The sequence below is a fragment of the Oncorhynchus mykiss genome, chromosome 12 (genome assembly GCF_013265735.2).
Source record: "Oncorhynchus mykiss isolate Arlee chromosome 12, USDA_OmykA_1.1, whole genome shotgun sequence".
Classification (NCBI taxonomy): domain Eukaryota; kingdom Metazoa; phylum Chordata; class Actinopteri; order Salmoniformes; family Salmonidae; genus Oncorhynchus; species Oncorhynchus mykiss.
Genome location: NC_048576.1, coordinates 16604783 through 16747633, shown reverse-complemented (window position 1 = coordinate 16747633; position 142851 = coordinate 16604783). Strand labels below are relative to the sequence as shown.

General features: G+C 42.2%; 7 protein-coding genes and 1 long non-coding RNA gene across 29 annotated transcripts; 2 read left to right on the top strand and 6 right to left on the bottom strand.

Moving 5' to 3' along the window:
* Positions 1–26185: 26185 nt before the first annotated feature.
* Positions 26186–61258, bottom strand: LOC110537064 (aryl hydrocarbon receptor). 2 transcript variants are annotated; one of them, XM_021622788.2, is made up of 11 exons: positions 60605–61258; positions 54554–54744; positions 42577–42695; positions 41783–41872; positions 39285–39405; positions 30043–30182; positions 29663–29865; positions 29367–29476; positions 29072–29213; positions 26921–28945; positions 26186–26775 (listed from the first exon to the last, which is right to left on the bottom strand). In XM_021622788.2, exons 1-10 carry the CDS (start codon positions 60661–60663, stop codon positions 26956–26958), a joined length of 3165 nt encoding a protein of 1054 aa, XP_021478463.1. In that variant the 5' UTR covers positions 60664–61258; the 3' UTR covers positions 26186–26775; positions 26921–26955. The 2 variants fall into 2 exon arrangements, with proteins under 2 accessions (XP_021478463.1, XP_021478464.1); XM_021622789.2 differs by lacking the exons at positions 39285–39405; positions 41783–41872; positions 42577–42695; positions 54554–54744; positions 60605–61258 and adding an exon at positions 33823–33935 and having other exon boundaries at positions 26187–26775.
* A 1203-nt stretch (positions 61259–62461) lies between these two features.
* Positions 62462–104341, bottom strand: mat2al (methionine adenosyltransferase II, alpha-like). The gene is made up of 9 exons (XM_021622795.2): positions 104050–104341; positions 101123–101200; positions 100865–100987; positions 68244–68356; positions 65018–65161; positions 63764–63982; positions 63251–63433; positions 62966–63099; positions 62462–62747 (listed from the first exon to the last, which is right to left on the bottom strand). Exons 1-9 carry the CDS (start codon positions 104123–104125, stop codon positions 62645–62647), a joined length of 1173 nt encoding a protein of 390 aa, XP_021478470.1. The 5' UTR covers positions 104126–104341; the 3' UTR covers positions 62462–62644.
* On the bottom strand, positions 78023–99144 carry LOC110537071. Of its 2 annotated transcripts, none has more exons than XR_002475565.2 (6): positions 96882–99144; positions 96571–96768; positions 83934–84061; positions 83700–83808; positions 83265–83352; positions 78023–78333 (listed from the first exon to the last, which is right to left on the bottom strand). It is a non-coding gene; the product is annotated as an uncharacterized LOC110537071 (long non-coding RNA). The 2 variants fall into 2 exon arrangements; XR_005034888.1 differs by lacking the exon at positions 78023–78333 and adding an exon at positions 81315–81720.
* Positions 104342–108682: 4341 nt separating the features above from the next.
* Positions 108683–110144, top strand: LOC100305243 (vesicle-associated membrane protein 8 (endobrevin)). Its single transcript, NM_001165148.2, is given in 3 exon segments — positions 108683–108912; positions 109476–109637; positions 109817–110144. Coding segments are annotated over 3 exon segments (309 nt in total). The 5' UTR covers positions 108683–108909; the 3' UTR covers positions 109961–110144.
* A 679-nt stretch (positions 110145–110823) lies between these two features.
* hnrnpd (heterogeneous nuclear ribonucleoprotein D) lies at positions 110824–116044 on the bottom strand. 13 transcript variants are annotated; one of them, XR_005034887.1, is made up of 9 exons: positions 115571–116044; positions 114664–114832; positions 114140–114301; positions 113812–113943; positions 113499–113595; positions 113184–113336; positions 112709–112808; positions 112255–112356; positions 110824–111438 (listed from the first exon to the last, which is right to left on the bottom strand). XR_005034887.1 is itself a non-coding variant. In XM_021622798.2 (8 exons), the coding sequence occupies exons 1-7, from the start codon at positions 115729–115731 to the stop codon at positions 112738–112740; spliced, it is 945 nt and encodes a 314-aa protein (XP_021478473.1). In that variant the 5' UTR covers positions 115732–116044; the 3' UTR covers positions 110824–112356; positions 112709–112737. The 13 variants fall into 13 exon arrangements, 10 of the variants coding, with proteins under 10 accessions (XP_021478473.1, XP_021478474.1, XP_021478476.1 ...); XR_002475562.2 differs by having other exon boundaries at positions 111866–112808; XR_002475563.2 differs by having other exon boundaries at positions 112255–112808.
* Positions 116045–116443: 399 nt separating this feature from the next.
* On the bottom strand, positions 116444–121389 carry LOC110537068 (heterogeneous nuclear ribonucleoprotein D-like). Of its 2 annotated transcripts, XR_002475564.2 has the most exons (9): positions 121162–121389; positions 120242–120410; positions 119915–120076; positions 119575–119706; positions 119235–119355; positions 118834–118995; positions 118043–118149; positions 117529–117632; positions 116444–116769 (listed from the first exon to the last, which is right to left on the bottom strand). XR_002475564.2 is itself a non-coding variant. In XM_021622811.2 (8 exons), the coding sequence occupies exons 1-7, from the start codon at positions 121248–121250 to the stop codon at positions 118079–118081; spliced, it is 906 nt and encodes a 301-aa protein (XP_021478486.1). In that variant the 5' UTR covers positions 121251–121389; the 3' UTR covers positions 116444–116769; positions 118043–118078. The 2 variants fall into 2 exon arrangements, 1 of the variants encoding a protein (XP_021478486.1); XM_021622811.2 differs by lacking the exon at positions 117529–117632.
* Positions 117514–131267, top strand: LOC110537069 (enolase-phosphatase E1). 3 transcript variants are annotated; one of them, XM_036937051.1, is made up of 8 exons: positions 117514–117650; positions 121803–121898; positions 122791–122892; positions 128769–128971; positions 129489–129621; positions 129720–129843; positions 130605–130969; positions 131002–131267. In XM_036937051.1, exons 1-7 carry the CDS (start codon positions 117621–117623, stop codon positions 130742–130744), a joined length of 828 nt encoding a protein of 275 aa, XP_036792946.1. In that variant the 5' UTR covers positions 117514–117620; the 3' UTR covers positions 130745–130969; positions 131002–131267. The 3 variants fall into 3 exon arrangements, with proteins under 3 accessions (XP_036792946.1, XP_036792949.1, XP_036792947.1); XM_036937054.1 differs by lacking the exon at positions 121803–121898 and having other exon boundaries at positions 117517–117650; XM_036937052.1 differs by lacking the exons at positions 117514–117650; positions 121803–121898 and adding an exon at positions 121937–122676.
* Positions 131268–131407: 140 nt separating this feature from the next.
* Positions 131408–137656, bottom strand: tmem150c (transmembrane protein 150C). Of its 5 annotated transcripts, none has more exons than XM_021622818.2 (10): positions 137338–137655; positions 136712–136848; positions 136493–136538; positions 136221–136302; positions 136071–136124; positions 135944–135976; positions 135788–135855; positions 133675–133802; positions 132825–133002; positions 131408–132570 (listed from the first exon to the last, which is right to left on the bottom strand). In XM_021622818.2, exons 4-10 carry the CDS (start codon positions 136292–136294, stop codon positions 132362–132364), a joined length of 744 nt encoding a protein of 247 aa, XP_021478493.1. In that variant the 5' UTR covers positions 136295–136302; positions 136493–136538; positions 136712–136848; positions 137338–137655; the 3' UTR covers positions 131408–132361. The 5 variants fall into 5 exon arrangements, with proteins under 5 accessions (XP_021478493.1, XP_021478496.1, XP_021478492.1 ...); XM_021622821.2 differs by having other exon boundaries at positions 136760–136848; XM_021622817.2 differs by having other exon boundaries at positions 136493–136848.
* Positions 137657–142851: the final 5195 nt, after the last annotated feature.

Sequence of the window (142851 nt, the reverse complement as noted above, 5' to 3'; positions counted from 1 at the left end):
CTGGGTATCTAGTACCTAGTTGTCTGGGTTTCTAGTACCTAGCTGTCTGGGTTTCTATTTGCTTGTTGTCTGGGTATCTAGTACCTAGCTGTCTGGGTTTCTAGTACCTAGCTGTCTTGGTGTCTTGCACCTAGTTGTCTGGCTTTTTAGTACCTTGCTGTCTGGGTTTCTAGTACCTAGCTGTCTGGGTTTCTATTGCCTAGTTTTCTGTGTTTTTAGTACCTAGCTGTCTGGGTTTCTAGTACCTAGCTGTTTGGATTTCTGTTACCTAGCTGTCTGGGTTTCTAGTACCTAGTTGTCTGGGTTTTTAGTACCTAGCTGTCTGGGTATCTAGTACCTAGCTGTCTGGGTTTGTAGTACCTAGTTGTCTGGGTTCGTAGTATCTAGCTGTCTGGGTTTCTAGTACCTAGTTGTCTGGGTATCTAGTCTCTAGCTGTCTCGATTTCTAGTACCCAGCTTTCTGGGTTTCTAGTACCTAGTTGTCTGTGTTTCTATTGCCCAGTTGTCTGTGTTTCTAGTACCTAGCTGTCTGTGTTTCTAGTACCTAGCTGTCTGGGTTTCTAGTGCCTAGTTGTCTGGGTTTCTAGTACCTAGCTGTCTGGGTTTCTGGTACCTAGCTGTCTGGGTATCTAGTACCTAGTTGTCTGGGTTTCTAGTACCTAGCTGTCTGGGTTTCTATTTGCTTGTTGTCTGGGTATCTAGTACCTAGCTGTCTGGGTTTCTAGTACCTAGCTGTCTTGGTGTCTTGCACCTAGTTGTCTGGCTTTTTAGTACCTAGCTGTCTGGGTTTCTAGTACCTAGCTGTCTGGGTTTCTAGTACCTAGCTTTCTTGGTTTCTATTGCCTAGTTTTCTGTGTTTTTAGTACCTAGCTGTCTGGGTTTCTAGTACCTAGCTGTTTGGAATTCTGTTACCTAGCTGTCTGGGTTTCTAGTACCTAGTTGTCTGGGTTTTTAGTACCTAGCTGTCTGGGTATCTAGTACCTAGCTGTCTGGGTTTGTAGTACCTAGTTGTCTGGGTTCGTAGTATCTAGCTGTCTGGGTTTCTAGTACCTAGCTGTCTTGGTTTCTTATGCCTAGCTGTCTGGGTTTCTAGTGCCTAGTTGTCTGGGTTTCTAGTACCTAGCTGTCTGGGTTTCTAGTACCTAGCTGTCTGGGTATCTAGTACCTAGTTATCTTCGTTTCTGGTACCTAGCTGTCTGTTTTTTTATTGCCTTGTTGTCTGGGTTTCTAGTCCCTAGCTGTCTGTGTATCTAGTACCTAGCTTTCTGGGTTTGTAGTACCTAGCTTTCTGGGTTTGTAGTATCTAGCTGTCCGGGTTTCTACTACCTAGCTGTCTTGGTTTCTATTGCCCAGTTTTCTGTGTTTCTAGTTCCTAGCTGTCTGTGTTTCTAATTCCCTAGTTGTCTGGGTTTCTAGTACCTAGCTGTCTGGGTTTCTTGTACCTAGCTGTCTGGGTATCTAGTACCTAGTTGTCTGGGTTTCTTGTACCTAGCTGTCTGGTTTTTTATTGCCTTGTTGTCTGGGTTTCTAGTCCCTAGCTGTCTGTGTATCTAGTACCTAGCTTTCTGGGTTTGTAGTACCTAGCTTTCTGGGTTTGTACTATCTAGCTGTCCGGGTTTCTACTACCTAGCTGTCTTGGTTTCTTATGCCTAGTTGTTTGGGTTTCTAGTACCTAGCTGTCTGGGATTCTAGTGCCTAGCTCTCTGGGTTTCTAGTACCTAGTTGTCTTGGTTTCTAGTGCCCTATTCTCTGAGTTTCTAGTGCCTAGTTGTCTGGGTTTCTGTTACCTAGCTGTTTGTGTTTCTAGTACCTAGTTTTCTGGGTTTCTAGTACCTAGCTGTCTGTGTTTCTAGTACCTAGTTGTCTGGGTTTCTAGTACCTAGTTGTCTGGGTTTATCGTACCTAGTTGTCTGGGTTTCTAGTACCTAGCTGTCTGGGTTTCTAGTACCTAGTTGTCTGGGTTTCTAGTGCCTAGCTGTCTGGGTTTCTAGTACTTAGATATCTGTGTTTTTATTGCCCAGTTGTCTGTGTTTCTAGTACCTAGCTGTCTAGGTTTCTAGTATCTAGCTGTCTCGGTATCTTGTACCTAGCTGTCTGGGCATCTGGTCCCTAGCTGTCTGGGTATCTAGTACCTAGCTGTCTGGGTTTCTAGTTCCAAGCTGTCTGGGTATCTAGTACCTAGCTGTCTGTGTTTCTAGTACCTAGCTGTCTGGGTATCTAATACCTAGCTGTCTGGGTTTCTAGTACCAAGCTGTCTGGGTTTCTTGTACCTAGCTGTCTGGGTATCTAGTACCTAGTTGTCTGGGTTTCTTGTACCTAGCTGTCTGTTTTTTTATTGCCTTGTTGTCTGGGTTTCTAGTCCCTAGCTGTCTGTGTATCTAGTACCTAGCTTTCTGGGTTTGTAGTACCTAGCTTTCTGGGTTTGTAGTATCTAGCTGTCCGGGTTTCTACTACCTAGCTGTCTTGGTTTCTTATGCCTAGTTGTTTGGGTTTCTAGTACCTAGCTGTCTGGGATTCTAGTGCCTAGCTCTCTGGGTTTCTAGTACCTAGTTGTCTTGGTTTCTAGTGCCCTATTCTCTGAGTTTCTAGTGCCTAGTTGTCTGGGTTTCTGTTACCTAGCTGTTTGTGTTTCTAGTACCTAGTTTTCTGGGTTTCTAGTACCTAGCTGTCTGTGTTTCTAGTACCTAGTTGTCTGGGTTTCTAGTACCTAGTTGTCTGGGTTTATCGTACCTAGTTGTCTGGGTTTCTAGTACCTAGCTGTCTGGGTTTCTAGTACCTAGTTGTCTGGGTTTCTAGTGCCTAGCTGTCTGGGTTTCTAGTACTTAGATATCTGTGTTTTTATTGCCCAGTTGTCTGTGTTTCTAGTACCTAGCTGTCTAGGTTTCTAGTATCTAGCTGTCTCGGTATCTTGTACCTAGCTGTCTGGGCATCTGGTCCCTAGCTGTTTGGGTATCTAGTACCTAGCTGTCTGGGTATCTAATACCTAGCTGTCTGGGTTTCTAGTACCAAGCTGTCTGGGTTTCTAGTACCTAGCTGTCTGAGTTTCTAGTACCTAGCTGTCTGGGTATCTAGCACCTAGCTGTCGGGGTATCTAGTACCAATTTGTCTGGGTATCTAGGACTTAGCTGTCTGGGATTCTGGTACTTGGTTCTCTGTGTTTCTAGTACCTAGCTGTCTGGGTATCCAGTACCTAGTTGTCTGGGTATCTAGGTACTAGAAACCCAGACAACTATGTATTAGAAACCCAGACAGCTCAGTACTAGCTGTCTGGATTTCTAGTACCTAGCAGTCTGAGTTTCTAGTACTTAGATGTCTGTGTTTCTAGTACCTGGCTGTCTGGGTATCTAGTACCTAAATGTCTCGGTATCTAGTACTAAATGTCTGGGTATCTAGTACCTTGCTGTCTGCGTTTCTAAAACCTAGTTTTCAGGGTATCTAGTACCTAGCTGTCTGGGTTTCTAGTACCTAGATATCTGTGTTTCTAGTACCTAGCTATCTGGGTATCTAGTACCCTGCTGTCTTTGTTTCTAGTACTGACTGAGCTGTCATTTTTTCTAAAACCTAGCTGTCTATGTTTCTAGTACATAGCTGTCTGGGTTCCTAGTACCTAGCTGTCTGGGTTTCTAGTATCTAGCTGTATGGGTTTCTAGTAATTTGCTGTCTGGGCATCTAGTACCTTGCTGTCTAGGTTTCTATACCTAGCTGTCTGTGTTTCTAGTACCTAGCTGTCTGGGTTTCTAGTGCCTAGCTTTCTTTGTTTCTAGAACCTAGCTGTCTGGGTTTCTAGTACATAGCTGTTTGGGACACTAGTACCTAGTTGTCTGGTTTTCTAGTATCTAGCTGTCTGGGTTTCTAGTGCCTAGCTGTCTCGGTTTCTAGTGCCTAGCTGTCTGTGTTTCTAGTACCTAGCTGTCTGGGTTTCTATTGCCTTGTTGTCTGGGTTTCTAGTACCTAGCTGTCTGGGTATCTTGCACCTAGTTGTCTGGCTTTTTAGTACCTAGCTGTCTGGGTTTCTAGTACCTAGCTGCCTGGGTTTCTAGTACCTAGCTGTCTTGGTTTCTATTGCCTAGTTTTTTGTGTTTCTAGTTCCTAGCTGTCTGGGTTTCAAGTACCTAGCTGTCTGGGTATCTAGTACCTAGTTGTCTGGGTTTCTAGTACCTAGCTGTCTGGGTTTCTATTGCCTTGTTGTCTAGGTTTCTAGTACCTAGCTGTCTGGGTATCTTGCACCTAGTTGTCTGGCTTTTTAGTACCTAGCTGTCTGGGTTTCTAGTACCTAGCTGCCTGGGTTTCTAGTACCTAGCTGTCTTGGTTTCTATTGCCTAGTTTTTTGTGTTTCTAGTTCCTAGCTGTCTGGGTTTCAAGTACCTAGCTGTCTGGGTATCTAGTACCTAGTTGTCTGGCAGACTATACAAATGTCACTATGTTCAGGTCTGAGCTTGTTCTCTTTACCTTTGGAATCCGTCCGTGTTCTAGTACCTGTGTGTGTGTGTGTGTGTGTGTGTGTGTGTGTGTGTGTGTGTGTGTGTGTGTGTGTGTGTGTGTGTGTGTGTGTGTGTGTGTGTGTGTGTGTGTGCGCACTATGCGTATTCTGTAGCTGTAGGCGTACTACAGGTTTTTCCTATTGGTGTCGTCTTATTGTAGCTTGACCTTAGTGTGATATACCATTTTTATGAGATTTTTATACACAACCATACATCACCGAACTCAAACTTTCCATAAACAAGTTAGAGAATGACTGATGCAGTATATTGCTGAATGGTGGAATTTCCCCCCCTATAATCATACTAGTTTTGGCACCTCGGTGAAAGCTACTTGTCCTTAATTTTACCCAAGGGGCCGAGCTGCAGCTGACAGTCTGTCTCTTTGTATTTGTATATTTCCTTTCTGAGTGTGTGTGTGTGTGTGTGTGTGTGTGTGTGTGTGTGTGTGTGTGTGTGTGTGTGTGTGTGTGTGTGTGTGTGTGTGTGTGTGTGTGTGTGTGTGTGTGTGTGTGCGTGTGTGTGTGTGTGTGTGTGTGTGTGTGGTGACAGTCTGCCATCTGTTGTTGTGTGGAAAACAAACCTTCAGTCCTATTCTCTGGCTGCAGACAGAACTGAGAGGCAACAATATTTTTTTTTTTAAATAATAAGTTATTATATCTCATATCTGTTGTAAAAAAATATATACATATATCTGTGTCTTTAGCTGTTATCTTCTTTTTTAGAATAATAATATATAATGCTTTGATTTTCAGACATTAAAATGACAACACATATACTACAGCAGGGCTCTCCAACCCCTGTATAAGGGCTCAGGGCCAGAACCAGATGCAGACACGGGAGGAAGGTGGTTTGAGTGCTTGATATTTATTAGTACCAAAAAGGGCAGGCAAGAGAATAGTCGTGGACAGGCAAAAGGTCAAAACCAAATCAGAGTCCAGGAGGTACAGAGTGGCAGGCAAGCTCGAGGTCAGGGCAGGCAGACTGGTCAAGCAAGCGGGTACAGAGTACAGAAAACAGGCAAGGGTCAAACCGGGAGGACTAGCAAAAGAGAGAATAGCAAAGCAGGAGCACAGGAAAAACACGCTGGTTGACTTGAAACAGACAAGACAAACTTTTACAGAGCGACAGGAAACACAGGGATAAATACACTGGGGAAAATAAGTGACACTTGGAGGGGGCGTGACACCCTGATCCTGGAAAGATCCCTTCCTGTAGGTTTTTGCTCCATCCCCAGTTGTAATTACCTTGATTCAGCTTATCAACCAACTAATTATTAGAATCAGGTGCGCTAAATTAGAGTTGGAGTGAAAACCTACAGGATGATATCTCGCCAGGAACAGGGTTAGAGAGCCTTGTTCTTCATCACACAGCGTTGCTAGACGCTATAGGACTCACGGTTCACTGGGAGAGAATGGTGAACATCGCCCCTAGTGGCCAAGGTGTCAACTGCAGTAACTCTAGACCAAGCCCAGCCTGGGTACCTGGCTGTCTGTTCCTGTTCAGCTTTGACCCATGTTACACTGTTGCTTTGCCAACAACAAGCTGGCGACAGCACAGAAAGGTGGCAGTCTATACAGACACAAAAGTCTAACAAAAGCTTGTATAAAGTTTACACAAAACTCTGCAACTGGATCGTGGACTTCCTGGCGGCCGGACCCAGGTGGTGATGGTAGGCAACAACACCTCCGCCAAGCTGATCCTCAACAAGGGGGCCCTTCAGATGTCTGTGCTTTGTCCCCTCCTGTACTCCATGTTAACCCATGACTGTGTGGCCACGCATGACTCCAACACCATCATCAAGTTTGCTGACGACATGACGGTGGTAAGCCTGATCACCGATGGCAATGAGACAGCCTACAGGATTGGAGGCCGGAGACTTAGCAGTGTGGTGCCAGGACAACAGCCTCTCCCTCAACATCAGTAAGACCAAGGAGCTGATTGTGGACTATTAGAGAAAGAGGGGAGAGCACGCCCCCATCCACATCGACAAGGCTGTAGTGGAGCGGGTAGAGAGCTTCAAGTTCCTTGGCGTCCACATCACTAAGGACTTAACATGGTCGACACACACCCGCACATTTGTGAAGAGGACACGACAATACCTCCTCTCCCTCGGGAGGATGAAAAGATTTGGCATGGGCCCTCGGATCCTCAAAACGTTCTATAGCTGCAATATTGAGAGCATTTCGACTGCAAAGTTCTATAGAGGGTGGTGCAGACAGCCCAATGCATCACTGGGGCCCTGCCGTCCAGGATCTTTATATCAGGTCGGTGTCAGAGGAAGGACCAAAAAATTGCCAAAGACAAAGTTTACTGCTACAGTCCGGCAAATGGTACCAGAGCATCGGCTCTCGGACCAACAGGTTCTGAGATAGCTTCTACCCTACTCCATAAGACTGCTAAATAGTTAATTAAATGGTTACCTGGACTATGTGCATTAACCACATCTTGCACTGACTTTATGCACACTCACAAGACTGTATATACACACTATACTGTCAGAAAGTATTCACACTCCTTTACCTGTTCCACATGTTGTTGTTACAGATTGAATTTATAATGGATTCAATTGAGATTTTGTGTCACTGATCTACACACAGTACCCCATAATGTCAAAGTGGAATTTTGTTTGTAAATATTTTTTTATTAATAATGTAACACAACAAAATGTGGAATAAGTCAAGGTGCATGAATTATTTCTGAAGGCACTGTACTCACAAACACCACACTGACACAAAAAACCTACACACATTGACATACACTACATACGCACACACACACACACATGCATACGTACACATACATACGTACACACACACACACACACACACACACACACACACACACACACACACACACACACACACACACACACACACACACACACACACACACACACTCAGGCTCATATGCTGCCAGTACTCTGTTCTTTATTTTACTCTTATTACTATCTATCCTGATGCAGAGTCACTTTACCGCGCCTTCATGTGCATATCTACCTCAGATACTGTACCCTGCACCCCTGCACATTGATCTGCTACTGGTACTCTTGTGTATTTTATTCCTCTTATTTTACAATTATTTTACTCTGCATCGTTGGGAAGGGCTCGTAAGCAAGCATTTCATGATAAAGTCTACACCTGTTGTATTCGACACGTGTGACAATACAATTTAATTTGATTTGAAAACAAAATATAAAGAAAATAGAGATATCTCAGGTCAGGGCGTGACACCTCCTCTGGCTACATTGACTTCAATACAAAATCTAGGAGGCTGGTAGGCCACACACAGAGCATTATGGGGGGTTCTTTTAGAAACATTGTGGCATTGTTGGATAGAGATTAAGAGTGAAGAGTGATAGTTGAGCATTTTTGGGACATTATTCAATTTAAAATTGTTTTTTTAAATTACGGGAGATGGAGGAGGTATACTATAAATTGCTTCTTGGGTTTAGAACTTTATTTTTGTGTCCAGTTAGTGCAATTTATTTAAAGTTGCCTTGCTAACATCAGTAGCTAGCTTGCTAGCTACCAGCGGGAGTGTGCAGTTTTCTCTGCCAGAATGGTTGAATGGCCAATGCTGCTGAAAATGTTGTGAACTTTTTGTTGAAGAACCCCTTTCATTATCTGGAGTACACGGAAAAGGTATGAATTAAAAGCGAGGGTCAACCTCTGGCTGAGATCAGTTTCATGAAGAAGGATGGAAAGGTGAGGGTGTTCAATACCAACTGGTATCAAACGTATAGCTGTTTTTTATATATTTTTTAAATTTTATTTCACCTTTATTTAACCAGGTAGGCCAGTTGAGAACAAGTTCTCATTTACAACTGCAACCTGGCCAAGATAAAGCAAAGCAGTGCGACACAAACAACACAGAGTTACACATGGAATAAACAAACGTACAGTCAATAACACAATAGAAAAGAATATATACAGTGTGTGTAAATGAGGTAAGATTAGGGAGGTAAGGCAATAAATAGGCCGTAGTGGCAAAATAATTAGAATTTAGCAATTAAACACTGGAGTGATAGATGTGCAGAAGATCAATGTGCAAGTAGAGATACTGGGGTGCAAAGGAGCAAAAAAAACAATATGGGGATGAGGTAGTTGGGTGGGCTATTTACAGATGGGCTATGTACAGATGCAATGATCTGTAAGCTGCTTTGACAGCTGATGCTTAAAGTTGGTGAGGGAGATATGAGTCTCCAGCTTCAGTGATTTTTGCAATTCGTTCCAGTCATTGGCAGCAGAGAACTGGAAGGAAAGACGGCCAAAGATGGAGTTGGCTTTGGGGGTGACCAGCGAAATATACCTGCTGGAGCGCGTGCTACAGGTGGGTGCTGCTATGGTGACCAGTGAGCTGAGATAAGGCGGGGCTTTACCTAGAAAAGAATGGCTAAATTGTACTGTAAATGTAGTGCTATGTAAGTATATTTATGTACAGTATATGTATTTTATTTGTGTTGTTTCCTTTTCGGACCCCAGGAAGAGTAGCTATATTTTACAAGTGTTAGAAATGTTTTTCTCCACTTTGACATTAGAGATTATTTTGTGAAAATCGTTGTCAAAAAAGGAGAGTAAATCCATTTTAATCCCACTTTGTTACACAACAGATTTTTGGAATATTCAAGGGGTGTGAATACTTTCTGATGGCACTGTATCGCTTGTGTTAAAAAAAAAAAACATTCCCAGTCAGTGCAATGGGATTATACCCCGTGCCCACAAGAGGGCAGCAATGGTGTACAGAAGATGAAGATGACTTCTCACTGAATCACTATAGAGTAGGACTGACTGCTGAGGGGCGGGTGTGTTTATGTGTCATTTCTACATGAGCTTTTACAGTAAGCAAGAGTTAGGCAGATTGAGGATGAAAGGCAGTGTGACTAAGCATAAAACAGCCTGGTCAAAGTTTTGTTGTATCAGGAGTCATGACAAATAGCAAAGTTAACCATTAACAATGCAAGAGCTCGACATGAGTTCACCTTTTAGCTTGACAGTGGAGGAGGGCTAACTAGAAGACAATGGGATCATTGTTCAAAGGAGAGATTAAGGAAATGAAGCTTTGACTACGTACAGAGTCAGTGAACATAGCCTTGCTATTGAGAAAGGCCGCCATAGCCTGTGTTCTCTTGAGAGCAAGGTCTGCCTATGTGCACACTGCCTACAAAATGAGGTGGAATCTGTGCTGCCCTTCCTAACCTCCTGCCCAATGTATGACCATATTAGAGACACATATTACCCTCAGATTACACAGACCCACAAGGAATTAGAAAACAAACCCAATTTTGATAAACTCCCATATCTATTGGGTGAAATACCACAGTGTGCTTCACAGCAGCAAGATTTGTAACCTGTTGCCACCATGTAAATACAATACAATATGTAAATATGGATGTTTATTTATTTTCCCTTTTGTACTTGAACTATTTTCAAATCGTTACAACACTGTGTATAGACATACAGTGCCTTGCGAAAGTATTCGGCCCCCTTGAACTTTGCGACCTTTTGCCACATTTCAGGTTTCAAACATAAAGATATAAAACTGTATTTTTTTGTGAAGAATCAACAACAAGTGGGACACAATCATGAAGTGGAACGACATTTATTGGATATTTCAAACTTTTTTAACAAATCAAAAACTGAAAAATTGGGCGTGCAAAATTATTCAGCCCCCTTAAGTTAATACTTTGTAGCGCCACCTTTTGCTGCGATTACAGCTGTAAGTCGCTTGGGGTATGTCTCTATCAGTTTTGCACATCGAGAGACTGACATTTTTTCCCATTCCTCCTTGCAAAACAGCTCGAGCTCAGTGAGGTTGGATGGAGAGCATTTGTGAACAGCAGTTTTCAGTTCTTTCCACAGATTCTCGATTGGATTCAGATCTGGACTTTGACTTGGCCATTCTAACACCTGGATATGTTTATTTTTGAACCATTCCATTGTAGATTTTGCTTTATGTTTTGGATCATTGTCTTGTTGGAAGACAAATCTCCGTCCCAGTCTCAGGTCTTTTGCAGACTCCAACAGGTTTTCTTCCAGAATGGTCCTGTATTTGGCTCCATCTTCCCATCAATTTTAACCATCTTCCCTGTCCCTGCTGAAGAAAAGCAGGCCCAAACCATAATGCTGCCACCACCATGTTTGACAATGGGGATGGTGTGTTCAGCTGTGTTGCTTTTACGCCAAACATAACGTTTTGCATCGTTGCCAAAAAGTTCAATTTTGGTTTCATCTGACCAGAGCACCTTCTTCCACATGTTTGGTGTGTCTCCCAGGTGGCTTGTGGCAAACTTTAAATTACACTTTTTATGGATATCTTTAAGAAATGGCTTTCTTCTTGCCACTCTTCCATAAAGGCCAGATTTGTGCAATATACGACTGATTGTTGTCCTATGGACAGAGTCTCCCACCTCAGCTGTAGATCTCTGCAGTTCATCCAGAGTGATCATGGGCCTCTTGGCTGCATCTCTGATCAGTCTTCTCCTTGTATGAGCTGAAAGTTTAGAGGGATGGCCAGGTCTTGGTAGATTTGCAGTGGTCTGATACTCCTTTCATTTCAATATTATCGCTTGCACAGTGCTCCTTGGGATGTTTAAAGCTTGGAAAATCTTTTTGTATCCAAATCCGGCTTTAAACTTCTTCACAACAGTATCTTGGACCTGCCTGGTGTGTTCCTTGTTCTTCATGATGCTCTCTGCGCTTTTAAACAGACCTCTGAGACTATCACAGTGCAGATGCATTTATACGGAGACTTGATTACACACAGGTGGATTGTATTTATCATCATTAGTCATTTAGGTCAACATTGGATCATTCAGAGATCCTCACTGAACTTCTGGAGAGAGTTTGCTGCACTGAAAGTAAATGGGCTGAATAATTTTGCACACCCAATTTTTCAGTTTTTGATTTGTTAAAAAAGTTTGAAATATCCAATAAATGTCGTTCCACTTCATGATTGTGTCCCACTTGTTGTTGATTCTTCACAAATAAATACAGTTTTATATCTTTATGTTTGAAGCCTGAAATGTGGCAAAAGGTCGCAAAGTTCAAAGGGGCCGAATACTTTCGCAAGGCACTGTAATATGGCATAATATGACATTTGAAATGCCTTTATTATTTTGGAACTTTTGTGAGTGTAAAGTTAACTAAAGTTCATTTTTATTGTTTTTTTCACTTTTGTTTATTATTTATTTCACTTGCTTTGTCAATGTAAACATTTGTTTCCCATGCCAGTAAAGCCCCTTAAAATGAAATTGAATTGAGAGAGAGAGGACTGAACTCTCCAGAGAGACATTTTATCAGCCAACCAGAGGGCAGCATTAACACAGAACACAGACCTGTTTGAGAAGAAAGTTGAGGAGTTAACAGTTGCTCATCATGAGTGAAACATTGACATGCAGTTAGTTAACATAGTTATAAGAGCTTATACATGGTCATAAGGACTCAAAAGGAGTTAATGCATGTTCGTAAGACATTCATGAATCATATGTTTGTCAAACATTCAAGGTTTACTTCATCGTAAAACAGCATTAGACTTTTCCTTCTTCAAGAGGGTCGAGATAGTATCTCTACCCCTCCTCCTCCTGTCCAAACACTCCTCTTCCCTCTCGCTCTCTCGCTTTGTCTACAAACAGCTAATATCTCCTCAACCTCAGATTTCATAAACCACTTTTCTCCTAGAACTAACAGAACAGAAGTCACTTGTTTTTAAGAGGCCACTTTCACTCTCTCTCTTCCCCTTTCTCTCTCTCTCTCCCACCCTCTCTCTTTCTTCCCCTCCCTCTCTGCTCTCTCTTCCACTCACTCTCTCTTCCCCTCTCTTTCACTCTCTCTTCCCCTCTCTCTCTCTCTTCCCCTCTCTCTCTCTCTTCCACACTCTCTCTCCCACTCTCTCTTTCTTCCACTCTCTCTCTCTCTTCCACTCTCTCTCTTCCCCTTTGTCTCTCTCTTTCCGCTCTCTCTCAGACTGACAGAGAATCAGATTCCTTGCGTGAGACCATGGCATTAGGTCCAGTTGATGTTGATATAACATTTCACGATTTTCCTTTAAACGAATCCCTCATTCAGCCAGACCAATGGAGCTGCTCTATGGGGACAGCTAAGGTTACAGTCCTGGATTTACACTCACGCTTCAAAACATGCAGCTCTTTTGGCATATTTTCTACCACAGAAGATTCCTGGTTTAGTGTTCCATCAGGTGACTGCTCATTTAGTCAGAACTCATTGGTAGTTTTAACCCAGAGGAAACTTCTCAACATAACACACACAACTGTACTGTTTTGCTGTTCTGATAAATGTAAGCTACTAGAAATCATAATGAAAGCTTAATGTAAGAAATGCAGAAAAAAGGAAAGAAATGAAGACAGAAAGAAAACAAACAATCAAGAGAAAGAAAGAAAACAAGGAAAAAATAAAGAACAAACCATTTCACATGGCTCTCTAGACCAAGGGGGTAGACTTGAGGATGAGTTTCTTAAACTGATCTAACTCCATTTGACATCCAGTAACATTAACCAAATGTCTTTGACTTGTTTTACATTCTAGCTATTTTTCCATTTGCTTGTCAAACTTTGGAGAATTTAACCTGATCCTGTATGGAGTTAGGTAGATCCAATTGGATTTCAATACTTAACTTCTAAGGAGGACACCACTGAACCAAAACCTCCTCTTAACTACTAACCAAACTTCTAAACTAAAACATGAAGCTGCAACCTGGACTCAGGGGTAGATGTAACATAGTAAATCCGGGACACTCCAATTAGTATTATATGTTACGTTTCATATGGTAGGTATCAATTTATGGATTTCCATCATCCATTTCGTATGATATGTTAAGAATTGCAATTCGTACAATATGTTAGGAATTTGCAAAACTTGTGATATGTTACTAATTACAATGTGGGTTAAGGTTTGGGTTAGGAGTTAGGTTACAAGGGTTAGGGCAGGGTATTCCCAAACTTTTTTGACCCATGACTCCATTTTGATATCTGAAAATACTCACGACCCCAACCATGTGATATTTTTTTATTTTTAAATTTAGGGCTATGACAGTTAATTCAAAAACCTTCTAACATTATTTCTGATTGTCTTCTCAACTCACCATCACATACTTTTAATGTGGGTCTACGACAGTCAATTTAAAATTAGTCTCTTATCTCAACACCACTAATGAGATTGGTGTGCTTGATGCATGTTGCGTCGGAGCTTCTCAAAATCAGGGGGTGTGGTTGACAGCGTGCACCTCATCTCTGCTGTCACATCCAACCTGGATTGATCTTTGGTTTAATGGACACAAGAGCACTGAATCCAGTTTCACACAGATGTGCTTTCAAGACACCTGGGAACTCCGAAAAATACAAGGTCAAATCATGACACCAGGGATCTTAAGGTCGAAAAGTCTGAGCTATAGAAAGAGCCCTGAGTTCTTAAGTTAGAATTCAGAGTCTGATAACTGATAAAAATGATTTTTTCCATTCGGAGTTTGTTTCTTTCCCGAGTTCCCAGTTCCGAGTTCCACGTTGTTCTGAATGCAACATTAATGCTCAGAGGGAGACGTCAGAAACCAAAACTACTCCGTAGAGACCAGTGAATGCGACATTAATGCTCAGAGGGAGACGTCAGAAACCAAAACTACTCCGTAGAGACCAGTGAATGGGACATTAATGCTCAGAGGGAGACGTCAGAAACCAAAACTACTCCGTAGAGACCAGTGAATGGGACATTAATGCTCAGAGGGAGACGTCAGAAACCAAAACTACTCCGTAGAGACCAGTGAATGCGACATTAATGCTCAAAGGGAGACGTCAGAAACCAAAACTACTCCGTAGAGACCAGTGAATGGGACATTAATGCTCAGAGGGAGACGTCAGAAACCAAAACTACTCCGTAGAGACCAGTGAATGCGCTGTCTGCAGCATTCGGTCACATGACAGCTCAATCAGCTATTCGATTTCACTTACCAGCATATAAACTGAGTCAGGATCACAGTCAAATGGATTAGGAAGTAGGTCCCAAAATTGGAGGTGAGCAGTCATCACTCATGTGGGACACTTACTGATGCTGTTTCCTGTTATTTTCTTTTCATTACACAGAGTCAAGAAAGTCCGTTTTTTTTTTTACATCCATTGAGAATGACAACAGTTCCTCTCTCAATTCGAAAAATCTAGCCACCAAAGCCTCAGTGTAAATCCACAGTTTTGAGAACAGGCATTTCAGAGTGAACTTTTTTGATGTAGTTTACAATCGAAGTTACCTGTTGCAGTGTATCTCAGTTCTGTGCTCATCTCTTTTGCCGCCAGTTGCTCTCAGTGTATGATACAATGGCAGAGGGAGACACATTCAAAACTAGAGTGCAGAGACTGCCCTCCGTCCCGCCATAGATGGAGCCCCATCTGTGCAAAAGCCCACCGTTCGATTCCATGGAATCTGTTTTTCATCAATATAGCCATGCAGCACACTGAACATCCCCTGTGCCTTTTCATGCTCGGGAATGGTGAGACAGATCAATATGTCCTTGTAAATACCATCCCTTGACATGTGTAGTAAACAAAAGTCAATGCATCTCGGCCCTCATAGCTAAAGTCCATTTGGTGAGTATAAGCTGAGGAGTTTTTGAGTCGTTCAATCAAAGCATGAATTCTTTGTTTAACAGTGTTATCTGAAAAAAGCTATTGATGTGAGTTTCTTGTGCCTCTGCTTCCCCACACATTGTCTTCACCATATCAATTGCGGCCAGTAATATCAAAGTCTCTGCAATAGTGTGATGTTTCATAGCGTACTGGGCCTAAACATTCACTGTGGGAATGATTCAAGTGCAACCGCCAAGTGCGGCCAATTTCCATTATCTAAGGGCGCTATCTTGTTGAATTTGATCTTTCAGATTTGAATAATTTAAATGTTTAAGGTTAACCACATTACAATGCTTTTGAGACACAAAGACGGTATTATAATATATATATATATATATATATAACGTTACACTACCGGTCAAACGTTTGGACACACCTACTCATTCAAGGGTTTTTCTTTATTTTTAATATGATCTACATTGTAAAATAATAGTGATGTCATCAAAACTATGAAATAACACATATGGAATCATGTAGTAACCAAAAAAGTGTTAAACAAATCAAAATATGTTTTATATGTGAGATTCTGCAAAGTAGCCACCCTTTCTTTGCCTTGATGATAGCTTTGCACACTCTTGGCATTCTCTCAACCAGCTTCATGAGGTAGTCACCTGGAATGCATTTCAATTAACAGGTGTGCCTTGTTAAAAGTTAATTTGTGGAATTTCTTTCCTTCTTAATGCCTTTCTTAGGGCTATGCCCCTTTTCCCTCCACTTCCTGTCATGCCCAATGTAAACTGCCTGTAGCTCAGGCCCTGAAGCCAGGATATGCATATAATTAGCTGATATCAGCTGATGTACGAAGGGCTATATAAATAAATGTGATTTGATTTGATTAGTACCATTTGAAAGAAAACACTTTGAAGTTTGTAGAAATGTTAAAATATTGTAGGAGAATAGAAATGCAAGAGCAAGTTACGTCCGTCGTCGGTGGAAGAAGGTGAGGACCAAGGTGCAGCGTGGTAAGTGTTCATGATATTTAATATAATCAAAATTGAACACTAAACAAAATAACAACTAGGAAGAATGAACAAACGAAACAGTCCTGTCTAGTGACGACACACAAAACAGAAAATAAACACCCACAAAACACAGGTGGAAAAAGGCTACCTAAGTATGATTCTCAATCAGAGACAACTAACGACACCTGCCTCTGATTGAGAACCATACCAGGCCAAACTCAAAAATCAACCTAGAAAAACAAACATAGACTGCCCACCCCAACTCACGCCCTGACCATACTAAAGCAAAAACAAAACAAAGGAACTAAGGTCAGAACGTGACAGTAAGGTCATATTGAAAATGAGCTCCCTGGATGCAATTCCTATGGCTTCCACAGAGTGTCAGCAGTCTATGTTCAGGGTTTCAGGCTTGTAACTTCAAAAACGAATAAGAAATATCAGTTTTAGCAAAAGGACACAGTCTTGGAAATTCGTGTTTGCGCGCGCCATGAAGACAATACGCACCTGCTAAATCAATTTCCTATTGAACATACTTCTTTCCGTAAGAAAAATTATAGTTTGATTACATTTTAGGTTATCCGAGGTTTAAATAGAAATGTATTTTGACTTGTTGAAACAAAGTTTAGGGGTAGATTTTTGGATTCTTTTTTCTGCACGTTGAACGAGTGGATATCTCAAATTGATGGCGCCAACTAAACAGATTTTTTGGGATATAAAGAAGGATTTTATCTAACAAAACAACACTACATGTTATAGCTGGGACCCTTTGGATGACATATCAGAGGAAGATTTTCAAAAAGTAAGTGAATATTTAACCGTTATTTGTGAATGTATGAAACCTGTGCAGGTGGAGAAATATTTTGATGTGTGGCGCCCTCCTCAAACAATCGCATGGCATGTTTTTGCTGTAATAGCTACTGTAAATCGGACAGTGCAGTTAGATTAACAAGAATTTAAGGTTTCACTGGAAGTTGTCCCGCTAGCGGGACTCCTATCCCTAAGAAGTTTTAATGCCTTTTGCCAATCAGTTGTGTTGTGACAAGGTAGGGGTGGTATACAGAAGATAGCCCTATTTGGTAAAAGACCAAGTCCATATTTTGAAAAGAACAGCTCAAATAAGCAAAGAGAAACGACAGCCCATTATTAATTTAAGACATGAAGGTCAGTCAATCCGGAACATTTCAAGAACTTTGAAAGTTTCTTCAAGTGCAGTTGCAAAAACCATCAAACGCTATGATGAAACTGGCTCTCATGAGGACCGCCACAGGAAAGGAAGACCCAGAGTTACCTTTGCTGCAGAGGATAAGTTCATTAGAGTTAACTGCACCTCAGATTGCAGCCCAAATAAATGCTTCACAGAGTTCAAGTACCTGCCACATCTTAACATCAACTGTTCAGAGGAGACTGTGTGAATCAGGCCTTCGTGGTTTGCTGCAAAGAAACCAGTACTAAAGGACACCAATAATAAGAAGAGACTTGCTTGGGCCAAGAAACACAACCAATGGGCATTAGACTGGTGGAAATCTGTCCTTTGGTCTGATCAGTCCAAAGTTGCTATTTTTGGTTCCAACTGCTGTCTTTGTGAGATGCAGAGTAGGTGAACGGATGATTTCTGCATGTGTGGTTCCCACCGTGAAGCATAGAGGAGGAGATGGTTGAGGATGACTTGGACCGCAGAGTGAAGGAAAAGCCGCCAACATGCTCAGCATATGTGGCAACTCCTTGGACTCCTTGGAGAGTGTTGGAAAAGCATTCCTCATGAAGCAGGTTGAGAGAATGCCAAGCATGTGCAAAGCTGTCATCAAGGCAAATGGTTGCTACTTTGAAGAATCTAAAATCTAATTTTTTTTTAAATTTGCTTAACACTTATTTGGTTACTACATTCCATATGTGTTATTTCATAGTTTTGATGTCTTCACTATTATTCTACAATGTAGAAAATAGTAAAAATAAAGAAAACACTGGAATGAGTACATTTGACTGGTACTGTGTGTATATTTCTTTTCATCCGGATTTTGGAAATTCTCCCAACCCCTAGTTTGGGAAGGGTTAGCTGACATGCTAAGTAATTGTAAAGTTGTTAAAAAGTATTAAGTAGTTGCAAAGTGTCTAATTAGCTAAAATACTAAAGTTGTCTGATGAGATACAAACACGAAACCTTCGGTTGCTAGACTTTCCATCCATCCACCCTACTTTTGTTTTTGCATTAAGTAAACTTCTCTCTTATGTAACCATACCAAACGTAACACATCATACTAAAGAGTGTCGGATTTACATTTACTATGTTTTGTCTAACCTCTTACTTTAACCATGAACCTATATCCTAATCTTAGACATAACCCTAGATGATTCAGAGCAGATAGCTCATGTACTCAGATAGCTCATGTATCTCAACAGGTCTTGTGAAATAGCTGATGTCGTTTCTAGCGTGGCCATCTAGTGATTTCCATATCTCCCCCTCCTCCTTCCTCCACTTACAAGGGCTCTGATGGCAGCCATGTTTACTTTGTCAGAGACAATCAGAGACTAGGCCAGGAGCGCGCTCTGAGGACACAGACACTGATAGTGGATGGGTAAGGGGCGAGAGAGAGAGAGAGAGAGAGAGAGTAATGCAGGCAGTTACATAAGGGTGTTGTGGGAACAGAGTCTCCTGAGAAAGAGTGATGAGGGAGAAGGAAGAGAAAAGAAAACAAACAGTGGAAACATGCTAACTAACCAGTATCAGCAGTCTGGATGCAAGTCAGTTAGTGTTAAAGTGGTCAGTGTTAAAGTCGCTCAAAGTTGGTCAGTGTTGAATCAAATCAAATCACATGTTATTTGTCACATACACCAAATACAACAGGTAACAACCTTACAGTGAAATACTTACTTACAAGCCCTTAACCAACAATGCAATAGCCTGGGTAGCCATTTGATTAGCTGTTCAGGAGTCTTATGGCTTGGGGGTAGAAGCTGTTGAGAAGCCTTCTGGACCTATACATGGCGCTCTGGTACCGCTTGCCGTGCGGTACAGAGAGAACAGTCTATGACTAGGGGGCTGGAGTCTTTGACCATTTTTAGGGCCTTCCTCTGACACTGCCTGGTATAGAGGTCCTGGATGGCAGGAAGCTTGGTCCCAGTGATGCACTGGGCCGTACACACTACCCTCTTGTAGTGCCTTGTGGTCGAAGGCCGAGCAGTTGCCATACCAGGCAGTGATGCAACCATGCTCTCGATGGTGCAGTTGTAGAACTTTTTGAGGATCTGAGGACCCATGCCAAACCTTTTAAGTCTCCTGAGGGGGAATAGGTTGTCTTGCCCTCTTCACGACTGTCTTGGTGTGTTTGGACCATGATAGTTTGTTGGTGATGTGGACACCAAGGAACTACCCCTCCTTTGCTCACCAGGGTTCCAATATAACATGTCGAACTACCCCTCCTCTGCTCACCAGGGTTCCAATATAACATGTCGAACTACCCCTCCTTTGCTCAAAAGGTTCCAATATAACATGTCGAACTACCCCTCCTTTGCTCAAAAGGTTCCAATATAACATGTCGAACTACCCCTCCTCTGCTCACCAGATTCCAATATAGCATGTCGAACTACCCCTCCTCTGCTCACCAGGGTTCCAATATAACATGTCGAACTACCCCTCTGCTCAACAGGGTTCCAATATAACATGTCGAACTACCCCTCCTCTGCTCAAAAGGTTCCAATATAACATGTCGAACTACCCCTCCTCTGCTCAAAAGGTTCCAATATAACATGTCGAACTACCCCTCCTCTGCTCACCAGATTCCAATATAACATGTCAAACTACCCCTCCTCTGCTCACCAGATTCCAATATAACATGTCGAACTACCCCTCCTCTGCTCACCAGGGTTCCAATATAACATATCAAACTACCCCTCCTCTGCTCACCAGATTCCAATATAACATGTCGAACTACCCCTCCTCTGCTCAACAGGGTTCCAATATAACATGTCGAACTACCCCTCCTCTGCTCACCAGGTTCCAATATAACATGTCAAACTACCCCTCCTCTGCTCACCAGATTCCAATATAACATGTCGAACTACCCCTCCTCTGCTCACCAGGGTTCCAATATAACATATCAAACTACCCCTCCTCTGCTCACCAGGTTCCAATATAACATATCGAACTACCCCTCCTCTGCTCACCAGATTCCAATATAACATGTCGAACTACCCCTCCTCTGCTCAAAAGGTTCCAATATAACATGTCGAACTACCTCTCCTCTGCTCACCAGATTCCAATATAACATGTCAAACTACCCCTCCTCTGCTCACCAGATTCCAATATAACATGTCAAACTACCCCTCCTCTGCTCACCAGGGTTCCAATATAACATGTCGAACTACCCCTCCTCTGCTCACCAGGTTCCAATATAACATGTCGAACTACCCCTCCTCTGCTCACCAGGGTTCCAATATAACATGTCAAACTACCCCTCCTCTGCTCACCAGGGTTCCAATATAACATGTCGAACTACCCCTCCTCTGCTCACCAGGGTTCCAATATAACATGTCGAACTACCCCTCCTCTGCTCACCAGGGTTCCAATATAACATATCAAACTACCCCTCCTCTGCTCACCAGGTTCCAATATAACATGTCGAACTACCCCTCCTCTGCTCAAAAGGTTCCAATATAACATGTCGAACTACCCCTCCTCTGCTCGCCAGATTCCAATATAACATGTCAAACTACCCCTCCTCTGCTCACCAGATTCCAATATAACATGTCGAACTACCCCTCCTCTGCTCACCAGGTTCCAATATAACATGTCGAACTACCCCTCCTCTGCTCACCAGATTCCAATATAACATGTCGAACTACCCCTCCTCTGCTCACCAGGTTCCAATATAACATATCAAACTACCCCTCCTCTGCTCACCAGGGTTCCAATATAACATGTCGAACTACCCCTCCTCTGCTCACCAGGGTTCCAATATAACATGTCGAACTACCCCTCCTCTGCTCACCAGGTTCCAATATAACATGTCGAACTACCCCTCCTCTGCTCACCAGATTCCAATATAACATGTCGAACTACCCCTCCTCTGCTCACCAGGTTCCAATATAACATATCAAACTACCCCTCCTCTGCTCACCAGGGTTCCAATATAACATGTCGAACTACCCCTCCTCTGCTCACCAGGGTTCCAATATAACATGTCGAACTACCCCTCCTCTGCTCACCAGGTTCCAATATAACATATCGAACTACCCCTCCTCTGCTCAAAAGGTTCCAATATAACATGTCGAACTACCCCTCCTCTGCTCACCAGGTTCCAATATAACATGTCGAACTACCCCTCCTCTGCTCACCAGGGTTCCAATATAACATGTCGAACTACCCCTCCTCTGCTCACCAGATTCCAATATAACATGTCGAACTACCCCTCCTCTGCTCACTAGGTTCCAATATAACATGTCGAACTACCCCTCTTCTGCTCACCAGGGTTCCAATATAACATGTCGAACTACCCCTCCTCTGCTCACCAGGGTTCCAATATAACATGTCGAACTACCCCTCTTCTGCTCACCAGGGTTCCAATATAACATGTCGAACTACCCCTCCTCTGCTCACCAGGGTTCCAATATAACATGTCGAACTACCCCTCCTCTGCTCACCAGGGTTCCAATATAACATGTCGAACTACCCCTCCTCTGCTCACCAGGGTTCCAATATAACATGTCGAACTACCCCTCCTCTGCTCACCAGGGTTCCAATATAACATATCAAACCACCCCTCCTCTGCTCACCAGGTTCCAATATAACATGTCGAACTACTTTCCTCTGCTCACCAGATTCCAATATAACATATCGAACTACCCCTCCTCTGCTCACCAGATTCCAATATAACATGTCGAACTACCCGTCCTCTGCTCACCAGATTCCAATATAACATATCGAACTACCCCTCCTCTGCTCACCAGGGTTCCAATATAACATGTCGAACTACCCCTCCTCTGCTCACCAGGTTCCAATATAACATATCGAACTATAACATGTCGAACTACCCGTCCTCTGCTCACCAGATTCCAATATAACATATCGAACTACCCCTCCTCTGCTCACCAGGGTTCCAATATAACATGTCGAACTACCCCTCCTCTGCTCACCAGGGTTCCAATATAACATGTCGAACTACCCCTCCTCTGCTCAAAAGGTTCCAATATAACATGTCGAACTACCCCTCCTCTGCTCACCAGGGTTCCAATATAACATGTCGAACTACCCCTCCTCTGCTCACCAGGGTTCCAATATAACATGTCGAACTACCCCTCCTCTGCTCACCAGGTTCCAATATAACATGTCGAACTACCCCTCCTCTGCTCACCAGGGTTCCAATATAACATATCAAACTACCCCTCCTCTGCTCACCAGGGTTCCAATATAACATATCGAAAATATATCAAAAATATATCAATTAGTGCATTTGAGTCATTAAATAGGTTTCTCTTTTTACAATAATGCAGGATACTGTGATCAACCAGTATCCAGGGATGAAGGGGATAGATAGTTTATGTGTCACATACAGTAGAAAGTCCTCTAACTCCTATGACTACTGGACATTAGTACAGTTTATATCAAAATACAGAGTGCAGATCTGGGCTGGTGTCTTCAAAATAGCTTTGTGCAACTTATATAAAAATCTCAAAATGATCACCAAATGTACAAATTGTTTACTTAGTGAATAGCTAGAAACCTGTCCAACCATTCATAACCTCCAATATTAAATTACAATATGTTACACATTTAATGTTATACATACTTATCGTATAAGTCAATGACACGTTAAGCATGATTTGTTGGGTAATTTTAAATAGTTACACATGTAAAGCAATCATAATGTAATAAAGTCAATGGTTGACCAGTTAAGTGCTATATGTGATCTCTAACATATTGGGACAAACAGTCTACGGCCAAGGCACAAGCAGCAGGCAGGCTGTTTCCCTGGTAATAGTGATGTTCCTTAGGGCTACAGGCTCGTCAGCTAAAGCTTGAACAGAAACAATAATATCAACACAATAACATGTCTTTGAAACAGGTTAAAAACAAACCAACATGAAGAAGCATGAACACAATGCACTCCTTTTGATGCTTATCGTATCAACATGGACACTCAATCATACTCAAACTGCTGTATTTGGGTTTGAAACATTTTCAAAAAGCCTTTGCAACTTCCAAAAAACATTAACTCCTGTCTGTCTTTAAAGCTAGAGGTTCAGCCTTCTTGTTTCTTGGAATGGAAACAGACAAAAAAGAAAACGTGATGAGAAGTGCACAAGAAACTCAAGTTGAGCTGACAGAATGGCCAGGCTAGTGTGGGAGAGAAAATGACTGAAAACAAAAACAGATCCTGCTCAAACAGATGTTGTGTTGATAAATTCACATTGTCATGTGGTGGGGAGAGTGAAGTCCTTTTTATCGATGATGAAATTTCATTTACGTAAACACATCTTCTGTCCATCTGAATGGACCCTCAGCTGCAGCCACTATGCCACTAACACACAGTCTGAACTAGGGCTGTGGCGGTCATGACATTTTGTCAGCCGGTGATTGTCAAGCAAATAACTGGCGGTCTCACGGTAATTTACCGTTAATTAACATAAACACACTTAGCATCTCCTGGCTTCCACACATAGTCTACAAGCCAATTATGCAGAATTTTGGAACTACATTTAAAAAAAGTATAATAAATCAATGTAAGATAGCCTACACCTTCACAATACATCCATGATTTATTTTAGACAGGTCTAAAGAAACATGATATGAAGAAAATGTAGTCTATTTCAGAAGAACAGAATAGCATACTCTGAGTTGTCCTTATGTTAGGTCCTGATCTGGCTGTGCCATATGGCTGTGGGCTACACTAGATAATTTAGCAGACAAGATTTACTTAGAATTCCTTGGCATTATTTTATAGTATGAAGAATACAATCGAACATAACTGAATAAAATAGAAAGGATATTTTCACCAAGCAATTTCTGAGGGAGTGCACACGTGGCTATTCTGTGTTGAGGGGTTAACAAAGAAACTGGTCCTCCTATATGCTTCATTTAGAGTTATGTAACTTTAGTTGTGATACAAACGCTGGGCTGTATGTTTAGATTTTTATACATTCTAAGGCTACATGATGTGACTAATGATGATTTGAAAAAAGTTGTGTGAAACATTTTGTTTTTTTTTATTTTTGTAAAAAAATAAAATAAAAAAATTCTTCCCAATTTCGTGGTATCCAATTGGCAGTTACAGTCTTGTCTCATCACTGCAACTCCCGTATGGACTCGGGAGAGGCGAAGGTCGAAGGCCGTGCGTCCTCCGAAACACAACCTAACCAAGCCACACTGCTTCTTGACACAATGCCCACTTAACCCGGAAGCCAGCCGCACCAATGTGTTGGAGGAAACACCGTACACCTGGTGACCGTGTCAGCATGCACTGCACCCAGCCCGCCAGAGGAGTCGCTAGTGCACGATGGGACAAGGACATCCCTGCCGGCCATACCCTCCTCTAACCCGGGCCAATTGTGCGCCTCTCCATGGGTCTCCCGATCGCAGACGGCTGCGACAGAGCCTGGACTCGAACCCGGAATCTCTAGTGGCACAGCTAGCACTGCAATGCAGTGTCTTAGACCACACGGGAGGACCCCTTCATTCACAATTTGACAAGCACTTGATAATATTCTCACCAGGCCTAGATTTCCCGGCGGCACCCTCTTTTGGGTGGCCGTAATGCCCCCTAACAATATTCATGCCTTTTGCCCTTGGGCTGAATAGAATCATTATAATTCCCTTCTCCCGCCTGCCAATCGCCGCTCTCCAAAGCATCTCTCAATCACATGGCTCTCTCAGATATATCAATTCTTATTAGGCAATGCCCGTCACAGTGATTGGGTCCTTCTCACAGGCATCTCAGCTCTGAAGTAGGCTACAAGTGAAGACATATTGAGGACGCAACTGAGTTCTTCCTTCTCATCAAATTCCCAGGCCCATTTTGAAGATGTTAGAAGAACTGTCCACATTGACTTTTCATCAGCAAACAAGAGGAGTCGTCCTAACCAACAGCAAAAGCACTAGCCTATGTCAATCTACTATCCCCCATAGTACAGACGTAGACCTATTCTATTCTGTGTGAGAAAGAAATATTCAAAACATAGTCTGGAACAGTTGTGGGATGCGCTAGATCCCAAATTAATAAAAACATTTTAAAAGCAATGAGGCTGATGCAACAGATCAGAAAGTTTAGCTTAAAATGTTGATAAACTATTAAGCTATTTCTTCACATTATAAGCACAGCAATGCACACACGGCAGTACACTATAAGCATGAATGTTCCAAAATGCAATCAATTGACAGGAAAACACCATTCTAAAAAGTGACTTCAAATGCTTCTCAACAAAGGCTTCTCAAAAAAGGCTTCTCAACAAAGGCTTCTCAACAAAGGCTTCTCAACAAAGGCTTCTCAACAAAGGCTTCTCAACAGCATGTAATGCTTTATTATAAAAGTGCATTTTATGGGGAATTATCTTCCCCAAACTTGAAACTCATGTGCCGCCTATGTATTCTATGTATGCTCTACACCAGTTGTAAAGTGGATTAATGTTCTTCATTTTAAGAAGTTATTTGGCAACTTTAGTTGTGATACAAACCCTTTCAACATATATACACCTATGGGCTAGGCTACATGAGGTGTTTGACTATGATTTGAAAAAGTCAACAACAAAAAAGGAATGCGCTGTTTCTTGCCTTACTTCACAAGTGATAATACATCATTCACAAGTGATAATACATCATTCACAAGTGATAATACATCATTCACAAGTGAAAGGCTAATATTCAGACTATTCTTAATTTGATATTGTCTTTACATATACTAAATAATATATGTGTGAAATTAGTTTGGATTTAGAATGGACCATGATCATGCACCTGTTTCGGAACAGGGGCAGGGGAAACAAATACATGTCATCTACGCACTTAAATAGCGAATGGAAGACGATTTTACGTGGTTCATTTTCATGCCAGCCAGGTAGGCTATACTCCTGTTGTAAAGCGAAGCAATGTGCTTACTATTAGGAAAGTTGAAAAATAGAAAGCTGATGGGATCCTCCTCTTTTTAATAGAGGCCATCACCCTGTTTTCTCATGCAATTCCATAGCTCATGGGCTCTCATGAAGTGTTTGATTTGATTTTCAATTACATTTGCATTGATGCCAGATTGATTAGAGGGACAATAAAGTGCTGAGTGCCAAGCAGTTATGACCATCAGCAGAATCAGAGCTGGGATAAGCCTAGTTAGCGTGACTAAACGGTCACATGGAAATTGACTGCGGTCATGACTAGTGACTGCCGGTGTGGCAGTAATACGGTCACCGTAACAGCCCTAGTCTGAACATTAAACCGGTGGCTGTCCATGGCTGGAAAGCAGCACCCTTCAACCAGACAAGGAAATTAAATATAATATAGAATATTATCCAGCTCCAAGGAACAGTCTTCGATAGAGGTGCTGGTTTTTGTACAGTTGTATTCTTCCAGAAGATGTCGGTGGTTCCAAGGTAGGTCCTAGATTCCAAAAGATGTTGTGGTTCCATTGTGGAGATGGTTACTTGTAGGTTCCTCTTAGTCCTAGAGAATCTAGAAGATGTTGCCAGTGAAGAGAAAAGGATCCGCATCACCATTAGGACCGGTAGGGACCTATGGAAGATGAGACAGATGAGTTAAAGACCGATCACATTGGAGGGTCATTTTAGGTCACATTCCAGTATCTAAACTTGTGAGGATGGGAGGCCCCCAGAATATTGTTAAAACAGTAGTGAGATGAAGTTCGGCACTGTCTCACCTGTGTTTGTCCATTCCAGTAGAATAAAGATGACTCTACAGATCCGTTCTCTCAGGAGGAAATCCTGGCGTTGGACCTCCAGGAAGGAGGCTTTCTTCCAACCCCCTCTGACCCAGCATCAAGCTTCCTTCACTGGGATCACTACAGCTGCCATTTCCCCTGGTGCTCTGGGGAACCTGCTTGGGGCTGGGAAAGGGGCCTGGGAGCTGCTTCATGCCCAGGTATGGAGCCCCAGACCAGGCAGGGATAGCTCCTGTGTAATTATCCATCTGAGCCCCTCTGGATAGGGCGGGGATGGGGGTGGGGATGGAGGCTGGGGGGTAGGTTAGGTTAGGAATGGAGTCTTGCGGATAAGATTTGGTAGATCTTGAGATTATGGATGCTTGAGGGTAAGTCATAAAGACTTTGGGGGCCTGGGTTGAGGAGCTGGTTTTACAGTCATTGGAAAGAGTGGGAGTGGGTCTGGGTTCATTGTAGTAAGTGGGGGCAGGTATGAGACCGTGTGATCTGCTTGGGGCAGTTGTAAGGGGGCTGGAGGGATTGGAGACATTTGGAGTTGTCTTGTCAAACATACAGCTGCCTGAGGGTGTGTGTGTGGTGTGTGTGAGTGTTTGAGTTCTGGGTGCGTTATTGGACGGTATGTGTGTGCTGTGTTTGGGGTGTGTGTGACGATGTCTGTTTACTGGCTTTGCAGGAAAACCCTGTGGTATCCGCCGTGGTTGCCATTGTGTGTGTTGACGTGGCTGTTGCCAAGACTGCCTTGGGTCCTGATATGACAGACCTGGATAGGGCTGCCCTGAGAACTGCCTGTTTGCATCTCCAGTCTCAGAGTGGTATAACTCCCGGCTGGGCTGCATGGTTTGGTCAAAGGCCTCTGGGAGATAGTTGTTAAATTTTGGGAGAGGGACAGAGAGAGAGGTGTGGTTATTATCATTTATATTTTGGATGGAGGGTATCCAGGACTCTGGTTGGTTGATAGTATGAGAAGGTTGTGGGACCATTTGGTTGCCATGGAGATCCGCACAGCTTCCTTGAATCCATTGCCTTGCAACGGTCTGAGCAGCTCTGGGTAGTGTGTTTGTGTTTACAGTCCTCCGTGGCTGTCTCACAGTCCCAGGACTACACCCCAGTCCTTGCTCCACACCACCAACAACTCCATTTCCTAGCAACCTCTGCTCTCCAAAGCTGTTGAGGTTAAAGGTCATGTGTGGACCAGACAACTGCCATTGGTTCTCACTGTGGGAGCCGTTCCCGCCATTGAACCCCTGGTTGCCTGGCAATATGGAACTCTGGGAGTGAGGGAACCCACGTAGTATGTTTTGATTGGCAGTGATGTGAGCAGAAAGTCTGTTGATTGGCTCAGTGCCCTGTCCCAAGCTGCCCATCACACATCCATCATCACACTCTCTCATCAGAGCCTCCTCCACATAGGAGAACACATCATTGGCTAAGATATCATACAGCTCCCCCGTCACATCCTGCTGTTCCATGTTGATCCTGAGGAGAGTGCTCTCCCACTCCCTCAGCTCTGTCTCCTCCACCTCCAGCCCCTCCAAGCCCCCCGCCCCCATCTCCTCCAGGATCTCCCCCAGAGAGTCCATCATGGCCTGCGCTGTGGGGTCTCCCCTGTTGGGCCTCTGGGGCCCCTGGAGCTCCCCAGGGACACTCAGCAGAGCGTGGCTGTCCAGGAAGGCTCTCTCCAGGCCTGGGTCCTGGTCCTGGGGGAAGGCTGTGTCTAGGTTGGGGGAAAAGACCTGGAGGTCCAGGTTAGGGTTAGCGTCCTGGGGCTGAGTATAAACAGAGCGGTCCTGACTAAGCAGGGACCCCAGGAGAGACGCAGGGTCCAGGGGCTTGTCCTCAGGGCAGGAGCCTGGGGGAGTGAGGCCAGGGGGGATGGGTGGTCCTGTAGGCATAATGGCAGTATTCAGAGAGGGACAGGACTCATACAGCAGAGCCTCCCCAGTGGCAAAGTTGAAGGGAAGCTGCATTCTCCGCTGACGCAGGTGCTCCTCACCCTCTTCGTTTCTGTAGAAAGGTGACAAAGGTCAAAGGTCACTAAAACATACCGTATGTAAGCGTATATAAATACCATGGAATGATACAACTATAACTGTTGGGGAGAGTAAATCGTAATATCAACAGTGGACTCACGTTAGGGCTTTCTGTCGAGCGATGATGAAGTCGGGTCTCCCTGCCTTGAAGACGACCCTGGCGTTGGCCTGAACCCACACCCACACACCTGCCTTAGTCAGCAGCCTGAAGATGGTGAAACCAGTCTCTCCTGTCTTTATCACTACAGAGAGATAGAGGAGAGAGAGAGAGCAAGAGAGAGAGAGGGAGTCAGAGTCTACATCATAGTCAATGTTCGCTTGCGAAATACCAGATCGAACCTTTAATAAGATAAGACTCAGATGTGTGTGTAATGAGTAACTATAGTGTAACTCACTTTTGATGTGGTTGTCTGCGCAGTACATCATGTCAGCAGCATGGATGAACTGGTAACCTGAGCCTGGAGTGACCAACTCTGTCTCAGAGTAACCCAGCACCACTCTACCTCTGAAGGGGGGGAACAGACACACACACAGACACACACACACACACACCAAAAATATCTCTCAGGGAACAAACATTTGTCCTCTCAAATTCCCTGTTTATAAAGACCCTGGGAGGGTATTGTGTTCCCAGTGGTGCTATGAGATGTGATGAAGGAGTACATTCAGAGTTTCCCTGTCGTAATGGTACCTAGTATCTATGCCTATGGGGGCGAAGTCGAGTCTGTGTTTGGTCTGGAAAATGAGTGTCTTGGTCCTGATCTCCATGACAGCTGGGGTCTGCATGGGTGTGGCAATGGTAAACAGGGCCAGCTGAGCGGGGACCGAGGCCCCGTCATCCCCCAGCCTTCCCTGGCCTCGAACATACTTCAGACGTCCCTGGAAGTTCAACGCCTAGAGGAGGGAGAGTGTTGTATACAATGAATAATTTGAATAGATTTTGGGAGAGTAGATTATGGATAATGTCCATGTCATTTATGGATTAAATTGATAGTGTATTTATGTAATATATGGATCTATGGATTATATTTCATATATTGGTCATATCTATTTATTTTCATGCTGTCCTACCAGGAAGCCGGAGGAGTTGTCTAGGAGACAGCGGAAGCGACAGCAGAAGCTTCTCTCTAGGAAGGACCTGTTCTCTTCAGGGATGTGATGGGGCGGGTAGCTCATAGACTCACTGTGGGGCCTGCTGCTAGACTCGATGGCTGCATAGGACAGAGGACATTACCATCAGATACATGTTTGAGATCTTTGGACTGTTTAATCAATAAATGACCAATCACTAAAAGAAACAGCATATTAAGCTTGGCATATGCATACTCAGGTTGACTGGCTCTCGTCCAGGCAAATGAGAAATAAGTGTACTCAGGCTAGCAGGAAGGCCAAAGTTAGTTACTTTAAGGAGCAGTTCTCTCTCTGTGGGTCTGACCCCAAGAAGTTCTGGAAAACAGTTAAAGACCTGGGGGATAAACCCCCCTACAGCTGCCCATGTACCGTAATGTTGCTGTGGTTGTTACTGACAAGCAGCACATGGCTGAGCTCTTTAATCACCACTTCATTAAGTCAGGATTCCTATTTGACTCAGCCATGCCTCCTTGCCCGTCCAACATTCCCTCATCTCCCACCCCTTCTAATGTGACTAGCCCTGACGTTTCTCCCTCTTTTTCCTCTGCCTCGCAACAAAGTGTCTCCCTGCAGGCGGTCACTGAGTCCGAGGTGCTAAAGGAGATCCTGAAACTTGACCCCCAAAAAACATCTGGGTCAGATGGTTAGACCCTTTCTTCTTTAAGGTTGCTGCCCCTATCATCGTCAAGCCGATCTCTCCTTTCTGGGGAGGTTCCCATTGCTTGGAAGGCAGCCACGGTTGTCCTTTATTTAAAGGGGGAGATCAAGCTGATCCTAACAGTTATAGGCCTATTTCTATTTTGCCATGTTTATGTTGGAAAAGTGTTGGAAAAACTTGTCAATAATCAACTGACTGGCTTTCTTGAGGTCTATAGTATTCTCTCTGGTATGCAATCTGGTTAACGCTCAGGTTATGGATGTGTTATCCCAGAAACTCTAGACCCACTCCAATTTGCATACCGCACCAACAGATCCACAGATGATGCAATCTCTATTGCACCCCACACTGCCATTTCCCACTTGGAAAAAAAGGTACATCTATGTTAAAATGCTATTCATTAAATACAGCTCAGTGTTCAACCCCATAGTGCCCTCAAAGCTCAGCACTAAGCTAAGGACCCTGGGACTAAACACCTCCTTCTACAGCTGGATCCTGGACTTCCTGACAGGCCGCCCCCAGCTGGTAAGGGTAGGTAACAACACATCAGCCATGCTGATGCTCAACACAGGAGCCCCTCAGGGGTGCGTGCTCAGTCCTCTCCTGTACTCCCTGTTCACTCATGACTGCACGGTCAGGCACAACTCCAACATCATCATTAAGTTTGCTGATGACACAACAGTGGTAGGCCTGATCACCGACAACGATGAGACAGCCTATAGGGAGGTCAAAGACCTGACCGTGTGGTGCCAGGACAAAAACCTCTCCCTCAATGTGATCAAGACAAAGGAGATGATTGTGGACTACAGGAAAAGGAGGACCAAGCACGCCCTCATTCTCATTGACAGGGCTGTAGTGGAGCAGGTTGAGAGCTTCAAGTTCCTTGGCGTCCACATCACCAACAAACTAACACGGTCCAAGCACACCAAGACGATCGTGAAGAGGGCACGACAAAACTTATCCCCCCTCAGGAGACTGAAAAGATTGGCATGGGTCCTCAGATCCTCATAAGGTTTTACAGCTGCACCATCTAGAGCATCCTGATGGGATGCATCACTGCCTGGCATGGCAACTGCTCGGCCTCCGACCGCAAGGCACTACAGAGGGTGGTGCGTACAGCCCAGTACATCACCAGGGCCAAGCTTCCTGCCATCCAGGACCTCTGTACCAAGTGATGTCAGAAGAAGGCCCTAAAAATGGTCAAAGACTCCAGCCACCCTAGTAATTGACTGTTCTCTCTGCTACCGCATGGCAAGCAGTACCAAAGCACCAAGTCTAGGTCCAAGAGACTTCTAAACAGCATCTACCCCCAAGCCATAAGACTCCTGAACAGCGAATCAAATGGCTACACAGAATATTTGCTATTTGCCCGTTGCCCTTGATTCAATGTTGTGCTGCTATTTTTATTGACTTGGCCAAAGCTTTTGATACGGTAGACCATTCCATTCTTATGGGCTGGCTAAGGAGTATTAGTGTCTAAGGGGTCTTTGGCCTGGTTTGCTAACTACCTCTCTCAAAAGAGTGCAGTGTATGAAGTCAGAATATCTGCTGTCTCAGCCACTGCCTGTCACCAAGGGAGTACCCCAAGGCTCGATCCTAGGCCCCACGCTCTTCTCCATTTACATCAACAACATAGCTCAGGTTCAGGAATGGTTAAAAAAAAAATCACAACATACACTTAAAATTAACCTTACAAATAGAAATGTTGAGCGATTTGGAAAGCCATTGTCAGTCAATAAATAATATAATACTTGTAGGAAAGATTTTAATCTTTATCTCACAATCTGTGGATACTATACAATTAGAAAGGTTCAAATGTATGTAAAACATCACAACACAATTGAAAAATACATGGCACATGGAAACCAAACGAAGGTGGTCTGTGGTGATAGATGTGATGGGCTGAGAGTGGCTAACGGGTGGGATTAAATAGCTTATGTTTGGTAATATATTATTGTTATGTGATTGCTTTATATAAAATGTAAACGTAAAATGTATGTATATGTAGCAGAAAAGCTGTTAAAAAACAAAAGATATTTGTCCTCCAAAGGTGGGGGGGGGGGGTGGGGGGGGGTGGGGGGGGGTTAATACCTAAATAAAAAACATAACTCGGGCAGTATGAAGCTCATCCATTTATATGCAGACAATACAGTCCTATACTCAGCTGGCCCCTCCCCGGATTTTGTGTTAAATGCTCTACAACAAAGCTTTCTTAGTGCCCAACAAGCTTTCTCTACCCTTAACCTTGTTCTGAACACCTCCAAAACAAAGGTCATGTGGTTTGGTAAGAAGAATGCACCTCTCCCCACAGGTGTGATTACAACCTCTGATGGTTTAGAGATTGAGGTAGTCACCTCATACAAGTACTTGGGAGTATGGCTAGATGGTACACTGTCTCAGAACATATCAAAGCTGCAGGCTAAAGTTAAATCTAGACTTGGTTTCCTCTATCGTAATCACTCCTCTTTCACCCCAGCTGCCAAACTAACCCTGATTCAGATGACAGATGACCATCCTACCCTTGCTAGATTACGGAGACATAATTATTAGATCGACAGGTAAGGGTGCTCTCGAGCAGCTAGATGTTCTTTACCATTTAGCCATCAGACTTGCCATCAATGCTCCTTATAGGACACATCACTGCACTCTATACTCCTCTGTAAACTGGTCATCTCTGTATACCCATCGCAAGACCCACTGGTTGATGCATATTTATAAAACCCTCTTAGGCCTCCCTCTTCCCTATCTGAGATATCTACTGCAGCCGTCATCCTCCACATACAACACTCGTTCTGCCAGTCACATTCTGTTAAAGGTCCCCAAAGCACACACATCCCTAGGTCGCTCATCTTTTCAGTTAGCTGCAGCGACTGGACAGTTGTGGTTGATTTGCGTGATGTATTGTTGTCTTTACCTTCTTGCCCTTTGTGCTCAATAACGTTTGTACCATGTTTTGTGCTGCTACCATGTTGTGTTGCTACCATGTTGTTGTGACTTTGTGTTGCTACCATGCTGTGTTGTCATGTGTTGCTGCCTTGCTATGTTGTTGTCTTAGGTCTCACCTTATGTAGTGTTGTGCTGTCTCTCTTTCCGTGATGTGTGATTGGTCCTTTATCTATATATAAACTCAGCAAAAAAAGAAAAGTCCCCTTTTCAGAACCCTGTCTTTCAAAGATAATTCATAAAAATCCAAATAACTTTACAGATCTTCATTGTAAAGGGTTTAGACTCTGTTTCCCATGCTTGTTCAATGAACCATAAACAATTAATGAACATGCGACCTGTGGAACGGTCGTTAAGACACTAACAGCGTACAGACGATAGACTATTAAGGTCAAAGTTATGAAAACTTAAGACACTAAAGAGGCCTTTCTACTGACTCTGAAAAACACCAAAAGAAAGATGCCCAGGGTCCCTGCATCTGTGTGAACATGCCTTAGGCATGCTGCAAGGAGGCATGAGGACTGCAGATGTGGCCAGGGCAATAAATTGCAATGTCCATACTGTGAGACGCCTAAGACAGAGCTACAGGGAGACAGGACGGACAGCTGATCATCCTCGCAGTGACAGACCACGTGTAACAACACCTGCACAGGATCGGTACATCCGATCATCACACCTGTGGGATAGGTACAGGATGGCAACAACAACTGCCTGAGTTAAACAAGGAACGCACATTCCCTCCATCAGTGCTCAGACTGTACGCAATAGGCCGAGAGAGGCTGGACTGAGGGCTTGTAGGCCTGTTGTAAGGCAGGTCCTCACCAGACATCACCGGCAACAACGTGGCCTATGGGAACAAACCCACCCTCGCTGGACCAGACGGGACTGGAAAAAAGTGCTCTTCACTGACTGAGTCGCGGTTTTGTCTCACCAGGGGTGATGGTCGGATTTGCGTTTATCGTCAAAGGGGTGAGCGTTACATTGAGGCCTGTACTCTGGTCTGGGGTGGTGTGTCACAGCATCATCAGACTGAGCTTGTTGTCATTGCAGGCTATCTCAACTCTGTGAGTTACAGGGAAGACATCCACCTCCCTCATGTGGTACCCTTCCTGCAGGCTCATCCTGACATTACCTTCCAGCATGAAAATGCCACCAGCCATACTGCACGTTGTGTGCGTGATTTCCTGCAAGACAGGAATGTCAGTGTTCTGCCATGGCCAGCGATGAGCCAGGATCTCAATCCCATTGAGCACGTCTGGGACCTTTTGAATCGGAGGGTGAGGGCTAGGGCCATTCCCCCCAGAAATGTCCGGAAACTTGCAGGTGCCTTGGTGGAAGAGTGGGGTAACATCTCACAGCAAGAACTGGCAAATCTGGTGCAGTCCATGAGGAGGAGATGCATTGCAGTACTTAATGCAGCTGGTGGCCACACCAGATACTGACTGTTACTTTTTATTTTGATCCCTCCTTTGTTCAGGGACACATTATTCAATTTCTGTTAGTCACATGTCTGTGGAACTTGTTCAGTTCATGTCTCAGTTATTGAATCTTGTTATATTCATACACATATTTACACATGTTAAGTTTGCTGGAAAAAAAACAGTTGACAGTATGAGGAAGTTGCTTTTGGTGCTGAGTTTATATATACAGTTGAAGTCAGAAGTTTACATACACTTAGGTTGGAGTCATTAAAACTCATTTTTCAACCACTCCGCAAATTTCTTGTTAACAAACTACAGTTTTGTCAAGTCGATTAGGACATCTACTTTGTGCATGACAAGTAATTTTTCCAACAATTGTTTACAGACAGATTATTTCACTTATAATTCACTATACCATAATTCCAGTGTGTCAGAAGTTTACATACACTAAGTTGACTGTGCCTTTAACCTTTTTGGGATAGGGAGCAGCATTTTCACTCTTGGATGAATAGCGTGCCCAGAGTGAACTGCCTCCTACTCTGTCCCAGATGCTAATATATGCATATTATTATTAGTATTGGATAGAAAACACTCTGAAGTTTCTAAAACTGTTTGAATGATGTCTGTGATTATAACAGAACTCATATGGCAGGATGAAAACCTGAGAAAAATCCAACCAGGAAGGGGACATCTGAGGTTTGTAGTTTTTCAAAGTTTGGCCTACCGAATACACATTGAGATATGGATAAGGTTGCACTTCCTACGGCATCCACTAGATGTTAACCATCTTTAGAAACTGGTTTGAGGATTCTACTATAAAGGAGGGGCTCATGAGACCTATTTGAGTCAGTGGTCTGGCAGAGAGCCTTGGTCTCATGACGCATTACCTCTCGTTCCAGTGCTTTTCTGAAGACAAAGGAATTCTCCGGTTGGAACATTATTGATGTTTTATGTTAAAAACATCCTAAAGAATGATTCCATACATCGTTTGACATGATTCTAAAGGACTGCAACGGAACTTTTCGAGTTTTTGTCTGGATGAAGTGCCTGCGCCTCATGAAGATGGATTTCTGGGCTGAACACGCTAACAACAAGTGGCTATATTTATGGTGTTGTTTCTAACTTTGTTGATTCCAAAATGGCGGATATTCCTCTGGCTGTTTTGGGTTCTGAGCGCCGTTCTCAGATTATGCTTTTTCCGTAAAGGTCTTTTGAAATCTGACACAGCGGTTGCATTAAGGAGAAGTCTATCTTTAATTCTGTGAATAACACTTGCATCTTTTATCAATGTTTATTATGAGTATTTCTGCAAAATCACTGGATGTTTTGGAAACAAAATGTCCTAAAATGTCCTAAAATGTCCTATGAGTGTCATCTGATGAAGATCATCAAAGGTTAGTGATTCATTTGATCTATATTTCTGCTTTTTGTGACTCCAATCTTTGACTGGAAAAATGGCTGTGTGTTTTTTCGACTTGGCTATGACCTAACATAATCATATGTTGTGCTTTAGCTGTAAAGCATTTTTGAAATCGGACATGATGGGTAGATTAACAAGATGTTGATCTTTCATTTGCTGTATTGGACTTGTTAATGTGTGAAAGTTACATACTTCTAAAAAATATTTTTGAATTTTGCGCGCTGCCTTTTCAGCGGAATGTTGTCGAGGGGTTCCGCCTGCGCTAGAAAGGTTAAACAGCTTGGAAAATTCCAGAAAATTATGTAATGGCTTTAGAAGCTTCTCATAGGCTAATTGACATCATTTGAGTCAATTGGAGGTGTAACTGTGGATGTATTTCAAGGCCTACCTTTCAAACTCAGTGCCTCTTTGCTTGACATCATGGGAAAATCAAAAGAAATCAGCCAAGACCTCAGAAAAAAATTTGTAGAACTCCAAGAGTCTGGTTTATCCTTGGGAGCATTTTCCAAACGCCTGAAGGTACCATGTTCATATGTACAAACAATAGTACGCAAGTATAAACACCATGGGACCATGCAGCCGATATACCGCTCAGGAAGGAGACACATTCTGTCTCCTAGAGATGAATGTACTTTTGTGCGAAAAGTGCAAATCAATCCCAGAACAAGAGCAACGGACTTTGTGAAGATCCTGGAGGAAACCGGTACAAAAGTATCTACATCCTCAGTAAAACGAGTCCTATATCGACATAACCTGAAAGGCCGCTCAGCAAGGAAGAATTCACTGCTCCAAAAGCGCCATAAAAAAGCCAGACTACGGTTTGCAACTGCACATGGGGACAAAGATCATACTTTTTGGAGAAATGTCCTCTGGTCTGATGAAACAAAAATAGAACTTTTTGGCCATAATGACAAGCCTAAGAACACCATCCCAACTGTGAAGCACGGGGGTGGCAGCATCATGTTGTGGGGGTGCTTTGCTGCAGGAGGGACTGGTGCACTTCACAAAATAGATGGCATCATGAGGAGGAAAATGTCAGGGATTGTGAAAAACGGAGTTTAAATTAACTTGGCCAAGGTGTATGTAAACTTCCGACTTCAACTGTATGTGTATATACAGTGGGGAGAACAAAAAAATGCAGAAAATCACATTGTATGATTTTTAAGTAATTCATTTGCATTTTATTGCATGACATAAGGATTTGATCACCTACCAACCAGTAAGAATTCCGGCTCTCACAGACCTGTTAGTTTTTCTTTAAGAAGCCCACCTGTTCTCCACTCATTACCTTTATTAACTGCACCTGTTTGAACTCGTTACCTGTATAAAAGACACCTGTCCACACACTCAATCAAACAGACTCCAACCACTCCATATTGGCCAAGACCAGAGAGGGTGTAAGGACATCAGATATACAATTGTAGACCTGCACAAGGCTGGGATGGGCTACAGGACAATAGACAAGCAGCTTGGTGAGAAGGCAACAACTGTTGGCGCAATTATTCGAAAATGGAAGAAGTTCAAGATGACAGTCAATCACCCTCGGTCTGGGGCTCCATGCAAGATCTCACCTCGTGGGGCATCAATGATCATGAGGAAGGTGAGGGATCAGCCCAGAACTACACGGCAGGACCTGGTCAATGACCTAAAGAGAGCTGGGACCACAGCCTCAAAGAAAACCATTAGTAACACACTACGCCGTCATGGATTAAAATTCTGCAGCGCACACAAGGTCGCCCTGCTCAAGCCAGCGCATGTCCAGGCCCGTCTGATGTTTGCAATGACCCTCTGGATGATCCAGAGGAGGAATGGGAGGTCATATGGTCTGATGAGACAAAAATTGAGCTTTTTGGTCTAAACTCCACTCGCCGTGTTTGGAGGAAGAGGAAGGATGAGTACAACCCCAAGAACACCATCCCAACCGTGAAGCATGGAGGTGGAAACATCATTCTTTGGGGAGGCTTTTCTGCAAAGGGGACAGGACGACTGCACCGTATTGAGGGGAGGATGGATGGGGCCATGTATCGCAAGATCTTGGCCAACAACCTCCTTCCCTCAGTAAGAGCATTGAAGATGGGTCATGGCTGGGTCTTCCAGCATGACAACGACCCAAAACACACAGCCAGGGCAACTAAGGAGTGGCTCCGTAAGAAGCATCTCAAGGTCCTGGAGTGGCCTAGCCAGTCTCCAGACCTGAACCCAATAGAAAATCTTTGGAGGGAGCTTAAAGTCCGTATTGCTGAAAGTCCCGAAACCTGAAGGATCTAGATGGAGGATTGGGCCAAAATCCCTGCTGCAGTGTGTGCAAACCTGGTCAAGAACTACAGGAAATGTATGATCTCTGTAATTGCAAACAAAGGTTTCTGTACCAAATATTAAAGTTCTGCTTTTCTGATGTATCAAATACTTATGTCATGCAATAAAATGCAAATTAATTACTTAAGTCATACAATGTGATTTTCTGGATTTTTGTTTTAGATTCCGTCTCTCACAGTTGAAGTGTACCTATGATAAAAATTACAGACCTCTACATGCTTTGTAAGTAGGAAAACCTGCAAAATCGGCAGTGTATCAAATACTTGTTCTCCCCACTGTATATATATATATATATATTTTTTTTTTTAGCCCACGTCCCTGCAGGAGGCATTTTGCTAGGCTGTTATTGTAAATAATAATTTGTTCTTAACTGACTTGAAGTTAAATAAAGGCTCATTAAAATAAATAAATATACTGAACATACCATCTGGTCCGGCCTCAGAATCGGTCTGGTTGGGCTTGAGGGCGAAGTGAAGCTGACACCTGAACATGGCTCTGTCATCCATGTGTATCAGCTCATACACACTCTGGTGCACCACATCAGACTGGACAGAAATACACAGTACCAGTCAAACATATGGACACACCTACTGATTCAAGGGTTTTTCTTTATTTTTACTATTTTCTACATTGTAGAATAATAGTGAAGACATCAACACTATGAAATAACAATTATGAAATCATGTCGTAACCAATTTCTACAATGTAGAAAATAGTAAAAATAAAGAAAAACCCTTGAATGAGTAGGTGTGTCCAAACTTTTGACTGGTACTGTGTACATTACTAAACACATTAATACCCAGAGTGATATTCAGAATCCTCAAAGTACAGTTAGTCCTAAATAATGAGATAGAAAGCAGCCTGAGTTGTCAAAATCCTATAATCAATAATCCTACAGTGCATTCGGAAAGTATTCAGACCCCTTGACTTTAACCATATTTGATACGTTACAAGCTCATTCTAAAATGGATTAAATCTATTTTTCTTCATCAATCTACACACAATACCCATAAGGACAAAGCGAAAACAGGTTTTTATAAAAATAATAAAAAACAGAAATACCTTAGGTACATAAGAATTCAGACCCTTTGCTATGACACTTGAAATTGAGCTCAGGTGCATCCTGTTTCCATTGATCATCCTTGAGATGTTTCGACAACTTGATTGGAGTCCACGTGTAGATCAATTAATTTGATTGGATATGATTTGGAAAGGCACACACCTGTCTATATAAGGTCCCACAGATGTAAAATCCAAGCCATCAGGTCAGAGTTTGTGTCGAGGCACAGATCTATGGAACGGTACCAAAACATTTTTTCAGCATTAAAGGTCCCCAAGATCACAGTGGCCTACATTATTCTTAAATGGAAGAAGTTTGGGACCACCAAGACTCTTCCTAGAGCTGACCGCCGGGCCAAACTGAGCAATCGGGGGAGAAGGGCCTTGGTCAGGGAGGTGACCAAAAACCTGATGGTCACTCTGACAGAGCTCCAGAGTTCCTCTGTGGAGATGCAAGAACCTTCCAGAAGGACAACCATTTCTGCAGCACTCCACCAATCAGGCCTTTATGGTAGAATGGCCAGACAGAAGCCACTCCTCAATAAAAGGCACATGACAGCCCTCTTAGAGTTTGCCAAAAAGCACCTAAAGGACTCTGACTATGAGAAACAATATTCTCTGGTCGGATGAACCTGCGATTGAACTCTTTGGCCTGAATGCCAAGCATCACGTCTGGAGGAAACCTGGCACAATGAACCATGATGGTGGCAGCATCATGCTGAGTGTATGTTTTTCAGAGGCAGGGACTGGGAGACTAGTTAGGGTTGAGGGAGAGATGAACGGAGTAAAGTACAGAGAGATCCTTGATGAAAACCTGCTCCAGTGCCCTCAGGACCTCAGACTGGGGCAAAGGTTCAACTTCCAACAGGACAATGACCCTAAGCACACAGCCAAAACAAGGCAGGATTGGCTTCGGGACAAGTCTATGAATGTCATCGAGTGGCCCAGCCAGAGCCCGGACTTGAACCCGATCAATCATCTCTGAAGAGACCTGAAAATAGCTTTGCAGCGACACTCCCCATCCAACCTGACAGTTTGGGAGAATGATGTACATATATGGAGGAACAATATACTGTAACACAAGAGAGAGATACATTTATAGAGTGCATTTGCCATTCTGGTAAAATGCATTGTCTATTGTATAGGACAGGAAGCCAGAGTAAGGCCATGAGAGAAGGCGACACATAGGCGCCAGGACAGCTGGAAACACTAAAACTAGAGGAGACACATAGTCTGCTGACCCCAGATAACACACATACAAAGGAACGCATTAAGCTGAGTGAAGGGACAAAGCAAGGGTCTTGTCATCATTAGGATCTAATGGAAAGCAGATGTGGGCGTTATTGGGCTGAACAAGCAGGATGCACGGATTGGGATGTAACTTAATTTGCATGTAGGATGGACTGATATGTTGTATGTGTATAAATCAGAGCGAGTGCTCTGAAAAAGTGTGTGTGTTCCGCGGACCACTCCGGCTTGCGATACCTTTTTATTAAAAGCCTATTGATTTCACAAAGTTCTTGAAAGCGTCGTATTTGAACCGATTTGCCACGACAACAGCTTGAGAGGATCTGCAGAAAAGAATGGGAGAAACTCCCCAAAAAGAAGACTCGAAGCTGTAATCGCTAAGGTGCTTCAACAAAGTACTGAGTAAAGGATCTAAATACTTATGTAAATGTGATATTTCAGTTTATTATTTTTTATGTATAAAAATGTGCTTTGTCATTATGGGGTATTGTGTGTAGATTGATATTTAATCCATTTTAGAATAAAGCTGTAATGTAACAACATTTGGAAAAGGTCAAGGGGTCTGAATACTTTCTGAATGCACTGCATAATCAATAAGTAATAATCATGTTGTACCTGGTGGAAGCCCAGGTAGTCCTGGATGGTTGGAGAGGCGTAGAAGATAGAGTCATCAGTGGTGACCACCAGGATAAAACCATTCAGAGCCTACACAGAGAGAGAGCACATGAGAAACCCCTACACACACACACACGCACGCGCACACACACACGCACACACACACCCACACACACGCACGCACACACGCGCGCACACACACACACACACATGCATGGACACACACAACCATTGTAATCCTATGGCGGACTGCCTAAGCATTTTTTGTGGTCGCCAAAGTCCAAACAGTGTAAAACATTTGGTAAAAAGCTTTCAGTGTAAACTTAAATGACTAAAATCAGATATAAAGTATGTGGAACAGATTATGGACCTACGTATATTTTTATAATATAATCTTTGTGAACTAACAATCACCAAAATAAAATAAAAGTACTCAAATTTAAAAGTACTCATTTTGTTATTATGTTTGAGCAGAATAACACATTAATAGCCATGGCAAAATGCATAAAAATGCAGGACATTACCTTTAAAACTGCAAAATCCTCTCTCAGCATCATGGCAAAATCATTCAAATTACAGGAAATTACCTTCTCTCAGCTGCATAGCAAAATGTGTAGAATTGTAGGAAATTGTAGGAAATTTCTCTACACCGCCAAGATGGGCGCCTCTAAAATGCTCCACAATTTAGCCGCACCAACAGCCAACTGCGCTCATTGCCATGCCCCCTGTCACGCACACCACCTAAGCCCCTCTTTGATGCAGATAAACCCTACACACACACACACTCTGTATACCTGCAGCAGTAGGTTTCCCTCGGAGAGGCTGACTCCGTCTATAGAAGTGGCTGTCCGTCCGTTCCTACAGTTCCCACTGAGAGGGGGGGCCGGCCACTCACACTTCTTCTGGAGGGTCGCTGGAACACAGGAGAGGAGAACATGGCTTAGTTCTTAGTCCTTAGATTTACTTCTTAGTCCTTAGATTCACTTCTTAGTCCTTAGATTTACTTATTTGTTCTTCGTCCTTAAACTTAGTTTTTAGATTTAGTTCTTAGTCCTTAGATTTACTTATTTGTTCCTCGTCCTTAAACTTAGTTTTTAGATTTAGTCCTTAGCAGTGTTTTGGCAGCAATCAATGCCGCCACGCACCCAAAATATGGAACATGAAAAAAATAGTACCTCTTATAACAACTAATGGAAAATGCCATGGCGATGGTAACTGGACTAGTCTAATGTCACAGAAAATGTAACTGAAAAAAGGATTGTGTATTATTGAAGATGCTGGAACAGTCCACATTTACTTTTCCTCTGCAAACAAAACAAGTAATGAATATAAAAATCAGACAACCCCATAGTAGAATAGTTTATCTATTTACCTAATCGGCTTGTTGTTGTGTGCTCTAGATAAACATTTCCCTCAATGGCGCATTTAAGTTACAAGTGCCATAGGGAGAGAATTCCCAGAATCAAATTTAGTCTGATCAAGACGAAGGAGATGATTGTGGACTACAGGAAAAAGAGGACCGAGCACGCCTCCATTCTCATCGACAGGGCTGCAGTGGAGCAGGTTGAGAGCTTCAAGTTTCTTGGTGTCCACATCACCAACAAACTATCATGGTCCAAACACACCAAGACAGTTGTGAAGAGGGCACGACAAAACCTATTCCCCTTCAGGAGACTGAAAAGATTTGGCATGGGTCCTCAGATCCTCAAAAGGTTCTACAGCTGCACCATCGACAACATCCTGGTTGCATCACTACCTGGTATGGCAACTGCTTGGCCTCTGTACATCACTGGGGCCAAGCTTCCTGCCAACCAGGAACTCTATACTAGGCGGTGTCAGAGGAAGGCCCTAAAAATGGTCAAAGACTCAAGCCACCCTAGTCATGGAATGTTCTCTCTGTACCGCACGGCAAGCGTTATCGGAGCGCCAAGTCTAGGTCACTGCCTGTAAGAGGAGACCTTGAAAATTTTAGCCCTTCGGCTGCTGCCAAAGAAGTGCCCATCCAAGAAGGCTCAAGGTCATTGGCCACAGATAAAATGACGTCAAATCACACTATATGTACAGTAGCTTTGATTGGACTGATCATGTCAACATATCTCTTGACACAATGATGAAAATAATCATGGCCTCTAAACCTTCAAGCTGCATACTGGACCCTATTCCAACTAAACTACTGAAAGAGCTGCTTCCTGTGCTTGGCCCTCCTATGTTGAACATAATAAACGGCTCTCTATCCACCTGATGTGTACCAAACTCACTAAAAGTGGCAGTAATAAAGCCTCTCTTGAAAAAGCCAAACCTTGACCCAGAAAATATAAAAAAACTATCGGCCTATATCGAATCTTCCATTCCTCTCAAAATTTTTAGAAAAGGCTGTTGCGCAACAACTCACTGCCTTCCTGAAGACAAACAATGTATACGAAATGCTTCAGTCTGGTTTTAGACCCCATCATAGCACTGAGACGGCACTTGTGAAGGTGGTAAATTACATTTTAATGGCATCGGACCGAGGCTCTGCATCTGCCCTCGTGCTCCTAGACCTTAGTGCTGCTTTTGATACCATCGATCACCACATTCTTTTGGAGAGATTGGAAACCCAAATTGTTCTACACGGACAAGTTCTGGCCTGGTTTAGATCTTATCTGTCGGAAAGATATCAGTTTGTCTCTGTGAATGGTTTGTCCTCTGACAAATCAACTGTAAATTTCGGTGTTCCTCAAGGTTCCGTTTTAGGACCACTATTGTTTTCACTATATATTTTACCTCTTGCGGATGTTATTCGAAAACATAATGTTAACTTTCACTGCTATGCGGATGACACACAGCTGTACATTTCAATGAAACATGGTGAAGCCCCAAAATTGCCCTTGCTAGAAGAATGTGTTTCAGACATAAGGAAGTGGATGGCTGCAAACGTTCTACTTTTAAACTCGGACAAAACAGAGATGCTTGTTCTAGGTCCCAAGAAACAAAGAGATCTTCTGTTGAATCTGACAATTAATCTTAATGGTTGTACAGTCGTCTCAAATAAAACTGTGAAGGACCTCGGCGTTACTCTGGACCCTGATCTCTCTTTTGAAGAACATATCAAGACCATTTCAAGGACAGCTTTTTTCCATCTACGTAACATTGCAAAAATCAGAAACTTTCTGTCCAAAAATGATGCAGAGAAATTAATCCATGCTTTTGTCACTTCTAGGTTAGACTACTGCAATGCTCTACTTTCCGGCTACCCAGATAAAGCACTAAATAAACTTCAGTTAGTGCTAAATACGGCTGCTAGAATCCTGACTAGAACCAAAACATTTGATCATATTACTCCAGTGCTCTACACTGGCTTCCTGTCAAAGCAAGGGCTGATTTCAAGGTTTTACTGCTAACCTACAAAGCATTACATGGGCTTGCTCCTACCTATCTCTCTGATTTGGTCCTGCCGTACATACCTACACGTACGCTACGGTCACAAGACGCAGGCCTCCTAATTGTCCCTAGAATTTCTAAGCAAACAGCTGGAGGCAGGGCTTTCTCCTATAGAGCTCCATTTTTATGGAACGGTCTGCCTACCCATGTCAGAGACGCAAACTCGGTCTCAACCTTTAAGTCTTTACTGAAGACTCATCTCTTCAGTGGGTCATATGATTGAGTGTAGTCTGGCCCAGGAGTGGGAAGGTGAACAGAAAGGCTCTGGAGCAACGAACCGCCCTTGCTGTCTCTTCCTGGCCGGTTCCCCTCTTTCCACTGGGATTCTCTGCCTCTAACCCTATTACAGGGGCTGAGTCACTGGCTTACTGGGGCTCTCTCATGCCGTCCCTGGAGGGGGTGCGTCACCAGAGTGGGTTGGCGCCCCCCCCCCCCCCCCCCTCCCCCTCCCTTGGGTTGTGCCGTGGCGGAGGTCTTTGTGGGCTCTACTCAGCCTTGTCTCAAGATGGTAAGTTGGTGGTTGAAGATATCCCTCTAGTGGTGTGGGGGCTGTGCTTTGGCAAAGTGGGTGAGGTTATATCCTTCCTGTTTGGCCCTGTCCGGGGGTGTCCTCAGATGGGGCCACAGTGTCTCCTGACCCCTCCTGTCTCAGCCTCCAGTATTTATGCTGCAGTAGTTTATGTGTCGGGGGGCTAGGGTCAGTTTGTTATATCTGGAGTACTTCTCCTGTCCTATTTGGTGTCCTGTGTGAATCTAAGTGTGCGTTCTCTAATTCTCTCCTTCTCTCTTTCTTTCTCTCTCTCGGAGGACCTGAGCCCTAGGACCATGCCCCAGGACTACCTGACATGATGACTCCTTGCTGTCCCCAGTCCACCTGACCGTGCTGCTGCTCCAGTTTCTGTTGCTGTTCTGCCTTATTATTATTCGACCATGCTGGTCATTTATGAACATTTGAACATCTTGGCCATGTTCTGTTATAATCTCCACCCGGCACATCCAGAAGAGGACTGGCCACCCCACATGGCCTGGTTCCTCTCTAGATTTCTTCCTAGGTTTTGTCCTTTCTAGGGAGTTTTTCCTAGCCACCGTGCTTCTGTTTGCTGTTTGGGGTTTTAGGCTGGGTTTCTGTACAGCACTTTGAGATATCAGCTGATGTACGAAGGGCTATATAAATAAATTTGATTTGATTTTGATTTGATTTACTCCTGTAGTCATTTGAGTGTAAGCCCTCCCTGTCTCCAGACTAACCTAACTACACAATTTGTCCTCCTGCCCTGTCATGTCCTCCCCTGTCCGGCCCGTCCCGTCTTGCCCTGCTCTGTCCTCTCCTCCCTTGTCCTGTCTAGGGTCACAAAGGGAGGGTATATTACTGGAAACGTTATACGTTTACCAGTAAACTACCAGAATTTTGTTATCTTTCAAGCTTTCCATATAATATATCACAAGCCATCTAGTGGCCCTTATGGGTACTTCAGATTATCACAGGTGTCTGTAATTATCTCTGGTTCTCTGTGTGGCCTTATCACAGGTCAATTATATGAAATAATAAAATAAGATGATTTTACAAAAACATTTTAGCTGTAGCCTGTGTGTGTCTCTGAGTGTGGTTTCTGCTTATCACCCAAACAGGCCAGATACACACATCCTGCTTCTCATTCCTGACCACAGTGGCTGCTAGGGACTGATATCAGCCACCACTTTGGTTCTCGGGTCAAGGTTAGGGTCAGAAACATTATCAGAGCTCAGAAAGGGAGGAACTTCGTGGATAGAACAGCATGTCTATTTTTGTGAGAAACAGAATTTGACTTCTGCCTCCCTTAAAGTCACACACACACACACACACACACACACACACACACACACACACACACACACACACACACACACACACACACACACACACACACACACACACACACACACACACACACACACACACACACACACAGAAAGAGAGAGAGTTGGTGATAAACATTGGTAGGCTAATAGATGAGTTCCCTCCATACAATGTACAGGCACTTTGAAGACTTGGTATAACAGTCAAGTCCTGGAAACTGAGGCAGCTGAGGCAGTTGTGACAGTCAGCGTGCACTAGACCAGAGCATGCAGTTATCAGGAGCTATTAAAATACAAGTAGTTGAAATTTGTATTACACTTAACAGAGCTTGCACTTGTCAGTTGACTGTACATCTTAACAATATCCAATCAATTAGAGGAGTGTAACAGTGGACCACTCACTCCAGAGGAAACCAATGGTTAGGTAGGCAAGAGTTAGGTTAATGACTGGACTGACTGGACTGACTGGGATTCAACCCAGCTCAACCCCCCCTCCCTCACCCCCTTCCTCAGCTCTCCCTCCCTCACCCCTCCTTATCAACAAACACAGGAAACAGGCCTGATGATCAGCCATCCAAGCCATTGCACACACAGCAGCACCAAAAGCCTGATAAACATCTGATTGGCCCTGGAGGCTGTAACCCCATAAACAAGCAGGAAGTGACTGTAACCAGTGGGCTTCAACAACAAAAATATTATGAAGATGTTGGGGCAAAAGTGGGGCAAAAAAAGTATTTAGTCAGCCACCAATTGTGCAAGTTCTCCCACTTAAAAAGATGAGAGAGGCCTGTAATTTTCATCATAGGTTCACTTAAACTATGACAGACAAAATGAGAAAAAAATCCAGAAAATCACATTGTAGGATTTTTAATGAATTTATTAGCAAATTATGGTGGGAAATAAGTATTTGGTCAATAACAAAAGTGTATCTCAATACTGTGCTATACACCCTTTGTTGGCAATGACAGAGGTCAAACGTTTTCTGTAAGTCTTCACAAGGTTTTCACATACTGTTGCTGGCTAGGCCACTCTAGGAACTTGAAATGCTTCTTACGAAGCCACTCCTTCGTTGCCCGGGCGGTGTGTTTGGGATCATTGTCATGCTGAAAGACCCAGCCACGTTTCATCTTTAATGCCCTTGCTGATGGAAGGAGGTTTTCACTCAAAATCTCACGATACATGGCCCCATTCATTCTTTCCTTTACACGGATCAGTCGTCCTGGTCCCTTTGCAGAAAAACAGCCACAAAGCATGATGTTTCCACCCCATGCTTCACAGTAGGTATGGTGTTCTTTGGATGCAACTCAGCATTCTTTGTCCTCCAAACACGACGAGTTTAGTTTTTCACCAAAAAGTTATATTTTGGTTTCATCTGACCATATGACATTCTCCCAATCTTCTTCTGGATCATCCAAATCCTCTCTAGCAAACTTCAGACGGGCCTGGACATGTACTGGCTTAAGCAGGGGGACACGTCTGGCACTGCAGGATTTGAGTCCCTAGCGGTGTAGTGTGTTACTGATGGTAGGCTTTGTTACTTTGGTCCCAGCTCTCTGCAGGTCATTCACTAGGTCCCCCCCGTGTGGTTCTGGGATTTTTGCTCACCGTTCTTGATCTTGCGTGGAGCCCCAGATCGAGGGAGATTATCAGTGGTCTTGTATGTCTTCCATTTCCTAATAATTGCTCCCACAGTTGATTTCTTCAAACCAAGCTGCTTACCTATTGCAGATTCAATCAATCAATCAAATTTATTTTATATAGCCCTTCGTACATCAGCTGATATCTCAAAGTGCTGTACAGATTCAGTCTTCCCAGCCTGGTGCAGGTCTACAATTTTGTTTCCAGTGTCCTTTGACAGCTCTTTGGTCTTGGCCATAGTGGAGTTTGGAGTGTGACTGCTTGAGGTTGTGGACAGGTGTCTTTTATACTGATAACAAGTTCAAACAGGTGCCATTAATACAGGTAACGAGTAGAGGACAGAGGAGCCTCTTAAAGAAGAAGTTACAGGTCTGTGAGAGCCAGAAATCTTGCTTGTTTGTAGGTGACCAAATACTTATTTTCCACCATAATTTGCAAATAAATTCATAAAAAATCCTACAATGTGATTTTCTGGAATTTTTTTCTCATTTTGTCTGTCATAGTTGAAGTGTACCTATGATGAAAATTACAGGCCTCTCTCGTCTTTTTAAGTGGGAAAACTTGCACAATTGGTGGCTGACTAAATACTTTGTGGATGTTGGTGTTGTTGCTGTACTCTAATGTACTTGTCCTCTTGCTCAGTATGTTGTCTTGTGTATGCCTGGTAGTGTTAAATAAATATATGTTCGTATTTTTATATTTTATTGTTGTTGCATTGTCGAGAAGGAACCTGCAAGTAAGCATTTATTTGGAGGGTGTATACCATATGTGTATCCTGTAAATATGATTAATAAAACTTGAATCCTCAGTTTGGGATGGCACTGTACCCTGGCAGTGTACCATAGACATGGGATGGCACTGTACCCTGGCAGTGTACCATAGACATGGGATGGCACTGTACCCTGGCAGTGTACCATAGACATGGGATGGCACTGTACCCTGGCAGTGTACCGTAGACATGGGATGGCACTGTACCCTGGCAGTGTACCATAGACATGGGATGGCACTGTACCCTGGCAGTATACCGTAGACATGGAATGGCACTGTACCCTGGCAGTATACCATAGACATGGGATGGCACTGTACCATAGACATGGGATGGCACTGTACCCTGGCAGTGTACCGTTGACATGGGATGGCCCTGTACCCTGGCAGTGTACCGTAGACAATGGATGACACTGTACCCTGGCAGTGTACCGTAGACATGGGATGGCACTGTACCCTGGCAGTGTACCATAGACATGGGATGGCACTGTACCCTGGCAGTGTACCATTGACATGGGATGGCACTGTACCCTGGCAGTGTACCCTGGCAGTATACCATAGACATGGGATGGCACTGTACCCTGGCACTGTACCATAGACATGGGATGGCACTGTACCCTGGCAGTGTACCCTGGCAGTGTACCATAGACATGGGATGGCACTGTACCCTGGCACTGTACCCTGGCAGTATACCATAGACATGGGATGGCACTGTACCCTGGCAGTGTACCATTGACATGGGATGGCACTGTACCCTGGCAGTGTACCATAGACATGGGATGGCACTGTACCCTGGCAGTGTACCATAAACATGGGATGGCACTGTACCCTGGCAGTGTACCATAGACATGGGATGGCACTGTACCCTGGCAGTATACCATAGACATGGGATGGCACTGTACCCTGGCAGTTTACTATTGACATGGGATGGCACTGTACCCTGGCAGTGTACCATAGACATGGGATGGCACTGTACCCTGGCAGTGTACCATAGACATGGGATGGCACTGTACCCTGGCACTGTACCCTGGCAGTATACCATAGACATGGGATGGCACTGTACCCTGGCAGTGTACCATAGACATGGGATGGCACTGTACCCTGGCAGTGTACCATTGACATGGGATGGCACTGTACCCTGGCAGTGTACCATAGACATGGGATGGCACTGTACCCTGGCAGTGTACCATAGACATGGGATGGCACTGTACCCTGGCAGTGTACCATAGACATGGGATGGCACTGTACCCTGGCAGTGTACCATAGACATGGGATGGCACTGTATCCTGACAGTATACCGTAGACATGCTCCTCACGGACAACTACTGCAGAAAAACACACACACACAGGGCCAATAAAAAGGCCCAGACACAAATACACACACATCAACCGACACGCTGGAACAAATCTGGGTCAGAAGGATTCCGTGTCAACTCTTATTTCAATCTCTCTGTTCTCCTTTGAGTCAGACAGACAACAGACAGCTAGGCTTCAGCCACCTCAGACAGACAACAGGACATAGACATGGAAACTACACAACCATTCACCATACAGATCCTTAAGAGCTACACCTAAACTCAGAGGAAAAAACACTCAACTTGAAAGACTGAATCCTAACTTCAGATATAAAAAAATATTACTTGTTAATTAAACAAAATATTTTTCCATGAGCAACTATATTAGTATTAGTGACAGGCAGTTGATAATACCTCAAATCTCCCTGCTGTATCCCCTTCGTGTAGTCGTAATTACTCCCATGCCTCTTGCGGCCAGTGGCTGTTGTGCCCGAGGGCTGAATACTATAATTCCCTTCTCCTGGCTGCGTGCCAAAGCACCTCTCACTCACATGGCTCTCTGTCACGTGATCAGGTCTTTCTCACAGGCTACACGTAAAAACAGACACATCGAGGACGCAACTGTACTCATCCTTATCCAAATCCGAACCACATATTGAAGATATTGGAAGAACTGTCCACATTTACTTTTTGTCAGCCAACAAGATCAGTAGGCATAACGAACAGCAAAAGCAATAGCCTATGTCAATCCACTATCCCCATTGTACAAAAGTTGACCTTTTCTATTCTGTGCTAGAAATAAATATTTCAAACATAGTCTGGGAAACTTGTGGGATGCAATAGATCCCAAATTGATACAAGCACTAGCATAAAATGAGTTTTGTAGTGATTCCTATGTTGTTGATGTAAAGAACATTTGTTGGTCCGTGGTGTGTAATGAGGAGCAAACAGACGCTGCATTACTTATTCCAATTACTAATAAGCATGCACCCATTAAGAAAATGACTGTAAAGACAGTTAAATCATTGTGGATTGAGGAGGAATTGAAAAATTGTCTGGTTGAGAGGGATGAGGCAAAAGGAATGGCAAATAAGTCTGGCTGCACAACCGATTGGCAAACGCATTGCAAATTGAGAAATCATATGACTAAACTGAATTAAAAAGAAGAAACTACACTTTGAAACAAAGATATATTACATAAAGAATGATAATAAAAAACTTTGGAGCATGGGGAAAAAAGGCATGGAATCAGATGGCTCATTCATCACAAAACCAACTGATTTTGCCAACCACTTTAATGATTTTTCAGTGGCAAGATAAGCAAACGTAGGCATGACATGCCAGCAACAAACGCTGACACTAAACATCCAAGTACAGTGCCAGTCAAGAGTTTGGACACTCATTAAAGGGTTTTTCTTTATTTACTACATTATAAAATTATAGTGAAGACATCAAAACAATGAAATAACACATATGGAATTGTGTACTAACCAAATAAGTGTTAAACAAATCAAAATATATTTTAGCTACCCTTTGCCTTGATGACAGCTTTGCAAGCTCTTGACATACTCTCAACCAGCTTCACCTGGAATGCTTTTTCCAACAGTCTTGAAGAAGTTCCCACATATGCTGAGCACTTGTTGGCTGCTTTTCCTTCACTCTGCGGTCCAACTCACCAAACCATCTCAATTGGGTTGAGGTTGGGTGATTGAACAAATGAACTTATTCTCTGCAGCGGAGGTAACTCTGGGTCTTCCTTTCCTGTGGCGGTCCTCATAAGAGCCAATTTCATCATAGCGCATGATGGTTTTTGCAACTGCACTTGAAGAAACTTTCAAAGTTTTTGACATTTTCCGGACTGACTGACCTTCATGTCTTAAATGAATGATGGACTGTCATTTCTCTTTGCTTATTTTAGCTGTTCTTGCCATAATATGGACTTGGTATTTTACCAAATAGGACTATCTTCTGTATACCACCCCTACCTTGTCACAACACAACTGATTGGCTCAAACGCATTAAGAAGGAAAGAAATTCCACAAATGAACTTTTAACAAGGCACACCTGTTAATTGAAATGTGACTACCAGGTGACTACCTCATGAAGCTGGTTGAGAGAATGCCAAGAGTTTGCAAAGCTGTCATCAAGGCAAAGGGTGGCTACTTTGAAGAATCTCAAATATAAAATATATTTTGATTTGTTTAACATTTTTTTGTGTACTACATGATTCCATATGTGTTATTTCATTGTTTTGATGACTTCACCATAATTCTACAATGTAGAAAACTGTAAAAATAAAGAAAACCCCCGGAATGAGTAGGTGTGTACAAACTTTTGACTGGTACTGTATATCTGACCAAATTATGAAAGATAACAAGATTGTGGGGCTGTTTTGTTAGACTTCAGTGCGGCTTTTGACATTATGGATCATAGTCTGCTGCTGGAAAAACGTATGTGTTATGGCTTTACACCCCCTGCTATATTGTGGATAAAGAGTTACCTGTCTAACAGACCACAGAGGGTGTTCTTTAATGGAAGCCTCTCCATACTCCAGGTAGAATCCGGAATTCTCCAGGGCAGCTGTCTAGGCCCCTTACTTTTATCAATCTTTACTAGCGACATGCCACCGCTTTACAACAGCTGTAGAGCCTAACTGGCAAACACACACAGCGTGTGAGTTTCAAGTTGGAGAAAATCATTTTCACCATAAAAATGCACCTTTATATCGCATTTGTGGTCACTTTTGAGAATGGTGTTTTCCTGCTAATTGAACATTTGCGCTTATAGCCTATTGCTGTGAGCGCATTGCTGTGCTTATACTATGAAGAAATAGACCAATAGTTTATCAACATTTTAAGCTAAACGTTCTCATCTGTTGCGTTAGGCTCATTGCTTAAAACAGTATTTGTTTTATTTAGTATTTATCATGGATCCCCATTACTCTTCCTGGGGTCGAGCAACATTAACTTCTTGCGGATCAGTGGGACGCTAGCGTCCCATTTCGACAACTTCCGGTGAAATTGCAGAGCGCCAAATTCAAATTAAGTTACTATAAATATTAAACCTTCATGAAATCACAAGTGCAATACATCAAAATAAAGCTTAACTTGTTGTTAATCCAGCCTCCGTGTCAGATTTCAAAAAGGCTTTACGGCGAAAGCAAACCATGCGATTATCTGAGGACAGCGCCCAGCGCACAAATGCATAACAAATCACTTTCAACCAGGGAGTTGCGACACGAAAGTCAGAAATAGCGATATTATACATGCCTTACCTTTGAAGATCTTCTTCTGTTGGCACTCCAAAAGGTCACAGTTACATTACAAATGGTCCTTTTGTTCGATAATGTCCTTCTTTATATCCATAAAAACTCAGTTTAGCTGGCGCGCTTCAGTCAATAATCCACTCGGTTTCCCTCTTTCAAAATGCATACAAAATGAATCCCAAACGTTACCAATAAACTTATCCAAACAAGTCAATCAACGTTTATAATCAAACCTTAGGTACCCTAATATGCAAATAAATGATACAATTTAAGACGGAGAATCGTTATTGTCTTTACCAGAGAAAAATACCAAAGAACGTGCTCTCATTCACACGCTTGGAAACACTTGCAGTCAATTTGCAGTCTACAAATGATTTGCAGTTATGTTTCCGGCCCCCTGACCATCCACTCGAGTTGAATCTAGTTGATGATCCCTGCTGTAGAGCATGTTAATAGCCTGTGCATTACTTTCCAACAGTGAGTTTAACGATAAACGTAGTGTGTGTGTGTGCGTGCGTCTGTGTGTGTGTGTGCACCTCCAACCCCACTCACCATGAAAGAAGCTCTTGACCTTGACATATCCCACGCTGAGCCGCAGGACAGACAATTTGTCCAACCTACCCCTGACCTCTGGGGAGAAGGGCAGCAGGTTGGTCAGCCGGTCGAGCTCCCCGTTCAGACGATTCCGGTGACGTTTTGAAGGGTTGGTCTTTACCACACCGTCACCTGGAGCATGCTTCAGACTGGGGACAGGAGGGGAGGAGAGGGAGGAATTAGTAATCTACTGAGCAGAGCTGAACTGCAGCTGATTGTCAGAGGCTTTAGCGCAGAGGTTAACAGACCAGAGAGGACAAGGGAAGGTTAGGAATCTACTGAACACAGACTTTGGACTACTAGAGTATATGATTGTCAGTAGCAAGCTAACACAGTCTTGTGGTGAACAGACAACCCAGGTTCAAAACCAGTCAGACACTAGTCAGTCACATTGGTGCCATGACACAAATTCTGTCAGGTGATGCCTATCAGCTGCTGGGGTCATTCCGGAGAGGAGGTGGTCAAAGGAAGTGAAGTGTAATAGATTGGAAACCTGGTCAGTCACACTTACAGTAGCAGTCAAAAGTTTGGGTACACCTACTCATTCAAGGGTTTTTCTTTTTTTTTTTTACTATTTTTTACATTGGAGAATAATAGTGAAGACATCAACACTAGGAAATAGCACATGTAGTAACCCAAAAGGTTTTAAACAAATCAAAATATATTTTATATTTGAGATTCTTCAAAGTAGCCACCATTTGCGTTGATGACAGCTTTGCACACTCTTGGCATTCTCTCAACCAGCTTCACCTGAAATGCCTTTCCAACAGTCTTGAAGGAGTTCCCACAAATGCTAAGCACTTGTTGGCTGCTTTTCCTTCACTCCGCGGTCCAAGTCATACCAAACCATCTCAACGGTTTGAGATCGGGTGATTGTGGAGGCCAGGTCATCTGATGCAGCACTCCATCACTCTCCTTTTTGGTCAAATAGCTCTTACACAGTCTGGAGGTGTGTTGGGTCATTGTCCTGTTGAAAAACAAATTATAGTCCCACTAAGCGCAAACCAGATGGGATGGCGTATTGCTGCAGAATGCTGTCGTACTCATGCTGGTTAAGTGGCCTTGAATAAAAAAAAATCACAGAAAGTATCACCAGCAAAGCACCCCCCCAACATCACACCTCCTGCTTCACAGTGAGAAACACACATGCAGGGATCATCCATTCACCTACTCTGTGACTCAAAAAGACAAGGCGGTTGGAACCAAAAATCTCACATTTGGACTCATCAGACCAAAGGACAGATTTCCACCAGTCTAATGTCCATTGCTCGTGTTTCTTGGCCCAAGCAAGTCTCTTTTTCTTATTGGTGTCCTTCAGTAGTGATTTCTTTGTAGCAATTCGACCATGAAGGCCTGATTCACTCAGTCTCCTCTGAACAGTTGATGTTGAGATGAGTCTGTTACTTGAACTCTGTGAAGCATTTATTTGGGCTGCAATTTCTGAGGCTGGTAACTCTAATGAACTTATCCTCTGCAGCAGAGGTAACGCTGGGTCTTCCTTTCCTGTGGTGGTCCTCATGAGAGCCAGTTTCATCATAGCGCTTGATGGTTTTTGCGACTGCACTTGAAGAAACTTTCAAAGTTCTTGAAATTTCCCGGATTGACTGACCTTCATGTCTTAAATGAATGATGGACTGTCTTTGCTTATTTGAGCTGTTTTTGACATAATATGGATTTGGTCTTTTACCAAATAGGGCCATCTACCTCTTCACAACACAACTGATTGGCTCAAACGCATTAAGAAGGAAAGAAATTCAACAAATGAACTTTTAACAAGGCACACCTGTTAACTGAAATGCATTCCAGGTGACTACCTTATGAAGCTGGTTAAAAGAATGTCAAGAGTGTGCAACGCTGTCATCAAGGCAAAGGGTGGATACTTTGAAGAAAATATATTTTGATTTGTTAAACACTCTTTTGGTTACTACATGATTCCATGTGTTATTTCATAGTTTTGATGTCTTCACTATTATTTTACAATGTAGAAAATAGTAAAAATAAAGAAAAACACTTGAATGAGTAGGTGTGTCCAAACTTTTAAATGGTACTGTATGTAATCTGTCCTGAAATGCCCTGCCCCTGTAGTAAACAGATGGCTGAGAATAAGAAGTTGTTTCAGGTCAATTTCTCAACACCAGTTCCATGAATAGACAACAAAGACTCACTTCTATAAGCATATCAGGACATGTAAAATGAACGCAGTAACAGATTTTGGGAAACAGAGTCCATTCTTCATGACAGGTCTGGGTGTCACACCTGCTCCCACTCCTCTGTTACTATCATTACGCGCATCAGTGCAATATTGGACTCACCTGGACTCCTTCACTTTGTTGATTGCTCCTCTTTATCGGTCTGTTCCTCAGTTTGTTCCCAGTGTCAACATTGATGTTATTTTTTGCATGTCCATGCGCTGTCCGTGTTCTGTTTCATGTCCGTTGCTTAATAAATGTTCACTCCCTGTACTTGCTTCTCGTCTCCCAACGTCTGTCTTTACACTGGTAATCATCTGGCTATTGCTGTCACTTACAATATGTTTTCAGGGGCTTGAAAGAGACAAGCCCTTTCAGACTATAAAATTGAGGGCCAGGAGAGAAAAGGACTTTCCATTATAGAGATGCAGCCTGTGTGATGTCTAATCCAGAGGCCATCCTGCAGCCTGCAGCCCCAGGCAGCATAGCTAAGGACAAACAGGATTTCTGTTCCTCTGCTGCTGCCCCAGAGGACAGAGTGACTGGCTGGCTCCTCTATACCTTGGGGAGGAGGCATGGTTACTGAACCCATGGTATGTCCTTTGGGAAACGCATGGAACTCATACTCAGGTTGGTTCTGAATTACAGGATGATTTATTTCAGCATAGCATTTCACGATCGTTAACCAGTGATGCCTTCTAGATTCCCAATTAAGGTCAATTTCAAAGACATCTGACAGGGCCAATACAAATTTCAAGAGGGGGAAAGTACACAAACATTTTCTTTATTTTATATTTTATTTAACTAGGCCAGTCAGTTAAGAACAAATTATTATTTACAATGACTGTCTACACCGGCCAAACCTGGACGACGCTGGGTAAATTATGTGCCGCCCTATGGGACTGCTAATCACGGCCGGTTGTGATACAGCCTGGAATCGAACCAGGGTGTCTGTAGTGACGCCTCAAGCATTGAGATGCAGTGCCTTAGACAAGGGCTTTTCTTTCGAAGCATTGATTGTGCACTAAAGAAAGCATAAAAACATCCTAAAAAGGAGTGATGTCATCATTGCGAGCCTGCAGCATCATGGGGTCTACCGGGGCTCTGCCAGTGTAACTACAACACATTACAGCAGGATTACTCTGCTAGAACAGGCCTGGACACGACACACCGTCTGCCAACACTCCCTCCCATAACACACACACACATAGAGAGAGAGACACAGAGAGAGACACAGAGAGAGACAGAGACAGAGAGAGAGAGAGAGACTATCGTGGAAAAATGAAAGATTATGTTATAATGCTTGTAAGATTATATTATAATCTTTGTATTGCATTATAATAGTTGTTACATTCGACAGAATAGAGTATTGTGTGTGTGTTCCACTGAGGGTGAGCCTCTATGAGATAGCACTGACAGAGGAGATTTACGATGTCTTTGGGTAATAAAGCCTAAAGAGCATTCCAGATAACATGAGCTAATGGTTCTGTTCTATGCCGTATCAGAGAGAGACGGTTCCCTTTTGGAGTGAGTGGAGTTCACCGGACGTGCTACCTGTCCCAGACCTGCTGTTTTCAACTCTCTCTCGAGAGAGAGTTGGTAGAGATACTCTTAATGATCGGCTATGAAAAGCCAACCGACATTTACTCCTGAGGTGCTGACCTGTTGCACCCTCGACAACTATTGTGATTATTATTATTTGACCCTGCTGGTCATCTATAAACATTTGAACATCTTGGCCATGTTCTGTTATAATCTCCACCCGGCACAGCCAGAAGAGGACTGACCACCCCTCATAGCCTGGTTCCTCTCTAGGTTTCTTCCTAGGTTTTGGCCTTTTTAGGGAGTTTTTCCTAGCCACCTTGCTTCTACACCTGCATTGCTTGCTGTTTGGGGTTTTAGGCTGGATTTCTGTACAGCACTTTGAGATTTCAGCTGATGTACGAAGGGCTATATAAATACATTTGATTTTGATTTGAGTGAGGGGGCCAGACACTGGTCTTTACAATGAGAACTGTTGACACAGCAAATCTTAACCTTTGTGAACTGTTCCTAAGATCTGTGGTTCGTCAGTGTAAGTTGAGAGGGGTGTATCTTGGCTATAAAAGATCTTTGTACTTTTCTGGTGGTACTTTTCAATGGTTCATTAGAGATAGTGCATCATTGAAAGTCAAAAAGGCTATTGCAAAGCTTATTATTAAAACATATGTAGTTTAAGTATAACTCTGACTGGTGTTGGAAGTTTGTAACTCTCATTTGCTAAAGCAGAAAAATGCCACGACAAGATGCAGAGAGAGAGACACACAGAGAGAGAGAGAGAGAGAGAGAGAGAGAGAGAGAGGAAAGAGAAGATAAGGGAATAAAGAAATACAGAGGAGAGAGAAAGCAGGGCCTGGAGAACTTGGAATAAAAGCACGAGGATAGGCTGTGCGTGCATTGTGAATTATACCAGATAGATCAACACTGGTTGGATCATTTTCTGGAGCTTCCATTCGCTCACAGTGGTTAATGTCCTTAGTAAAGCTAGGCAATCGGGCCACATTGCATTCCTTTGGAAGAAAGGGGAAAGAGCAAACTACCCTAGAGAGTAAACTATAGTAGACTCTTGAGTAAACTTCACTGTCCTTCAAACAACCTCACAGTCCACTCTGCCATCACTATACTGCATTAGTGCACAATAACCAAACAAAATTGTTTTGTTTGGTTATTGTGCACTAATGCGGTATAGTGATGGCAGAGTGGACTGTGAGGTTTCCCATAACAGTTGAGTCTTACTGTAAATTGTGGCTTAGTGTAAATTAATCCCAGCCCCCTGAGCTATTCGGTGTGAAGTTTCCGCCTGTCTGTCTGTCATGTCTGTCTGCCCTCTTGCCGGTCTGTCTGTCTTTTTGCCTGAATAGCAGTCATGTCTGTCTGCCTTCTTGCCTGTCTGTCTGTCTGTCTGTCTGCAAGTCAAGTCTGTGTGTGAGGAAGCCAGCCAGGTAAACATCACACTCATACAGATGTTAAAATCCCTCCTTGGAGTCACTTTAAATGTTTGTTTGAGGGGGAACAGCAGAGGCTGTGTCAACGCACACCTCTCATTCTCATCAGAGGAAAGTTATTTGAACACACTACAGTGACTTTATAATAGTCTACTTTACAGTGTTGTTACTGTTAAAAAAAAAAAAGTTGGCCTGAAGATGTTGTTTGTCCGTGGACTCCCAGTCAGCAGCCTGTACTCTGGGAGGAAAACCATGTGCCTCCTCTGCTCTGCTGTAGTAAACTACACTTTGGTCCAGCTTGTTTCTAGCAAATCGAGCGACCAGTTATTCAAAACCAACTCTGCCTCGATATAAGAGGACAGAGTTGAGCTTCCTCAACTAGGTAGACTATTGACTTTGGACCAAATCTTCAAGACGGGAATTGGGATAGTGCTTGTGGTCCCCAATCAAGGAGGGCCTACAGCAGCACCTAGATCTTCTGCACAGATTCTGTCAGACCTGGATCCTGACAGTAAATCTCAGTAAGACAACAATAATGGTGTTCCTGAAAAAGGTCCAGTTCCCAGGACCACGAATACAAATTCCATCTAGACACTTGCCCGAGAGCACACAAAAAACTATACATACCTCGGCCTAAAACATATTTTCTATTTCACTTGTTTTGGCAGTGTAAACATACGTTTCCCATGTCAATAAAGCCCTTAAATTGAAATTATTATGATGCTGTGTTGATGTTGTACACCCTCCTCCCACCATCACGCCCACTAATTATATAAAAGAATAGGCATGCATTCACAGAAAGCAGTGAATACATCTTAGCCTACAAATATTATTACCTTTTCTGGACGGGTTTCTTCCTCTTCTTCGCTGCATATATCCCCTCATTCCCCAACATAGTTATTTTGACTTTTTTTTAAATGTTTTTTTTTTTTAAATAATCTAGTTAAAAATGTCCTCCTCCGATTACTCACGAATTAAAAAAAATTATCATACAAATAACAAGCATGACTAACAGTTCCAAATGCGAACAGAGAAGTTAGCATGCTTGTTGCTGGTCCAAAGAAACCCTTGCTATCTGCTCTGCTATTCTGAGGTCGATAAAAACGTTGGTCAGAGCGTAGGATCCGAGGTCCTACAAAGTCACGAAAACTACACTTGAGTCCAGTACCAAACCACGTTTATCAATACCCTCGTTCATCGAAATGCAATGAGAAAGTTGTCCCTCCGATTCCTTAAAGTAAACTCGACCTGATACGTAAGAAGTCTTCTTTCTCGCAATAGGTTTCAACCAATCGAAATCACTGTAACACCGTAACTCTGTCACACCGAATATTATTGGTGTACATTCACTAATATAGGGGGGGATTCTATTCATGCCCCGGGTGAGCCGGGTGTTGATTGCATACAATGAAAACTAGTTTTAAAATATATGTATTTTTCCTGCATGATGCAGCATGCTGTAATGTTTACAATATGAATGAGTGGCGCAGATTATCGTTCGATTTGATCGATCAGGGCGCGCCTCCCTCACCGGCTTCCTCATGTCAGGTTCATGGCCCCGTTCAGGTTAATAGAACTCTCTCATTACCATCTTTCATAAGCAACAGAAAGAGACAACTTCAAAGAATTCGGATGTTTGACATGTTTCGACAAAGTAACAAACTATGCAATATCTCATCAAACAGGGAACTTTTAACCAACAGTTCTGCGTCCAGTTTTTTATATTTTTTTATTGTTTGTATACTGTTTGACATTTTTACTGCATTGTTATGAGCGAGTAAAAAGCTTTTCGCAATATCTGCTATAAAAATCTGCTAAACCGTAGCGCCCACGTTGGATTTATCGAACAAAAACTGTGTGTAAACAGCTTGACAGAAATGGTAGCAGAAAGTTAATGTTACATTTTTGTTGCACACCATTACGCAAAATGGTACGCAGAATCATCTGGACATTTATCTTCTGCTACCATTTCTGTCAAGATGTCTAGCATACGTTCGATAAATACAACGTATGCACCACATAGAACGCACTGCAACTGCCTCAGCAACGCAATGCTGACGCAACGTTCCACTGGAAATTAATAAACACTATCGGTGTAAGAGGCGAAGCAGAGGGATAACTGTGCCCAAAGCCTGTCTCCTCCAGCACGTGGTGTTTTGTCCGTTTTTTTTTCTCCGCTCAGCAAGCAATAACTTTTTGTATGGAGGTCAATTGAGTGTCGAATTGGGTTAAGAAAAAATGTAAAGGCTTATTTTCTATATTGGGCTAATTTGATAGAATAGAAGTTGCGTAATGCTTAGGTTGTTAGTGTCCTGTTATAAGTAGGACACGTGACATCCCTGAAAAAAACACTATATATCGGAGTTGTACCTGTTCTTTACAAGCATATCTGCCCTCTCATTGGCTAGAATGGTCCCATCTGACCTTGCCTGCTCCCGAGTCGATTGCCTTCCATTTTTTCAGACGTTTTTTTTTTCATTGTTAGAGTGACCACTTGAGCATCTGGTCAATATAATGGATCATCTGTGACGGACCAATACACTTTGATTTGATACTTTTTTCTCTCCCTCCCGGATACCGTTGAGTAATCAACAGATTACTACTTCCCTCTAGCGATAATGGTGAATATTGCGCCTTTCACTTTTCTGGATGCCATTACAAACCTTGCTTAAATTACACAACCAAGTGTCACACAGTGTTGCTGAAATGTCAATTTATATTTTCAGTAGGATAAAAGATAGAATTTGGCCCATGATTCACAGTTGACAATTACATGTTCAATCGTAAAGAGAAAGGATCTACACTTTTTATCTGATAGTGTTATTTGGCAGTCAGATTTACAAGAAACAGCCAGGTGATAAGAGTGGTTGTTTCCATCAGAACTGCAGTGGCTTGGGCTTCTCCCAGGGGAACTCGTCACGGCCGAAGTGTCCATAGCAGGCAGTGGACTGGTAGATAGGCCGCTTCAGACCCAGCTCTCTGGAGAAGAGGGAATATGTTAACACATCAGAATGTGCCATAAATTAGCCTGCTGCATAAGATTCTCCACCTCTCTTTGGCATAATCGTTGTGATTCCCAAATGCCCCAACTTGACCCAAAGCAGAAGCAGCTCATCAGCAAGATCAATTAGACAAATAGCTTAGTATCTCAATTTAATAAAAAGCCACAGATCACAAGACAGTGATATTGTACTTACTTGACAATTACCCCAGGCCTGAGGTCAAAGTTGTTGTTGACGATCTGCAGCAGTTCATCCTCCTGCCTGGTGGACGTTCCATAGTGGAACACAGAGATGGACAGAGGGTGAGCCACACCGATGGCATACGAAACCTGGGACAGCAGAAACAGAAGATTCACACTCCCAAAAAAGATTAACAAGGTTTAAAAAAAAAGTTACACACTATTCTTCTTATTCTTATTACTATACAGCCAGATATTGAATGTATAATTTAAGTACATACTTTTAACGATTTTGACTGACCTGAACCAAGGCTCTCCGGCAGAGCTTGGCTTTCACCAGAGACTTGGCCACCCAGCGGGCTGCATAGGCCCCAGAGCGGTCCACTTTAGAGTAGTCCTTTCCAGAGAAGGCCCCTCCACCATGCCCTCCCCACCCTCCATACGTGTCCACTATGATCTTACGACCTGTCAGTCCTGCATCACTCTGTCCAGAAGAGTACAAATACAAAACATAAAATACACACACCATACATCTAATTCCCTGGGAGATGATTCATACATTGTAAAACCGGCACTCCTGCAAGGAAACACCTTATAACACTATATATGTATCCTTGAATTGATAAGAATCTATAAACAAAAGAAGTTACAGTATGTGTACATATCGACAAATTAGCATCTCCACATGTATAAACATTTACAAGCATTTAAACCATGTATAGGGCATTTTATTTGGTTAGGGAATTTATTTTAATTTTATTTAACTACCTTGGTTAGGGAATAATGGTGTATTATTTGAAAGCCCCATTCTTACCTGAGGTCCGCCCAGAAGGAACTTCCCACTTGGCAGCAGGTGGTAGATGGTCTTGTCGTCTAGGTAACGGGCAGGGATGACCTTCCGGACCACGCTGTCCATCAGGCTACGGCGTATCTCTTCCAGACTGACATCAGGGCTATGCTGCACAGAGATGACCACTGTATGGACACGCACCGGCTCCATGGCCCCACTGTTATCACGGTACTCCACTGTAACCTTGGAGACAGAGAGACAGTTCAAAGGTCAGTGTTTGGTCATAACTGACAAGAGGACAAGACAGAAGTTATCTGAATAAATATTTTTTAAGTTGTATGCAAAAATATTATGCAAAAAATATGAAAAAACATTTAATGATTCATGTTTAGTTGTATTAGTACAGCGGTTCCCAAACTAGGGGTCACAACTGATATGAAATAGCTAGGCCTGCTACGCTATGAACCACACACTATTGCAGAGACTTCGATTTCACCGGCCACAATTGATATGATGAAAACAATGTGTGGGGAGGCAGAGGCACAGAAACTCACATCAATACCTTTGTCAGATAACACTGTGAAACTAAGAATTTATGCTATAGCTGGCAATCAAGAGGAAAATGACTAAACATAGCCTATTTGAGAAACTGAACAAACTGAATACAAGCGAAATACAAAAAAATGTGATAGATGAGTGACTGAATCAGCAAAATCTGTTTGACTGTGATCCTGGCTCAGTTGACATGCTGGTAAGTGAAATCAAACAGCTGATGGAGCTGTCATGTGACCAAATGCTGCAGACAACGCATTCCCCAGTCATTTTGGAGGAGTTTTGGTTCCTGACTCAAAAGGGAATACTGTGCCATCTCCCTTCAAGCATTAAAAAAAAAACTCATGGTACGCTAATTCAGTGCTCTCCTCTGCAATAAAAACAAATATCAATCATAGTTGGATGTGATAGGAGAGAGGAGGTATGCACTGTCGACCACGCCCCCTGACTTTGAGAAGCTCCGACAAAACATGCATCAAGCACACCCATCTCATTAGTGGTCGTGAAATAAAATACATTATGTCAGACCCCTGTATTAGTATTTCATCTGATCTGAAACTCATTTCAAACCAATTTAATCTTGGGGATAAATATGCATCACCTCCATCTGTCTCCAATCCACTTGTATTTCTGTCGTTACATGATTTGTGCAGGATTGGGGACATTCACTAACTAGGTTCTACGTCACTCATTCTGATAGACTGGCCTCATCACTAGAGGGCTCACCTGAGTTTTAGAGTCCGGTCTGATCCAAGGACACTCCCCGTTGGCAGACAGCTCCTTCATCTTGTGGTTGAGTTTGTGGGCCAGTAAGATGGTGAGAGGCATACATTCCTCTGTCTCATCTGTAGCATAGCCAAACATCAGGCCCTGGCAGGACCACAGGCTAGATCATTAGACATTCACTTAAGCCAAGGCAGTGTGTGAATGCACGTGTGTGTAAATGGGTTGTTCGGCGAAATGAGTGCATTTTGTATCCCTTTGACATTTTAAGTAGGATTTGTGTACCAATATAGAATTTTAAGCCGGTTACTTTAAATTAAGTAACCTTTAAATTGTATTTTTCACCTTTATTTAACCAGGTAGGCCAGTTGAGAACAAGTTCTCATTTACAACTGCAACCTGGCCAAAATAAAGCAAATCAGTGCGACAAAAAACAGAGTGTTACACGTGGGATAAACAAAAGTACAGTCAATAACGCAATAGAAAAATCTATATACAGTGTGTGCAAATGGAGTAAGGAGGTCAGGCAATAAATAGGCCATAGTAGCGAAGTAATTACAATTTAGCAGATTAACACTGGAGTGATAGATATGCAGATGATGATGTGCCAGTAGAAATACTGCTGTGCAAAAGAGCAACAAAAAAAAGTAAATAAAAACTATAATATGGGGATGAAGGTAGGTAGTTGGATGGGCTATTACAGATGGACTGTGTACATCTGCAGCAATCGGTGAGCTGCTCTGATAGCTGATGCTTAAAGTTAGTGAGGGAGATATAAGTCTCCAACTTCAATGATTTTTTGCAATTCGTTCCAGTCATTGGCAGCAGAGAACTGGAAGGAAAGGCGGCCAAAGGAGGTGTTGGCTTTTGGGATGACCAGTGAGATATACCAGCTGGAGCGTGTGCTACGGGTGGGTGGTGTTATGGTGACCAGTGAGCCGAGATAAGGAGGAGCTTTACCTAGCAAAGACTTATATATTACCTGGAGCCAGTGGGTCTGGCGACGAATATGTAGCAAGGGCCAGCCGACGAGAGCATACAGGTCGCAGTGGTGGGTAGTATATGGGGCTTTGGTGACAAAATGGATGGCACTGTGATAGACTGTATCCAGTTCGCTGAGTAGTGTTGGAGGCTATTTTGTAAATGACATCGCCAAAGTCGAGGATCGGTAGGATAGTCTGTTTTACGAAGGTATGTTTGACAGCGTGAGTGAAGGATGCTTTGTTCCAAAATAGGAAGCTGATTCTAGATTTTGTTTTGGATTGGCGATGCTTAATATGAGTCTGGAAGAAGAATTTACAGTCTAGCCAGACACCTAGGAATTTGTAGTTGTCCACATATTCTAAGTCAGAACTGTCCAGAGTAGTGATGCTAGTCGGGCGGGCGGGTGCGAGCAGCGATCGGTTGAAGAGCATGCATTCAGTTTTACTAGCGTTTAAGAGCAGTTGGAGGCCACAGAAGGAGTGTTGTATGGCATCAAAGCTCGTTTGGAGTATACAGAAAGGTGTCGTCTGTGTAGAGGTGGATCAGAGAATCACCAGCTACAAGAGCGACATCATTGAAATATACAGAGAAAAGAGTCGGCCCGAGAATTGAACCCTGTGGTACCCCCATAGAGACTGCCAGAGGTCCGGACAACAGGGCCTCCGATTTGACACACTGAACACTATCTGAGAAGTAGTTGGTGAACCAGGCGAAGCAGTCATTTGAGAAACCAAGGCTGTTGAGTCTGCCGATAAGAATGTGGTGATTGACAGAGTCGAAAGCCTTGGCCAGGTCGATGAAGATGACTGCACAGTACTGTATTTTATCGATGGCGGTTATGATATCGTTTAGTACCTTGAGCGTGGCTGAGGTGCACCCATGACCAGCTCGGAAACCGAATTGCACAGCGGAGAAGGTATGGTGGGATTTGAAATGGTCAGTGATCTGGTTGTTAACTTGGCTTTCGAAGACTTTAGAAAGGCAGGGCAGGATGGATATAGGTCTGTAACAGTTTGGGTCTAGAGTGTCACCCCCTTTGAAGAGGGGGATGACCGCGGCAGCTTTCCAATCTTTAGGAATCTCGGACGGTACGAAAGAGGTTGAACAGACTAGTAATAGGGGTTGCAACAATGGCGACGGATAATTTTAGAAAGAGAGGGTCCAGATTGTCTAGCCCAGCTGATTTATACGGGTCCAGGTTTTGCAGCTCTTTCAGAACATCTTCTATTAGTACTATATGGTATGAATAAAGACTTGCTAAATTGCCAAAATTCAGCATTTTGACAAGCCCATTTGTGCACCCTCTGACTTCTAAGATTTTAACCCACATCACCAAGATTTCACTGAGTTTTCACCATCATTGTAAAGCTAGTTATCTTGCTGCTTTGAGAAAGTCCTTTCTGAATATTATTTATTTTATGTGATTAGTAATTCACATACGTTTGTCCCTCATTTTAAGGTCAAACCTGTTACGTGAACTGAACTCTCATTTTAATAAGGTGAAACTATCCCTTTTTTCTAAAGAAACATTGAACATCTAATAGTCAAATCATAGAGTAAAACCAGGTGAGCTGGTTCTACTCTTTTATCTCGTTTTCTGGTGTTTTGTGGTGGAAAACTGAGAGGGTTGGTAGAGAATAACATGTTAACCCTGTTACCCATAGATAGACTAGAATGTTTTTAACAAAAAAAATTTTGGGGTGAAGCTTGGATTTAACTACCACACCGTGTTGCACACATAAAGCTGACAATCGGAGGTTGACGTTTATTGTTACAAGTCTTGTCCTGGAGGCAGAACTGAGCAAATTGGATAGGCCAGCTGCAAAGTCAAAATTGGGTGCATTGTAAAAATATCTGAATATATATATTTTTTTGTAACTTTTTTTAGTCTTATTTTAAGGTTAGGCATTAGGGTGAGCAGTGTGGTTCATGTTGGGTGCCAGCTAGTGACCACTGCAGAGTTGCCAGATTCATAATGAAAAACGCTATCTTCCTTCCATTCCCCGTCACAAGGGGATTTTTGTCCGATTTAAGATAAAATCAACCCTCTTACATTCAACCATGTTACTTTATTTGGCACTTAATATAGTTTTTTAATTTAACCTCTTGAGATGGGAAAAAGTTTTTAGTTTTTTTTATGAAGTTGAAAATGTGTCTCTATGACAATGTTAAAATTTGTTGAAATCAAACATTTTATTTACAAAGTTACATTTCTCAATTGGTGGAACTGTAATTTAAAGTGTACCTGATCTCCGGCTCCGATGTCATCCTGATCCTTGCCTTCAAACACACATACTGATATCTCCTCTGCCTGGGGCTCTAGGGCCACCAGCACGTTACACGTCTTATAGTCAAACCCTGTAGAAAGACAGTTACAGGGCCTTCAGAAAGTATTCAAACCCCTTGACTTATTCCACATTGTTGTTACAGCCTGAAATTGACTAAATAGTTTTTATCCTACCACTCACGCAGCTACACACAATACAAAGTGCTATGTTTTTAGACATTTTTGCAAATGCATTGAAAATTAAAAACAGAAATATCTCTTTTAGTGTCTTCGAAAATGATTCAGACCGCTTGAATTTTTCAAACTTTAAGTTATAGCCTTATTCTAAAATAGATTAAATAAAGTAAAAAAGGAGCACGTGATGACGCAGAGCTGAGCAGACGTTGACAATCCGAGCTCTTCAAAGTTATTCTATTATTACCTAAATAACGTTGAAACAATATTCTAACATCGGCTGATAAATTGTCAAGTACTTACCTTCCCAAAGAGGCATCGATCTCCGACCGAGAGGCAAGAAGGATGACCAAAACGTTGTTGATTCCCAAGATAACGATAACGCTACAGCTAGCCAGATTAGCATTAGCCCTCATAACTCAGACGATAGTTCCAGACTGTTGCTCTCGGCAAGCTCGCATGCTGGCTACTCTCCTCCGGGAAATTCAGGATGGTAACAAAGGTCTTTCTATGAAAATTGACAAGAAAATCGGCTGAACTCCATTCTTCCATTGACAACCTGAAATCCTCCATGAATGATCTCCTTTTGAGAACGACTGAGGCAGGGTTGCGCATTAGCACAGTTGAAGACACCATCGCTCGACATGACCAGGTTCTGATACAACTGCAGAAGGACAATGCCTACCTCAAAAACAAGGTAGACCAGATGGAGAACCAGAGCAGACGTAGTAATATCCGTGTGGTGGGATTGAAAGAGGACAGCGAGGGCCGTGACCCGGTCCGTTTACTCACTCAATGGATCCCGGATGTCCTAGGCATAATCAACTTCACCAAGCCGCTGGAAATCGAACGCGCCCACAGAACATCAGCGCAGAAACCCCGGCCCGATGAGCCCCTATGGGCCGTCCTGAACAGGTTCCTTCGTTTCCAAGACAGAGAGAAGATACGGCAACTCGCAAGAGCCAAAGGGGACATCACCATTGATGGCAAGAGGGTCAGCCTTTTCCCGGATATGAGCGCAGATCTTGCCAGACGCAAGCAGTTCAGACCTGCCGCCAAAGCACTGAAGGAGAAGAACATCACAACATCCACCCTGTGCGGATGAAAGTTCCGTTCAAAGGCTGAAGGCATCTCTTCAACACACCGGGAGAAGTGTTCACTTTTCTCAAAGAACTGAACCGCGTCTGAACCAGGACGGTCTCTCTGGGGGATAAGATGTAGTTTGTTTGTTTTCTCTTATGAACTGCTGATATCTTCTTGGAATTTGGATCCGTTTACCCCGATATCCGGTCGCTATAATTGATTTGTACATTTTCAACTAACCGTTTTTTTCCCGGGGTGTTCTATTACATTTACAGGAGAGTATATTTTGGTTTAGTCAATATCCACTGGGCGAAGCAAATAAGTGGGCTCAGGCCCACTGCTTTCCCCCCAATTTATGTTTTTCTTCCGAAAAGAGACTCAAGCAGCCCTTACCGTGGGCAGTAAATGTTCAGCCATAAATGTCTATTCACAACGTTTGTTTTCAACTTAGAGAGCTCGCAGGTTTTAGTTTACGCCAAGGTTTAGCTAGTAAGAGCAAGATGGAAAGCGAGCAGCAACGTATCTCTACAAGTGTATTCATGTTTGATTGTTGTTTTAGTCTGACAATCGGGGTGGGCGGGATTTTTTTTCCTTTCTTTTTTTTTCTATTGTTGTTTCCGTCCTAAAGAGACACATAGGTCAATTCTGTGTTCAAACCAAAGTTGACACATTTCCTAACTATTTACACGAGAGATTTCCATTCGGTTACATATTTGAAACCCAACCTATGCTTAATCCACTAAAATATGTTACATTCAACGTAAAAGTTCTTAACAGCCCGATTAAAAGGAAAAGAGTCTATACACACCTTAAGAAATAAAAGTCTGACATTGTGTTTTTACAAAAAACACATCTTACAGCCAGTGAACACAAGAAATTGAAGAGGGAATGGGTAGGACAAGTTTTTGCATCCTCTTTTAACTCCAAAGCAAGAGGAACTGCAATTTTGATAAGTAGACACATCCCCTTCTGCGTCAACAACACCACCTCAGATCCCTCGGGCAGGTTTGCTTTGGTGCAGGGGCATATGTTCTCAGAGTCTTGGACCCTATTGAATATTTATGCTCCTAACTTCGATGACCATATGTCATAGAATGTCTTCCTTCAGGTCGCTCAAGCACCACCAGGATGGCTACTGGTTGGAGGAGATATTAATTTTTGTTTAGATACAGTTCTTGATAGGTCCTTTGATAAACCCTCACTTCTTACCAAAGCCGGCAAGCTCACCATGTCATTCATGAAAGATCTCAATTTGCTAGACATCTGGAGACAGATGCACCCACAGGATAGGGACTACTCTTTTTATTCACACCCACACGCATAGATAACTTTTTACTATCGACCCAACTATTTCATAGTGTTAGATATCAAGTATCTCCCCAGATTGCTTAGTGACCATTCTTTGAATCTGAAATCTCAGAGCTATAGAAAACCTACCAATGAGGCCCGACTAAAGATCTATACAGGCTTTTGGTAAATAAAAAACTGAAATATAATATGTAATATTATATATATAATATGAACACATATCAAGCTGAGAGGGCCATCACTAAATCAAAACAGTGTTATTACGAGCTTGGAGAGAAAGCTCACAAAGTATTGGCATGGGAACTGAAAGCAGAGGAAAATAAGAGGACAATTAATGCTATAGAAACTCTTACTAATGAGATATCTTTCGACCCTACTGAAATTAATAATACTTTTAAGAAATACTATGAAGACCTCTGTTGATGGAATTTCTAGGTTTAAATGAATGATTAGAATACTCCACCCTGAAACCATATAATTGTATGAAATTGATTAGAATCATAAATAATCAATGATGGGTGTAGTTTTAGTCAGTAAAACAATATGTCTGTACAAATATGTCTCTACAGTATCTTAAACACAGACTGTAGTAGCAGAATTCGGTGCCGACCTGGCTAGGGCCTCAGAGATTGGGTAAAGAACGGGAAGTACTTCCCACGGTCTCCCTATCTTGAGGGAGAACGGGGAGTGATTCTCACGGCCTCCCCTAAACTTTGTCGGCTGGGTAGAAGGACAGTGTGTGCATAGGATACCTAATGTTTGTGTGAAGTATGTGCGCCGCTATAAAATGGATGTCTTTGTATTGTGGACTTCAGAACGTTCTCGTGAATAAACATTTGACTATTGTAGGCTGGGCCTCTGTCTGTTTTCATTTCAACCAGTATCTTACAAATACTGGGTTACAGACTGAGAAGTTAATTGAAGTTCAGTTTATGAACATTGAGAACAAAATTCTCTTAACAACCTCTACACTTCCCAATCAAGCGATGATCAACCTCCCATGCCTGTCAGAGGAAGACAGAGAGCGCCTGAGTGAACACTTCTCAGTTCCTGAATTGTCGGAGGCCATTAAATCCTTAACTTCTAATAAATCTCCTGGGGAGGATGGCTTCCCTCCAGAGTTCTATAAATAATTTAGGGAGCTGTTGGTCCCCTACCTTATGGAGGTACTTAAAAAAGCCAGGGAAGACAACTGCTTTCCAGAGTCTCTCTCTCAAGCAGTGATTACTGTAATCCACAAGAAAGGGAAAAACCCGCGAAAGTGGGACTCCTATAGACCAATCTCTCTCCTTAACACAGATTGTAAACTGGTCACCAAGACCTGGTCACCCAATGGTCACTCTGACAGAGCTTGAGAGCTCCTCTGTGGAGATGGGAGAACCTTCCAAAAGGACAACCATCTCTGCAACACTCCACCAAATCAGGCCTTTATGGTAGAGTAGCCAGACGGAAGCCACTCCTCAGCAAAAGGCACATGAAACAAAGATAAATTACAAAGAATGATAGTAAAAAGGCAAACTCAGCTCCATTCATTGAATCAGATGGTTCATTCATCACAAAACCAACTGATATTTCCAACTACTTTAATGATTTTTTTCATTGGCAAGATTAGCAAATTTAGGCATGCCATGCCAGCAACAAATGATGACACTTACACATCCAGAGAGATATCTATCTGACCAAATTATGAAAGACAAGCATTGTAATTTTGCTTCTATAAAGTGAGTCTGGAAGAGGTGAGAAAATTATTGGTGTCTATCAACAATGACAAGCCACTGGGGTCTGACAACTTGAATGGAAAATTACTGGGGATAATAGCGGACGATATTGCCACTCATATTTGACATTTTTGATTTAAGCCTACTAGAATGTGTGTACCCCCAGGCTTGGAGAGAAGCAAAAGTAATTCCACAACCAAAGAATAGTAAAGCCCCCTTTACTGGCTCAAATAGCCGACCAATCAGCCCGTTACCAACCCTTAGTAAACTTTTGGAAAAAATTGTGTTTTAAAAATGCTATTTTACAGTGAACAAATTGACAAACTTTCACCATGCTTATAGGGAAGGACATTCAACAAGCACAGCACTGATGATTGGCTTAGAGAAATTGATGATACAATTGTGGGGGCTGTTTTGTTAGACTTCAGTGCGGCTTTTGACATTATTGATCATAGTCTGCTGGAAAAACTTGTGTGTTATGGCTTTACACCCCCTGCTATATTGTGGATAAAGAGTTACCAGTCTAACAGAACACAGTGGGCCTTTCCAACATAATCCAGGTAGAATCAGGAATTCCCCAGGGCAGCTGTCTAGGCCCATTACTTTTTTCAATCTTTACTAATGACATGCCACTGACTTTCAGTAAACTACTGCAATTGGCTCAGAACAGGGCAGCACGGCTGGCCCTTGGATGTACACAGAGAGCAAATATTAATAACATGCATGTCAATCTCTCCTGGCTCAAAGTGGAGGAGCGATTGACTTCATCACTACTTGTTTTTATGAGAGACATTGACATGGCACCGAGCTGTCTGTTTAAACTGCTGGCGCACAGCTCGGACAGCCATGCATACCCCACAAGACATGCCACAAGTGGTCTCTTCAGTCACCAAGTCCAGAACAGACTATGGGAGGTGCACAGTACTACATAGAGCCATCACTACATGGAACTCCATTTCACATCAAGTAACTGATGCAAGCAGTAAAATTTGATTTAAAATATAAAAATGCACCTTACGGACAGTGGTGGAAACAGTAACCAACTGTCATACTTGAGTAAAAGTAAAGATGCCTTAATAGAAAATGACTCAAGTAAAGGTCACCCAGTAAAATTCTAATTGAGAAAAAGTCTTAAAGTATTTGGTTTCAAATATACTTAAGTATCAAAAGTAAAAGCATGAATAATTTCAAATTCCTTATATTAAGCAAACCAGATGGCACCATTTTCTTGTTTTTTTATTTACGGACAGCCACGGGCAAACTCCAACATTCAGACATCATTTACAAACAAATCATGTGTGTTTCATGAGTCTGCCAGATCAGAGGCAGTAGGGAGGACCAGGGATGTTCTCTTGATAAGTGTGTGAATTGGACTATTTTTCTGTCCTGGTAAGCCTTCAAAATGTAACACGTACTTTTGGGTGTCAAGGAAAATGTATGGAGTAAAAGGTACAATATTTTCTTAAGGAATGCAGTTAAGTAAAAGTAGTCAAACATAAATAGTAAAGTACAGATAACCCAAAAAATGACTTAAGTAGTACTTTTACACCACTGCTTATAGAACAGCGTGGACTGTGAAGCAACACAAACATAGGCACATACACATGCATACGCACACACGATAACATGGATTTAGTACTGTAGATATGTGGTAGTGGTGGAGTAGGGGCCTGAGGGAATACAGTGTGTTGTGAAATCTGTGAATGTATTGTTATGTTTTTAAAATTGCATCAGTTTTTTCCTGTCACAGCCATTAAAATCCAACTGCATTAACTTCTTGGTGACAGGGGGGCAGTATTGAGTAGCTTGGATGAATAAGGTGCCCAAACTGCCTGCTATTCTGTCAGATGCTAATTTATGCATATTATTAACCTCTCTGAACCACCCATACAGAATCCGGGATAATTGTCATCAGCAACGCTGAATAGCATAGCGCCATAGTCAAATAATATTACTAGAAAATATTCATATTCATGAAATCACAAGTGCAATATTGCGAAACACAGCTTAGCCTTTTGTTAATCCACCTGTTGTCTCAGATTTTGAAATTATGCTTTACAGCGAAAGCAATACAAGTGTTTGTGTAAGTTTATTGATCGCTCGACAAAACAATAAGTACACTTAGCATCAGGTAACTTGGTCACGAAAATCAGAAAAGCAATCAAATTAATTGTTTACCTTTGATGATCTTCAGATGTTTTCACTCACGAGACTCCCAGTTAGACAACAAATGTTCCTATTGTACCATAAAGATATTTTTTATATCCAAATACCTCCGTTAGTTTGGTGTGTTATGCTCAGGAATCCACCGGAAAGAGCGGTCACGACAACGCAGACAAAAATTCCAAATTATATCCATAATGTCCACAGAAAAATGTCAAATGTTTTTTATAATCAATCCCCAGGGTGTTTTTCAAATATCTATTCGATAATATATCAACCGGGACAGTTGGCTTTTCACTAGGACCGGGAGTAACAATGGCCACCTTTCTCTTTTGCGCACAAATCACTCTGAAAGCCCTCACCTATCCACTTACGCAATGTGGTCGTTCACGCTCATTCTTCAATATAAAAGCCTGAAACTATGTCTAAAGGCTGTTGACACCTTAGGGAAGCCATAGAAAAATGATATCCCTTTAAATGGGCAATAGGGATGCTTAAGAACAGAGAGGTTTCAAAAACAGGGGCACTTCCTGATTGGATTTTCCTTAGGTTTTAGCCTGCAATATCAGTTCTGTTTAACTCACAGACAAAATTTGGACAGTTTGAAACTTTAGAGTGTTTTCTATCCTAATCTGTCAATTATATGCATATTCTAGCATCTGGTCCTGAGAAATAGGCCGTTTACTTTGGGAACGTTATTTTTCCAAACATAAAAATAGTGCCTCTTAGCTTTAAGAGGTTATTAACCTCTCTGGGATATGTGGGACGGTAGCGTCCCACCTCGCCAACAGCCAGTGAAAGTGCAGGGCGCCAAATTCAAAACAACAAACATCTAATTAAAATTCCTCAAGCATACAAGTATTTTACACCGTTTTAGAGATAAAATTCTCATTAATCCAGCCAGTGTCTGATTTTAAAAATGCTTTACAGCGAAAGCACCACGATTATGTTCGGTCACCACCAACTCACAGAAAAACACAGCCATTTTTCCAGCCAAAGAGAGGAGTCACAAAAAGCACAAATAGAGATAAAATTAGTCACTAACCTTTGATGATCTTCATCAGATGATGCTCATGTTACACAATACATGTATGTTTTGTTTGATAAAGTGCATATTTATATCAAAAAATCTCATTTTATATTGGCGCGTTACGTTCAGTAGTTCTAAAACATGCGGTGATTGTGCAGAGAGCCACATCTATTTACAGAAATACTCATTATAAATGTTGATGAAAATACAAGTGTTATACATGGAATTAGATATACTTCTCCTTAATGCAACTGCTGTGTCAGATTTAAGAAAATGGAAAAAGCAAATCATGCAATAATCTGAGTACAGCTTTCAGACAACAAACCAGCCAAAAAGATATCCGCCATATTGTGTTGTCAACATTAGTCGGAAACTTTTTTTTCCTTTTTTGGGAGGGAATTTTACCCCCTTTTCTCCCCAATTTCGTGGTAACCAATTGTTAGTAGTTACTATCTTGTCTCATCGCCACAACTCTTCCGTACGGGCTCGGGAGAGACGAAGGTCGAAAGCCATGCGTCCTCCGAAACACAAATCAACCAAGTCGCACTGCTTAAAAAAGCACACATCCAACCCGGAAGCCAGCCGCACCAATGTGTCGGAGGAAACGCCGTGCACCTGGCGACCTGGTTAGCGTGCACTGCGCCCGGCCCGCCACAGGAGTCACTAGTGCGCGATGAGACAAGAATATCCCTGCCGGCCAAACCCTTTCTCACCCGGACGATGCTAGGCCAATTGTGCGTCGCCCCACGGACCTCCCGGTCACGGCCGGCTGCGACAGATATTCACTTACCTTTGATGATCTTCATCAGAATGCACTCCCAGGAATCCCAGTTCCACGATAAATGTTTGATTTGTTCGATAATGTCCATAATTTATGTCCAAATAGCTTCTTTTGTTAGCGCGTTTGGTAAACAAATCCAAACAAGCGTTCAGGTCCAGCTGAACGTCGGACGAAAAGTTCAAGAAGTTATATTACAGCCCGTAGAAACTTGTCTAACTAAGTATAGAATAAATCTTTAGGATGTTATTATCATAAATGTTCAATAATGTTCCAACTGGAGAATTCCTATGTCTGTAGAAAAGCAATGGAACAAGAGCCAACTCTCGTGACCACGCATCAGACTGTGGCACTCTGCCAGACACCTGGCTCAATCAGCTCTCATTCGCCCCCACTTCATAGTAGAAGCCTGAAACAGCGTTCTGAAGACTTGCCATCTAGTGGAAGCCTTAGGAAGTGCAATATGACCCCATTTACACTGTATATTGGAATGGCAAAGAGTTGAAAAACTACAACCTCAGATTTCCCGATATCTGGTTGGATTTTTCTCAGGGTTTTGCCTACCATATGAGTCCTGTTATACTCACAGACATCATTCAAACAGTTTTAGAAACTTCAGAGTTTTCTATCCAATACTATTAAAGTCACCATTGGCCTCATGGTGAAATCACTGAGTGGTTTCCTTTCTCTCCGGCAACTGAGTTAGGAACTATGCCTGTATCTTTGTAGTGAGTAGGTGTGTTGATACACCATCCAAAGTGTAATTAATAACTTCACCATGCTCAAATGGATATTTAATGTCTGCTTTTTGTATTGTCACCCATCTCGACTGAGGGACCTTACAGATAATTGTATGAGTGGAGTACAGAGATGTCAATGAAAAATCATGTTAAACTCTATTATTGAACACACAGTGAGTCCATGCAACTTATTCTGTGACTTGTTAAACAAATTTTTACTCCTGAAATAATTTAGGCTTGCTCATTTTTTATGAATTTGTTAAATTATTAAATCAGAATTCCACTTTGTCGTTATGAGGTATTATGTGTAGGCCAGTGACACTTGTTTTTCAATTTAAATTCAGGTTGTAACAACAAAATGTGGAAAAAGTCAAGGGGTGCGAGTACTTTCTGAAGACACTGTATACAGTTACACGTCAGTAATAACCTGTAGAAACAGACAGCGGCAAGCTCATATTTTCACATACAAAGGAGTCTTGCAGCGACTTGTGAACATCTGGCAAACAATCCTTGTGCAAATTTGCTGTAAACTCCTTATGAATATGCTAATGTTACTTTTTTTTAGTTACTTTGTGTTTTAACATTGAAATGCCACATCTACACGAACCAATTCATATATAACTTGGAATTATCTTGCTTCTCACCGAAAACTAAACATACAAAATGTACTAAACATTCAATGTCTTAACAGAACAAAATAAATCCAACACAACTTCAAATCATCAGCATGCTAATTAAGAAAAAAGCAAAGACTGAATATTTCCCAAATAAATTGTTTATTTAATATTTTTATGTAGCAACAACATTTACATGAGAAATATGTGAACACTATGAGGATGTTGAACTTAGGATGTTTAGAGGGGAAACTACAGAATTTACATGAGCCAAGTGATAACGGAGCAATTAGCCATTAACCAATTGAAGCTTAAAAGAGACGAGAATGTGAATTAAAACTAAAAATCTAACTTGGTTCAGAACTATAGCCTTTTTGAGTGAACTTTGTAGATGGCAGCCCTGTGGAAGTACGTCGTCCAAAGATTTTTGAATACATGCACTGAAACAATCAGAAAACAAAAACAACATTATGGTTACTGAAAGCATTTTCTATTTTGGCATCTTAAAAAAGGTACTCCGTGGCTAATGGTCGGGTTTGGCTTTGGAAAAATGGGGTCAGCTGTTACAAAGTTACCTTGATGTTGCTATGCTTCTCACTGAAACTGGCATTATACAGTTGAAGTCAGAAGTTTACATACACCTTAGCCAAATACATTTAAACTCAGTTTTTCACAATTCCTGACATGTAATCCTAGTAAAGATTCGCTGTCTTAGGTCAGTTAGGATCACCACTTAATTTTAAGAATATGAAATGTCAGAAAAATAGTAGAGAGAATGATTTATTTCAGCTTTAATTTATTTCATCACATTCCCTGTGGGTCAGAAGTTTACATACACTCAATTAGTATTTGGTAGCAATGCCTTTAAATTGTTTAACTTGGGTCAAACTTTTCAGGTAAGCCTCCCCCTTTTCCTTCAAACATAATGATGGTCATTATTGCCAAACAGTTCTATTTTGTTTCATCAGACCAGAGGACATTTCTCTAACAAGTACGATCTTTGTCCCTATGTGCAGTTCCAAACCGTAGTCTGGCTTTTTTATGGCAGTTTTGGAGCAGTGGCATCTTCCTTGTGAGAGGCCTTTCAGGTTGTCGATTTCGGACTCGTTTGACTGTGTATATAGATACTTTTGTACACGTTTCCTCCAGCATCTTCACAAGGTCCTTTGATGTTGTTCTGGGATTGATTTGCACTTTTTCCAATAATGTACGTTCATCTCTAGGAGACAGAAAGCATCTCCTTCCTGAGCGGTATGACGGCTGCGTGGTCCCATTGTGTTTATACTTGAGTACTATTGTTTGTACAGATGAACGTGGTACCTTCAGGCGTTTGGACATTTCTCCCAAGGATGAACCAGACTTGTGGAGGTTTACAATTTTTTTCTGAGGTCTTGGCTGATTTCTTTTGATTTTCCCATGATGTCAAGCAAAGGAGGCACTGAGTCTGAAAGGTAGGCCTTGAAATTCATCCACAGGTACACCTACAATTGGCTCAAATGATGTCAATTAGCCTATCAGAAGCTTCTAGAGCCATGACATCATTATAAGTGAAATAATCGGTCTGTAAACAATTGTTGGAAAAATGACTTGTGTCATGCACAAAGTAGAACCAACTTGCCAAAACTATAGTTTGTTAACAAGAAATGTATGGAGTGGTTGAAAAACGAGTTTTAATGACTCCAACCTAAGTGTATGCAAACCTCTGACGTCAACTGTATATACAGTATTTTTCAGCAAGGAAACAATGTTTCTGCCAGTTATAAATATATAAAAACAAATGATGTAGCTAGCATAAACTGGGACATAGATTTAGTAGGCCTAACTTCAAGTGAATGTATAGCAAACTATTCAGAGAGCAGGGATTCCCCAACCCCCCACTCCCCCTTTTAACATTTGAGAAATGTCATGTTTTGACACCCATTTCCTGCAATTCCATTTAATAATAATAACAATAAAGAAAGAAAATCTACACACAATCTCCCCAAATGAAATGTTATTCCACCAAATATTTTTTATTATGATAATTTATATGAACTCTCAATTTAATTATACATATTTTCTAACATAGTGAATAAAATCTACATTTTATTAGTCACATGCGCCGAATACAACAGGTGTGAAACGCTTACTTACAAGCCCCTAAACAACAATGCAGTACAAAAAATATGGATAAGAATAAGAAATAAAAGTAACAAGTAATTAAAGAGCAGCAGTAAAATAACAATAGCGAGACTACATACAGGGTGGTACCAGTACAGAGTCAATGTGCGGCACAAGTTAGTTGAGGTAATATGTACATGTAGGTACATTTATTAAAGCGACTAAGCATAGATAACAACAGAGAGTAGCAGCGGAGTAAAAGAGGAGAGGCGGGGCAATGCAAATGGTCTGTGTAGCCATTTGATTAGATGTTCAGGAGTCTTATGGCTTGGGGGTAGAAGCTGTTGAGAAGCCTCTTGGACCTAGACTTGGCGCTCCGGTAGTGCTTGCCATGCGGTAGCAGAGAGAACAGTCTATGACTAGGGTGGCTGGAGTCTGACAATTTTTAGGGCCTTCCTCTGACACTGCCTGGTTTAGAGGTCCTGGATGGCAGGAAGCTTGGCCCCAGTGATGTACTGGGTCGTTCGCACTACCCTCAGTAGTGCCTTGCGGTCGAAGGCTGAGCAGTTGCCATACCAGGCAGTGATGCAACCCGTCAGGATGCTCTCGATGGTGCAGCTGTAGACCCTTTTGAGGATCTGAGGACCCATGCCAAATCTTTTCAGTCTACTAAGGGGGAATAGGTTGTCGTGCCCTCTTCATGACTGTCTTGGTGTGCTTGGACCATGATAGCTTGTTGGTGATGTGGATACCAAGGAACTTTAAGCTCTTAACCTGCTCCACTGCAGCCCCGTCAATGAGAATGGGGGTGTGCGCTCGGTCTTCTTTTTCCTGTAGTCCACAATCATCTCCTTTGTCTTGATCATGTTGAGGGAGAGGTTGTTGTCCTGGCACCACATGGCCAGGTCTATGACCTCCTCCCTACAGGCTGTCTCATCATTGTCGGTGATTAGGCCTACCACTGTTGTGTCATAGGCTAATTTAATGATGGTGTTGGAGTCGTGCCTGGCCGTGCAGTCATGAGTGAAGAGGGAGTACAGAAGGGGACTGAGCACGCACCCCTGAGGGGACCCTGTGTTGAGAAGCAGTGTGGCAGATGTGTTGTTGCCTACCCTTACCACCTGGGGGTGGCCCGCCAGGAAGTCCGGGATCCAGTTGCAAAGGGAGGTGTTTAGTCCCAGGGTCCTTAGATTATTGATGAGCTTTGAGGGCACTATGGTGTTGAACACTGAGCTCTAGTCAATGAATATAATTCTCACATTGGTGTTCCTTTTGTCCAGGTGGGAAGGGCAGTGTGGAGTGCAATAGAGATCACATCATCTGTGGATCTGTTGGGACAGTATGCAAATTGGAGAGGGTCTAAGATTTCTGGGATAATGGTGTTGCTGTGAGCCATGATCAGCCTTTCAAAGCACTTCATGGCTACAGACGTGAATGCTAGTCATTTAGGCTGGTTACCTTAGTGATTTTGGGCACAGGCACTATGGTGGTCTGCTTAAAACATGTTGATATTACAGACTCGGACATGGAGAGGCTGAAAATGTCAGTGAAGACACTTGCTAGTTGGTCAGCACAGGCTCACAGTACACGTCCCTGGTAATCCGTCTGGCCCTGCGGACTTGTGAATGTTGACCTGTTTAAAAGGTCTCACATCGGTTGTGGAGAGTGTCATCACACAGTCTTCCGGAACAGCTGGTGCTCTCATGCATGTTTCAGTGTTATTTGCCCTGAAGCGAGAATAGAAGTAGTTTAGCTCATCTGGTAGGCTTGTGTCACTGGACAGCTCTTGGCTGTGCTTCCCTTTGTAGTCTGTCATGGTTTGCAAGCCCTGCCACATCCGACGAGCGTCAGAGCCGGTGTAGTACGATTCAATCGTAGTCCTGTATTGACGCCTTGCCTGTCTGATGGTTCATCAGAGGGCATAGCAGGATTTCTTATAAGCTTCTGGGTTAGAGTACCGCTCCTTCAAAGCGGCAGCTCTAGCCTTTAGATCAGTGTGGATGTTGCCTGTAATCCATGGCTTCTGGCTGGGGTATGTACGTACGGTCACTGTGGGGATGACGTCATTGGCTTCTACAGCCAATGACTGATGTGGTGTACTCCTCAATGCCATCAGAAAAATCCCGGAACATATTCCAGTCTGTGCTAACAAAACATTTCTGTAGCTTAGCATCTGCTTCATCTGACCACTTTTTTATTGATCTTGTCACTGGTGCTTCCTGCTTTAAATTTTTGCTTGTAAGCAGAAATCAGGAGGATAGAATTATGGTCAGATTTGCCAAATGGAGGGCAAGGGAGAGCTTTGTATGGGTCTCTGTCTGTGGAGTACAGGTCGTCCAGAGTTTTTTTCCCCCCTCTGGTTGCACATTTAACATGCTGATAGAAATTTGGTAAAATGGATTTAAGTTTCCCTGCATTAAAGTCCCCAGCTACTAGGAGGGCCTTGTTCTTGTTTGCTTATGGCAGAATACAGCTCATGCAACACTGTCTTAGTGGTATGTAAACAGCTACGAAAAATACATATTGAAACTCTCTAGGTAGATAGAGTATCTCATAAGCTATAGACCGCACTACCTAAGGCGAGCAATAGCTCGAGACTTACTTAGATATTGTGCACCAGCTGTTATTTACAAAAATACATTGTCCGCCACCTCTTGGCTTACCAGATACTGCTGTTCTATCTACAGTGTTTAACCAGCCAGCTGTATGTTGATAGTGTCGTCGTTCAGCAACAACTCTGTGAAGCATAAGATATGTCCCGTTGGTAGTTTAATCTTCCCGCGTAGGTCATAGATTTTATTCTTCAAAGATTGCACGTTTGCTAGCAGAATGGAAGGAAGTGAGGGTTTATTCGATCACCTATGAATTTTCAGAAGGCCGCCTGCCCTCTGGCCCCTTTCTCTTTCTCCTCTTCACGCAAATCACCGAGATCTGGGCCTGTTCCCGAGAAAGCAGTATATAATTCGAGTCGGCCTCATCAGACTCGTTAAAGGAAAAAAAGGATTCTGCCAGTCCGTGGTGAGTAATCGCAGTCCTGATGTCCAGAAGTTATTTTTGGTCATAAGAGATGGTAGCGGTAATATTACATACAAAATAAGTTACAAACAACGCAAATAAACAAACAAAAAAACAAAATCGGTTGGAGACACGTAAAACGTCTGCCTTCTTCTCCGGCACCATTTTTAATACAGATCAATCGAACAATTGATAGCGACAGTCACACATTGTATAAATATAATTTCTTTGACTCCTCGACTTCAGAAGGTCTTACCTCAGCTTCTGAATGTCAGGAACATACCAAAGATATTCCCATGTGCAGAGTCACATCTTCTTCAGGCATTTAACCACCTGTTTTCAACCTAAAGCATAGCACATTTATGCATTGTTTTAAAAATCGGTATAACCAAAACGTAAATTATTCGTAAAAAATATATTGTTCCCTCAAATCAGGGAAGGTCCTGCACCCTCCCACAAAACATTGGTGCCCCCTGTCTTAGAGAGCCACATACAATATTTTTCTACAGCCAAGCCTCAACACAATTGATTCAAACTAATCAACTAATTATGATCTTCAATCTAGACTTAATCATTAAGAGCCAGTTGTCTAATAGTATTCTCTTCTTCCTGACTAAGGTATATGAGGCTTGGGCAGAAGAAATAATATCGCAATTCATATTATTTTTCCAAAATTAATTAAAGAACTTACATCTAAAAGTTATGCATGCAAGAAGCCTTGACCCGGTGCACACATATTTCTCTGTCCTCAGTTCGATTGAAGGCCTCAATCTGTCTTTTTGACTTGTAACTGATTGCTTCTAGAAAGAAAGGAACAACACGTGATCAGGATGAGCTAGTTACTAGTTTAAAGCAATGAAAGATCCAATTGTTACAAATTCATATATAGACTACATTTACGAGAATAATACATGCATTTGCTTACCTTATCAACCTTGAAGATGATACTCATTAATCACTCAAAAACGTGTTATGAGTGAGTGCACCACAAACATCTCTCCAGGGTGTTGATGTATCCTTTTCCCACACCACAGGTAGTGAAAGGGTATCCATCTGCAAAAGTGAAGTTTTGCTTTGATGTCAAGTCAGCTCATATTGTTGTGCTAACTAACATGCTTCTGAATAGTTACACTAGCATATTGACAGCATGTTATTGGTACAGCAACTTATTCACCCCAAATATATAGCTAAGTGTTTAGGCAAATCATTAGTTAGCTAGCTAGTTAAAGTTCTCACTTTTCGACTTTAAGTTATTAGCTACATCAAACCAATGAGAATGACGAAGTCATGTCAGAAAATGTTTTGCCTGGGTGTAATGTAATATGGAAGACCCGGCAAGCCAGACAATTCCCTAGAATGTAAACAGAAATAACTTCAAAATGTATAACTTCAAATTAAACCAAATTGTCTGGTTTCAATTACATTTTCTGCCAACTTACAAGCAAAGACTATGAATTTATTTACAAATCAACTTGCAAGGTTGCTAGCAACTAGCCTGCTAACATTAGTCCTACTTACCTGCTAACGGTAGCTCTACCAGCCTGCTAATGTTAAGTTACCACTGCATAAGTCAGCCAGTTAATATCAACAGCTAGCTTAAAGCTACATTAAAGTAAACCAACGTTTTGGAAATACCATTAACCAGTTATCAAATAATGATCGCTATATGAAGTTATCCAGCCAGCTACCGTTAGCCATTTAGACAACTAGCTATTAGCCTAGCCAACCACCACGGTTTTGGTCGGCAAGCCAAAGCCCAACAACTGGAAACCAGCTAGAACACAACTAAAACATGACCGCAGATCAAAAGCAAAGAGAGAGCAGAGACTTACAGAATAATTGCTGGGGCCCATCCGATGGGAAAACTTTTTTTTTGCTACCAAAGCAAGGGGGAGGGATGCAATTCACCAGGCTGAGGGAGAATGAGGAAAATCTAATAGCTATAGCGAGAAAAATCTAAAATAGATAGACGTCAGATATCTCGCGTGCTAATACTAAGCCAAGGTGGGAAAAGAAACAAAAGTCCAGTAGCCCACTTCACAGAGAAAATGCAGAAAAGTTGACAAAACAAAAAGGAGAACAGACCAAGTACTACACAATTATATCAAGCAGGTATGATTTTCTCCTTTTGTGCCCATGGCAAGAAGGCCCCAGAGCCTGCTGTGCTAACACAGCCACAAAGTTTGATAAGCATGAGGATGCTGCATGTGTTCCCCCCCCAAATTCGACGTAATTGTTCAACAGCATTAGAGCGGTGACTGGATGGATTCAGAGAGCCTCAGCCAAGCGCACGCCTGTCAAAAGACAGGGGAAAAAGCAGGCGCTTGCCGTGAAGGTGCTTATCGGAAAAGCAGTTTGAAACTGCTAGTGAGTCGGGTGATGAAAATAGCATAGTGAGAGAATGTGTTACCGTGGCGAAGAAAGGAAATGAGAAGTAAAGTTGTGGTGGAAACTAGGTAACCCCTACACTCGTTTTTAGTCGGGGGGTGAGGATGTTGGACCAATGCTACCTGAAAATCTGTTTAATGTCTCGAGGAAAATCGGGAATGTGTTGGAGGAAAGTGTGGAGTCAAAAGAAGTGGTCTTTAGATTTGTGTGTCTGCGGCAGAGAAGAAGCATGTTTTAAGACAAAAAGATATTAGAGTGGAATGTTTTCTGTTTGGATTTTCAAAGCATGGTGCCTATCAAGGGGGTTATTTCTGGGGTGGCGCAAGAATTATGTGGACACCCCTTCAAATTAGTGGATTTGGCTATTTCATCTACACCGTTGCTGACAGGTGTATAAAATTGAGTACATAGCCATTCATCTCCATAGACAAACATTGGCAGCAGGATGGCCTTACTGAAGAGCTCAGTGACCTTCAACGTGTGTCCGTAATGAAATGCCACCTTTTCAACAAGTCAGTTAGTCAAATCTCCTCCCTGCTAGAGCCGTCCCGGTCAACTGTAAGTGCTGTTATTGTGAAGTGGAAACCTCTAGGCGCAACAACAGCTCAGCCGCGAAGTGTTAGGCCACACAACCTCACAGAATGGGACCGCAGAGTGCTGAATAGTCTATCCTCGGTCATAACACTCAATACCAAGTGGCCGAGCAGCCGCACACAAGCCGAAGATCACCATGCGCGATGCCAAGTGTCGGCTGGAGTGTTGTAAATCTCACCAACATGACGAATCAAGCTTCACCATCTGGCAGTCGGACGAACGCCAGGAGAACGCTACCTGCCCCAATGCATAGTGTCAACTGTAAAGTTTGGTGGATGAGGAATAATGGTCTGGGGCTGTTTATGGCTCGGGCTAGGCCCCTTAGTTGGTAGTAGAGCCGAGTGGAGGCTCCTCATAGGAGGAAGGGGAGGACCATCCTACTCAGTGAATTTCAGAAGAATAAAAATTGTGAAACATAAAAAGTTAAAATTTTAAGATAAAAACTATGGTAAGTATATTCAAATGTATTTTAAATTGATAAAACATTGTTTTGCAATGAAGGTCTACAGTAGTCTCAATAGCACTCTGGTGTAGCATCATGGTAAGCTACAGCTAGATAGCACTGTAGTGCATAAAACGTGGTGAGTAGTTGACAAAACTGCTTGCTGTACACTGTATTGCATGATTGTAGAGGGTTGACTAGCGCGTTAGCTACTATAACTATGTTGACTATGACGTTAGGTAATATGGTGACAATGAAAAAATGTTTTGCCTGGTCACAGACAACTGTTGTATTGTGCACTGAACTCCACAAGCATAGGGAAAAAAAGTGAGCGAGCATGTAGATGCGAAAATGAATTATATATACACACACACACACACACACAACGAGCAAAGTGATCATTCTGTTTGTATGTGGCTGCTAGTTCTGTAATTGCGTGTGATCAGGGGTATATTCATTCCAATGGAATATGAATGGCAGTCATCCAATAAGTTGTAATAGAAATAAGGCCATGCTAAAAAGGAAAAAGTCCTTCCTCATCTTAAAACGGCACCGACCGCCACTGGTAGAGCCACCACGACCAGTGAAGGTTTTTCCATCAACCGAGGGACTGTGAAATGTTGCATGTTAACAAGGTGGACCTTGTATTATTCATTGCAAACTGTGAAACTGTACAGCACAAGCAGAGACATTTGAATAATTGTGAATGCAGCTGAACGTTTCTTTGGACTTCAGGATTTCACAGCAGAAGCCTTGCAAGAAATCCTGTTGCTGAATGTTCCACCCTCACAGACCCCTTAGCCTGTGTAGGGATGTATCTTGGAATGGACTGATTGAATAAGTGTGATGGATTGTGTTTGCTAACATGTCTTTTTTGTATGATGTCGTTTTCCCTCTCCCGCAATGGATTTTTATTTTCTCGTTCAATACCCCGTCCAGCTGGTGGCGGTAATGCACCATTAATATTTGATGCCAACTGCCATTAAACCCCATCAAAGAAGGCGACGCGTGCCGAGATTGGCATCAAAATACTAAAGAAAATGCAATTTAACTAATTCAAGTACCCACATTTTTGTTAATGGTGTTAGCTTTTAATTTGACTTATTGTTTGGAAATGTACAAACATAATGTGTGGTAACTGTTTATGACTGGCTTGAAAAACACTGTGTTACATAGATCCATCATCGTGCACAACATGAGTGCCATGCACAAACATAATTCATTTCTAAAGGCTTTCCCCCAAAACTTCCCCAATTAAATGTTGACTGCAAAGAAAACATACCTAGCAGAATGATATGATGGTTTATATCAATCGGGTGGGCATTCGTTTGTTTTGCAAACTCTCCCATCACATGTCTAGTAGCCTACAGAAACAACCTAGCCAAACACAATGGTTAATTGAGAGGTGGGAAGTTGAATTAAAGGGGAACTACAGCATTTTCTGCTGAGGTGCACAGTTGAATAAAAAGAGAACTACACCAATTTTTTATAAATGTTTTACTGATGTGGTTTAAGAATTGTTGTGGATATAGAACAACCAATGTTCTAGTTTTTAGAGAAAAAAAATTGTGAGAAAAAAGAAATGGAATATTTTCTAAAATCTGCAGTTTTCCCTGTAGGTCTACTCATTGTCCTTTATGATGAATCTATGACATCATTTAAAAAATAATGTGACAGAAGTTAGACAGCTCTAAAATACACTTTTTATTGCATTTGATGTAATTGTGTGTGGTATTTACAATCAAATTGTATTTAGATTTTTACAGGTTCAAAGCTCAAAAAGTTGCAGAATGGCTCCTTAAAAAATGCTGTACATGCTATACATATGATGCATTAAGGTAGAAGAACGAGTCCCATCCTCTCCGAAAATAAATAGTGGAACTAGAAAGCCAAGTTGGAGAACCAGAATGAAGATTAAAGTGTGGAATATTTAACAAAGGACAAAACAGACATGATGTCTCTTGCTGATAGTATCCTTAAAAAGAAGAACATTCATGCAAAGAAAGGGAGAAGGCAGAAAAGCCTTTCCCAGAAAATGCGGAAGATGAGAGCAAAGCGAGGAGAGGAAGCGAAACCAGAAATGTGTTAAGAAAACACTTAACAGAATAGCAGAAAAAGAAGAATGCAAAGACAGCTTTAAAAAAAATGTGAACAGAGAGCAGCTAGGTCAAAAGAGCATGAAAGAGAAATAAAAAAGACAGGGAAAATATGGTCAGAACAAAGAACAGGCAAAGCAGGTGAAAGCACAAGAGAAATTGGAGGCAGAGAGGATTCGTCTCAAGGAACTAGAGAATAAAGAGGAACAGAGAAAGCAAGTTGAACATCCTGAAAGAGCCTTGTAGACAGCAGAGCAAGATGTACGGGGTCCATCTGCCAGAAGGATGAACCTTCAAAAGGGCTAAAGCTTGTATTCCAAAACAGGTAGCACAGTATGTCACTACTACCATGGACCCTTATTGACAAAGCAGCTATTTTCTGTCAGAAAAACATCAGAACCACAACAGAGGGGAAGTTGGAAGTGGCAGTTGTTGAAGCAGTAGCCAATGGCCTGTCAGAGTTCAGACAATCTCCAACTAGAAAGGCTTTGGCTTGTTCACTGAATATGATCTTGAAATACAAACTACAGAGACAGTTTGCAAAATGATTTGGGGTCAGTAGAAAACTTTTAAAGGTAAGCTTAAAAAAAACAAGAGATTGACAGAGTCTCAGCAGTGGAAAAATGCCAGATAAGAAAAAGGTGAGCAAGACTGGGAAGGCAGACAGCTTTCTTGACCCCTCCACTGCACTAAAAATGTCTCAAAGCCAACCATGGTATCTCAATAGGAGCTGCTATATTTCACAGATTTGGACCAAGAACCATTAAGCCACAGAGAAGTGCAACACTTGTGGGTTGCCTCTACGAATACTGTGAAAATATCAAAACTGAAATTACAGACAGCGAATGGCCACCTGGTGAGCAGACATTCACCAACCATAAAAGGGGTGTAAGCATTCAGCAGTGTCATTATGTGTGAGAACTACAGGGAATGATTCCCACTTTGGACCCACGAGAGTGCTACGCAACACCCAGTGAGGTCATTGAAAGAAACCAAAGTCACCGTAGTCTGAAGCAAGTGCCTGGCACCATGAAGTTGCTTTGCATCAAAACAGTCTGTGCCACTTTGAATGACATGTAGATGTTTTGTTGATGCTAGGTGGTTATGGTCTCATTGTGCCTAACTACACATATGAAACTGCAAGAAAAATCATTTTTAAAATGTATATCAAACCATTTTGACCCTGATGTCACACATCGGCCCCCTTATTTATAGAAAGACCCAATTACGGTTAAGTGCCTTGCGGCACAGACAGATTTTTCACTTTGTCAACTCCAGGATTAAAACTAGAACTTGGTTACTGGCCCAACGCTCTAACCACTAGGCCACCTTCCGCCTCCTAACATGACAAATGTAACTGTAATATTATGTAGAAAGGTTTACCAAACGTTTAGTTGTGTGTGATCAAACCTACCACAACATTTTAGAGGTAGGAGTATAGAGAGCACCTGAGTCCACAATTGGAGAGACTGATTTCAGACTAAGGCACAATCCCAAATGGACCCCCAGACCATATAAACTTGACAGGTGCAATCAATATGATAATGTTTCCACCTTGTTGTCCTCTGATAGGCAAAGTTGAAGCTTCACCATATTGCTTATACCAATCAAATCCTCACAGATCTCCACAGGGTCTAGGTGTTCTTTGAGATTGGGCCTAGCTAGTCATGGGTGCACCTCAGCCACGCTCAAGGTCCTAAACTGCAATCGATAAAAGACAGTACTGTGCAGACATCTTCATCGACCTGGCCAAATCTTTCGACTCTGTCAATCATCGCATTCTTATCGGCAGACTCAACAGCATTGGTTTCTCAAATGACTGCCTCGCCTGGTTCACCAACTACTTCTCAGACAGAGTTCAGTGTGTCAAATCAGCAGGCCTGATGTCCGGACCTCTGGTAGTCTATGGCGGTGCCACAGGGTTCAAATCTCAGGCTGACTCTTTTCTCTGTATATATCAATGATGTCGCTCTTGCTGCTGGTGATTCTCTGATCCACCTCTACACAGACTGTATAATACATTCTGTATAATACATCAATAAAATCTTTGGACACTGTGTAAACAAACCTCAAACCTCTAACTTCAATGCCATACAACTCTCCTTCCGTGGCCTCCAACTGCTAATAAAACTAAATGCATGCTTTTCTTTTGTTGAATTTTACCCCTTTTTTTCCCAATTTCATGGTATCCAAATTGTTTTAGTAGCTACTATCTTGTCTCATCGCTACAACTCCCGTACGGGCTCGGGAGAGACGAAGGTCCGATACACAACCCAACCAAGCCGCACTGCTTCTTAACACAGCGCGCATCCAACCCGGAAGCCAGCCGCACCAATGTGTCGGAGGAAACACAGTGCACCTGGCAACCGCACTGCGCCCGGCCCGCTACAGGAGTCGCTGGTGCGCGATGAGACAAGGATATCCCTACCGGCCAAACCCTCCCTAACCCGGACGTCGCTAGGCCAATTGTGCGTCGCCCCACGGACCTCCCAGTCTCAGCCGGTTACGACAGAGGCTGGGCGCGAACCCAGAGTCTCTGGTGGCACTGCAGTACAGCGCCCTTAACCACTGCGCCACCCGGGTGGCCCTTAAATGCATGCTTTTCAACTGATCGCTGCCTGCTCCCGCCCGCCCGCCTAGCATCACTACTCTGGACGGTTCTGACCTAGAATGTGGACTAGAGGTCGATTATGAATTTTCAACGCCGATGCCGATTATTGGAGGACAAAAGAGCCGATACCGATTAATCGTCCGATTAATTTTTTTAAATATTTGTAATAATGACAATTACAACAATACTGAATGAACACTTATTTTAACTTAATATAATACATCAATAAAATCAATTTAGTCTCAGATAATGAAACATGTTCAATTTGGTTTAAATAATGCAAAAACAAAGTGTTGGAGATGAAAGTAAAAGTGCAATATGTGCCATGTAAAAAAGCTAACGTTTAAGTTCCTTGCTCAGAACATGAGAACATATGAAAGCTGGTGGTTCCTTTTAACACAAGTCTTCAATATGAGTGAGTCCAAGTAAGAAGTTTTAGGTTGTAGTTGGTATAGGAATTATAGGACTATACCATTTGTATTTCATATACCTTTGACTATTGGATGTTCTTATAGGCACTTTAGTATTGCCAGTGTGACAGTATAGCTTCCGTAACTCTCCTCGCTCCTACCTGGGCTCAAACCAGGAACACAACGACAACAGCCACCCTCGAAGCAGCATTACCCATGCAGAGCAAGGGGAACAACTACTCAAAGTCTCAGAGCCAGTGACGTTTGAAACACTATTAGCGTGCACCCCGATAACTAGCTAGCCATTTCACATCACATCGTTACACCAGCCTAATCTCGGGAGTTGATAGGCTTGAAGTGATAAACAGCAGAGCTGCTGGCAAAACTCTCAAAAGTGCTGTTTGAATGAATGCTTATGAGCCTGCTGGTACCTACCATGGCTCAGTCAGACTGCTCTATCAAATCATAGACTTAATTATAACATAATAACACACAAATGCGAGCCGTAGGTCATTAATATGGTCGAATCCGGAAACAAGACGTTTGTTCTTTCAGTGAAATACGGAACCGTTCCGTATTTTATCTATCATCCATCAGTCTAAATATTCATGTTACATTGCACAACCTTCAATGTTATGTCATAATTACGTAGTTCGCAATGAGCCAGGCGGCCCAAACTGTTGCATATACCCTGACTCTGCGTGCAATGAAGGCAAGAGAAGTGACACAATTTCACCTGGTTAATATTGCCTGCTAACCTGGATTTCTTTTAGCTAAATAAGCAGGTTTAAAAATATATACCTCTGTGTATTGATTTTAAGAAAGGCGTTGGTGTTTAGGGTTAAATACACGTTGGAGCAACGACAGTCCTTTTTCACGAATGCGCACTGCATCGATTATATGCAATGCAGGACACGCTAGATAAACTAGTAAAGTCATCAACCTAGTGTAGTTATAACTAGTGATTATGATTTATTAAGTTTAATGCTAGCTAGCAACTTACCTTGGCTTCTTACTGCATTCGCGTAACAGGCAGGCTCCTCGTGAGGCAGGTGGTTAGAGCCTTGGACTAGTTAACCGTAAGGTTGCAAGATTGAATCCCTGAGCTGTCGTTCTGCCCCTGAATCCCTGAGCTGTCGTTCTGCCCCTGAAAGGCAGTTAACCCACCGTTCCTAGGCCGTCATTGAAAATAAGAATGTGTTCTTAACTGACTTGCACAGTTAAATAAAGGTGTAAAATATTATATATATATATATATATATATATATATATATTTTATTTTTATTTTTTTAAATCGTCCAAAATTACCGATTGCTATGAAAACTTGAAAATCGGCCCTAATTAAATCGGCCATTCCGATTAATCTGTCAACCTCTAACGTGGACAACTACAAATACCTAGGTGTCTGGTTAGACTAAACTCTCCTTCCAGACTCACATTGAGCATCTTCAATCCAAAATTAAATCTAGAATCGGCTTCCTTTTCGCAACAAAGCCTCCTTGACGCATGCTACTAAAAATATCCTCGTAAAACTATCCAACCACTATCCAACCGATCCTTGACTTCGGCAATGTCATTTACAAAATAGCCTCCAACACTCTACTCAGCAAATCAGATGTAGTCTATCACAGTGCCATCTGTTTAGTCGCCAAAGCCCCATATACTACCCACCACTGCGACCTGTATGCTCTCGTTGGCTGGCCCTCGCTTCATATTCGTCGCCAAACCCACTGGCTCCAGGTCACCTATAAGTCTTTGCTAGGTAAAGCCCCGCCTTATCTCATCTCACTGGTTACCATAGCAGCACGCGCTCCAGCAGGTATATTTTTTGAAAGGGGCATGCTTATTTAAGATGGTGAGGAAAGCACTTTTAAAGAACAACCAGGCATCCTCTACTGACGGGATGAGGTCAATATCCTTCCAGGATACCCGGGCCAGGTCGATTAGAAAGGCCTGTTCACTGAAGTATTTTAGGGAGCGTTTGACAGTGATGAGGGGTGGTATTTTGACTGCGGACCCATTACGGACAAAGGCAATGATCGCTTAGATCCTGGTTGAAGACAGCAGAGGTGTTTTTAGAGGACAAGTTGGTCAGGATAATATCTCTGAGGGTGCCCATATTTACAGATTTAGGGTTGTACCTGGTAGGTTCCTTGATAATTTGTGTGAGATTGAGGGCATCTAGCTGAGATTGTAGGACGGCCGGGGTGTTAAGCATATCCCAGTTTAGGTCACCTAACAGTATGAACTCCGAAGAGGAAGTTTGTACTTCTTCTGTGGTGTGGGCCAATGGGTGTCTTTCTAACAGCTTCCAACAACAAACGCAAGCTGCACTTGTGCAACTCCAACCGAGTCAGTTCGTAAACAGTGAGTGTGACATACTAACAAAATAGGTCAGGGATCATCAACTAGAGTCAGCTGTGGGAATATAATTTTTTGTTCTTCAGAGGATAGTCAGGGGACCGGAACATAATTGAAAATAATTTGTATTCTGCAAATTGACCACAAGATGATAATCAATAATAATACATTTTCAAGCCTTGCTTATATTTGTACATAATCATAAATACGATGCCTTCAGAAAGTATTCATACCCCTTGACATATTCCACATTTTGCTGTTACAGCCTGAATTCAAAATCTACACACAATACCTCATAATGACAATAATTCACACCACTGAGTCAATACTTTGTAGAAGCACCTTTGGCAGCGATTACAGCTGTGAGTCTTTCTGGGTAAATTTTAGAGATTTCCACACCTGGATTGTGCAACATTTGCCCAGGAACATTTACGGTCTTCTTGGCAAGCAACTCCAGTGTAGATTTAGCCATGTGTTTAAGGTTATTGTTCTGCTGAAAGGTAAATTAATCTCCCAATGTCTGCTGGAAAGCAGACTGAAGCACGTTTTCCACTAGAATTTTACCTGTGCTTATTTTTTTTATCCTGGAAAACTCCCCAGTCCTTAACAATTACAAGCATACCCATAACATTATTTAGCCACCACTATTCTTGAAAATATGGAGAGTGGTACTCAGTAAAGTGTTGTATTGGATTTGCCCCAAACACAACCATGTGTATTCAGGACAAAAAGTTAATTGCTTTGCCACATTTTTTACATTATTACTTTAGTGCCTTGTTGCAAACAGGATGCATGTCTTGGAATATTTTTTATTCTGTACAGGCTGTCTTTTCACTCTGTCAATTAGGTCAGTATTGTGGAGTAACTACAATGTTGATCGATCCTCAGTTCTCCTATCACAGCCATTAAACTCTGTTTTAAACTCACCATTGGCCTCTTGGTGAAATCCCTGAGTGGTTTCCCTTCCTCTCCAGCAACTGAGTTAGGAAGGATCCCTGTATCTTTGTAGTGACTGGGTGTATGTATTTATTTTTACTCATCTACCAATAGGTGTCCTTTGTGAAGTTTTGGAAAACCTCCCTGGTCTTTGTGGTTGAAATTCACTGCTTGACTGAGGGACCTTACAGATAATTGTAAGTGTGGGGTCTAAAGATGAGGTACTCATTCAAAAAGTTAAACTCAAGACTTTAACTTTTCATTAAAATGTTAACCATTTCGAAAAACATACTTCCACTTTGACATTATGGGGTATTGTGTGTAGGCCAGTGACAAAACAAATCTCAATATAATCCATTTTAAATGCAGGCTGTAACAACAAAATGTGGAAAAAGTCAAGGGGTGTGAACAGTTTCCGAAGGAACTGTATCTCTAATATGCGTGGGAATACTTTGGAACATATTTCCTCAATTAAAATCACTTCGAGCTGATTTGCTAGTGTTTTTATCGTATTTTATGTTCAACAATATAAAAACAAAAAATAAATAATTGTATATATTTTTTGCTCAGAATATTTGGGAGACCAAATAAAATCACTGTGGGCTGCTAGTTGGGGAACCCTGGTCTATAATCTAGATATGTAGAGATGATTAGATTATTAATCTGTTAACGAACCGTTTGCAAGGTCCTCTTGTTGAAGTCATTGCGTCACCTAAACTGTAGCTGTATATATTCAATAATAAATAAAACGAATGTTGTACCTTATAATACTCTTTCATAAAGCAAATAAGTAACATAGCTGTGGTAATGCTAAAGTAAAAAAAGGACTCGTTGTTACTACTTCAGTCACCAGCTGGGGTGTGACATCACCAAATTGTCCAGATGCTGATGAATTATTCAAATGGAGATATGAAACTCTTCAAACCAGCTGCATGTTCTCATTGTGAAATGCTTAAATAGATTAATAAATCAAATAATAAGATTACATTCTGCATTGTCGCCTCATATGCATCATGGTGTCTGTGATCTCACTCGCCCTCTAGTGACTGACTGGGCTGTCCTCGCCCTCTAGTGACTGACTGGGCTGTCCTCGCCCTCTAGTGACTGACTGGGCTGTCCTCGCCCTCTAGTGACTGACTGGGCTGTCCTCGCCCTCTAGTGACTGACTGGGCTGTCCTCGCCCTCTAGTGACTGACTGGGCTGTCCTCGACCTCTAGTGACTGACTGGGCTGTCCTCGACCTCTAGTGACTGACTGGGCTGTCCTCGCCCTCTAGTGACTGACTGGGCTGTCCTCGCCCTCTAGTGACTGACTGGGCTGTCCTCGCCCTCTAGTGACTGACTGGGCTGTCCTCGCCCTCTAGTGACTGACTGGGCTGTCCTCGCCCTCTAGTGACTGACTGGGCTGTCCTCGCCCTCTAGTGACTGACTGGGCTGTCCTCGCCCTCTAGTGACTGACTGGGCTGTCCTCGCCCTCTAGTGACTGACTGGGCTGTCCTCGCCCTCTAGTGACTGACTGGGCTGTCCTCGCCCTCTAGTGACTGACTGGGCTGTCCTCGCCCTCTAGTGACTGACTGGGCTGTCCTCGCCCTCTAGTGACTGACTGGGCTGTCTCAGTGGCTGCAGAGATATTTAATCAACTTCAGCACTCTGCTTTGGTACATCAAATATTCACATGAAAATGATTGTGTAACCATAAACAACAATAAAATTGCCACCATTTTACCTCCTATTGTCTTCAGCAACTCATCCCTCATCTCCAATGTTGTCAGGACGAAGTTGCTGGACAGGCATTCGTATATCTGGACCACAGCAGCCTGGTGTCTGCATGGAGCTCCCGTGTGCCCTACTGAACAAATGCATGTCCACAGTATAGATCTGGCCTGGTGTGGTGCCCTTCACCCTGTACTGCTTCTCCGCACACCTGACAGACATTAGGAGAGAGAAGATAGACAGCTTATAATAGAAGATACAACAAATAATAAAAGACCACATTATTAAAACATTTATTACAAACCTGTATTCATCACTATTTACCTGCTCAATGTCAGATGGGTTGACGCTACTATCCTGTGCCAGAAAATGTGATTGCTGGAACATTTCCCGGCGGCCAAGGACAATGCCAGTCATCCGTGCCTCATAGTAAGCCTTCAGGCGCAGGGAGATTTAACACTTTCGTCCTCTGGAGGAGTTTACCCTTAAGGATCCGCATGCTGCCTTATTGGTGTCACTCCCTCAGGTTGGCAGCTCCTCCCGATAGCTGAATGCCCAACACTCTAGACGAGTGAACAGTCAATGGAAGTAGGTTGTGAATTTCTTGTACCTGTAATTAGAGTAAAATATGTACTTGAACTATCACATACTGGTTACAAACTATAAAAGGGAAAATGTATCCCAAATAACAACATATCCCAAACAAGGACTGGGTAAATTTCAATTAGAAAATACTAAAACTGAAAAGTTACTGAAAATAAAGCATAAGTTAGTAGACTGCACCTCATTATACTGTTATACTACACTAACCTGGCTACAAATGTGTTTTGATCTGCCTGCTGATAGAGGGGCTCAACTATCTCTTCCCTGTCATACATGATGTCTTTGGGACAGCGAAGAGGGTCTGCCTGTCTCTCAGGTCTATGCCTCTCTCCACAGCCACACTGCCTGGAGTAGGTGGAAGGTGCAGAGGAGCAGTTTGGACCCTGGAAATGGCCTCCCTAATGCTCCCCTCTCTGCCTTGCAGTCATCTGTAATGAGGTGAGGATCAGCCTGACCACTCCCTGCAAAGGCATCCTCCCTAAGGATGTCCTTCAACAGTTGAAGACACTCCAGGAGGATTGTGGCCTCATCCTCAGATTGAATCAGGAAACCCCAAGGGGGAGACCGCCAGCACAGATGTGGGTAAGAGAAGAAAAAAAGTAAACCTCTGCAGTTCTCTTGTTCCATGTTCCCAGAGAAATCAATGAAGCAGAGCTCCTCACTGTGTCTGGCCTGATGGACACGCTTCATCAGTGGGGAGTAGATAGCCACGCGAGGTGTTCCTACAAGAGGTTCTCAATCTTGGTACAGATATCGCCAGCACCTAAGATTATACTCCTCAACATGCCTCTCAGGCCCATTCTGTTCCCCATATGCCTGCCTGAACACACTGTGGTACAATCTGTGCAAAAAGTAAAAGTAGCACAATGATGTGTCCACAAGTTCACTACTAATACTGTAAAACGTACCACGATACAAAAGGAAATTATGATAATCATCATAACACAAGACTGTCCTGAATTCTAAACATATCACCCAGTTTCTTAGGCACCTTCCCTAACTTACCGGTAGCAGAACTGAAGGTCTGGACAGAGGGATCTGTTTGCCGTGGTGAAGATGTAGTCCTCTCCGTCGTTCTTCAGGACTGTCAGGGCAGACCCCGATTGTAACTTACTGTATTGGCTGATGTAACTGGATGAAGTTGATGATCTGCTCAGATGCGGTCTGTCCTTTTGCAGGCGCGGTCTGTCCTTTTGCAGGCACGTTCTGACCCCCCCCCCCCACACACACACACACAATATCAGCATTGACTGTAGCTTAAATGGATATAGTTGTATTGAATGTGTAAGAAATAGCTATGCAAAGGGCCAGATGGGTAACCATTCACAATAACTGCAGTTCATTATTAGCCTACTCATTCAATAAGCACCAGCCGGACAGACTATCTAGCTAAATTAGCTACAGAAAGTACTGTAGAAATCTCACCTTTCTGCAGCAGGTACCTCTGGCCGGGCAGCTTCATCTTGTAGCTGGTCGAGGGACTAACTTACTTCCACTAGCTACTACTAGCTAACATGCCAGTAGCCAGCCTGCTAGCTTGCTACCAGTCAGCAGTAACGTTAGCCGGCTAATGCTAGCTATCCAGGTGGTGCAAGCAACTATGTTCAGTTATTGTGGAGTTCGTCCTATTGGCATGCTAACTTCATGATTAGTTAAGCATTTTAGCTAACATTCAAAGTTGTATCTTCCTGGCTGTCACAAAATTGACTGGAGTTTGGACCAGAGACAGTGAAGGTCTAAATCATACCCAATAATCTCATCTACCTAAGGAAACGAAATACATAATTAAATACTACAGCCCCTGAAGATTTCCCCAGTTCACTTAACCCCATTATTCCTCAAATCTACAAAAATCTCTGAAACTGGAAACACTTATCTCCCTCACTAGCTTTAAGCACCAACTGTCAGAGCAGCTCACAGATTACTGCACCTGTACATAGCCCACCTATAATTTAGCCCAAACAACTACCTCTTTCCCTACTGTATTTTATTTATTTATTTTGCTCCTTTGCACCCCATTATTTTTATTTCTACTTTGCACATTCTCCCATTGCAAATCTACCATTCCAGTGTTTTACTTGCTATATTGTATTTACTTTGCCACCATGGCCTTTTTGCCTTTACCTCCCTTCTCACCTCATTTGCTCACATCGTATATAGACTTGTTTATACTGTATCATTGACTGTATGTTTGTTTTACTCCATGTGTAACTGTGTCGTTGTATGTGTCGAACTGCTTTGCTTTATCTTGGCCAGGTCGCAATTGTAAATGAGAACTTGTTCTCAACTTGCCTACCTGGTTAAATAAAGGTGAAATAAAAAATAAAAAAATAAAACATGAGCTGGTACCCAGAGGAACATCACAAATACCACAATCTGTTTCACCCTATACAAACACTGCAAAACCTCATACAACACATCCTGTCTTTGCTCTGAGACACAAATCAATGCTGCACAGGAGTCAGAGCAGATGACTACTCTGTCTGGCCTCACCTCCTCTGCAGCCAATAGTACGGCCAACAACTATATTGTGTAAACAGATAAATTATCCGTGGCTCTTTTTGTCACTGCCACCTTAAACTCAGGAACACCAAAAGCTGCACCGGTCCTCCCTGTTTTAGGGTCCTTAGATCCATCTGGGTGGATTTAAAAAGCATAGTACTGTGTTCTTAAATGTTCACTTACAACTGAATCTACTTCTTCCTCAACTCTTAGCCCCTCAAGCAACCCTATATATATATATCACTGGCTGAGGGAGAAACCAAGGTAGAATAGCAGGAAGAACCACTGAGGGGCTAAACTCCCTCCCAAACAACCCCAAGCTCTCTCGCCATGCCATTGCCTATCCACCCAAAGCTTGTATTCAGATGTTGTTCGTCCCCAGCACTCTGCTGCCGACACTGCAGCTCAACCCAGACTAAGCAAACACCTGCTATGCACTGTGAATATTATATTAGGCGGCGTGTACTTCCAGGTATGAATTAAACGAAAAATGGGATAAATGTTATTAGTTTTCTGTTACTCGATGCCGAAATGGGACACCATAAACGAAAAAATAAGCTGATATCCGATTTCCGTTTTCAACTAGAATTATTAATTTCCTTGTTTGGCCTTGACAAGCACAAGCCTTGACAAGATAAAAATAAATAGGAATTATCCATTAGCACGTGGACCTTACAGATGTAGTATCTTCATTTGATCACTCTTTTGTTGCTGCAAACTTGTAGTGTATTTTAGCTTTAAAAAAAGGTTCTAAAGTTTTAATTTCCACTTTCAAAATTTCAGAATTTATTTGCCCCAACGAAAAATGTATCAACACCTACAAAAATATCCATTAATTATATTCCACATAATAATTCACATTTCTTGTTACTGCAGGACAATTAACTTGCTGTAGCAAATTGGCTCATATTAAGATCCTACATTGTAAGTCACAACATGTAGTGTAGGAGACAGTAGTCAAATAGAAGCAGACAGTTACACAGTTGCATCATATCGTCAAATCCTGGAAGAAACACCAGCCCTACATAGAAGTCGCTTTCACTTAGTCTTTTACCTCATGCTGTATCTGTCAAAACCAAATTACTGTATTTTCTAATTAAATTGTGGATGTTCTCTTGCACAGATTAGATGTACCACTGCTAAATGCATGAACAGGCTGGTAACCCTGGCTGAGGCTAAATCTGCTCTGTGAGTGACTGTACCTTTGGAGGAGTGATCGTAACCAATCTTCTTAACGGTGTTCCTGACCACCTCCACGAGGTCCACTACACCCTTGGAGGTGACCTCTCCACACAGCATGATCATACCAGTCTTCGTAACAGTTTCTAGTGCAGAAAGAGCAGTAATGTTGAGGTGAAAGGTCATTCAGATATGAAATAATGAAAAACAACTATTGATAAAGTCTTGTTTGTCTATTAACATATAAGAGCTTTAGAGAATGTAAAACTGGACAAACTTACCACAAGCCACTTTGGAGTCAGGGTCCAGAGTTAGGTATGCATCAAGGACAGCATCACTTATTTGGTCACACATTTTGTCTGGGGAAAAATTATATGGTTTAATAAATATTGATATCCTATGTGCTAAAAAATATATATATATTCTGTGTGACAGTAATTAATGTAAAGTCAATTGCATTCATACAGAACTACTTGAGAGGTCGCCAGTTTGTAGTCCTAAAAAACTGAAATTAGTTACCTCTGGTTCGTTCAGCCATTCCTATGGGGAAAATTAATGGGGCAAGAATGGGGTTATGGGATAAATGCCGAAAATTAGGTCTGAGGTTCAAACAGGCTTATGAGATCTACATTTTGTTCTATGAGATCATATCAGTCAGTTAACATGACCTTAATAAACTATGAAGCCTTTATGTGCTTGTTTTGATTGAATAAATGCTTCAAAATGCACAAAAAAGGGACATTAGCTGATGAAGATTAGCTCATGGAACAAAACGTATAAGATCTCCTAAGCCTGTGCTTACCACAGACCTTATTTTGGGCGTCTATCCCAAAATCCCATTAATTTCTCCATAGGCTTTGGGCAACAAGACGTGACGGAGTTAGTGCCTACAAAAATACACCATTACTATGGCTCTCTATAGCAGGGCCGGCTCCAGGCATAAGCGACATAAGCAGTCGCTTAGGGCCCTAGGCCATTAGGGGGGCCCTCTGACCAAAAAACAAACCACCTACATATATACACTGCTCCAAAAAATTAAGGGAACACTAAAATAACACATCCTAGATCTGAATGAATGAAATATTCTTATTAAATACTTTTTTCTTTACATAGTTGAATGTGCTGACAACAAAAATCACACAAAAATTATCAATGGAAATCAAATTTATCAACCCATGGAGGTCTGGATTTGGAGTCACACTCAAAATTAAAGTGGAAAACCACACTACAGGCTGATCCAACGTTGATGTAATGTCCTTAAAACAAGTCTAAATGAGACTCACTAGTGTGTGTGGCCTCCACGTGCCTGTATGACCTCCCTACAACGCCTGGGCATGCTCCTGATGAGGTGGCGGATGGTCTCCTGAGGGATCTCCTCCCAGACCTGGACTAAAGCATCCGCAACTCCTGGACAGTCTGTGGTGCAACGTGGCGTTGGTGGATGGAGCGAGACATGATGTCCCAGATGTGCTCAATTGGATTCAGGTCTGGGGAACGGGCGGGCCAGTCCATAGCATCAATGCCTTCCTCTTGGAGGAACTGCTGACACACTCCAGCCACATGAGGTCTAGCATTGTCTTGCATTAGGAGGAACCCAGGGCCAACCAGGGCCAACCACACCAGCGTATCACAAAGGGGTCTGAGGAGCTCATCCCGGTACCTAATGGCAGCACATGGGAGGGCTGTGCGGCCCCCCAAATAAATGCCACCCCACACCATGACTGACCCACCGCCAAACCGGTCATGCTGGAGGATGTTGCAGGCAGCAGAACGTTCTCCACGGCGTCTCCAGACTGTCACGTCTGTCACATGCGCTCAGTGTGAACCTGCTTTCATCTGTGAAGAGCACAGGGCGCCAGTGGCGAATTTGCCAATCTTGGTGTTCTCAGGCAAATGCAAAACGTCCTGCACGGTGTTGGGCTGTAAGCACAACCCCCACCTGTGGACGTCGGGCCCTCATACCACCCTCATGGAGTCTGTTTCTGACCGTTTGAGCAGACACATGCACATTTGTGGCCTGCTGGAGGTCATTTTGCAGGGCTCTGGCAGTGCTCCTCCTGCTCTTCCTTGCACAAAGGCAGAGGTAGCGCTCAATCAGTGTTGCTTCCAGTGTTATTGTCAATGTTATTGTCAATCAGTGTTGCTTCCTAAGTGGACAGTTTGATTTCACAGAAGTGTGATTGACTTGGAGTTACATTGTGTTGTTTAAGTGTTCCTTTTATTTTTTTGAGCAGTGTATATATAAATATATATATATTTTTTAGGAACTCAGTCAGGGTCTCAACTTACTGTTGAGAGTTAGAATAGTAGAATACACAAGGTGCAAGCTCGAAATGTAGTTGTGCATCAGCAATTTTTCTCTTGTTATTTTAGTCACTGACAGTCACTCAATTAGCATTGTCAGCGAAGCAATTTTTTTATTTATCTAAACTTGTAGTAATCATGGCCAAATACCAACCAGGCACACAGTACGTACAGGTGCCATGACCTCCATGGGCCCCCCCATTGATTTTGTTAGTCACTCTCACATAAGTCATGGCAAAATGTGTAGAATTGCAGGAAATTAGCTTTAAAACTATTGTGAATCCACCCAAAACTGAAGGGTCCATGCTATCTGGGAACCTTAGGACCTCCCTACCCCCATTGAAGTTGACATTTAAAATGGTTAAGGTTGGGGTAGGGTTAAGGTTAGGAACGTCCCAAGGTTCCCGGATAGTATGGACCCAGCTGAAGTGGGTTGACAGACATTTTTCCAAAGCCCTGCAGATGATGTAACATCGTACAATCATCTGAAAGTCTTGCGAGTTTACTACTGCAGATGCGCATGTAGAAGTGAAAGTTTACGCGAGAAACACTCGCTTCACGACACTTCGATACAGCTACGACCGGAAGTGACTTTTTCGTAGCAGGTTAGGGTTATTAGGTTAAGGGTTAGCAATAATCCTCCATATATCGGGGTGGCGTGAAAAGAATGTGTCCCAGTTTAAACAGTAAGCACGATCCGATAATAAAAACAGACACTACTATCCATGCTTAACAGTATGCAATGCTGGTATTAGCCCTCAAACTGACATCCATAACAGAGAAAGAGCACATGTCATGCACGAGTAAAGCTACGTGTGATAGTTCAGTCGGCTAAATGTGCTACACTCGTACAACAACGTTAGATACAATATAGCCTACAAACGCATGGAAAGTAACCACCAACCAGAATGTCCCTCTCCAACTGACTCCGATGTAAAAAGGAATGTTTTCCCACTGGGTCTGTTGCCGCTCGGATTCATCTTCAGTTGTTCGGTTGAACAAGTGCTACAGTCAAAATCTTGTTGAATTTGAAGTTAGAACTGAAAAACAGATGTTATATATATAGGCTACTTACTATCGTATCGACTAATGATTAACCTACAGTAGGCGACAATATTTTAAGTTCTGCTTCTGATCTAGCGCCGCCTACTGGAAATGTATAATGATGCACGACTCCAGGATTGTTGGAGTCGACTCCGACTCCTTTGGTTGGAATCGAAGGAATCGACTCTTGCTCGACTCCCAAAACACGTTGAAACGGTTGTGCAAACACGTACACACCACTTCATTATTGCAGAGTCCTACTAGGAAGACTACAATTTGCGTTCTGGAGGACTGACATGTGCATGATGCTGCACATTTGCTCATCAATGTAGTCTATACAAGGCCTATCCTGTTTGAATATAGAAGGTGATGTGTAAGAACTACAATATCTCAGTTTCATTCATGCTGTTCAGCCTTGACTGATCCCCCGGCGCATTCCACGCTGATAACCCATGTGCCATGTTATAGCCCTATTGGACAGCTATTACTAGAGATGTTGGTTATGCAATTATTATAAACTGGGTGGTTCGAGTCCTGTCCTGAATGCTGATTGGCTGACAGCGTGGAATATCAGACCATATAACATGTGTATGACAAAACATGTATTTGTACTGCTTTGATGGCCAATATACCACGGCTAATGGCTGCATCCAGACACTCCGTGTCATGCATAAGAACAGCCCTCAGCCATGGTATATTGGCCTTATACCCCCCCCCCCCCCCGTCATATTGCTTAATTATCCAATCCTTTTTCCAAACTACTCCCTGTAATTCGGATTTGTTTTTAATTGAATTGACAATTATGATGGACGCCTGGAGGTTTTATTCTAGGCGTTAAGATATTTCACCGTTTGACGATAATAGCCTATACTGACAACTCGTGCTTGGCTGCCAAATGTATAGGTGTCCCCATAATATTTAAATTGATGAAGTGTGATAAGAATAATTATTGTAACGTGGTAGACGTCCTTCTTAATAACAAAGTGAACTAGCCATTTTCAAAAAGTTTGGCTGGATGCCCTGCTCTGCATCAACTCTGTTCGTGTAGAGCCACAATCCTGTAGGTTTTCACTCCAACCCTAATCTAGCGCATCTGGTTAGATAATTAGCTGGTTGATAAACTGAGTCAGGTTAGTTACAACTGGGGTTGGAGCCGAAACCTTCCTGTAGGTTATTTCTCCAAGAACAGGATTTGAGAACCCTGACCTAAGACATCAACAGCCAGCCAGGGTTTCATTAAATAAACTATAGATAGGCACAATACTTTTTATTGCACTTTTAAACGTAATTAAACTGATGCATTTGGCGAGGTTTAACTTCAATTCACTGGCACTATGGATAGTAGCTTAGCCGTACTCATTGATAGCCAAACATGTACTTTAATATACTGTTGGTGAATTTACGAGGCATTGCAAGACAAAAGACACTGCGAGATACTGATTACCAAGATATAGCCTATGCGCACGGTTCCAGCAGACTTTCTGTCTGCACCGATCCTCGCTTGCTCACATGCTTTCTCTTCACTATGAAAAACGCTGGTGTGTGTTTGGTCTTCCGTCTGTTGCGTGTAGAGTAGCTCAGCCTACTCATTGATATACCCAATTTTAGTGAATTTGCGCGAGTTATTTCAAGCCAAGAAATTGGGAGATACAGCATTGCGATAGCCTATACTTCTTCTGATATCTGATGACCGATGCACGGTTCTGAATGTCTGCAACTCTGCATGGTGGCCGACGTCCCTTACCTATGCATGTCTGTGCTCCTCCCCTCTCGTTAGCTAGCTCTTCCTTTGCTGTGAAAGATGCGAGAGGAGTCGACTCCCCACCACCAATTTAACGGCCTAGCCATTTTGCTAGCTAACACAATGTAGGCTACAATAATATTTTAAAACTGTATAAATCTATAAATAGGTTTTCTAATCCAACATAGGCCTAGATGTATTGAGTTGTCACAAAGTAGCAATGTCAGGCACACTTGTTCAAGGTAGGGGCAACATTGTATCAGATGGACAAAGATAACTGCAGTGAGAGTGAAATGGCTGCAAACTGATGCTACATAATACGAGGTTAGTTCATCATCTCACAAAGCAAGCAATAATTCCTCCCGAAAAAGGACAGTTGTCCAAACAAGAAGAACACTACAGCACAGATTAAGAATTTATTTTAACCAATCAATCGTATATATAAAGCCCTTACATTTATTTTGCTAGGCAAGTCAGTTAAGAACAAATTCTTATTTTCAATGACTGGCAGAACGACATATTTGTACCTTACCAGCTCGGGGATTTGAATTTGCACACCTTTCGGTTACTAGTCCAACACTCTAACCACTAGGCTACGCTGCCACATCAATTTATGTCACAAAGTGCTGTACAGAAACCCAGCCTAAAACCCCAAACAGCAAGCAATACAGGTGTAGAAGCACGGTGGCTAGGAAAAATTCCCTAGAAAGGCCAGAACCTAGGAAGAAACCTAGAGAGGAACCAGGCTATGAGGGGTGGCCAGTCCCCTTCTGGCTGTGCCGGGTGGAGATTATAACAGAGCATGGCCAAGATGTTCAAATGTTCATAGATGACCAGTAGGGTCAAATAACAATAATCACAGTGGTTGTAGAGGGTGCCACAGGTCAGCACCTCAGGAGTAAATGTCAGTTGGCTTTTCATAGCCGATCATTCAGAGTATCTCTACCGCTCCTGCTGTCTCTAGAGAGTTGAAAACAGCAGGTCTTCCATAGCTGCAGGCAGAACAGTTGAAACTGGAGCAGCAGCACGACCAGGTAGACTGGGGACAGCAAGGAGTCATCAGGCCAGGTAGTCCTGAAGCATGGTCCTAGGGCTCAGGTCCTCTGAGAGAGAGAAAAAAAGAAAGAAAGAGGAAGAATTAGAGAGTATACTTAAATTCACACAGGACACCAGATAGACAGGATAAATACTCCAGATATAACAGACTGACCCTAGCCCCCCGACACAAACTATTGCAGCATAAATACGGCAGTTTTAACTTGTTGTAGCCTATCAACCAAGACCATGCCAATAGTGTACTGCATTGTAGCTAGAAGCTAGATCATCCTTGCTGTCAGAGGTGCAAGATTTTATGTGTGTGTGTGTGAGAGAGAAGGGGGGGGGGGGGGGGGGGGGTAGGGGTCAATTATTCCTAACCCAACTGCCGTTTGGAGCTCTGTATCGAAGAACCATTCCATTGGATGGGTGAGCAAACTATTACTACACTACAGTATGTGTAATTCCATGTGCTGGCAATCAGGTTCAGATACCACATCCTGTCAGAGGATGGGGTGTCCTAAATCTGTGTCACAGAGCTCAGCGACAGTATGAGTCCAGTAGGGCCCATCAATTTCTTAACAATATCCATTTACAACCTAATACTGTACTGGAATAGATGGGAGTTACAAGGACAGATTTCACCACAAATCAAGGAGATATCGTATGGGTTACACATACCTACAGTAGTCTTTTCCTACTGTTTGATGGCCAAAGAAAGGGGAACGTTTCATGTGAAATTGTTTATTTTCTTCAAGTTATACCCTATTTAGAGAAGAAGAGTGATTCAGTTTTACTATAAAATACAGTAACACTCAAACATGTCAAAACATTTAGACTGCTTTGAGGGAGGAAATATCTGTCTCTTTAAAATAACAAGAGTGGAGCTTATTTCCATAAATAAAGTGTATGCCCTCCTCTTCCTGGTACTAGCCTCATGTTTGGAACAGAGCGATCTAAACAACATGGCCAGCCATGGAAATCAAATCAAATTGTATTAGTCACAAGCTTCATAAATAACAAGTGTGGACTAACAGTGAAATGCTTACTAACGGGCCCTTCCCAACATTGCAGAGAGAAAGAAAATAGAGAAATAATAAAATAAAACACGTAATAATAGATACAAAATGAGGAACGATAAGGTACAGTACAGGGGATACCAGTACAGAGTCAATGTGCAAGGCTACAAGGTACATAATTGAGGTAGATATGTACATATGAATAGGAATAAAGTAACAGATAGTAAACAGTAGCCGCAGAGTGTGATGAATCAAAAAAGTTAGAGCAAAAAGAGTCAATGCAGAAAGTCCGGGTAACTATTTAACTAACTATTTAGCATTCTTATGAAATCAGATGTAACTTATGTAGCAAGCAAGTGACTTCCCTTTTTATTGCCTTCAAGATCTGCAGTTCCTTTGCTAACAGCCCCCTGATAAATAAAGTGACCTTTGCCCAGTGCTGACCTGCATCAGGTGCTAGGACAGCTGATGGTATGTCCCAAAGACACATAGAATCAGAATAAGTAGAATGGGCATTCAAATTCAGAAGATCAGCTTGTCATGTAATTTCTCCAAATCTTGTTTCTATCTCAAGTGCTATACGTGCACTATGGGGTGGACCATGGACATCTGGGGAGTTTCAGAGCAATCTCAATTCTACTAATCCTAGTTCTATGTAAAGAGATGAGTGACTAACGTCAGGCCAATGGTAGAGCTCCAGTGCAGCAGAAGTAGTTAATGTGTAACTACAGGGAGGGGCAGCGCTGTGTGGAACCTGTGTCTGTATCTGCCTGTTCGCCTGTGTCTCAATCTACAGCTGTCTGAAGCATACTTTACTTGTCTCTACTTTATTTACTATGCTAGTAATTCGTCTGGATAATACATCTTTGTGAAACATTTACCCTCTGAAGTGGAGTAGTTTGTGGATAAATTAACTTGTTCTGACATGGTAAGTGTATTTACTTTGTCATGTGGAAGCTGTGAATGTGAGGCAGTCATATGCCTTGAGGGCACACTAATGATCTGAACTATTAGCACTACAGTGAGTAGAGCAGTGGTATTAAAGGAACAAAGACTATAAACAACAGGATCAGGCAGGCTAGGCTGTGAATATAGTTATTTACATGTGACTTCCGTGTAAGTAAATGTCTGACAGTCCAATAACCTTTGGGACTAAAGAAAGCAGTGACCTAGCTGTTTTGTAGGAAGTTTAAAAAAACTGTCTAGTCGGGAATGTGTCAATACAGGAATGGCTGAGCGATAGAGCAATATTTGCTTGGCCTGCTTTCAAATATGTTCAAATTATACTGTATATCCTGGTGTTATTGAATTGCATTCTGCCCTGTGTATTGGCTCCTGTATTTGTGTGAATTGATATGGATGAGTCAGATTAACATTTCCCCATCATACAGTAGCAAAGTGTCATGTTATTCTGAAAACTATGGTTACAGTATGTCATACCTAATATATTGATAATATTCAGAGCAGATTCTCTCCTCTTCCTCTCCGTAGGCTGACTACAGTTCTCAACAGCCAGCCTCCTCTAAGATGGACTCAGTGCAGGGCCAAGTCAATGAAGTTAAAGTTATACTCAAAGACAACATCAACAAAGTACTGGAGAGGGGAGAGAGATTAGATGACTTGGTTGACAAGACACATGACCTACAAGCAACCGTAAGTATTATAAGAGAAAGACAATAGTATTTTTTGAGGTGATAAGTAGTGGTCCCTCTAGTCTAGAGAAAGGTGTTGAACAGCCAATATGCCTCTGGTTTGCATGTCTGTTTCTGCTTAAACTTGCTTGAAACCCAATTATATTTGACTTAACCTTCCATAATTCCTTGAATTTTCAGGCAGACTCCTTTCAGAGGACATCCACGCGGGTAGCCCGGAAGTACTGGTGGAAGAACGCCAAGATGATGATCATCATTGGAGTGATAGTTCTGATCATCCTCATCCTCATCATCCTGTTTGCTACAGGTGTCATCCCCAGTTAAATTGCCTCACAGACTCCTACAGTACTACATTCTCGCTAAAAGGAATAGGATGAACCACAATCACCAACAGTCATGTTTTGAATTTGATGAAACTGTGGTTTCATTCTGGTCTTCTCCCCAAGGCTCAAGGTGGATTATGTATAGTATCGTGACAAAATATAACATTTCACATTATGACTTCTGTAAATAAGCGTCCTGGAATTTGTTTGATTGTTTTTAGATTATATCTGTTAATTTGATGTTTAATAACATACATCTCATCATTTTTGTAGATAGATTTGATTGTGTATTTTTGTCCCAAGAGAAACATTACAGGTAAGGAGCCTCTTCCCACAGCATTAGGGTTCATTGAATGCTTTATATTTGTGCTTAAAGGGGCAATCTGCAGTTGCTACATACATTTTCTGATTTATAAGTTAGTGATTTATACCCATTGATTCTTGAAGAATATAACTTCTAAATGCCTCATGAGCTTAGTTCAACTGTCGTACCCCATCAGAACCCAAAATATTAGCTTGTTTTACTTCAATGTTTGTAAACAAAGTAAATGTAAACAAACACTATATCCTCAAACCATGGTTAAAACTACAAATGCTAGATCATGGATAGTCAGTCCTTTCATCCATGGCACCGTCTATGAATTTGAGCAGTTACATATCTCCAACCCCATCCCTCAACTTTTAACCGAAACAGAGGCGGGGAGTCGCTTTGTTATTGTTTCAACTGCTGATTTACTGCTTTAGAAATGGTGGCCACAATAGTTCACTTCAGTATACAGCTACACTCCACTAGCAATATAATACTGTCCAAGGGCAAAGCTTAATGTAACAAACAGTTCACACTGTAAAAAAACAATCCATTTCAATTTCAGATACGTTTTTTTATTTAAATGTTTTGATGATTTCTGAATGTTCTATATTTCTGTGTACCATGTCAAATATATATTAACAAAATGTTTACTTGTGATAACTGCGATAAAGGATGTAGATTCATTTAAGGGCCCATTTGCATTTGCTTTTGACCGCAATATAAATCATTTATTTTCTGGCCCTGACCAATCCAATTTTATTTATCGAAGACAAATTTCCTCCTCAGGGACAATTAAGTATCCTAGTCCTATTTGGGTTTCAATAATGGTAATTTATGCCTTAACAAAAAAGCAATTTACATAGAATATTACACACATTTAACAAAAGGGATAACACTGAGCGTAAGTGAACAATCAACTCTTAAATATAATTCTGCATATTTTCCTTTCACACAGTGTAACTCAATACAAGACGAATAGGAAACTTTTAAAAGCTTTGCAAGAAGAAACAACGAAATACAACACTGAACATAAATTCAATGTGCGTAGATCAACTGAATACTCTGACTGTGTCCTGTCTCAAGCCGTCCATAATAAAGGAAACTCTTGACTGAAACCTGTCACTTCGTCTGCCAACGCTCCTTCACAAGATATCCTTCAATCTTCCATCCTGAAAAAGACAAAACAAGTCAAACTGTTAATGATGAAGGTTACTACTAGTAGGGCTACAACTAAATGTCAAAGGAATCCCGTCTTTACCATTTCCATTAAGAAAACACAATACAATAGATAAAAATATGTCTTACAATTAAGAATTAAAAACAAGTTAGTCCATAAGCTAGAAATCCTGAAGTGTGACAAATTAAAGAGTTCAAAGCCCAAATACAAAACCAATGAGTAAAGCCTTCTATTGGTCAAAAAGATACACATTAAAGAAAGCATTACATGCAAATTTCCAGGAAACGTAGAGATACTTTGATACTTTCTCAAAAGGTTAAAAAGAGAATTTTGTTAGAGGAAAATTAACGTTTAAAGGAGAAGTTTTCCCACCGCTGTCAGTAACACAAGCAAACAATACAAGTACAAAAATAACGCACTTCTCCAACGCAGTAGCATCCAAGTACAAACCAGGTTTTAGCTCATGGACTACTGGCTATTACTGCTACAAGAGCTAAATAAAGAAAAGCAAGAATTACAGGTATGATTAGGAATGAAAAAGACACTGGAAAGTCCAGAGAAAGCCGTGTCCTTTGAAAAGTAAATAGTTATTTTCTCAGTATCATGTTGTAATTTACCATTACTTGACGGGAGAGTAAGGGCCTGTAAAAAATGGCATTAAAATTACATAATTTGTATTTAAGTTTTACATTACAAAAAAACACATTACAGAAATTAAACAAATGAAAATAAAAAAAGTGGACAAAGCCGGACATGTCCCACTTAGTTTTTATTTACAATGCTGAGACAGGATGTTGGAAGACCATACCAAATGGCAGCATTCGAGAGTGTACGCCTCTCGTACCCGGTCCGCATTGAGCGGGCCAGAGAGTACCGGGGAGGTCAGCTCATGGCCTGCAAGGAAGCTCCGCTGGCAGGTACAAACAAGGTATATGTCAGAGTTAGGAGACAACATTATTATTTTCTCTCTTTCACTCTCTTTTCCCTTGTAAATCCTTAACTCTTGGTATCCATTTTACTGTAGTAATAGTAGTACTATACCTGTTAACTTTACAGTTACAAAATGGCTCATAAGAGGCAGCAGAAATAATTCACCAAAAAAAAGACTGTAGCCTCTATGTTAAGACTACTGTAAAGCACTTTTCAGGTGCTGTGAAAAACTATAAAGAGAAAAACATTATGAGGGTTTATTATTATTATTATACAGAGGTCGATACATTGCACTTTATCTAGGTTTGTTGTAGGTGACTTATAAAACATACCTGTCTGTGGGTGTGGTACTTCTGTTACATCAATATGGCTTGTAATTGTTTTGGTGACCACCTCGCCTGGGGGACTTCCCATAACCACCCTGCTGGTCTGCTGATTGGACACAAACACACACAGAAAAAAACAATTATATGAGTAAATGATAGTTCTAGCTCTGAGATAAGATAGTAGTACATATTCAAAATCAGTGATTTTCATTACATATTTCCTTTGTTGTGTTGAATATTTAGTAATTTAGGAAACAGAAAACAATGAATAAAGGTAATGCGTTTTTAACAATATTGTTGGTTTTAATGTCATTTTTTAATATTTATTTACAGCATGTACAGCATGATGGAATTTCACTCAAATACTAAAATATAAACCATACAGTTAATCAATAAGATTAAAGAGAAAAAAATCCATTGTCAAATTATCCATACATACACGTTGTTTTCTTAGTGTGCCTTCACCAAAAAGATTACATACTGCTGTAGTCACCATATCCGCCGTAATAGTTGTTGTAACCAGAGTAATCATAGCCACCGTAGCCTTGGTTGTTGTAGCCATAGTTGCCGTAGTTGTTGCCATAACCTTGGTTCCAGTAGTTGCCATATCCCTGGTTCCAATTCTGATTGGGTCCTGAAATACAACAAATTGTCCATTTGGTATTATTGAATTGACCAAAAACATATGATTTAACAAACAACATCATACATATCATTACTCAAATGTAATACAGTACTACTAAACATATCCAAAGTATTGGTGCAGGAAACAACCTATTCTATCCAGCCAACTTACCCTGTCTGCCGGGAGGCCTGGAGGGGTATCCCCTGCCTCCCCCCCCCCAGTGCTGCTGCTGGTACTGCTCCTTGGACATGGCCACTTTAATCTCACACTGAAGACAGGAATAAAACGTTTCAATAACCATGCTTTAAAGCTTCAAACTGACTGACATTACACTGCAGTGTATTCTCATTAATAATACTAATAGATCACCAACTGGACCTGGCAAGGAAATGCCATCTGAAAAACATGCATTGAAGGCAAAGTTTTGAGCTACTAAACATATTCTGTGGGAAGTATTAGCAGGGCAAGCCATGATGTACTGTACCTTGCTTAATCCTATATTATGGTACTTTTTCTCCATGATCTTCTTCACTCTCTCCTCCTCTTTGAAGGTGATGAAGCAGAAGCCTCGTCTCTTGTTGGTTTTGGTTTCCATGGGGAGCTCAATGGACTCCACCTGTTCACACAGACAACACAGGAATATAATAACCTCTTATTCAGCAAGGTTTGGAAGTTTGGAAGTGTTTAGAAGGCTTGTCGACTTGTGAGGAAACAAGGCTAGAAAACTCTACAGAACATCTGACAACGTAATATATATATATATATATATATATATATATTATTTTTTTTTTAAGTCTACTGTAGTAGCCTACCTCTCCAAAGGCACCGAAATATTCTCTGATCTTCTCCTCTGGAGTATCTGGAGAAAGACCTCCTACAAAGACCTTTCTGATGGGCTCCTTGTTCTTCATGGCCTTGGCCTTCTTAGGGTCGATCACCTTCCCATTCAGCTTGTGGTCCTTCTGTAAAACCACCTACCAGAGGCAAGCCACAGATAAAACATCATTATAATAAAGAAACTGATAGAGCAAAAAAAGATTCCCATCCCATTGCTGCCATGCTATAGAGGTTAGGAGTGCTGGGACAGTAACAAGAACAATGCTAGGTCGAATCCCCAAGCTGACTAGGTGATAAATCTGTTGATGTGCCCTTGAGCAAGGAACTTAACCCTAATTAACCCTAATTGCTCCTGTAAGTCGCTCTGGATAACAGCTTCTGCTATATGACTAAAATGTAAACGTAATACCATATTCACACTATATAAGAGAGCTAGATATAAAATAATCTATCACAATCATCCAGCATGATCAATACCATTGAACACAATCAGGAATACCTTATCAACGCTGTTAGCTGCTTTAAACAGAACAAAGCCGAACCCTCGGGACCGGCCTGTCATGGGGTCAAGCTTCAGGGTGCAGTCTACCACCTCCCCAAACTTGGAGAAGTAATCCTTCAAATCCTTCTTTGTTGTGTCCCAGCTCAGACCACCAACAAACATTTTCCTGCATGTTGAGACAGATAGGGATATTTCCATTCTGCATACAAATTCTGACTGCAGCTGTGTTCCAATTCTCTCTAATAATGTCCTTTTCTCATATACTTTCCTTTCACCAGTCAGTAGGAAAGAAGGAAAGGAAAGAAAGAGTTAAAGCCTTTAGAGAGGGAACATAGCCAAAGTTCTGGTTAAGGGTCAACGTTATCATTATAGCTATGATTATGACAATTAGCAAAAACATCATTTGATAATGCTGTAGCTTTTACAAGCTGTATGTTTCTAGTGGATGATTTAACTAACATCTCCCAGGTCGCCACTAAAACTTACCCAGAGACAGCATCCCTAGGCCACCCCAGCATCTGCCTAGCAGTATCCTATTTCTACATATTTCTCACATACACAACTCTAAATCCAGCAAGCACCGTCTGTCTATGTTAGCAAAATGGAAGGTTCTGGTCGCCTGAGAGCTGAAGGATGACAGCCACAACAGAGACAGTGATGCTGCTGACCTGACTGACCTGTCCTGAAGGGATCATCCATCCCTCCATCATCAGTACCCTGTCTGTAATATTTAGGTATCGGCATTCAACTCAAGTTATTCCTCATTTAAGCTTGCCAACGATGCGAGGAAATGTCAAAATTATAACAATTAGCTACTTGTCCCTTCTTCAAAACTGAGCTAACTAGCTAGCCATATAGGGAACGACAGTTATCTAACGTTAGGCTAGCTAGTTAGCGGTCTCACCCCTCATCCTCTTCGTTTTTGCTGGCATCAATCTTTGATCCCTCGGATTCTCCTGCCTGGCCGCCCTCTGCAACAGTCGGCGTCTGCTCTTCGGTGCTAGCCTCTCCGTCCTCCTCCATTTTCACCACAGTTGGATCTTCGCCGGTTTCAAGGTCCGACATTTTTTTATGTTGCACAAATTGCTAAAGGTAGCTAGCTAATCAGCTGCTGTCGAGGTTGCGTGCTAACGCGATCGTACTACAGCTGCTATCTGTCTCGTTTGCGTTCGAAATGGGACTCGTTCTATTTTGCCCCAGGTTAGTAGGCTGCTAAAGACCAGACACTAGGCATAAAACAGTCACAACAGAACCACCCACTCTGCTTTTTGCTGACAATTACCAACTGTACTACTTTATCTAGTATATGTTTGCAAGATACCAGTTGTTGGCAGCTTGCTATTTTGCTAGCCAGCTACGTAAACATAATGGCGTCATGTATAAAATGGTGGGACTAGCTTCAGGGAGGTGTATTTCCAGACTATTGAAAGCAATTCTCAAATAGAACAACTTTTGCTATGCTTTGAAACGTATTGCACTGCAGTGTTATATAACCATCTGGTTTGTATGACAACAGGTTGATCTTTTTCGCACTGACTGAATTTGACAGGTTCCATACGCAATAATATCGCTAAACAGATCTAGAAAATATGGCAGGGTTTATTCTCATGTCACGATAAATAAACTCTTAGTACATTACTGTTGTGTGTATCGATGACTGCACCTAGGCTGAAGTACCCACAGGCCTAAATGTTCAAGTCAAAGAATGACGCGGCAGCTATAGTTCGGTGTTATGAAATGCAAAACAGAATATCAAGTACGACAAAGTCAAGCTCTTGAGTTTTGTACCCTCTTTAATAATCCCTTTATCCAAAAAAACTGCAGAAAATCCACGTTTAAAACAAAAGCAGGACAGGTTGAAAATCAAGGTGATAAGAACACATTACATGAAACCTACAAGATGAAGGGAAGGGGGGGACTGGAACCAAAAAGCTGCAACCTCGCTATTTACAAAGTCAGACACACTGCATGCCAGCTTCAACTCAGGAAGAGGACAACGAAATATGGGCCTGGTGTTTAAAACATGAGCTGATCTGAGGACAGGACAGGATTCAGCCCCCAAAACTTCCACCTGGGTACAGGGTCATTCTCCAGCCAGCCCGTCTGCAAACAAGGACACAACACAACACAGTAGATGTTACCAACTTTGGAGCTCTGCAGGGCACAGTGAACCTTGCACGTCCATGTTTCACTGTTTAACTTCTGCTTGTGTCGTCAACTTAAACTATTAAGTTTATTTTTCCCCATTCCGTTTTAAAGATCATGTGTAGAACTCAGCTTCACCAAGGTTCTGTAACCTGTCCTGTAACAGCTCACCGGCCAGCAAAAGCTTCAGCTCCAATGAATTGGTGGGTAAATTTCACCATTAAGGAGCAAGCCCAAATGTGACCCTATCTAAACTAAAAGATAACAAATTTGGTGGACATTTAAAGACAGATGCACATAGCTCATAATATATTTTGAGTTGTCAGCTTTTTATGGCACCATAAAGCTGGTTTACATATGATCTTTAACACCTAAGTAAAAAATAAAATAAAACGTTTTTTGGTGTTTATCAAGTGAAGTTCTCTAAGGGCTATAAAGAAAAAGCAATCATTATGAGTTTTAGCAATTTAAGAAAGGGGTTCATTATAGAAAAAACACTGTTGGTCCAGAACTGAAAAAAGACCACTAAAATTAAGAGAACACACATACAAGTCAAAGTACATTTTTACACTTTCATATTAATATCCTGTAAAAAATCAATTTCAGACAAATCGTTATAGCAAACACTTTAAAAACGAGATTAAAAGAGATTAATTTCCTTTCTCTTATGTTTCTTTTTGTTTATCGCTGGTTACAGGAAGTGTGAAGAGACCATACCACAGGACAGCGTTTTCTTGTGCATGCCGTGCTCTCTGCCCGCTATGTGCGTCGCCCAGAGATTGTCGTGATCAGGCGACACACGGCCTGCAATGAAGTCCCCGCTGGCAGGTACAAACAAGGTACAACATCAGAGTTAGGAAAAGGAAAACTAAGGATAGGTCCTTACTCTGTACCCTTAGCAGTACTTTACCTGTTAACAATGCTATCAAGTCTCTTTATGTTATTTCCTTATGAACACCTGTTAAAAAGCAAGGGAAAAAGGAGAATCTACAGAAAAAAAGCATGTTTTTTTCTGGAGAGCTTAATAAAAATAAAACGCTGCACAAACATTTTTGCAATTAAAGATCTATAGACATTACTTTTTAATTTTTTCAAAATGGGGGTGTGCATTGTAATAGTAACCACTTGCTTTCTCTCATGATAGGTTTGAGTAATTGTTTAGTGTCTATTGATCTTTAAATTTTGAAGTTTTGTTATAAAAGTCAAGCCTTAGGTGGGAGTGTTGTCTTACCAGAATTCTAAGCAGGTCCTGTTGGATCAGATCAGCTCAGTAAGGCTGGTAGTTGTTCTGGTGGGTTGTGACCTCTCGAGAGGCCTTCCCATAGCTGCTCTGCTGGCCTATGGGAAGGTCAAGGGTTAGAGATCAGGAAGATGAGTGTCACAGGCTAACTAAACAAAAACGTAGCAAAAGGAAATCCTATCAAGGTTTTATCAATGGAGTTTAGTTGACATGGCAGTCACGGTGCATGGGAGTTTTTTTTAAGTTCACTTTTCTTTTTTGGGGTAAATGGCAGCAGTAAACACATATCAGTGGGATGTAGTCTGCAGTGTTTGTTAACCCAGTTGTGTTATTTTTGCTTGGACTTTCAAATTGAATGTTATTGTATCAGTATTGAGATGCACAATCATGTGTCAAGACATATGTACCAAAAACTCTAAGCTCAGCTGTGTTTTATTTTATATACCCAGGAAGTGAACTACAAGTACTCTCAGAAGTGTGTGCAATACAAATGTAATCTTAGAACTTTACATGGGCTGAATGATCATTAATGTTGCAAGTGTTCCCCGTAAAATAAAAGTGCATTGCCTGGATATGGAGGACCCCTCAAACATGCACCAGAGCAAAGAGACCCAAGGCAGGCAGCATTACAGACATCTGTTTTATTTTTTTCCAGAGCTATTGATTACATACAAGGAGAATTTGTTCCGCCTGTTGTTGTCTTAGCTAGAAGTACATGAGTTGTTGTTGGGGGCTGAAAGGCACTGCTTGTTTCGATAGTTGGCATCAATAGTGTAGCTTACCATTGTAGTCGTCGTATCCCTGTCCATAACCATAACTATTATAGTTGTAGCCAGAGTAGTCATAGCCCGCGTAGCCATTGTAGCCCTGGTTGTATCCATTGCCGTAGCTACCATAGTTCTGGCTGTAGTAGCCGTTGTAACCTTGGTTGTAGTTACTCTGACCTGCACAGAGACAATGGAGAGGTTCAGTGTGACAAGCCTATATTGTAGTTTCAAAGGCATTTATGTCTTGATTTTCTTTTCAAAGTACTGTAATGCATGCCCTTTTCAGTTGTCAGTACTATCATTGTTGCATGTGTCAAATGCCACACAAGAAATTCCTTGTTGGAAGAATAAATAATGATACGGGGGGAGGGGGAGAAAAAAGATGCGCATTCTTCAGTGTCATAGGGTAGATGTACCTCCTCGTCCCCGGCCCCTGTATCCGCCACCTCCTCTCCCTCCTTCGTAGCCTCCCCGCTCTCCTCTGTGTTGTTGCTGCTGTCTATACACTTCTTTGGGCTGGGCCACTTTGATTTCACACTGCAGAGAAATCAGCCCATTAACCAAGACACTTGTGGAAAACAGTGATGACACTTTCTTCAAGTACCTACAGTCACATGTTATTTGACTGCCAACATTCTTCAAAATGGCTGTCTAAACTAAGTTGGTTAAATAGCATAGAAATAATAGCTTTGCCTATCAGCGCAAGATGTGTAACAGCATTCAAATGGTCATTGTGAATAAGCAGAATCCAGCTACCTTTCCACTCCCAACTTGGTGGTATCTGCACTCCAACAGCTTTTGAACAGGAGTCTCCTCACAGTAGGTCACAAAGCAAAACCCACGTCGCTCGTTGGTTTTGGTGTCCATGGGAAGCTCGATGCTGTCAATCTGGAAACAAGGTTTCTCTCAGTGTCTAATGAAGACAGTAATCATATTCTGCGTACCTCAGTCTTTGTACCATGTGAAGGCGGTAAATTATACAATAGCATCAGCTCTAGCTCCATTGCCACACTCGCTCAGTGGACTTACAGCTTCCTAAAAAAGTAGAATAAAACATATGAATACGTTGACAGTGCACTCATTCTGTCACTCTTACATCTCCAAAAGCGCCAAAGTATTCTCTGATTTCCTCCTCTGGGGTGTCTGGGCTGAGGCCTCCAACAAACACCTTCTTGGGCGGTTCCTTCCCCTTCATGGCTTTGGCCCTCTTTGGATCGATCAGCTTCCCGTCCAGCTTGTGCTCCTTCAGCTCCAACACCTGCATACAGGATAATGTGTCAGTAAAACAGGGTGTGTGTGATCAAGTGATGTGAGTGGATGCCAACTATGTATGTCTTGAAATTATTTTGTTCAGAATTAAGAGAGCAAGACAAGAAGAGAGCCTGTCCTGTTCTCTGCTCATTGAGTCTGTTCTAGTGCTTACCCGGTCTACACTCTCTGAGTCTCTGAAGAGAACAAAGCCGAAGCCCCGGGACCGGCCCGTCATCAGGTCTGTTTTGATGGTGCAGTCCAGAACCTCTCCAAACTTCGACAGGTAATCCGTGAGGTCTGTTTTGCTGGTGTCCCAACTGAGCCCTCCAATGAACATCTTGCTGTGAATGGAGAATCAAGGAGACAAATGCAGTCTATCAGACAGTCATAACTACGTCCTTGTTATACATCCCTAACAACCTGAGTCACTAGCTATGACTTTGTTCTTAACTGACTTGCCTAGTTAAATAAATGCCTAATTTACTTTAGGTCAAGCGGTTGTCATCAGCAAGCTGATTAGGCCTAACGATTCAAACTGTATAGAACGGTTAGCTATAAAGGCAACAGCTAGATCAGTGAACTGTATCTAACTAGATACTACACACACTTCTGATTCTAGCTTGGGTGGCCACTGAGTGCATGTACAGGACATGTGTAGCTATTGTTGTTCTATCTGTCAGTATTCGAAAAACCAGCAGTAACGTTAACGTAGTGCAAGAGAAAAAAAAGAGCGCCAATAACCAACACGACGTCAATCTGATGATAAACTAGCTAACTACAAATAACGCGGTGGCAACATGTTTCACAGCACATAGCCAACCCCGCTTAGCCACTTAGGGGACTTGGCCTGAATGACATGACGCCAGTTAGTTTGTTAACGTTAGCTAGCTATGCATGCATGCTCACAACAGGGTCTGGCTAATATTGGCTAGTAACCTAATGCACGTTAGCGTGTTACCACTCCAATAACACGCTACGTTTGAATCAAAGGTTGTCTCCAGCTGGCAGAAATAACAGTAGCTGGTTAGCTACACCTACTAGCTAGCTACTCTTGCTGAAAGTAGCTAGCTAGGCTAACGTCAAGCCGCTTACCCGTCGTCCTGCTGGTTTTTGCTTGCATTTATCTTGGAGCCCTCTGGAAACTCGTCTGTACTGAAGTCAACCTGGCCTTCGGTCTCCATTTTCGAATGTCACCCGGTTGTTAAATAGAAATGTGTATTTAACGTTAGGCCTGATTGCTAAATACTTTTGGGGACGAATTCAGTCGCGATTGCTATGTAAAATGGCTGACATCAAGGGCGGACTGGGTTGCGGGGAGTGACGCAGATGATGATGTTTGTTTGCGGCGGCTCAGTGGGGGAGGCGCTGTTGTCTTTGCTACACACATTTTTTTACGGAAATGACTGATTGGTAATGTTACAGTTGATCACAGATTATCATCATTACAAACAACTTCCTGGGTTTAATACAATTTGACCAATGGCAATTATTCTAAAATCTCTGATTTTACTTTCTTCATTCTTGTTCGAAAATTAAAAGCAACACAGTAAATGACCTTTTTGTTGCCTCAAAACGAAATACTGCATATGGTTTCCATTATTATCAACAAACACCAAAGAGACTGAACAGAGGTTTCAAACATCACTGTCAGATACACTTCTGTCAGATACTGTAATATTTACCAAGGAGAGTATGATATCTGCGCAAACGCATGTGGCTCTGTCGCCATCTAGGTTTACTTTTCAGACAGTGGCACTCGAAGCATCGTTGCCTATGGCGCCACCAAAGCCGCGGTCTGCAACAAGGGAAACTACTTCAAGGTCTCAAGGGTGAGTGACGTCACCGATTTAAACGCTACTAACGAAGTTTTTTTTTTATAAAGTACTACTAGCGCTCTACTAACTAGCTAGCCATTTCACACCGATCATACTCATACAGTACCAGCCAAAGATATTGAAAGCACTGTACACATGTTGTGCCCAAACACTGGCCTTAAAATGATCTACGACAGAGCAGAGAATCTCTTGATATGGTTATGCAACGCTTCACACATTCTAGAATATGTGGAATGGGACATTCGACTGCGCATGGCCTGTGCCCCACCCACCAGTAAATACAACAATTGCAGCGAAATGAGCAATGTTATGATATTGCAGCACACTGTGTCCTTTTTTATTTTCCTAACCTATCTAAATGTTTGGTTTTGTCATTTAACATTTTATTTGTAGCAGTGCTTTACCCTCTTGGTCGTCATTATCACGCCTTCCTGGAAACAGAAGACTTTCTTTGCTCTTGAGCACATTCAATGGGTCTGGCTGCTTCATGTGTGCTGACGAGTCTGCTCTACCCAACGATAGCTAATTGAAAAGTAACCTAAAATATATATATATATTTGGAAAGGAATTGGTAATCAATCCCCTGTTAGGGTTTGCTCGCCATCCTCCAGCCTGGGTAGCGGGGTAACGTTAGATAGCCAAGCTAACAGTTAGCTACTAACTACAGTAGACGGCTTCAGACAGGAAAATGGCCAGTGTTTCAATCCCTGAAAACACTACCGCACTTTTGCTGGATATTGAAGGAACTACGACACCAATAACGTTTGTAAAGGTAGCTAGGACAACAAACCGAGACAAATGCATGGCTTTTGTGGTGTTTTTTTGGTAGACTGATGGTTTGACTGTTAGCTAGCTACATGATAACGGTGCTATTTCTCTACTATAGGACATTTTATTCCCATACATCAAAGATCATCTCGAGGAGTATCTGTCGGCGCATTGGGAAGAAGATGAATGCAAACAAGACGTGCATCTCCTTAAGAAACAGGTAACTGGTTTGTTGCAAACTGTGGACAATGATGATCAGTCAGCAGCAGTGACTGCACACAATCTCAGACAGAATATGCAACACCCATGCATTAATTTAGGTTGAAAACCTGTACATTTGGATTTGTTGAACCAGTTAATGATTGCTTGTGTGGTATGATTAGTACAGATTAGTACATTAAACGACTGCTGTTCAGAGTCTGGTGTCAACAGTCATAGCAACCTCATCTCGTGTAGCTAACTATTATTGTCGCCTGTTTTAAAATATTTAAACAATATTTTTATTTTTTCTAAAGAGCTAGGCCTACATGGATTTTAGATTTACTGTGTTTTCATTGTTTGCTGTAATCCAGTGGGTTTGGTTTAGCACAAATATAAATATATATAAAAATATATGATTTTTTAATGATTTTTCAACACCGATACTGATTATTGGAGGACCAAAAAAAGCAGATGCCGATTAATGGGACAATTTTTTTTTGTTTTTTTGTAATAATGACAATTACAACAATACTGAATGAACACATATTTTAACTTAATATAATACATCAATAAAATCAATTTAGCCTCAAATAATGAAACATGTTCAATTTGGTTTAAATAATGCAAAAACAAAGTATTGGAGATGAAAGTAAAAGTGCAATATGTGCTATGTAAGAAAGCTAATGTTTCAGTTCCTTGCTCAGAACATGAGAACATATGAAAGCTGGTGGTTCCTTTTAACATGAGTCTTCAATATTCCCAGGTAAGAGGTTTTAGGTTGTAGTTATAGTATTTATAGGACTATTTCTCTCTATACCATTTGTATTTCATATACCTTTGACTATTGGATGTTCTTATAGGCACTTCAGTATTGCCAGTGTAACAGTATAGCTTCCGTCCCTCTCCTCGCTCCTACCTGGGCTCGAACCAGGAACACATCGACAACAGCCACCCTCGAAGCAGTGTTACCCATGCAGAGCAAGGGGAACAACTACTCCAAGTCTTAGAGCGAGTGATGTTTGAAACGCTATTAGCGCGCACCCCGCTAACTAGCTAGCCATTTCACATCAGTTACACCAGCCTAATCTTTGGAGTTGATAGGCTTGAAGTCATAAACAGCTCAATGCTTGAAGCATTGCGAAGAGCTGCTGGCAAAACGCACGGAAGTGCTGTTTGAATGAATGCTTACGAGCCTGCTGCTGCCTACCATCGCTCAGTCAGACTGCTCTATCAAATCATAGACTTAATTATAACATAATAACACACAGAAATATGAGCCTTTGGTCATTAACATGGTCGAATCCGGAAACTATCATCTCGAAAACAAAACGTTTATTATTTCCGTGAAATACAGAACCGTTCAGTATTTTATCTAACGGGTGGCATCCCTAAGTCTAAATATTCCTGTTACATTGTACAACCTTCAATGTTATGTCATAATTACGTAAAATTCTGGCAAATTAGTTCGCAATGAGCCCGGCGGCCCAAACTGTTGCATATACCCTGACTCTGCGTGCAATGAACGCAAGAGAAGTGACACAATTTCACCTGGTTAATATTGCCTGCTTACCTGGATTTCTTTTAGCTAAATATGCAGGTTTAAAAAAATATAACTTCTGTGTATTGATTTTAAGAAAGGCATGGGTGTTTATGGTTAGGTACAGCCGTGCAACGATTGTGCTTCTTTCGCAAATGCGCTTTTGTTAAATCATCCCCCTGCGTTGCATCGATTATATGCAACGCAGGACACGCTAGATAAACTAGTAATATCATCAACCATGTGTAGTTAACTAGTGATTATGATTGATTCATTGTTTTTTTTTACAAGATAAGTTTAATGCTAGCTAGCAACTTACCTTGGCTTCTACTGCAGGCTCCTCGTGGAGTGCAATGAGAGGCAGGTGGTTAGAGCGTTGGACTAGTTAACTGTAAGGTTGCAAGATTGAATCCCGGAGCTGACAAGGTAAAAATCTGTCGTTCTGCCCCTGAACAAGGCAGTTAACCCACCGTTCCTAGGCCGTCATTGAAAATAAGAATGTGTTCTTAACTGACTTGCCTAGTTAAATAAAGGTGTAAAAAAAAAAAAAAAGATTCTGCCAAATGGGTGTCCAAAAATACAGATTTCCGATTATGAAAACTTGAAATCGGCCGTAATTAATCGTCCGTTCCGATTAATCGGTCGACCTCTAATATATACAGTGGGGCAAAAAAGTATTTAGTCAGCCACCAATTGTGCAAGTTCTCCCACTTAAAAAGATGAGGCCTGTAATTTTCATCATAGGTACACTTCAACTATGACAGACAAAATGAGAGAAAAAAAATCCAGAAAATCACATTGTAGGATTTTTAATGAATTTATTTGCAAATTATGGTGGAAAATAAGTATTTGGTCACCTACAAACAAGCAAGATTTCTGGTTCTCACAGACCTGTAACTTCTTCTTTAACCTGTTTACGATATTGGTTCCCAATTGGGAATCAACCCTCCCACGTGCAGCTGAAACGGTGGCGCATGGAACGCAAAAATATTCTTAAAAATATTTAACCTCCACACATTAACAAGTCCAATAGCTCAAATGAAAGATAAACATCTTGTTCATCTAGCCAGCAAGTCAGATTTCTAAAATGTTTTACGGCGAAAACATAGCACATATATATGTAAAACCACCACCAGACACAGCTCATTTCAATAGCCAAAACATGCAATCAACAAACGCAGGATTAAAAAATAAATCGCTCACTAACCTTTTGAAAATCTTCATCAGATGACAGTAATATGACATATTACACAGTACATATTTTTTTTTTTCAATAATATGCCATTTATATCCATAAATGTCCATTTACAGTGAGTTCACCTTCAGAAATTACTCAAAAATGCCCGCAGGAAATCTATGTAGCGCGGCAAGATAACGTAAATAGACATCATAAACTTTGACTAAATATACATGTTCTACATATAGTTAGAAAGATACACTGCTTCTTTATGCAACCGCTGTGTTAGATTTATTTTTAACGTTACAGAAATCGCACACTATTCCATATGCTGAGACAGCGCTCAGTTCCAAGCTACATTTCCACGTAATGTTGGAGTCAACAGAAACACAGATTTAAGCATAAATATTCCCTTACCTTCGATGGTCTTCGTTCAGAATGTTCTGGAAGGCTTCATACTTACCCAATACATCGTTTGGTTTCAAGTCTTGCGTCTTTGTATTAGCTACTGCTAATAACATCAGCTGAAATGCACCCAAAACGTCCTCTGGTCCGGATAAGTTGCGCATCAAAACTTCAAAATTACACATTATATGTCGACTAAACAGGTCAAACTAAGTGCAGAAGCAAGCTTTATGATGTTTTAGACGTGCAAAACAAACTTCAATTCAATCGGCCATCGTCTGCCCTTCTCTTGAGTGCTGGAAACAAAGGAATGGCTGTGACCAATTCGCGCCCATACGCACAGCCTATTCTCTCGTGGCACGCACTAATTTCACTCCCATAGGGTCAATTCTCGCGCGATTTGAACGGTTTGAAGCTCTAATGAAAGAGGACATCTAGCGGAAGAGATAGAAAGTGTCCCCAGAATCATAGCTGGTTGGGAAGGGTGGGGGCCATGACGTCAAAGTTGCTCCAACTTTCATGGCCACAAAAACTAGTTTGGAAGAATGCCTGCCCTGTGAGTTCTGCTATACTTACAGACATAATTCCAACGGTTTTAGAATCTTTAGAGTGTTTTCTATCCAATAATAATTTTTATTTGCATATATTAACAATTTTTGACAGATTTTTTTTCCAGTTTACTAGGGGTACCCAATCTCTCCAAAGGGGGCGTATGTCTGCCATATCCTTAAAAGGTTTTAAGAGGCTCCTCTGTCCTCCACTCGTTGCCTGTATTAATGGCAGCTGTTTGAACTTGTTATCAGTATAAAAGACACCTGTCCACAACCTCAAACAGTCACACTCCAAACTCCACTGTGGCCAAGACCAAAGAGCTGTCAAAGGACACCTGAAACAAAATTGTAGACCTGCACCAGGGGAAGACTGAATCTGCAATAGGTAAGCAGCTTGGTTTGAATAAATCAACTGTGGGAGCAATTATTAGGAAATGGAAGACATACAAGACCACTGATAATCTCCCTCGATCTGGGGCTCCACGCAAGATCTCACCCGTGGGGTCAAAATGATCACAAGAACAGTGAGCAAAAATCCCAAAACCACACGGGGGGACCTAGTGAATGACCTGCAGAGAGCTGGGACCAAAGTAACAAAGCCTACCATCAGTAACACACTAAGCCGCCAGGGACTCAAATCCTGCAGTGCCAGACGTGTCCCCCTGCTTAAGCCAGTACATGTCTAGGCCCGTCTGAAGTTTGCTGGAGAGCATTTGGATGATCCAGAAGAAGATTGGGGAATGTCATATGGTCAGATGAAACCAAAATATAACTTTTTGGTAAAAACTCAACTCGTCGTGTTTGGAGGACAAGGAATGCTGAGTTGCATCCAAAGAACACCATACCTACTGTGAAGCATGGGGGTGGAAACATCATGCTTTGTGGCTGTTTTTCTGCAAAGGGACCAGGACGACTGATCCGTGTAAAGGAAAGAATGAATGGGGCCATGTATCGTGAGATTTTGAGTGAAAACCTCCTTCCATCAGCAAGGGCATTGAAGATGAAACGTGGCTGGGTCTTTCAGCATGACAATGATCCCAAACACACCGCCCAGGCAACGAAGGAGTGGCTTCGTAAGAAGCATTTCAAGGTCCTGGAGTGGCCTTGAAGCCAGTCTCCAGATCTCAACCCCATAGAAAATCTTTGGAGGGAGTTGAAAGCCCGTGTTGCTCAGCAACAGCCCCAAAACATCACTGCTCTAGAGGAGATCTGCATGGAGGAATGGGCCAAAATATCAGCAACAGTGTGTGAAAACCTTGTGAAGACTTACAGAAAACGTTTGACCTCTGTCATTGCCAACAAAGGCTATATAACAAAGTATTGAGATGCATTTTTGTTATTGACCAAATACTTATTTTCCACCATAATTTGCAAATAAATTCTTTAAAAATCCTACAATGTGATTTTCTGGATTTTTTTTTTCTCATTTTGTTTGTCATAGTTGAAGTGCACCTATGATGAAAATTACAGGCCTCTCAACTTTTTAAGTGGGAGAACTTGCACAATTGGTGGCTGACTAAATACTTTTTTGCCCCACTGTATATAGCTATGTAGGTCACAGATAATGGGTGTATTTGATAGCTACCGACCATATAAGTCATATAGGATGATGTGAGTGCAGGAGATGAGACAAGCTTTCAGAGCTGCACTCATATTCACTGGCTACTACAGGATGCTGCTTTTTTTTTCACCAAGGACTGGCAAACTAAGGTGCTTAACTCCTTTTAAGGACAACTTGCCTAAAATCAAGCTGACTAGATTGGTCATCTGGGGGACCAGAACCAGGGGGTTGATGGACACTATGATGGAACTATCTACATTCATAGACAAACCGATTTACAGTAAATTAGTGAACATTATTAGGTTCCTCAATAAGATATGCAGCCAGGAGGTCTGAGCTATGAGATATTTTCTCCAATGAGCTTACTGAATTGGAGAAGGCAGAACGATGATCAGTTCTCATTATAGCATGGTGATTTCCATATGTAATTGACTGGAATGAACAGTTTCCTGTCTGCCAGGAACTGCCTGTCTCCGTCCTTGATGGGGGTGGTTTATGGAGGGCAGAGGCCAGCCTTGAAATATCAATGCACCAAACAAGCCCCAGAAATGTCAGTCAATATATCTATGTTGGACAACCCCAAGCGCTGTCAATGTGTAATCGAACCCTGCTTCCTAATGAACATGACCTGATTGACCATGTCCTGTCCCGGTCATCATGTTAGGTTGAGGAGGACCTGCGTCTGCACCGAGCTTGTGCGCAGCACTCCCTGGACCAGTCTGGGCACACGGACGAGGAGAAAGCCATCAGGGAGGTGGTGGACAACGTGCTGTGGCAGATGGCTTCGGACAGGAAGTCCACAGCTCTGAAACAGCTGCAGGGACACATGTGGAGGGCGGCCTACGCTGCCGGGAGAATCAAAGGCGAGTAAGTAGCTGGGAGTGTTCCTTCTATTGGACGGATGGGGATGTAGGAGGTTACTGGCGGCAGGTAGCCTAGCGGTTAAGAGCATTGGGCCTGTAACTTAAAGGTCGCTGGTTCGAAGCCCTGAGCCAACTAGGTGAAAAATCTGTCTGTGCCCTTGAGCAAGGCACTTAACCTAAGAGCATCTGTTGAAAATGACTAAAGGTTACTACTGTCTTAGGGCACTATTGTAGGAGGGATGAATCCTTAATCAATCTTAGTACAAATCTCACTTCATGGTTAACATAAGTCAGAGATATGTGTGCACAGATTGCAAGATTAGATTCTTCCCTGCATGAATGTGTAGCCCTATGTTATTGTACTCAAGGTGATGGCTTCTAAACCGCCTGTGGGAGGATCAAGTCCTATTGTACTGTCGCATTTCTTCCAAATGTCACCTTCAAACTCGATGACTCATCCCGATGAAAACACAGGATTACTAAGGTGTGTGTGTGTGTGTGTGTGTGTGTGTGTGAACCAGGGTGTACCAGGACGTGGTTCCATCCATCAGGAGGTGGAGACGGCAGGGCCTGAAGGTTTATATCTACTCCTCTGGCAGTGTGGAGGCTCAGAAACTACTGTTTGGATACTCTGTAGAGGGAGACGTACTAGATGTAAGGAACTCTTCTCTTTTATACACTGTTTAGAACACACACTAATCTTCATTGTAATACACTCCCAGCTAAATTCAGATTTTCTCTCTTCCTTTCAGCTATTTGATGGCCACTTCGACACCAACATAGGCACTAAAGTAGAAAGCAAAAGCTATGTGAGGATTGCAGAGAGGATGGGCTGCCCACCTGAAGAAATCATGTTCCTGACAGATGTCACACGAGGTAAGTGTTGTAGCAGGCGGATTAGTTTAACACTGAATGTCATTTACATAAATCAGACTGAGCCAGAGCCTTTCTACCTAGCAGGATCACCCTCCGAAGCCTTGCCAGCCTTAGCTGTTACTCTGAATTCAACAGTGGATTTTTCCACTAGCTAGTCAAAGGGCTTGTCTGAACTACAACAACCCAGCCAGCATTAGGCCAGTAGAGCTGCTTCTTATAGAATATAAATTAGGCATATTTGAACTTTTATTTATTTGACTATATTATGAACTGTTTTATGTACACACATGTTCCCAATAACCTACTGGTTAACATGAAGGAAGAGAAATAATACATTGACCAGATGTTTATATCCAAAGCCATGTAGCTAGCCCTGCACTAATCCAGAATAGCATTTGGAAAGGCTGTTGTATCAGAGTTAAATCAGTACTGTATTAGTGCTCTGCTGCACTGCACTGCAGCGAGGGCCTCCCCCTCAGGGAATGCAGATGCCATCATGTTAGTGTAACGGTGCGCTAATGCATAGAGAGTCATACAGTTACCTCAGGGGCTGGGACCACAACCACCATGAGGCCTCCATGTCACATGTTCTACTTTCCTTTGTTTTGTAGAATGTTAACTTAAAACCAAGGGTTAGGGCCTCTGTTAAACCACGACTGGGACTTGAGTAAGCCTGCTGTTGTGAGATCCTAGTGTAGCTCAGGGAACATGGATGACTGAGAGGAGGCTATTACAGTAGTGTGTTTTGTTCCTCCCTGCAGAGGCCAAGGCAGCGGAGGATGCTGGTGTGAACGTGGCTGTAGTGGTGCGTCCAGGGAACATGGAGTTGACAGAGGAAGAAAGGTCTCACTATAACCTCATTACAACCTTCAGCCAACTGGAAGTGAATGGCAGCGCTTAACACTGGAGAAGAGGGTAGGGGGAGGGGGTAGAGATGCTGCCGTCTGATTTTCTCCTTCACCTCCCCAAGGTGTATGCTCATTGACTCCCCCTTGGGGATATAAAAAATGATTGGTCTTCACATGGGAGTTTTCACCATATATCTTACACCTTTGCATTGTTTTTAAATCTGAGGGGGAGTAACGAATGCACACTTCAGGGAGAAGGGTAGAGAAACAGAACACAACCAGAGAGTGGGAGAATACACTCACTCACTGGCCCTGTTCTATCAAGTTCCTGCTTCCCCTAGCACCTGCTGCCCTTAGGTCTAATGAAAGGACTGGAATGGTAAAAGCGACGTGATGGACGCTCCTCTGTTGTTGAACACAGGAACTGTCGGGTATTCAGGCTACGCACAGGGTGGGTGGTGGGCAACAAGCACTAAGAGCCGTACCAGTCTGCAGACTGCACGTTCAAGGGCCATGACAGGGCTTCCTTTTTTTTCTTTTTTTTTAACATTTTAAATAAAAAACTATTTAAGTTGATCACTTTGTGTTTCTTTAACTGTAATATGGTTGAATAGGCTCTTGGAAGTTGAGTGCTACATCACTGCACGGCGGGTTTTTGTACATTGAGTCACTTTGAAACATGTACAGGATTGGGCTATACTCAACAAGTCCATCAATCAGAATGCAAAGACAAGTTTTATTGTAAAATATCATTGTAATGTTCTAACAAACAGCAGTACAACACTAAGATGCATTTGTCTGTTATGCTTGAATGGTAATGATAAAGCCTAGTGTTGTACTAAGAAATGTGAAATAGAGAGAACACTGAAAAAGGTTCCCATGACTTGTGTTTAATGGGTGCAACAGTGATATGGTTCAAAATGGCATCATTGTACCTGGATGATAATACTACTGTACTACTCATCTTCACAGAGAAGCTGAGATCGGCTTCATCACAAACTGTTGTCTGTCTTAATTCAGGTTGAAAATAGAGGGAGGTAGACAGACGGACAGGAAATAGAGAGAACGCAGCAGAATACCTCTGTCGATAGAATGAGAAGACTCAAAATGGGAGTGGTGATGACTCCCATCACACATTCTATTGAGGATTTGGCTGCATTTGTATGAAAGGAAGGTCAGTGGGGTAGTGTCACTATCAATCTGAGATGAGTTATCTATCCTTCTACAACTCACAGCTACATAAAACAGCCATCTTCATGCACATCCATCTTCAATTAAACCATTTAGCAACTTTTAGCGAACATCCCTGTTACTGTTGATGAGTTGACAAAGATAATGATGCCTTCTTTGTGCTCATGGAAAGAGTTTGTTGCTTTTGAAAGATCACCTCAAGGTACAGTAGTAGTAGAAAGACAGTCGTTCACAGGCTGTGTTCAAACAGGCAGACATGCAGTAGTTTTTGACTAACTCTTCTTCAGTAACTAACAGACAAACTGGAACCCTTACAAATATGTTAATTTGTAAATGACCCCCAACTGACAACCACAGGCAAGCTAACTGTTTTGTAGTACGCCAAAGCTCTATAGCTGGTTCTGTCCTCCGGAGCCGCCCTATAGCTGCTTCTGTCCTCTGGAGCTGCCCTATAGCTGGTTCTGTTCTCTGGAGCCGTCCTATAGCTGGTCCGACTGGTACTCTGACACCTCGGAGAAGGTTTCTGAGAGGCTGAGCGGCGGATCGCGGTCGTCGGTGCAGACAATCTCGAAGTGGTAGTGTCTGAACTCGATGGCAAAAGTGGCGAGGAAGCCCAGGAAGAACATGACCAGCGCCCATTGCGCCCGCGCCGCGTGCATGTGAAGACGTTGCGCCATCAGGGCAAAGTCTGAACGGGGTGGGGGTTAAGGGTCAAACAAACACTACAAAATGTACTTTCAAAATGCGTAATTCCTAGCTTCCTCTTTCATGGTAAACACTGATTTAACATGGCTGAATAAGTGAAAGAAAGGTTTCCACCACTACAGATGTATCCAGCCAACATACCCATAGTAATGCACTCACTGTACCGTAAGTCTCTTTGTTTAAAAGCGCCTGCTAAGTGACAGAGTGAGTCCCTGGTGCAAGCCAGAGGAAGGATACAGAGAAGCATGCAGGCGGTGACAGCCCCTGACAGTAGGAAGCGAGGGATGCCCGCCCTTCGGCCCTCGTTCCTCAGGTTGACCTTCAGGGTGATGACAGATTGCACCCAGCAGAACAACGTCCCCAGGCCAAACGTCATGGACGTCCCAATGTTGTGGAGCTCCTCGTCATTTGACAGCTGGACCAGACACATTACAGACAGATGACAGACATGGCCCTGCTACACACACTGATAAAAATCTGATTATCACTGCAAACCAAGATGAGGTTTTCGTAGATTTTGTCAGTGGTTCTCAAACGTTTTGGGTCTGGATGTAGGGGCTAAGGGTTGTGTAAGACTAGTGACTCCTACGAAGTACGCCAGGGACAGTCTAGGGCAGGGCTTTCCAACACTGTTCCTGGAGAGCTAACCTCCTTCGTGCCAACCCAAATTTAGTGCACCTAATTCTAATAATTAGCTGGTTGAAAAGCTGAATCGGGTTAGGTATAACTGGGGTTGGAGCGAAAACATACAGGGGGGTAGCTCTCCGGGAACAGGGTTGGAGCGAAAACCTACAGGGGGATAGCTCTCTGGGAACAGGGTTGGAAAGCCCTGGTCTAGCGGTTAAGGAAGTGTTTCCCAAACTCGGTCCTGGGGCCCGCCCTGGGTGCATGTTTTAGTTTTTGCCCTAGTACTACACAGCTGATTCAAATAATCAAAGCGTGATGATTAGTTGATTGATTGAATCAGCTGTGTAGTGCTAGGGCAAAAAACTAAACGTGCACCCCTTTGGGTCCCAAGGACCAAGTTTGGGAAAGGGGAAGTTAGGGACTAGGGGAAGTGTCTAGGGGCTGAGCCAGCGACTCCTACCTGGAAGTTTCCCACCAAGGTCATGCCGAAGCAGGCCAGGGACAGGGCCACCAGACTGCCAATATTGAGCCAGGGTTTATGGACCCGGGGCTTCAGCTGCAGGTATCTGAGGACACCAATGATGAACCCTGAAAGGAGAAGACCCATAAGGGATCTCTCTGGTCTGGTAGTCTCTCTAAACATTTCATTCCTTGTACTGGGGACCCACAGGGTGTGCAGGCTTTTGTTACTGCTCAATACTAACCTCATCAATAACTGTTTGTAATGAGCATTACATGTTCTGCTGCTGGAACTGCTGACTGTAAATCCATCAAAATCAATAGACAGTACTTCCCCATTTTATAATATGCATCCTGTTGTTTCTATTCTTGTCTCTATCGTCCATCTCATATCCTGCCATTATTATGGTACAATGTCCAAGGTTGACTATGTTTTCATGTACAGTGCCTTGCGAAAGTATTCGGCCCCCTTGAACTTTGCGACCTTTTGCCACATTTCAGGCTTCAAACATAAAGATATAAAACTGTATTTTTTTGTGAATAATCAACAACAAGTGGGACACAATCATGAAGTGGAACGACATTTATTGGATATTTCAAACTTTTTTAACAAATCAAAAACTGAAAAATTGGGCGTGCAAAATGATTCAGCCCCCTTAAGTTAATACTTTGTAGCGCCACCTTTTGCTGCGATTACAGCTGTAAGTCGCTTGGGGTATGTCTCTTTCAGTTTTGCACATCGAGAGACTGAATTTTTTTTCCATTCCTCCTTGTAAAACAGCTCGAGCTCAGTGAGGTTGGATGGAGAGCATTTGTGAACAGCAGTTTTCCGTTCTTTCCACAGATTCTCGATTGGATTCAGGTCTGGACTTTGACTTGGCCATTCTAACACCTGGATATGTTTATTTTTGAACCATTCCATTGTAGATTTTGCTTTATGTTTTGGATCATTGTCTTGTTGGAAGACAAATCTCCGTCCCAGTCTCAGGTCTTTTGCAGACTCCATCAGGTTTTCTTCCAGAATGGTCCTGTATTTGGCTCCATCCATCTTCCCATCAATTTTAACCATATTCCCTGTCCCTGCTGAAGAAAAGCAGGCCCAAACCATGATGCTGCCACCACCATGTTTGACAGTGGGGATGGTGTGTTCAGCTGTGTTGCTTTTACGCCAAACATAACGTTTTGCATTGTTGCCAAAAAGTTCAATTTTGGTTTCATCTGACCAGAGCACCTTCTTCCACATGTTTGGTGTGTCTCCCAGGTGGCTTGTGGCAAACTTTAAACGACACTTTTTATGGATATCTTTAAGAAATGGCTTTCTTCTTGCCACTCTTCCATAAAGGCCAGATTTGTGCAATATACGACTGATTGTTGTCCTATGGACAGAGTCTCCCACCTCAGCTGTAGATCTCTGCAGTTCATCCAGAGTGATCATGGGCCTCTTTGCTGCATCTCTGATCAGTCTTCTCCTTGTATGAGCTGAAAGTTTAGAGGGACGGCCAGGTCTTGGTAGATTTGCAGTGGTCTGATACTCCTTCCATTTCAATATTATCGCTTGTACAGTGCTCCTTGGGATGTTTAAAGCTTGGGAAATCTTTTTGTATCCAAATCCGGCTTTAAACTTCTTCACAACAGTATCTCGGACCTGCCTGGTGTGTTTCTTGTTCTTCATGATGCTCTCTGCGCTTTTAACGGACCTCTGAGACTATCACAGTGCAGTTGCATTTATACGGATACTTGATTACACACAGGTGGATTGTATTTATCATCATTAGTCATTTAGGTCAACATTGGATCATTCAGAGATCCTCACTGAACTTCTGGAGAGAGTTTGCTGCACTGAAAGTAAAGGGGCTGAATAATTTTGCACGCCCAATTTTTCAGTTTTTGATTTGTTAAAAAAGTTTGAAATATCCAATAAATGTCGTTCCACTTCATGATTGTGTCCCACTTGTTGTTGATTCTTCACAAAAAAATACAGTTTTATATCTTTATGTTTGAAGCCTGAAATGTGGCAAAAGGTCGCAAAGTTCAAGGGGGCCGAATACTTTCGCAAGGCACTGTACATGTGAACTTTATATGATAGAAGATAGGAGAACATGCATCAGGCTTACCTACGAAGGCAGCCAGGTTCATGACCTGGCTAAAAACACAGCTGGCTGGGGGAGCATTGCCTGCAATGCTGAGAGAGAGAGAATTGTATTGACAGGAAGCACGAATCCTAGGTAAAGATCACTAACCAATTAGGTTGGTACTCATAGGCTGTGTACCTTATATATGGAGGGGATTTAGTTCCAGATCGCCTGTGAAAAATTGCATTTAATGTTTAGAAATAGTGCATGGTCATAATAACTGGAATAACATATTTCTTCGTTCTTCATTTATATTCCACCTTACTTGTATTCTGAACTCAGGGGTGTTATCTTCTCATCTTCAACAGCTATAAAATACCTGTAACCAAAGTAATTTATGTTAAAGTCACACACAGCTGTAAAGCCGAATGGTGCGTGAGATAACTGAAAAGATCTGGAAAAATAAGACACTTACACAACCCAGAGTCCAGCGGCTGTGAAGAGAGAGTACATGATAGGGAGAAACGTCCAGGGACTGCACTTCCTCATGGTGTCTCCTATAAACAAAAAAACATTTTAAACATCTCCACTCCCTGGCAATGGTGAGACAGGAAATGGAAGGAGGTAGAACTGTTTTAGAACCACCTGCGGCAGAACATGTAAAACCTGTCCTGAGATGTTTGAGGGAATTACTGTAACTCAAAATAGAAGTACAGGAATGCTGTTCTGTTCCAATGCCACACTTACGAATGTATATGATAAGACCAAGCCAAAGTCAGGTCCGGGGGTTAATCTACAGAAGAAAAACAATATTATGTGACCTGTTTTTACAATTTGAGACTGCAGTTACCTCTTCCGGATTAACCTAACATTGAATGGCTAGTAGCTTGCTAGGCTGTTACAACAATTAGTTAACGTAAGGCTCGTGTAATTAATTGCACTTATTAAAACCTTGAATTAACTGACATGTAAACGGAAAGGTGTATGTATCTAGAACCAGAATAATTTCAGCACTGGATAGCGGCGAAAAGCCCATTGGGCCAATGTTCTGCAGCCGTTGATTTCAGCACCACTGCGACTGGACAGCTCCCGTGTCTACAAAGCTGGGGAATGCAAATTGCCAAGGACGACCAATAAAACACTATTTATTACAGCCACTCAGTACAGAAACAGCAACAACAATCACTCACTGACAGTCAATTTGCACGTGCATCAGATTGAGCCAAGAAAATGTATATGTTTGTAATGATTGCATAGATAGGTGAATGTGTTTGCCTAGTGCATAGCCTTGAATGAAAACGATGTAGCGAGCATGTAGGCCTACATTTTACATTCTACCGCGGGCAGGTTAGGTATTTAACACCTACCCTGTCAATATGTTATGTAATTTCTACCATGATACTTTCACAACAGCGACAGATTGACATGTAGGTCACTGATAACAGCTCACTTTCCCAAAAAGTGTTTTATTGTATTGTTCCCCTCAACCTTTAAAATGGAGGATACCTTCCCTTCCCTAACTGGCTTCCCCAATCCCAATATCCCCCCCTCTATCTGTCTCTGATCAATCGTCAGACAGAAAAATGAAATACCTCGTTGCCAGCCAGCGCCTGTTGGATTTAGATTCCGTCTTCTAATTTCATAATTGACTGAAACACGCAGTTTTGTTATCAGTCGTAGTCACAAATGGTCATATAAACATGTGCCTGAGAGCACTAAATCCGGAGATAGTGAAATGGAGTGTGCAGTCGCGATCATACACTGTGGCCATGGGCGAACCTTTTCTTTGCAGCACTGAATATTTAGGCGAGCGAGGAAAGAGCCTTCTACCGTAGGAAAGAGCAATAGCAGTAAGCCTCGTTTCCAGCATGTAAACTGTCCTATCCTACACTATAACCTATGTGACATGATAGTAGGCAACCTGTAGCTGATCTGCTGTGGACACTTCCCTAAGAGGTAGGGTGCATTCAGAAAGTATTCAGAACCCTTCATTTTATCCAAATGTTGTTACATTACAGCCTTATTTTTTTTAAATACCCCCTCATCAAAGTACACACTACCCCATAATGACAAAGCAAAAACAGTTTTTTAGACACTTTTGCAAAAGTATTAAAAATAAAAAACTGAAATATCACATTTACATAAGTATTCAGACCCTTTACTCAGTACATTGTTGAAGCGCCTTCGGCAGGGATTACAGCCTTGAATCTTGGGTATGATGCTACAAGCTTGGCACCTGTATTTGGGGAGTTTCTCCCATTCTTCTCTGCAGATCCTCTCAAGCTATGTCATGTCGTATGGGGAGTGCACAGCTATTTTCAGGTCTCTCCAGAGATGTTCGACTGGGTTCAAGTCCGGGCTCTGGCTGGACCACTCAAGGATATTCAGAGACTTTTCCCGAAGCCACTACTGCGTTGTCTTGGCTGTGTGCTTAGGGTCGTTGTCCTGTTGGAAGGTGGGCAGGTTTTCATCAAGGATCAAGGATCTCTCTGTACTTTGCTCTGTTCATCTTTCCCTCGATCCTGACTAGTCTCCCAGTCCCTGGCACTGAAAAATATCCCCACAGCATGATGCTCCCACCACCATGCTTCATTCAGGGTCTGAATACTTTCCGAATGCACTGTATCTGGATTTCTGGTTTATTCAATTATGCTTTATTCAATTATGCTAATGAAATAATGCTACTATAATAGCATCATGTTACGTTGGCATGTTGTTCATAGAAGAAAAACATAATGGATCTTCTGTGATTCAACTGAAAAAGCAAATGAATAAATGTACCTCGACCCTCACAGGAATTGGGAGGAAAATCTGCTTATTTTCCAGGCAATAAACATAAACACCGAACTTTCATATCCAACAGTTTATTATTGAAAAAGCCCTCTCTAATGAATAGCACAAAGTCAACTAACACACACATGAAGTATATCTATAAAATAATTTATCTTAGCTATAATAATGATGATGATACACATACCTACATATAGTTGAAGTCAGAAGACTCCACAAATTTCTTGTGAACAAACTATAGTTTTGGCAAGTCGGTTAGGACATCTACTTTGTGCATGACACAAGTAATTTTTCCAACAATTGTTTACAGACAGATTATTTCACTTATAATTCACTGTATCACAAATCCAGTGGGTCAGAAGTTTACATACACTAAGTTGACTGTGCATTTAAACATCTTGGAAAATTCCAGAAACTGATGTCATTGCTTTAGAAGGTTCTGATAGTCTAATTGATATAATTTTAGTCAATTGGAGGTGTACCTGTGGATGCATTTCAATTTGTATTTGTAGACCTCCACAAGTCTGGTTCATCCTTGGGAGCAATTTCCAAGTTGAAGAACACCATCCCAACTGTGAAGCACGGGGGTGGCAGCATCATGTTGTGGGGGTGCTTTGCTGCAGGAGGGACTGGTGCACTTCACAAAATAGATGGATTCATGAGGATGGAAAATTATGCGGATATATTGTAGCAACATCTCAAGACATCAGTCGAAAATGGGTCTTCCAAATGGACAATGACCCCAAGCATACTTCCAAAGTTGTGGCAAAATGGCTAAAAGACAACAAAGTCAAGGTATTGGAGTGGCGATCACAAAGCCATGACCACAATCCTATAGAACATTTGTGGGAAGAACTGAAGAAGCATGTGCGAGCAAGGAGGCCTACAAACCTGACTCAAGTTACACCAGCTCTGTCAGGAGGAATGAGCCACAATTCACCCAACTTATTGTGGGAAGCTTGTGGAAGGCTACCCAAATGTTTGACCCAAGTTAAACAATTTAAAGGCAATGCTACCAAATACTAATTGAGTGTATGTAAACTTCTGACCCACTGGCACTTTGATGAGAGAAATAAAAGCTGAAATAAATAATTCTCTCTACTATTATTCTGACATTTCACATTCAGGGAATCTTTACTACGATTAAATGTCAGGAATTGTGAAAACTGAGTTAAAATGTATTTGGCTAAGGTGTATGTAAAATTCCGACTTCAACTGTAAGGGGGGACACACAGCTAAAACAACTAAAACAGCTAAAACAACTTAACCAGAAATATACAGTTTAGGCTATTGATATAGACCCAGTATAAAGCCTGCAGAAGACAGGTACAGAATACAACCAAAACAAATACAGTCCTTCCACAACTGAGAGGAAAATACAAGCATATAACACAAGCTCAATTGTCAAAGATACTCTGATATAAACACAGTACCGCTGAAATAGCTAGTATCACTACGGCAACGCTAACTCTCACTATCCATAACAGTAGAGTGAAATTAATATTTCCAATGAATCAAATGGATAGATTCAAAGTTTGGTAGATGCTCTCATATCTCATATAGCTTTTTGTCACATTCTGTCTTGCATTTAATTAAATCTGAATTACTCCCACTATAAAGTACATCATGACAGAGTGACAGACACGTCTTCCTGAGAGTAGTGGTGCGGTTTTGTGTTATTCAAACAGGGGGATCCAAACTGATTCAAACAGGGAAACCAAACTGATTCAAACAGGGAAACCAAACTGATTCAAACAGGGAAACCGTATTAACATTCTATTATATCAGTACGCATCATGAAGAGTTGGATAAAAACGAATAGCTTCTGAGAATATTCCAAGCACAATCTAACCCCATTATGGCTGCGTTTACGCAGGCAGACAAATTCAGATATTTTTTCCACTAATTGGTACTTTGACCAATAACATTAGATCTTTTCACATCAGATCTATTGCAGATTTGATCTGATTACAAAAAAAATACCAATTAGTGCAAAGAATTTAAGAACGTGAAGTTGTCAACCCGTTTCAAGCTGAAGTAAATATGGAGAATGAACATTCAGCATACAGAGTAGATAAACTAACTTATTTTCCATAATGAGTGAAAGTACAACATCTATAAGTATAAGGGCACCTGTTAAAAATATTCATTTTTTAAATTATTGTTGGAGATGAATTCATCACCATCGAAGCAACAGTTACTCAACTACCCCTGCACATTGTAATTTTGGTACTGACACTGAGCCTGTATATACAGTGGCAAGAAAAAGTATGTGAACCCTTTGGAATTACCTGGATTTCTGCATAACATTTTATCTGATCTTCATCAAGTCACAACAACAAACACAGTCTGCTTAAACTAATAACACACAAACAATTATACGTTTTTACGTCTTTATTGAACACACTGTGTAAACATTCACAGTGAAGTGTGGAAAGTGTATTTGAACCATTGCATTTAATAGCTGGTTAACCCTCCTTTGGCAGCGATAAACTCAACCAAGCGTTTTCTGTAGTTGCGGATCAGACCCGCACAACGGTTAGGAGGAATTTTGGACCATTCATCTTTACAAAACTGTTTCAGTTCAGCAATAATCTTAGGATGTCTAGTGTGAACTGTTCTCGATGTCATGCCACAGCATTTTAAATCGGGTTGAGGTCAGGACTCTGACTGGACCACTCCAGAAGGCGTATTTTCTTCTGTTGAAGCCATTCTGTTCTTGATTTACTTCTGTGTTTTGGGTCATTGTCCTGTTGCATCACCCAACTTCTGTTGAGCTTCAATTGGTAGAGAGATAGCCTTACATTCTCCTGCAAAATGTCTTGATAAACTTGGGAATTCATTTTTCCGCCGATGATAGCCAGTTGTCCAGGCCCTGAGGCAGCAAAGCAGCCCCAAACCATGATGCTCCCTCCAACATACTTTACAATTGGGATGAGGTTTTGATGTTGGCATGCTGTGCCTTTTTTTCTCCACACATAGTGTTGTGTGTTACTTCCAAACAACTCAATTTTAGTTTAATCTGTCCAATGAATATTTTGCCAGAAGCGCTGTGGAACATCCAGGTGCACTTGGAAAACTTCAGACATGCAGCAATGTTTTTTTTGGACAGCAGTGGCTTCTTACGTGGTGCCCTCCCATGAACACCATTCTTGTTTCGTGTTTTACGTATCGTAGACTCATCAACAGAGATGTTAGCATGTTCCAGAGATTTCTATAAGTCTTTAGCTGACACTCTAGGATTCTTCTTTACCTCATTGAGCATTCTGCACTGTGCTCTTGCAGTCATCTTTGCAGGAGGGCCAGTCCTAGGGAGAGTAGCAACAGTGCTGAACTTTCTCCATTTATAGACAATGTCTCTTACCGTGGACTGATGAACATCAAGGCTTTTAGAGATACTATTGTAACCCTTTCCAGCTTTATGCAAGTCAACAAATCTTAATCTTAGGTCTTCTGAGATCTCTTTTGTTCGAGGCATGGTTTACATCAGGCAATGCTTCTTGTGAATAGCAAAACTCAAATTTTGTAAGTGTTTTTTATAGGGCAGGGCAGCTTTAACCAACATCTCCAATCTCGTCTCATTTATTGGACTCCAGGTTAGCTGACTCTTGACTCCAATTAGCTTTTGGAAAAGTCATTAGCCTAGGTTCACATACTTTTTCCAACCTACACTGTGAATGTTTAAAGGATGTATTCAATATAGACAAGAAAAATACAATAATTTGTGTGTTATCAGTTTATTAAGCACACTGTGATTGTCTATTGTTGTGACTAAGACGAAGATCATATCAAATCTTATGATTGATTTTTGCAGAAATCCAGGTAATTCCGAAGTGTTCACATTTTTTCTTGCCACTGTAGCTTGCGTTCTCATGTTTACTTTATAGTATTACTTTATATTATTACTTTATATTTTTACTTTATATCATTTTGTCACGGCTTCCGTCGAAGTGGGTCCCTCTCCTTGTTCGTTCGGCGGTCGACGTCACCGGTCTTCTAGCCATCGCCGCTCCACCTTTAATTTTCCATTTGTTTTGTCTTGTTTTCCCACGCACCAGGTTCACATTCCCTCATCAGACTAAATGTATATTACCCTCTGTTTCCCCCATGTCTGTGTGTGGAATTGTTCTTTCTGCAGGGTGTTACGCTACAGGCTAGCTTGCGCTAGGTTTCAATCCTAGGTTTGTTTGTTTTGTTTAATCCGGTTCATGTTACCGTGGTTGTGCTTTGTGCTGCCTCGCCTGTGCCTTTGAGCGTTTTTTAGGGTTTGCCAATTACCACCGGAGGTTTATCCGGGGTTTTGGTCAGGTAGCGTC

Bases quoted from the DNA above. Each gene is read 5' to 3' on its own strand.
- hnrnpd (XM_021622798.2), bottom strand. From the start codon at position 115,731: ATGTCGGACCTTGAAACCGGCGAAGATCCAACTGTGGTGAAAATGGAG. The intron at 113,596-113,811 runs GTACAGTACATC...TCCTGTCTTCAG, and splicing joins ATAATATAGGATTAAGCAAG to TGTGAGATTAAAGTGGCCAT. The intron at 113,337-113,498 runs GTAAGTTGGCTG...GTTGTATTTCAG, and splicing joins CAGGCCTCCCGGCAGACAGG to GACCCAATCAGAATTGGAAC.
- mat2al (XM_021622795.2), bottom strand. From the start codon at position 104,125: ATGAATCCGAGCGGCAACAGACCCAGTGGGAAAACATTCCTTTTTACA. The intron at 63,434-63,763 runs GTAAGAATGGGG...TCTTCTGGACAG, and splicing joins TCCTTCTGGGCGGACCTCAG to AGTGATGCAGGACTGACAGG. The intron at 63,100-63,250 runs GTCAGTCAAAAT...CTGCTGTCCCAG, and splicing joins GCCGGAGAGCCTTGGTTCAG to GTTTCGTATGCCATCGGTGT.
- tmem150c (XM_021622823.2), bottom strand. From the start codon at position 136,294: ATGAGGAAGTGCAGTCCCTGGACGTTTCTCCCTATCATGTACTCTCTC. The intron at 136,125-136,220 runs GTAAGTGTCTTA...CTTTGGTTACAG, and splicing joins GCCGCTGGACTCTGGGTTGT to GTATTTTATAGCTGTTGAAG. The intron at 135,977-136,070 runs GTAAGGTGGAAT...AATTTTTCACAG, and splicing joins CCCCTGAGTTCAGAATACAA to GCGATCTGGAACTAAATCCC.
- LOC110537064 (XM_021622788.2), bottom strand. From the start codon at position 60,663: ATGTTGGGGAATGAGGGGATATATGCAGCGAAGAAGAGGAAGAAACCC. The intron at 42,696-54,553 runs GTGAGTGGGGTT...CCTGTGTTCCAG, and splicing joins GGTCAAGAGCTTCTTTCATG to CGACCCTCCAGAAGAAGTGT. The intron at 28,946-29,071 runs GTGAGTCCACTG...ACCTTTCTACAG, and splicing joins GCTCGACAGAAAGCCCTAAC to AAACGAAGAGGGTGAGGAGC.
- LOC110537068 (XM_021622811.2), bottom strand. From the start codon at position 121,250: ATGGAGACCGAAGGCCAGGTTGACTTCAGTACAGACGAGTTTCCAGAG. The intron at 119,356-119,574 runs GTAGCTGGATTC...ATTTCTCTGCAG, and splicing joins ACCAAGTTGGGAGTGGAAAG to TGTGAAATCAAAGTGGCCCA. The intron at 118,996-119,234 runs GTACATCTACCC...GTCTCTGTGCAG, and splicing joins CAGGGGCCGGGGACGAGGAG to GTCAGAGTAACTACAACCAA.
- LOC110537069 (XM_036937051.1), top strand. From the start codon at position 117,621: ATGAAGTCCCCGCTGGCAGGTACAAACAAG. The intron at 117,651-121,802 runs GTACAACATCAG...GTCGCCATCTAG, and splicing joins CGCTGGCAGGTACAAACAAG to GTTTACTTTTCAGACAGTGG. The intron at 129,622-129,719 runs GTAAGGAACTCT...TCTTCCTTTCAG, and splicing joins TAGAGGGAGACGTACTAGAT to CTATTTGATGGCCACTTCGA.